At 38.7% G+C, this 144,179-nt stretch overlaps 2 long non-coding RNA genes across 2 annotated transcripts; one reads left to right on the forward strand and one right to left on the reverse strand.

The window, feature by feature from the left end:
- Positions 1–47,963: 47,963 nt before the first annotated feature.
- Positions 47,964–115,132, reverse strand: LOC140001763 (uncharacterized). Its single transcript, XR_011807292.1, has 3 exons — positions 114,999–115,132; positions 55,329–55,417; positions 47,964–49,321 (listed from the first exon to the last, which is right to left on the reverse strand). It is a non-coding gene; the product is annotated as an uncharacterized lncRNA (long non-coding RNA).
- Positions 49,877–58,177, forward strand: LOC140001762 (uncharacterized). Its single transcript, XR_011807291.1, has 3 exons — positions 49,877–50,072; positions 56,906–56,991; positions 58,025–58,177. It is a non-coding gene; the product is annotated as an uncharacterized lncRNA (long non-coding RNA).
- Positions 115,133–144,179: the final 29,047 nt, after the last annotated feature.

The raw sequence follows: 144,179 nt of genomic DNA on the forward strand, positions 1-144,179 counted from the left end.
CTACATCTCCAGCACCCATTCCAGTGCTGCCACACTCCTCAAGTGCATTTTTTCCCCCAAATGTCCAATCTGAGGATGCCAAGTTGCAGTCTGTGGCCTCTTGTTACACTGCCTAGCACCACTGACAACAGGTTGGCTCTGTCACTTTTGAAACTCCCTGTCAAGTAGATGTTGACTACTATTACACTACCCCTTAACCTCTTTGCCAGACTAAACAAACCCAGCTCCGTTAACCTCTCCCTGTGAGTCAGGTGCTCTTGGCCCTTGACAATGTTATTCCTGGGCTCAGCTTTCTCCAGGCTTCCCGCTTCTTTTCTGAACTGTACCTAAGCTCATCCTTCTGTGCAAATGTGTTCACAGTGCTGCCCAAAGCATGATAATACTTTTTGCACAGGTCTGTACCATTTGAGAGCAACTCATAACTGTGAATTAGGAGCCCTGTGTTTACCAGAAGTTAAAAGAGCAAAAATTAGGTCTCATAAAAGTGTCCAAAGCCAACATGAAGTTGCACAGGGAGCAGTATTTGTGACTTGTGACAAGGGTGAAAATACAGCTGACTTTTCCTGCCCTTGGTAAAATATGTTGCTATGGTGCATAATGCTAAGGAGTCACCTTTACTATCACAGGCTTTATGTCCATAATACTTTATGATTTTACTCTTTAAAACACTTACCTTTTGGCAGTATACCTAACCTACATAAGTAGCTGTTATTCCAAGAGCTGACACATCTGCTGACTGAGCCAACAGTTGCATGACACTGATGAACTACAGAAAGGCAAAATAAGCACCTGTGGTCGCTGTTCTGTTCTAGTCTTGGCAAATCAATGCTTCAGGATCCTTTGCTGGCACTTGCAGGTGTTGTTATGAAGCTGTTCTAGGGCCATTATCCTGAAGGAGCTTATTGAGGTTTACTCACTGATGTGAGTAAGGGTTTGCTATTGAACATGTGTTATTTGTAGCAGAGCCTGAAATGGTTTTTATCTGTGATTAACTGACAGACCAGCTCAGGCACTAACTGTGCTGTAGCCATTTGTAGTGGAAATATTCTATGAAAAGCTACTCTGGACCAATAAGTGCCTTCATCATTGTTCTTATGTCTGCTTCACAGACAAAACAATTTACATTACTCTAGAGTAATAAAATCTCTGTTGGAAAATAATTCCCCGTACATGAATTGATTGAATGAAGCGGCAAAGATCTTTCATGCATCACACCTTTACTGTTCTGTGTGTCGACATTCTACCTAAATTTGTCTATAGCAATGATGTAACTTACCTTTCTGGAGGTAATCCCTGTGCAACAGCAGCTGGAGTCACAGGAGTGACTAAAAATAAGAGTTTATTACATTCATAACTATAAATAAGAGTTTCAGGAGAACAAATGCTGACTTAAATGTGTGGTGATGGTTAGCCTTCTTCACTCTTAAAGAAAAAAAGAGGATCTGATAAATCAGGTGAGAAAGGGATGTCTTTTATAAGCAGAAAACCAGACCTGTCACCAGAAGATGCCTAAACTGCGGTTAGCACAGATGGAAATAAAATTCTCTCACTAGAAAAAGCCCCATGGCATTAAGACCGGTGCCGTTCTGCATGGCCTTGGTGTAATTCACACTGGAAATATTCATCTGTGTCCATCTGGGGACAAGCTGGGTGCTGCAGGAGGCACCAAGCTGCCTGAGCTCCCACCAGGCTCCTCTTGGCGCTGGGTGTGCAGGGAGGTGGGACACATCGCTGCCCTGCTTCCTTCCAGCTCCCTCTGGCCCACACAGGAGAAAGGGTGCTCCTGGAGACACAATTAATTTCCATGACTTCATAGATACTGGGAGAAAAAAAAAAAAAAAAGAATAAAAGTTTAATAAAGAGGAAATCGGAAATTACCTATAAGAAAGTACGGGAGCAATTCAGGTGCCAAAACATAAGCATGTAGCGTCATTTTTGATGCCTGAGGCCACCTGAGACATCCACACAGGGCTGGCAGATATGACACATGATCTATGAGAGACCTGCTCCTGGAGCAGCAGCTGGGGGCCAGATGCGGTACCCTAAGGCATTGAAAATGGCACTAGACACCGATGTTTAGGCAGCTGAATCCCACCCTGTGCTTCCAGACTTGTGATGAATAAACCTCCTTTTAATTGTCTCGGACTCAAATCCTGGGCTCTTGTGGTGCTTTCCCTAGGGCTCAGCAGTGTGCGGTAGCAGCAGATTTCACTGGTTTAACTTGGATAGAGTTGTTACAGTCCTTTGTTATGTATTTTAAAATTGGTTTTAGGCTATAAAATCATGAAGCAGTTTCTGCTTTCATAGGCTGCGCGTGTAATCCAGGTGAGACCAAAGGTTTTTCCTCACCACAAGATGTTGGTGTGATTACTCCAAATCCTGTCTCCTTTGAATCCCTATTCTGTCACAGTTTCCTATTATGGGCCTGTTGTCAAGTAGCCAGCTTTGCTCTCAGTGATGTTAGAAAACACAACCAGGCTGCAGTCATGCTCTCAGGTAGTTAAACAGAAAATAAGAGCTCGTAAGAATATTATCATTTTCTGTTGAACTGCACAGATCTCTATGTTCCTGCTTGATTTGCTGGGACTTTCAGTGAGGAAGGAGTTTGGCTACTGCTTGCAACAATTGTTGGGGAATAAGAGGAGGCAGAAACTGAATGACTTGTATATCTTAGCCCAATGCAGTAAGGAGGGAAAAAATGCTCCTGTTGATGTTATATGGTCCATCCTTTTAGGAAGGTTATAAAACATCCACCAGAAAATGAAAGCTTTGCAGGGAGGGGATATTTTCACCCCATGCCATGCAGGGGGAGAGGATCTGGCTCTGCTCCAATACAACTGCACTGCGCCAACAGCTCCTGCATAATAATGCAGGTTTTGGGGGCAAAAAGGGGATTCAAATGTTTTCCTGTTTTCCTACCCAGATACGTGAATATATATGTAGATTGACAGAAGCTGATAGTATTTATTTATTTTTTTTAATTCTTTCTGGGGCGCTCTTTTTAAGGACATCTTGAAAAAAAGCTGGATGGAGGATAGGTTGTGAGATGGTGTTGGCTGTCTGTTATACCACGCTTGGGGAATGTCTCCGCATCTATGGGAAGGTCAAGAAGAAGAGCTGGTATAGGAGAAATGAGAAGGGATGAGGGACAGAAGAAGAAAAACTGTTAAGGTTCAGAGGACTGGGCTCATTTGCCTACCAGTGACTGATGTGGAGAGATGAATGTGTCTGTCATAGGCTAAGCTGCATTGTAGCTAAAACTAATGAATACACTTGAGTTTTGGAATCCAATTTTCAGCAAGAAAGTACAACAGTCAAAGGGTATGAGGGAGTTGAAACATGCATGATGCCAACATTCTCCATGTGTCTCTGCACCTTACTTTGCCTTTCTGATATGCATAGACTCTGAGAGTTTCTGCATGTGAAATCCCTTTTATAGTTGTCAATAACTGTCACTGAGAGGCTTTAGAAAGAGCAGCAACCCATGGTGGGTAAGCACCTAATGCATCCTCAAAAATATTTGCCAGCATTTTAGGAATGCTTTGGATTAACCTCTTCAACATATGAAAATAAAAGGCAGCAAATGTATCGATACTCTCAAAATGTTTACATGTTGCTGTGTTCTTTGATATCCATTCCCCTCTGATTTTATTGCACAAGTTGTTCGCATATCTCACTAAGTTTCTCCAGAGCCTAAGAAAAATGAAATCCAGATGCCTACAAACTTCTTTGAGGAAGCGTCAGCTCAGGAGCTCTTGTAGACACCTGCAGTTGCAGTTGCTGAGCACACAGCTAGCAGTCCCCTTGGTTTTGAGTGAAACAGGGAAAGTGAAGTCTAACAGGGTGTTGGCACTCAGATGCAGTCTTCACAGCAGACATATGTCTAACTGCTTTGTTAATTAGGCACCAAATTGAAGAACTGACTCCAACTCCTATTTATAACCATTTCTCTGAGCGCTTTGATGGGCTTAGCTCTCAAGGCAGGGAATGTGTGGTAACTGCAAGATCGCTTGTCCTCCTTGAGAAATGACAGAAAAGCTCCAGAAACAATTACAACACTTTTCCTTCACACCATACCTATTTCTCTAGGGACCTGTAGGACTAATGAAGAGCAAACTTTTTTTTCTTTTTTTCTTTTTTCTTTTTTTTTTTTTCCCTCATAATTCCTTTAAGCAAAACTCTGTACAGGCTGTAGCTGAAAGGTACAGTTTTGCCTTTTTTTCCTACAAACTCAAGTTCCTGCTGCCTCCATTGCACTTGTACTCATGCAAACAGCAGTGAAGGCTGAAAATTGCCCTGCTCCTCAAATTGATTTTAGGGAATTTATCTGTCTCATCACCTGCCTGTATGAATGCTGGTCATGGGAGCCCTCAGCAGGAGGGGAGTAAGAGAGGAAGGAAGGAAACCTACTGCGACAGCAGCCTTCAATTATATCTGCATAAAACAAACCTCCAGCCTCAGCTGCTTTGCCCTGTTTGCTGTGCATTTGTTAAACGCCCTAACTAAAATCTCTGTTTCCCCTCTGGTTCTTCTTACTCTCTTTGGACTTTTAAAATTGTTTTTATAACAATTAAATGCTTCAGTAAAAGCCTAAGGGCTTCACATTTAAACACAAATGCGCTCTGACTTTACACATGTGCTTTTTGATGTTCCACTCCTTGGTTTGCTTTAAAGAGCTGGAGGGAAATTCTCCCGATTGCATGACTTGGGTAAGTCATCCTGCTGCCTTCCATGGACTTGGCATCTGATCCTACATGACTCTATGATCACATGCACTTGCTGACTGTGTGTCTGGTACTGTGCAGCCACTATGTTGCACTTAAAATAGGGAGGGTAGAAATAATCAGGCCATTCAATTCTGTTGCACGTTCAACCTCACTTCTTCATTTCCTCCTTCATGGTGCCATTACAGTCCGTCATTGGTGGCTGCCGAACACAGGTATTTTGGATGAAATCACCTGTTTGGAACTGGCAGTGGAAACTGTGAGGCTAAACAGAAAATATTTGCCCCTTTTCCTCTCTAAGGTCCCCTCCCCTCTTTCCCCCAATCTGTAATGCTATTCTGGAGTTGCTAGAAATCTATCTACCCAGCAGAGCAGATATAATAGTTTTATGTCTTCTCACTTGCTTGAACTTTTCTTTTACCAGACCTATTAGTCTGGAGCTTCAGAGGTTTTAATTGCTTGACCTTTTGGCACATTATCTGCAGAGCTGATCTTTATGATCATGCAGGAAGGGAATGCCAGCTCTACGAATATTCTGAAATTACTCTGCTTTATTCTCTCTTCATTAAGATTTTACTTAGTCCTGATTAACTATTGTATAACAGAAAGAACAGGAAGCTCATTATAACTGAAAAGTTTTGGTTTTGGACTTGTTGAATGAGTTTTTGTCCGTGTCTTCAGTTATTTTGTATTTTTCCCCTTACAGATAAGCACCTGTACCACATTGGAGCCTGCTAAGTTTCAGCCTTGAGCTCTGAAATCCTCCGTCAGCGATGCTCTGTTGGTTGCCTTTTTAAAGGGGTGTTCTGCCTGCAAATTATTGACAGCAGGTCTATTAATAGTCCCATAAGCACAGAGAGGGCTAGCTTAGAGCACACGTAAGTATGAGACCAGCCATTGAGGAGAGTGGAGCAAGCTGGCTTTTCCTCTGGAGACGATGAGTGCTGTAACAGCAGCCAGGAGTGCCATTGTCACACCATCCATCAACTGCCTTCCGTCCCTCTTAGTTGAACCCATGAATCAAACAACTGTGGTTAGAAAGCAATAAAATTAAAAGTTGTAATGGGGAGTCATTGACAAAAGGGTTACAATGCGCTGGCCATATATCTTTTAACTAGCTAAATATAACCATGGGTTTCCATAAGTTCAAAGAGTGGTGGCCTGGAGATGAATACAACTGTTCCAACTGAGTTCTGGGCCAGGAGCCAGAAGATTGTTAAAACACCTTAGAACATGCTTATTCTCTCTTAGAACATTTTTTGGTACTTGCTCTATTAGTATAGATTTTATTTCCCCACCAAACGAGTTCTTTGCCTTTGAACCATAAACAATAATGGCACATCTGTCTCTAGGCTGCTGTACTTTGAAAACCAATGCTAAGGACACAGAGGGGTAGATTTTCAAAGCATTGCGTGGGAGTTTGTACCAGGAGTCTAGCCAAATATTTTTCACTCATACTCATCCCTGAGCCTAACCTTTCCTCACTCATTAGAATGGTTCTGTTTGCTCTGCCCACATGGGGACATTTCAGAGATCTTTTACCTCCAGGGACAGAGCTTCAGCTGGCCTGAAGAGCCTATAAATAGGGTTTCACTGATGACCTTTAAAATCTAGCGATGGATCTTTCCTCTGATCTTTTTTATTTTACGTATCTGGCTTTGTCTGGGTTTGTGTGTGATTTTTCAGTTTCTGCTGAATTATTTACCATTAGGTCATGATGCATCTACCCACCCTGATAGCATGCAGGCAGGTGGTGTGAGGTGATTGCTGCCTAATATGCTGTGCAGAACTGCATTGGTGTTATTTGCACTCACCTGCTTTCTGTGCTGGGAAGCTAGATGGCAGCCTGGCAGGAACCATGCCATTTTGTGCTGTGTTCCTACTGCCACTGTGATAAAGTGGTAAATAAAATCTTAAATTAGGAATGGCCTCCTTGTGTGTTGTGTGTAGCTGGCAACGATCTCAGGTTGTGTAAATCAGCACCACTCCATCATGGCTTCCTGGGAGCTCCAAGGCTGCTTTCTTACCTGCTGGCCAGGGAGGAACAAAATACAATCCTTCAATAGTATGAATAGTTGATACGTAGGAGCTTTCAGTTGTAAAGATTGATCAGGCTACAGGGAATGGCTTCATTTTTAGGTTTTCTTTTCCTTTTTTTATGAATTACCTCTGATAAGAGGAATATGCTACTGAATAGACTCTTTACGTTCTTCCAAGTGGCTTGGTTTACCATTCAGTAAATTCATCTTGGTCCCTATCACTATTTCTCTTCTTTTTTTTTTTCTTTTTTTTTTTTCTTTTTTTTTTTCTTTTTTTTTTTTTTTTTGGAAGGACTTTACACTGTTGTGGAAATTTCTCCTTTCAAAGACTCACAATGCTTCTTCACAGATGCAGCACATGGATATTTGCTGTATCACAACAAACGCCCCTTCCAGTTACTACTATTCCAAGGCTTATTTGATTTTGATGCTCTTTTTGCCATGGGGGTGTTATCATTTTTCACAGTTACAAATCTCCTTTGATGAAGTCAGCTCAAAGTTCTATCTTTGGGTGGTTTCCCAGGAAAAACCTTTTGGCTACTAGCAATTTTCCATTTAAAAATGTTTACCAGTTGAATTCAATTAGTATCTCTGGAAACTTATCTTCTTTACAGATACCATCATTCTCGGATTTTCACTGCTGAATCTCAGGTATCTTTTTGTGTTATCGAAGGCTGAGGCCAATAGAAGGTTTATAGTGAAATCCCATTCCACTGTGGCTTTACCAGAACTTTGTTTTCACATAGATACCATGATGCAAGGAAAGGAAAACGTGGGGATCATCAAGCTAACCAGGTTGGAAATGGTTGAATTCTTGCAAGGTGTTTTCATGCTAGTGGAAATCTCAATTACAAATTGCATGGCACACCAGAGGTGTAACTTGGTACAACTGGATCATGCTTCTGTAAACTTTCTACTGAGGAAACAAAGGCTTTTGTGAATAATCTTTGGCATGAATAAAAAAATAATCTGAATCCAAACACTTATGAATTTTGTTTATGAACTCCTAGTTCCTGGACCAGGAAGGATGTGATTGCTTGGACTGCTGAACACAATCTCACAGCCTGCTTCTCATCTCCTTGAAATTAAACAAACAAAACCTTTGCCCTGCCCCATTTAAGTCTTCACATTGTCTTCCCATTTGCTCAGAATTCTTCACATTATGGCATATGTGTCCTATATATATGGTAGATGGTGTAAGATGGTTTAAGCCTTTATGTGTTCTTCCCGTCATTCATTCTCACAAAGTTTCTGAGTAGATCCTCTACTTTTTTCAGTAATAGACACATATATCATTAAACTGTAAGAATGGATAATGAACAGACCTCCAAATTGCAAAAATCCTTCATTTTTCTGAAATGAGAACTCATTCCATCTGCCTGTTATTAAATACATCCCATAGCACTATGTTAATATGATTAAAGATGATGCACCTCATTTGTTAACAACTTAGGAAAGTAATATGGGCAGGGCGTTAATGTACTGGGGAAGGAAAGCATGTGAATTTTTTTTTTTTAATTATTATTATTAGTTTCTTTCTTTGCTACTGGTTGTATCAGTGCCTTATCAGTTAAGTGCAGGAGCTTAACAATGGGTTCTCTCAGCAAAGCGCTCTCTCTTCGCTGGGTGAGGTTAAAGAACAAACACATTGCCATGAGCTTTTAAAAGCTTGATTTCAATTACATGGTAGTAGGGCAAAGCTCTCAAACACACAAAACTTTGACTTTGTAAAGATTGTGACCTCCCAGGTACACGTGCTTTAAGAAGAAAAAATGTACTTGACATGTCCCACTGCTGTTTCCACGCACAAGGAGCTGTGTGTGTCGGGAAGAGGGGAGGGTGGGAGGGAGGCCGCCGTGTTCGCGGTGGGATGGAGGAAAAGAGTTCCTCTGGGAAAGCAAAGCTCCTCTGTTTGACTAGTAAGAATTTAAAAGATAAATATATCCCTTATCATAGAATGATAAACAACAAGGTCCAGGAAAGACTCTTTGAATAATTGAGTCTGATCTCCTGCATTTTGCAAGACTATTTGTCTTAGCATTCCTATTAACATCTTATAGGACTTAGTCTTTGCTAATGTTTGTTTGTGGTAGTACCCACAATGTTATAGGCACTTTCTAGGCTTTCAGGAAGAGCTGGGGCTTTCAGTCTCTGGGTGGACAGACAGACAAACAGACAGAGGTCATGGCAGAGGAGCAACAAAAGGACTTCCCTGTGCAAACGGAGCTCCGCTGTCACTGCTAGGGGAAGGGGGGTTAATGAGGTGGTTTCATCGCTCTCCCACTTTGCCCTTCACTTGCCTGGAAGTGGAGGTCACGCCTACGATCCCAGCCACAGGGCTCTGCAGATTTCATGCAGGCAGGAATGAGCTTTAAAGAAGGGCATAAGCCTGGGTGTAGGAGGCTGCAGAATGTGCATGTCTCCCCGATAGTTTTTCCACCTGTAGATAGATGTTTTGTATCTATTTGGGAAGGTAAGATACCTACTGAAAGCCAGAAGGAGCTGAATTCCTGCCCATCCTTTGAAAATCCACCCTGTATTTTATCAGATATAAACTGATAGGGCTACACCATTGATATTGCTCATGGTAGTGATTAAAAAGAAAGAAACAAAAACAAAACAACAACAACAACAAATGCAAGATTGGTTTTGTCCACCACTTTTTTCACTGATCTGATGAAATTCATTTTTTCTTCTCAAGCCTTCTAGAGGACTCTGCCTCTGAGTCTGTTGCATAGAAATTAATTAACATTCCTAAGCATGAAGGGAGATTTCTAATCCCCTGGCCTTTCATAGCTCACCCTATGTTCAATACATCAGCCACTCTGGAACTTGTATCAGAGAGGTAAATGCAGCCTTGACTGTTTTGGAAATAAAGGTAAATGGCAACACACACAAAACTAAATCAAACAGTGTTTTAAAAGTGTTTTAACTGCTTGGAAACACAGCTGGGGTCAGTTCCACTGGAATGATAAAGAAACCTAGAAGACATCCTGAGAATGGTGCAGTTCAGCCCCTGTTGGGTTTGCATTCCTGGTCTCACATGTGTGCTCCGGTGGTGCAAGGAGGCAGCTCCTGCCCTCCTGTGTGTCCTGGGTGAGATCAGCAAATGCTTGCCACAGTGCTGGAAGTCCCCCTGCCAGTTTGTTACCTGTCTTTAGCAGTCTTGATGTAAGAACTTGGTGTGGTAGGTGCCAGGGGAGGGGAAAGAGTTAAAAATCTCTTTTTGATGCTAGGTCCACTATTTGTGTGAACAGGAGCTCTATCAGGGCTGGGCTTTGTAATGTATTCCCTCGATTGATAAGGAGGCAAAATAACATTTTGAAAATGTTCAGGGTGTTTGCAGAATGCCAAGGCACTCCAGTGCCTTCTATATAGAGCACTACTGATGATAAAAAATAGGAGATATTCTAGAAGTGCTTATTTGCTAGTGGAAATATCTGAAATACTGGAAAGCTCACAGATTTCCCAAGGTAGGCAAAGAGGCTATCCAGCAATTTTTTCCTCTACTTAAAATGCAGTTTTCAAATCATTGAAAATCTAAGTGTCTAATGAAAATACAGCATAGTCCCTATGGCTTCCCACGGTAGTATGATTCGGTCTCAGGCCAATGCAGTATAGCGAACAGCCCTCATCTATTGTTTTGCACTGGGTGATTTCAGCCTACAGTACATTTTGTTTGAACCACACTCCTGTAAATGCCTTCAAAGGAGGGCAGGAGCCTGCCCACTGAGGAATAAAGGCAGGAACAGAACCTCCTGTGCAAATATTGGTGTTCAGCATCTACTGCAGCCCCAGTGAATATGTTCATAACACATGTACAATTCAAGTGAAAAGGTTATGTGCAGTCCATGAACATGTACCGACATGGCCCACGTGTTTAATGTGGAAGCACATTCACTGGCCTAAAGTGAATGCTGTGATCAGAAAACCACCTCCTTTTCCCAATATTGTCAGTGCAAAGGGTTGATAGAAAAATAAAATAAAAATCAGCTTTATCAGGAAAATTCAGAAAGTTTCACCTAGTTTTTGCAACACTTATTAAAAAATATTTTCCAACATTTTTTTGCTAAGGGGCAACTATGTCAATAAATTACTTCGAAATGCAAAGCTCGCTGCAAGGAGTCAGTGTTGTGGTTTGCACATTCCTGAGCAAGAAGAAGGTGGAAATCCTTCAAAAGTAGCTGCAAAATAACCTGTCTGCAGGGAAAGCCTTCCCTAAGTCCAGCTGCAGGCTTGCTTATGTCCTGAAGCTAAAGGGCTTCTACCCTTTCCAAAATGCATGGAGTGTAACCTGGCTTCCAATGACATTGCTTCCAACATCAGTCTGGCCACTATTTTCAGTGGCACCAGAATTTCATTGTTGCTGTTTTCTTCTTTTGCCTTCACAACATTTTAACTGGATGTCTGTGTTCAGTATTCAAATATCAAGACATTTTAAATTATACTTATTTACTGAGTGTATTTAATGTATCATTCACAGAGCAGCCACTACAATGTGAAGTACTGGGATGCTGAATGAAAGGCGACAGTGATCCTACGAGACTGTAGCATGCTGTATGTTTACATATGAAAGCAGGTTCAATATGCAATACATTCTGGAGTCCCCATGATGCCTCTCTTCACCTCTTGTTAGTCCAAGAGCCTTCTTACTTTCTCAGAGCTACTCCTTATGCATATGCATATCTCCTTGTAAAAATGCCACACGGCTGCTAATCTATTCTCCTTCAAACCCCTTCTTAAAACTCCCCCCCCCCCCCCCTTTTTTTTTTCCTGTGGTGGCTGGCAACATCTGACAATAGCCCAGCAGCTGCTGTGCTGCTACTTATTCTGCTGAAGATGATAAATATGCTGTTACCCCGACTCCTTTATTTCCCTCTTCGTTGTATCCACCTGTTGTTTTCATCCCATGCAAAAATGATGAGGTCTTTAGAGGAGAAGCTGTTGTAGTTTTGTTGTTGTTGTTTTATGTTGTTTTGTTTTTTAAATCCTTATGTGTCACCTAATATGGCATGGTTCTATGAGTAGGGTCTCTCCTTGCAATATGAACAATTGCAGACATATTGTCTAAGTAAATGTATATTATTTCACAAATGAAACATCTCATATTACTTCTAAATACCCTGCAGAGTTTGCATCAGCATATACTCTGCCTGCTGCAAAGCCACCAAGCAGGCAGAAGACTGGTGTTTTGGGTGGCAAGCAGGATGTTGCCTTCATATCTCATAGAATCATAAAGTATCTCAAGTTGGAAGGGACACACAAAGACCATCAGGTCCAACTCCTGGGTGCATACAGGACAACCCAAAAAAACAGACCCTAAGTCTGAGAGCACTGTCCAAACGCTCCTTGAACTCCTGCAGCTTGGTGCCATGACCACTGATCTGGGCAGCCTGTCTCAGTGCCCAACCACCTCTGAGGTCAGAACCTTTTCCTAAAATATGGTGAGGTACAGCCATAATTGCCATAAATCTGGGATCAGTGGCACCTTCTTGGTCCCTTCTCCACTCCCATTTCCTTGTGACCAGCCCAAGGCTCTCTTCCTCTGCCCCTGAGTCTCCAGGTGTTTCCTCCCTGGCTGGATGGTAGAAGGTTTGGCAGACCTACAATGCCTGCTATGGCAAGCCTTTGCCTTCCCCAGCACAAGTATGAGTAGCACAGAAGAAGTTTCTTTGTCTCCAAAACAAAGCCTTATATCCATGCCAAAGGGCCCATGAAGAATTTATTTTAAAGCAGCATCAAGGCACAGGTTATGTACGCAATTTTTTTTTGCATTTGGTGCTTTGTGCCCAAGGGTAGACGTGACTTGGTAGTCTTTCTTCTGCCAAGGTTCAACTTGGATGCAGACCTGATTCTGCTTCAATCTTGTCAACCTACACTGGAAAATAATTTACTAATTCCTGTTGCATGGGTGTCTCAATTAGTCTTAGTTTCAATGTGGACTTTTATTTTATTTTATTATTTTATTTTATTTTATTTTATTTTATTTTATTTTATTTTATTTTATTTTATTTTATTTTATTTTATTTTATTTTATTTTATTTTATTTTATTTTATTTTACTTTAAATTTTGAAGTCCTGGAGTTATTATTATACAAGGATTTCACCTTTCAGTTTTTACAAAATAGGTTTCCAGTCCACTTCTTTGCAAAAGAGGGATTGAAACCATCACATCTAAGGGGAGCCAGCAAATAAAATGAGCAGTTGGCTGTCATGTTTGTTAAAACTATGCTAACTTCAGGCCTAACTTCAGGACTGGCTTTTCTGTTTCTTATGATAATCTAAATGCACTCTTGGGCTTGAAAATATTAGATGAGTGCAATATCATTTTTGTTTTCTCATTCCAATATTTTCTCTGTAAAATCTGAAATTTTCATTAGACTATTAAAACACAAAATATGGTACACTTTTGCGTAACAGCTGTTATGGCAACTAGTTAAAGTAATCAAGCAATTTGGAAAGGAAGTTTATTTTCAGTTTAAAGCGGACAATTTTCTTGTATAAATGTTTGTGAAAAGCCAGCTATAAAAGCTGTTCTAAAATTGAAAATGTGGGTGCTTTTGCACTTATCCAATCTGGAATTTGAAACTACACAGATCGTATGACTTTTATGATTAGTCACAATGGAACAAAATAACCCAAATTTCATATCAGAGACCCATCAGAACAATCAAAAAGTAAACAGATATTCTTTAATCTGAAGGATGAACAATCATGAGAAAGGTACAATATTTTAATACACCAGGGTGAAATCATTAACTGCATAAATTATAAATTAATTACTCATCTTAAGATGGCATCTAGAAGATTGATGATACATTCACGGTGTCCAAAGAAAAACAGAAATACTCATCTTTTGCAGTCTTTTAGGTTGCTCACTATAAATTGGGATAGTCTTTGGAATTTTCCGTTAAAATCTGCTCCAACACATGCAGCCAAATAAATTTTCCTTTTAATCTAGTGGGTATAAGATCAAGGATCTTATGATTCTCATTCAGGCTTTAAAGGCATTGACTTACAAGAGATGATGGAGACACATTTCATGGATCTGACATAGTGAACCAAAAATACTCACTGATGATTCTGCATGTCAGGAGTGAAATATAAACACTTTTTGTAGATTTTTATTTTTTTTCAGTGATGAGATGCTGGTGTTGTGCTGAGGTACATACAACACAGCATCTTTTAGGCATCCAAGTTTTGTGTTAAAGGCTGCAATCCTATGGACAGCACTCAGGGAAGAAAAAAGTTCTTAGATGTGGAAAGCTGGAGAGGGACTCTTTGTCAGGGAGAGTAGTAATAGGACAAGGGGTAATGGCTTTAAATGAAAAAGGGTAGGTTTATATTAGATATAAGGAAGAAATTATTTACTATGAGGGAGGTGAGGCCCTGGCACATGTTGCCCAGAGTAGCTGTGGCTGCCCCATCTCTGGCAGTGTTCAAAGCCAGGCTGGATGGGGCTTTGGGCAGCCTGGGCTGGAGGAGAGGTTCCTGCAATTGGACTTAGATGGTCTTCAAGGGCCCTTCCTACCCCAACCATTTCATGATTCTATGAAAATATTCCTTCAGATTTTCCCTCCATGAAAGGGTTTGAAAAATTCATTCTGCTCAGCCATAGCTTCTTCTAGGGGTTTCCCCATGTGGTGTGAGGTCTACATTTGTATCCAACCATGCAAGTCATTGGAGGATCCAGCTCTACATCAGAGCTTTGTAGTCCAGTTTGGATGGGCATTATCATCTTCCTATTACCCCCCTCCCCCCCCTTTTTCCCCCATTTCTATTTTTCCTACTTTTCCCACCTTGGCTTTCTTTCTACTGTCCTTTTGGTTCCTGTCTCCTTCCCTAGCCTCACCCTGCTTCTCCACCTTGGCTTGCTTTCTCCTCATCTGTTTCCCTCTTCTCACAATAAAGCCAGGTCCCAACAGCAGTAGCTGTGAAACAGTCTGGCAGAGTTCACTGAAATTTGTTTCCCTCCTCATCTTTCTGTTGGTAGGGGCTGCTGCTAAGGATGCACATCAGTGAGAAAGCTGACCACTAGAATTTCGGTAAATAAGAATTGACTCAAAATGACTTAAGAGATGCTCAGTGTTTTTCTGGATAATTTACATTATACCCATACTTAATAGCCTGCAAAATAGGCTGGAAGACTGAAAAGGGAACTTGAGTAATTATGGAGTGACTGAAGACAACACATTAAAATGCAATATATTAATAACCTTATCAAAAACAATTTGTAATAAATTTGGGGGGTGGGGGGATGGTAGAGAGCAGATGACTTTTGTTGTACATGTGCATGCAAATAATTCCCACGGCTGCCAGGGGAATATGTCTTGCACCAATAGGCACCAAGGCAACCACTGCCATTGACAGGAAGCTCTCTGTAAGCACAGAGGCATGAAATAGCTTGTGATCAGTGTAAAAGAAACAATACTTACTAAAGCAGAAATTACTATTAACTGTTGTGTGATAATGACCTCAGGGTTCTTGGAGCTTTACACAAAGTTAAAAAGTTGATGATGTGCTGAGTGGAGCTCACAAAGCCAGGGCCAGCCAAGGGGCAGTAGTCTGTTGACGGGTGAAAGTAGCAAAAAGCAATTTCTGTGGTAGTCATCTCACTTCTTGGTGTGCATAATATGTCAATAACAAATAGGCATTTTTTTGGAAGAGGGTGCCTCTGTTGGGAGGTTGTGCCATGGAAAGGGTAGAAAGCGCTTTGAAAAAGAGATCGTGGAAGACTCACCAGAATGGGATCAATAGGGCTGCTATGCTACAGCAAGGCAATGTGAAGGTTTGGGTCTGCTACCAGTAGTGTTAATGGTTACTCTCACTTGAAGGAAGAATGGGGGATGGTAAGACCTCTGTATTTCAAAGAATTTTTAATACAATGTCCTTTTTTTTTGAGCTTTGCCAGAAACACTACCAGGACATCCACTTCAAAAGAATAGTTTGTCTAAGTTTAAATTATACTTGAGGCCAATTCCACAACTATGCAGTGATATTAAGTAGCACAATGTCATATTATATGCAAACGCTTGTGTCTTTAGAAATACAAAGGAAATTCTATGGATTAAACTCCAGCAAAACAAAAAGTTATTCAAATAAACAGAAACACTTCAAGAACCCCATGCTGTAACTGGAAGCTTGAAAAGCGTACCTTGTACTTAGATAAGTTCATATCATTTACCTTGATTTTTTTTGTGAAAGAACAGGAGAGAAAAAGCAAAACAAAATAATCTTATGCCAGTAGAAAAAAAAATGCTTTCTGTCAGCTGTAGCACGTTTAAACACCCTAAATATTTCATCAGACACTGCAGTTACTTCAGTGTTTTAAATAAGATTTAATAAATAGATGCATGTTCAGACTTGTACAGCCCTACTTTTGTCTGTAGTTGGCAAAGTACTGTATGCATTTGACTGTGCAGTTAAGAATTTTAATTACTTACCTGTTCTATACAGACACACATTCTCTTTTAACTGTTTAATAAAAAATAATACCATAGATATTGTGCAAGAAATCTTCTACATACTGTAGACCTGAAACATTTTCCATACTAGGCCCCCATTTTCTGTAAATACCTCACATTCCCCCTGTCTCCTACTCCCAACATCCAATCTCTGGAATTCCCACAAACCTGAGACATTCAAGAAACCCTGCCACTTTGTTATGTGACCATTTCATGTTGAATGTCTTTGTTGTTTGAGATAACTTGGATTTTGATATCTGCACACCCAAATGGATGACACAAACAATAATTGTCTCTTTCTCAAGAAAACACAGATGGAGCTGGTGGTTGTTCTTTTTTTTTTTTTTTTTTTTTTTTTTTTTTTTTTTTAAGTGGGACTTCTAGTCCTATTGAGGAAATATTGAGGAAAATAATTGAAAAAATGCCACAATGTTTGAGTTAAGAGCAAATGATAGTAAGCTGACTGCATCATCCTCTATTGTTGATGGGCTCCCATAGCAAAGACATAAAAGTAAAGACATTAATTTTTCATAATTTTACACTACCTAGAAACTATATGGGTTCAACACCCTCTTTTGCATAACAATTCATAGCTGAAGAATGTTATCCATATGACCATGCTTGCACTTTATCCTGGAGACCCTGCAGGACCCTCAGACTAGCATCACACTTCTGCGATACCTCTGTCTAGTGATACCTGCACAGCAAAGTTGTATGAGCTCCGGGTTATGCTCAAGAATATATACCAAATCTCTCAGCAAAGCTACAAACTGCAGGTGTTGTGCTACCTCAACGTAACCACTTGGCCACTGCCCTCTTGGGTTGTCTATCCCCATGTGCAGCAGGGGCATATGCTTACATGATAACATACAGAAATGGTAACATGTAAGTGGATCATCAAACTCCACCCCCAACATCCCTCCCCCTTCTAGCTGTTTCATTTTGCTTTGGAAATTGTGTAAAAATACTGAACACATGACTTAGGATTAGCCAATTTCAAATTGTCTTCAAATTTATCCAGGGACCATGCACCTAGTATTATATTTAGCTTGCTTGGAATTACTGTCTACTTAAAAGTGCATTCATTTAAAAGCTCCAGCCAACTGTCTATAAACTGTCAATACCCACATTTTTGTTGCTCTAGCCTTTATCAGTTTAGATATGTCAAGGGCATAAGAACAGCATAAGAACATCCTATTTTGTTTTCAAAGGAAATGGTTTCTAATTCTTGTAAATTTCTAGTAAAACTGAGAGACCTCCTGAAAAAGGGAGAGTGGGAGGAAAGAAATGTCCTTGTTTGCATCCTCTGTTGTTTCTTTCATTTGAGTATTTTCTCCTCCTTTCTCTTGACTTTCTCACATTTGCTGCCTACCTTTACACTTGTTCACTTGTCAGAGAAAGTTGTTGATATCCTGTTGGTCTATTAGCTATCTGCTTGATTTGCCAGACTACTTCAATATGTTTTAACACATTTGGGAAAAGGAGCTTTTTCTTTGAAAATATGTAAATGTTTGTATCATAGTTTTCATTCTAAAACTTTTAAATTAAGCATACTGTAAGTAACTGTATAAATAAAAAAGCAATTTTTAGCTTTGCTTTGAAACTCACAGCAAACTGGTGACTCTGCTCTACCAACTTTTCTTGTGCAAGAATAGAAGGAACCCAGAAACCCCCTCAGGGAAAAACTAGAAATCTCTTATTGGTCATTTTTCTGCAGTGAGGACAAGCATTAGGAACTTTCCTAACCTCTTCACTGTACTCCATTGATCTGAATGCAGCAGGTGGTTACAATCCATGTTTTAACAGTAGCATGAGATGGTTTAAAGTTTAAGTAGAAGTATTAGGAAAACTGTGCATTGATTTAGTTCATGACAAAGATAGTGTTATAAAGGCAAGCATCTATCATGAAAGAGCTGTACAGAACTAAATATGGAAAACAAGCTATTTTCTCAATTTTGCAATTTTGTTAACAAAATGCTTAGGTTTGATGTTATTTGTGCAGAAATTTGGCACCTTCACTGTTTTCTATCTCCCTCATTAACTAGGGGAGATGGACAGGCATTCCCTGTGACATTTACTGCTAGGATACTCCGCTGCTTCAAGTAGAATTAATCACCCTTTGAAAATATTCCTTCTTCCTTGGCTATAAGAGATGTCTCAAGAGCTGTTTTATATAATGTACTTAGTTCTGATGTGTGAGTATGAGGCCTTAAGTTGGGTTGTTCGTTTCGGTTCCCTTAAAAGCCAAGAGGAAGCAATTCATGCCCTACGTCTCACCCACCTCTGCTCTGATGGGCAGTCACCTACACCTGTGTTTCTCCATCCACTGAATGGGTATTTGGCAGCAGCTTAAGCTATACACCTACCTGAAGGACCATGATCATCTCAGGTGAAGCTGAAGAGACCACATAGTTCAGTCTCTCCTGCAGCTGCTGGATGGCTGCTGAGTGAGGTCATTTCATTTTTTGAGACAGCCCTGAACGTCCTCAGCAACCTGCAGCCTTCCAGGAAATTCCTGCAGGCAGCCTTTGCCCATTTGTTTATCCCCCAGCTCAGGTATCTGAAGTGGGTGATTCGCAGAGGAATTACCTCTGTGTGTCCAGACTAAATGTACTAAATGCACGTGACATACACTATGTGTAGGATTGCTTTCCTACCCTTCCCAGCGTGGCTTCATACCTGTAAGTGGTTACTTATATCTTTCCTTTGTTTACTGACAGCTTGATTGATATGACTAAAAACTACCTGCAACAATAATACAGGAGAAAAGCATCAGAAATTTGAAGAGGTATTTTGCCAAATATCCTATTTCAATTTGAATGATTTCCTTGTTTTGCCATAGAAAAGTCCTTGATTTTGAGTCATACTTCTCAACAGAAAAGTGTTCCTTCAAAACATATTGCCTTATTCACCTAATATTTGTGTGCTATCCCTACAAGAGTTTTGCTAACCCAAAGTGCTATGCAAATGGTAATTATTGTTCTTCCACAACCTGGGAAAACTCTCTTCCCCAAACAGTCCATCAGTGATAGCTTGTTGTCTGTAAATGTCTCATGAGTAGAAATGATGTGCACTTCACTCAGAAAAGAGAGAAGCAATAAAAATTACTGATATAAAGTAATGATTTAACAAAGCTTATGTGATTTAACAAAGATTCAGTGATGTCATGGTACACCTGATTATAATTGGAAGATACACTTAATAACACATATATAAAAGATGCTACATACTACTCAAAGACACTAAATTAAAGACATTGTGTACTACATAAGGAACTGGGTTAGGCACCATTACATCAAGGAAACCCTCCTGTTGAGTCATGAATTTTAGATTGGACCCACTTACTTTCTAAACTTTTTGAACTGAAGAGATAAGATTAGTAGTGGTTGAATTTGCTCCTAGTCCCATACTTGGTCAAAGGTTTATGTCTAAAGGAGTATATCTGTTACACCAAACCTTCATTCTACTTAGCTAAGATTATAAAGCATGATCACAAAGCACCGTTACAATGTATTAGCATGCTGGGGATGCTGGGCAGGGGAAGTTTAGGCTGGACATCAGGAAGAGGTTCTTCACTGAGAGGGTGGTTGCACACTGGAACAGGTTCCCCAGGGACATAGTCACTGCACCAAGCCTGTCTGAATTTAAAAAGCAATTGGACTGTGCACTTAGTCACATGGTCTAAACATTTGGGCAGACCTGTGTGGTGCCAGGAGTTGGACTTGATGATCCTTATGGGTCCCTTCCAACTTGGGATATTCTATGATTCTATGTTGTTTCCCAATCCACTTACCGACTATCTGTAGATATAACGGTCCTCATCTGCAGAAGAGATGCCCCTGGGAGGCATCACTGCCCAGGGTGGGTCTTGGCATACAGGCTGCTCCTGTGTCAGGGGAGCCCAAAGGGCTCTTGGACCGATCAGTATTTATGGGATAAGATGATAGACTTATGGTCATGTTTGCATACAGATTTTAGTTTCTTCCAAATTTGGCTTGAGTTGGACTTCCAAATTTGATCAGCACTGTGGTTAAGGGATGGTTGTGTGGAGGGTGTTGCTCAAATTAGCCCATGGCTGTTTATCTTCTTTCTCCCCCAAATCCAGGATGCAGTCACCGTGACCAGACACATCCATCGTGACTGCCATTGCTGGTTGGCAGGGGTAGGATAGAGGGCTGAGGATAGAAAACCATCATAACATGCACCTTGATTATAATTCTAGGCTACTCACAAAACAAACAAACAAACAAACAAACAAATAAATCATATTTAATATAATTCTTTTCAATTGTTTTTTCTTCTTCAATGAAATATCTGAAGGATAAATATCGTTGCTAGGCCACCTGTTTTCTCTGATCTCAATTCCTTCTCCAGTCAGGTTAAGTTAAAAGTGGACTGGGATGTAGTGGATTTTATACTTTTTTTTTTTTTTTTTTTTTTTTCCTGAGGTTTTCACAGCTCCTTAGTTTTCAGGACTTAGGTCATTGTATGGTATTACACAGTCTTTTGACATGGAGCAACTGGAGATTTTTGGGATTTGGTCCCTTAGAAATTTTTGTTGGGCATGATAGTGGCTTTCTTCTCCTGGTTAACATTGCATGATTCAGTCTTTGTGAATATGTGATTCTTCAACCATCAAAAAAATAAAAATAAAAATTCAAGATGAAAAAGTAAAATGGATTATTTCAAAATATTGAAATGCATTATTCTGACTGTATGGCTCTTGCTGGGAGAAGAGGAAGAATTCTGGGTTTAATTATCAGTTTAGCCTTACTTCACAATCATTTTCAGATCCCTTTAAATGGCATGGTTGATCACTATTGTATTCACAGAAAAAGTGCATTTCAGTTTACTGGAATTACACTAGTGCCCCTCCTCCCTTACCAGTATCCTCACCCAGTGACAGTAGCGACATGTATAACTCAGTGGTCTCTATCCCTGATTATAATACCCTAGTGAAAATAGTTTTCTATGAGCTTTCCATCTTGTTAGCTAAAAGTGATTTTACTAAAGCATTTTGCAACTGTTTTATAGTGGACTTTTAAATAAAAATTGGTTTGTGTAGTAGGAACATGCGATTTGAAAAGCTGATAATCAAAATTTATGTTTAAACTTATTTTTTATACTATTTGCTTTAAGAGGCTTAACATTAAGGTGTCAGAGATATTTCTTCACTTTACTTTTCTCATCCAGGACATTAAAGGACACTTTCAAGTTAAATGAATCACGAGACTATGTGAAAATGAAAGTGTCTGATGTCTGGTGTAGGTGAGTTGACCAAAGAGATTGTGAGGCTTCAAATTTATCTTTTTGTTCTGAAAGAGCAGAAGTCAGATCTTGCAATTAGAGTGAATTATGGTTCTGTTTCCAAACCATCTTTTCACCAGATACACAAAAAAACTATGTTTATGTTTGCCACTGGTGTTTGGTGGAGACGAATGTTTCTTTAGTCTTTGTTTGCTTTGGGAAGCTTAAGGCTTATGCAAAGTTTGGCACCTAAGTATAAAATAGTTTCCTGCACAGCAATAGCTCAAGGTTTTGAAGAGAGGTCAGCTTTTAGGCTTTACTTTAATTGTTGCTCTTGTAATCCCGAGATGCTGAATGTTTTTTTTAATGCAGACATGGGCTGAGTAGACAAAACTTAAAAAAAAACTAGCTAAGTACGGTGCTAAGCTTCTGAATGTTTTCACAAGACACCTCAGGGAATGTGGAGCTACAGTAGCTTTTAGCCACTTCATTTTTGTGAAAATTTGGTATTGTAAGACCTTTCTCCTGCTATTGAGGTTGAGGATCTCATTGTTGGGGATTAGTGTGACAATGGAGCAGAGTTACTACTGGGATCCTAAAAAGCAGTGTCTCTTCTTAGGGAAACTTACAGTGGAGTTTCTTGAACTACAGAGGGGTAAGCAGGTTTTATATGTCAGCTCTGAAGTGCAACAAAAGCAATTAGATGAAAGTTCTAGTTAATGTTAAATCTAAACTAATTGATTTCTTGTCTTCCAGCCTGGCTTTCCTTCTGAAACAAATGTCAGAGACACAAAGTACTTCTTTTTCTTCTGATATTTCATCTTTTGTGTTCTTGTTTCTGTTAAAAATACAGAACTTTGTTCTATGTTTGATTGTAGCTGTAACTCCACTGTTTAGCCATAATATTAAGAAAATTGTAATAATAGATCCCTTTTAATGAAAATGTCACTGTTCAATCAGATGGTTAAGAGGGGGTCTTTAGTATCAAACTCCACAGGCTGCTGACTCACTGCTGAAGTGTTTCAACACCCACCTCCTCTCTTTCCCTCTAGAGCCAAATTACTTCAGTAGGGGCTGTATTCAGCTGAAAGAACGAATGCTAAGTTGCTTGCATTTTCTGCTAATACCACTATATAATTCACTGAGAAATGTCAGCACAGGGACATTCTCTACAGTTCACTGTTCCCTTATGGAAATAGCCTATTCTGAAACCAATCAGTCTTTATTTTTTCTAATAAATATTATTCCTTGTTGATAAGGTTGCATTTCCTGAAACTCTGACCATCATTCGTGACTAAAGTTGGTCTACAAACAATGTCTATTCTTTTTTTTTTTTTTTTTTCATTATAACTCTTAAAAAGAACCAATATTGAAATTTTCAACAGCGACTTTATGTCTGAGGCCCTTGTGTAGTGTTCAGCTACAGGGAAGAATCAGAAAGCTAACCATTATGATTATCTTTTAACTCCTCCACATTTTGGGAATTGGATTGCACTCTTGTCTGACCAAAGTGAATAAAAACCCTCAGTTCACTGGTCTGAGGTTTGGGTTTGGTCCCTGATCTCAGCTACTAAAATCCAGGATCAAATAGCTCAGGAGAAGGTCTCTGCCTTTATTCTCTGGCCAAGGCTGCTGTCAGGAGATGTAAGAATTAAGCTGAGTTCGTTCTTCAAGGGAGATAGTAACTTCCGTCTTCAAATGAAACTCCGGATGTTACATGTTGTGGAGCTACAGGTTATTGCTGAGCCCCTAGGGTCTAGCCCTGAACTGGCTACAGTACTTGTCTGTTTTAACTTCTGATATTTTCCTCTGCTTGTAGGGATGAGCTAATTAAAGAAATCTGTAGCGTGGGTCTGAAAATGAACAGGGTACAGGCAAATAAATCCCCTGTGCTGTGCTGCTGTACTCATACCATAAGTGGCTGCACCGTTTTCTCAAGGTAGAGCTGCCAGCAAAAATAGTGCACAAAACACCATGTTATTACCTTCATGGGAAACAGGCAGATGGATTTCCTGACTTCAGGCACCCACCTACTTGAGGGCTCATCTTTCAGTACATAGTACTCCTCCTGGCCAGATGCCTGCAACTTGGGTCATCCAGTAACACACTGATGTTCGAGGCTATGTGCACCTAAGTTGTCACAGGACTTATGTTACAAGTCAGATAGGTATTTTCATACCTGTATTGTCTTGCTGCTTCTAGGAAATGAACACACATAGCTCCTGGCTATGATACGGACTCCTCATGAGCTCAGAGACCTTCACAAATGTACAGAGCCTCTGCACATCTCACCACAACATCAAGAGCAGAGTCAGCATTTCAGGGTGTAATCATGTTTGCTATCCTACTATGGAAACTACTAGAAAATTGACAGATACATGTATGTATGTAGAGAGAGGTGTCTCTATCAGACTTATGTTTATCAGACTTATCAGCCTCAGAAATAACATTTCTGAGGCTGCCTACCAGTAGCTCATCAGAGGGTTATGAATAATGTATTATATATATATTTTTTTGCCATTGGTGAGGTAGTGCTAGTTGAATTAATCCACTCGTATTTCTTTATATGTATATAAAGCCTTAGCTTCTTTTCAGTCTTTATTCTTGCTGTAGTGTAGTAGGTATTTGAGTAAAGTCAGTGATTTTTCTTCCTGTCTACTTTAGAAAACAATACTCATAGGCTCTTTCTTTGACTTAAACGCATTCATTCTTCCTAAAGCTTTTAAAAGAAGCAAAGCTTTCAAGATCAAAGATATTCATACAACACCTGTACTAACACTATTTTCAGTCGTTATTGACCATTCTTTGTGATATGGTTTTATGCAGGTGCCTTTCCAGTGAGCTCTTTAGAATGTGAGGGAATACAAAAAAATAAGCATACAGAGCATCTGTGTATCTTTTTATCACACTTTAAAAAGCAGAGCTTGTTGACAAATGGACAAAAAAGCACATAAATATAATCACTTCACTCCTCTGCTCCTTGCAATCCAGGGTATTAGAGAATCTTCAGATGGTTGCTCACATGATCATGAAATCACTGTGTATTCTGTAGAATTTGTGGATATGAGCCAGGAATGAATATTTACAAGTGGTAGGCAAAGCGTGTCACTCGATAATCATTTTTTATTACCTCTTTTTAAATAATGGAAATTGTCTTGTCAGGGAGCAGAAATAATTCCACGTCTTAGATTAACCCTCCAATTCAGCCTGGAGAGCGTCTGGTGAATGCTGACAGGGAATGAGTGTGCGAGAACTTGTAAGCTTTAAATTGTTCTCAAAAAGTACTTTAAAAACACTTACAAATATCAAACCAGAAATAGATGTGAATTCTCTAGGGATCAAGAAATAAAATAAAGGGAAATGGAGAGGGATAAACATACAATAACTGTTCCTCACAGAGTAATTGAACTCTTGCTGTTGGTTACATTACATTTACAGTCTGTGCTCTTGTCCACTTAAATTTCTTTGTAGTGTTTACCAGACACAGAATGGACATCTTTTAAGATTGAAGCAGAGAAATACATACACAAGGAGTGGACTGTGCTCTGAAGCAAATGACGTCTGAACTCAATGACAGTTATGCACTTAATCTAGAGTTGGATCAAGACTTAAAGAACAAAATAAAGCTGCTTTCTTGTGCAAATGAATCTACATTTATTTGTTTCTTAAAAAGAAGACATATATTTCCCTTCAGGATAGGATGTAAAAGTGTGCTTTTATGACATTAATCTGAAGCTGTTGGTTGTAGCATGTTTGTGTGAGTTTAAATAGTAATTTATTTATTTATTTTTTCTCTTCTCTTAGGACAGTAGTTCTTTTCAGGAAGAAGGGAGATGACAAGATAATCCAGACGTAGAATGAGTGGCCAGATAACAGGCACTACAGAACTGAATATTCATAATCATGTGCTGGGAGGTGAACAGACTGCAGAAAATGGTGTGATGCAGGTTCTTTCTTGGTGATAGGACCATGAGAAGGTACTTCACAAGCTGAGATAAACAAGCAGGATATATTTTTACTCATGTACAAACCCCATTTTTCTTTGATTATTTTTTCTTTCATTTGCTTGCTGTGTGGCCCTGTGTGGAGCCATAACATTTCATGTCATTTATGTATTAGCAGTTACTGAATGAAATAAGAAAACTTGTATAAGTAAAACCTGCAGCAATCCCTGAAGTCAGTGATAATGATGCTGGGGATTGTAACGAGATAGGGAGAGAGTTGTTCCTGCAATGTCAAACTGGGTTTTGCTCCCAGAGCTGAACACCAGACATTAGAGATGCATGAATTCTTCCAAAAGAGGGCAGAAGCAGCATTTACAGAGTCCCCTTGACAAATATGTTACCTTCCCCCATTTGCGGTCCTCTGTCTCCCAGTATTTCAGAATTACAAATCTCTGGCTCTACAAAAGAAATTGTAAGAACTAGCCAGGAAACTCCACAAATACTACAACACCAACGTGACACTGCAGGCTGCAAAACATATCAAAATCCTAAACGCGAATAGTCTTCCTGACAACAAACTCCACTAGATAAAGTACAGACTTCAAAATGGGTGGAATGCCAAAGGCTATTTTCAGCCCCTAATATTCTTATTGTTTTATTATGTTTTCAGTTTGCATGGTTTAATAATAGGTTAATAAGACGTCTGAGGAAGTGTGTGACTTTGTGTATAGCCCCAAGGTAAACGACAGGAATAAAGAAGTAGTGGCCAGAAGGGTATGATGTAGCCACATGTATGCAATGTAAAATTTTTTGGACATTCCAAGGAATAAGATGTGTCACCTTACCCCAAGGGAGTGAAATCATTAAAAAAAAGAAAAAATTAAAAAAAAAGAAAAAAAAAAGAAAAAAAAAGAAAAAAAAAAGGCTGGAAGGGTCCACAGGGGGTAATTTAGTCCAGCTCCCTGCCCTAAGGCTGAATCATGTCTACCTGCGTCATTCCTGACAGATGTTTGTCCAACCTGCTCTAAAAAACCTACACATGATCATCTCTGCCAGGTACTCAGGCAGACTTTTGTGCATGTTTGGCACTGCTTGGGTAGCCTGTCAAACCAACAAAGTCTCATTGAATTGACAGCTGAAGAAAGCAGAGGGAAAAATAAATATATATGTCCTTGTAGTACAAGAGAAATTGTATGTGATCTTGCATTACTGTCTCACTGTGCAAAGAGGTCATTCTAGTTATTTGATTTATTTATTTAATTAATTTTCATGTAATATTTAGGTAAAACTTACATAGAATAATCTGCAGGCCATCAAAACTGGGCTATAGCAAGTAAATGCATAAGTTGAAATACATATATACAAAAGAATTCTGTGATCAATCTTAGGAATTTTGAGCCTGAATTGGAGGACACTGCCAAAATCTACATCTGTATTTTTAAGATTAATGTTTATGCAGTTGAGATATTGAGAGAGCAATGCACCATGTTTCACCAAAATGTCTGTTATACAAAACTGCCTTCCAAGATGCCAACTATTGTACCTTTCTATAGTATTTCATAAAAAAAAAATAAAAGAAAAAGAAAAAGATAAGAATAGACAGCATATGGTTGTGTGACTTTTGCCCTTTGATAGTTGTTAGGTTTGTTCATTGTAGATACTAGGAAGGACACACTGAGCTGGTACAAGAGCTAAAAAATATGTAGACTACACTGCATGTTGAAAAATTTGAAATATTCAGGGAAAATTACTAATCAGTTCTGCAGAAGAATGAAAAGTTTTAATTTATTAAAAAATGTACTTGAAATTGATTGATTGATTTCTGGTTTTTGATCTTTATTAATTTCTATGTATAGAACTAAAGGAAATTAATAATTAAAATTAATTTCATTTTAAGGTGTCTGGTACAATTAATGATATTTTCAGGATTGCTAGCAAGGATTCACAAGGATTCACAAGGATTTTGCATACAGAAAATTAATTCTAACTGTTTTCACATTCACCGGAATCAGACTTTGTTCAGTTCCACTTCTTTCACTGATGCATGATCAAGGCATAAACTTATCAGTATTTTGCTCCAAAAGCCCTCTTGTATCTTGACAGAGGAGGCAGATGAACATTCTTATGTTGCTACAAGTTACTGTCAGAAAGACCAGAAAGAACTTAATGGTTTATTTTAATTTATTTATTATTTTTGCCAAGTTTTCTGCCAAGATCCATGTGAGTACATAGACCCCTTATGAGACCGAGAAAGTCCAACAACTCTGAAGTGTGAATCGAATAAAAAACAATCTTTTTTTTTTTTTTTTTTTTTTTTTTTTTTTTTTTTTTTTTCCCCCACCAAATTCAACCAACGGATGCACTTGCAAGAGTTTCTGAAGTGTTCTGGATTTGCTGACAAGTAAAGGTTTTATTTCTGACCTGGATCACAATTTGAGTGGGTAGCATAGCATGTGGCAGTCTCTGGATGTGGTGGGACTGGTCTGGGATTTCTACTTTCACATGCGGGACTGAATTGCCTTGTGAGCAATATTTTCAGTCTCAAGAAAAGGTGTTCACTGTCCAGGCAGTTTTATTTTGTGTTTTGGTAGATTATGTCTTAAAGGTAGAAGTTGTAATTTATGAAATGTAGTGAACTACCTCATACTAATATGAGACAGCAAAGCTTAGAGAACATGGTCTCTTAGTATGTGTATGAGAATGGGAAATAAAAGAGTAAGGACAACACTGAAATTCCCTTTCTCTTTTCTCCAAGGATCCTTAGTATTTTACAAATATAATGGGACTACCCTCGGACCTGATAAACAGTTAGTAAGACAAAGATATAACCACGGTTTTCTATTTTAACTACTGATTTCTGGATCCTTCTAGAAGAGATGAACTTAAGATGAACCGAAGACCCTTGACTTCTGTGAAATGTGGAAAATACACAATTTCATCTTCAGTCCACCAAGTTGGCAGGAGCTTAACAGACCTTGTTAACCCAAGTGGGCTGAACTTGGGCAACAAGAAAATAAGGTTCTGAAAACTAATGCACATAAAACAAGAAAGAGTAGTCTCTACAGTAAAGATAAGGTTGTGCTGAGCATTTGAGGAGATCAAAGGATGCAATCTAGATATGTGTCCAGTTTTTATTTCAAGAACCTACTTAACCCCACCAAATTTTTGTAGAAATGGCATAGAATAACCTACACTGAAAGGGACCTTGAAAGTCATTTTGTCTAATGCCACTTTCATATCAGGGCTGTCATTGGAGCATGTTCCTCAAGCATGTGTCTGATCCATTTTAATCTTCAAAGACGGAGATCTCAAAGCCTTTCTGGGCAGATTGTTCCCTATGTTCATGTAATGTTTCCCTTGCTGCACCCTATGGTCATTACACATTCTCCTTTTCGTGTGCAGGTCTGAAAAAATTTGTCACTGTCTTCTCTGTAACACCTCATTAGGTAATTGAAACCAACAATTAGATCTCCTTTTAGCTTTCTCTTTTTTACAGACTAAACAAGCCCAGCATCCTCAGTCTCTCTTGTACATAATGTGCTTCATCTTCTCAACCGTCTTGGTGAACCTCTTTCTAGTTTGCTAAAATCCTGCTTGTACTCAAACTGGACACAGCTTTCCATGTGCAGTCTCACCAGTGCAGAACTGAGAGGATTAATCACCTTTTGTTTGTGTACTTGACAAACCAAAATGAGACCTCAGTTTTCAAAGCTTATTTGCACAGGACATCAGATCATTTCTATGAAGGTTTTACTGAATCCCATCTTCCCCTCCATTTCTTTTCATGTCCAATAAAAATAACTTGTTTGAATTTTGTGAGTGCTCCAAAATGTTGCCCACAGCAAGACTTTCATAAATTCCTGTGCTTCTGCAGCACTTTCAGGACCTTGCCTTGCAATAATAGAATGGCAGGTCATACTTTCTATCCATGCAGCAATTACTTAACATCTGCAAGTGGCTATGAACTGTTGAACAAGCAATGGATAGATCAATGGACAGATGAAAAAATACTTACTGTCAGGTTCAGTCATGTTCCTCCTTCATTTTGGCATCCTATTGTGGTTAAGAACCCTGCTTTGGAGTTAGGCTCTTTTTGAAAGAGATGTGAGAAGCAGGTTTTCTTCATGCGCCCATTAAAAAGGTTAAGGTAGAGGTACGGCTTATGGTCAAAATGTGAGAAAGATGGTAGTAAACAGAAAAGCATAGGAAAGAGAAGAATGAGGTAAAGAGGAATATGGAAGATGGAAAAAATGTATGTAAATGTATGGAAAATTTCCACTGTCCAGCATCATGTTACAATTACATCCAATTAATATCTTCTGAATGTTCTGAAGGTTGCTCTTCTGGAAACGACCAGCTGTTACAGAGTGTTCTGAAATCCAAATTTTCATCCTTGCGTAGTTCCTACCGTATATTTAATCTTATATGTATGTGTGACAGGTTTGAAAGAAAGTAGGTCAACAGTAGTTAAGATAAGTAATACTTTAATCAATTTTAACGTAACTTCTGTTGGATGGTGACTGAGGATAACATACTGCCTTCACTAATTCCATTTAAAGTAGCAGGGACATAAAAAAATCATATTGCATAAATTGCTTGGGGGACACAAATTATCTGTTTTATATTCCCATAGAAGCTATAAGAACCAGCAGGGTACTGTTAAAAACGTGCAATAATTTTAGCATCTACTACGATTATTATTGATATACAAGGTACGTGTAAATTTAGCCTTTAGTTCTATGCAGAGGAATCATTAATGCATAATGGATCTGATGACACAGAAGACCTTAACAATATGTTGCTATTGGACTTTTACTCATTTTATGCTTAATAAATTTTTACTTAAAAGAGATGTCCACTCATCTCCAGCCTTCAAAAGTTGTTTATATATGATTGAGGGCAAAGCATTGCAAAGCAGAAATGTTGAAGACTGTATATTAGACATTTTAAAATTATTATTATAGTGTTTCAAAAATTAAAAAATACATTACTTTTTAATATAAATCATCTCATGTAAGACAAGGACAGTAAAAATGACCCAGAATTTTTGGTAAAAATACCAATACTCTTGTAAGAATATTAGAACTAGAGTCGTTTGATTGATGTCTATAGCACTATGTCATTATATACAGGATTAACATGAAGAAAATGATGGCTTGACTGTATTTTAGCTTAAGGATCTTGAAAGAATGAAATTCTAGTGGGGAAAAAAAAATAATTATATTTTAAAGGTGATAAACAATATCTTAGAATATGAGTGGTACCAGATAATGAATAGTTGAAAACCAACAGAAAATTCTGGATGCTCTGATGTTGGAAAAAGAGTAAGAGTGCAGTTCTTGGACAGAGACACAGGGGACACCCAAGTTAGAATACAGAAGAATTTTACACTTTCTGTATGGCATAACATAGCAAAATCTTGTAACAAAGTAGCTTAATCTTGTAATGTTTAGATTAATCTATAGAGACTGACAAAACATATGAGTTCTCACCTGTTGATCAAAAGGCCATTTACAAGCTAATTCTTAAATGGGATGATGAATAATCACCAAACCTTCCACAAGCAGTGATCTCAAGCTATACTGGAGGGAAAAAGGGAGCTATACGGAGCTGATGTAAGACATGCCAGGCAGGAAAGTTTCCTTTCTCCAGCACCTTTATTTTCTCCATGTCCTTTCCAGCCACTGTTGCCAGGGACTTGCATGTTGAAGTGTCAAGCTAGGGACTTGGGAAGCCACTTCGAAGTAGCACTATCACAGTGGACTGGAGCTCAGCTGCAGACTCAGATCCAGAGGTGTAACAGACTTGTGATGAGCAATGCATGGAGGAACAGCGTTTGGAGAGGCCTCCAAGAACTGAAACCTCAGTGGAAACTGACTACCTGCTTTACCTTGCCTTATTACTAATCACTGCCTTGGTTGAGATTAATCCTTCTGATTTGGCAAACACTTTCCAAACTCAGGGGAAGAGATGGTCTTTGCCATGAGGTGGCCTGGTCCTTAACACTGCCCAAATATGCTCTGCAGGTAGAGAGAAGAGAGGTGAGACTCCTACAAATAACACAGCACTGGTATATCATGACCTGATCACAGACCCAGTTTGTCCCCATTCAAATAATTTTGGATAACAACTTCAGAATGAATTCTTTCTCTTGAAGCCAAAAGAGACTTTCCCATTCAGTCAGAGAAGTCCCTAGGGAAGGCAAAGCAGAGACAAGCACAGACAATGCCAAAAGTAGCTCTGCTTGAAGACTCAGGTGATATATATTTTTTAATCTTTTTATAGAAAACAGCTTGCTTTAATTAAACATCTGGTTCATTTGTGGGTGAGCATGGCTGCTAGAGGACAGAACTGCCATGGCACTTTGTTGTGATACTTTTCTAATTTTGCATTCCAAACAAGATATGCTGTACAGTGAGGTAAAGCCTATAAATAACACATGAATCTTAAAAACTCTTAGCTTAACATTCTTTTGATGTACTTTTTACGATATTTGAATATCAAATTCATGTATCCCCCCCCTCCCCCCCCCCCCCCTCCGTGCATGAGAATGACGTGTTTTGAAGCTGAAACATTAAACCTTGTTGGGTAGCTACATAGGTAAATCATGAGCGTCTCAAAGCAAATGAGATTTCTTCTCTGAAACTCAACCAATAGTTATGAGCACATTCCAGATAACTGAATGTCATTGAATACTGGAAAAAAAGTGCGTAAGTGTTATGCAGTATTTTTTGCCTTGTAGCTCTGTAGAGCAACTTTCCCTTAGCAAGGTCTTTTTCTGCACTTGGCTAACTTTTAACCGGCTCCGTGCAATCTCTCATGTGCTCATAGTCACTCAGGTGCTTAAGCACTTCACTTAATCAGTGCCTCAGGCAATGAGGATGAAGAGAAATCTACTGCCCCAAAGGGACCAGTCTCTTTTCTGTGACAAAGGAAGAAAATTTCCTGTAGACTGCAGAGAGGCAAAAGCTTGTAAGGATCACTGTAATCTGGATATCCTCAGAAACTTTCTCTTTTGTGGTTTAGAAGTGGCTCTAAAAGGGCCACTGATGTGTCTTGGACATGCTGGCACTGGCCCATCCAGCCACAGCACAAGCACAAGAGATCTCTGGTGTGAATACAGCCCTGTGCAACTCCAGAAGAATGTGTATCTCCCACTGTCCTTTTGCTTAGTCATGCTTCCAGATTTAAAACTGCTAATCAGTCTTATAAAATGTGGAGGTCTTAGCATTTGACTTATTACTCCTTATTTCACTCTGTCTTGCATTTTACCTATTTTCTAACCTTTCCTGCAAGAGCAGGGTGGATTTAGATGCATGCCTCTAATGGTTTATCTGCAGTGTTGTGCATCTTCATTGTAACCCAGTGACAGCTTTCAAAGAGCCTGTACATAGCTCGGAGTAATTGAAGTCCCTGCCAGCAGCAATGCTTCATTTTGAAGCACCACATATTGCATCTTCTATTCCAGAGTGTTTACAGCAACCTGAAAATTGGAGACAATTGTTTTCATATGAAGCACAATTTATGTGCTTTTTAACTAATACATACAACCATTTCATCTTTGCAGAGGTTTCACTTTAAGGCTCGAGATTAGTGTTCATGATAGTCTATGAGAAATTATAAAACACTGTGAAACATAGAGACATTACAGACGTACAGGTAAAAGTTATGAACAGACAAAAGCTACTTTATTATGAGGATGCTCCTTTTAATTTAATTTTGCTGAATTCAGTTTAGTCCCATCTGGAAGAGAAGAAAATTTCCCTATGACAATGAATCTGCGGTTAAAAATACCATTACAACAAGTAATGTGTGTTTATAGTGCTGATGGGCAGTGACAGCTCTTTAATATCTCAAGCAGTATCATTAATGGAAGGTGATGAATTAACCCCTCCTTAATTCAGCAGAGTTATCTCAGAATTAACTTTGATTCTAGTGCCTTTTGTTCATTTGACCCACTAGAACATTTTTAATGCTTAGAAAATGAGCATTACATTTACAACTCTTTACAACTGTACTTTAAAAATCAAATGTAGGAAATCTTTGGTGTAAGGTTTTATATAGAACTTTTTTTTTTCTTTTTTTCTTTTTTTTCCCCCTTGGACATACAATAATCTCATTTATAGTCAATTCAAAAAACCAGCTGACAATTTACAAACTTATGTTTATGTACTTTACAAATGCATGAAATTGAGTAAAAATAAAAAAAAGACAGTTTAAGCAAAGAGCAGTGCTACTGTATGTGTCCTAGCATCCACCACCCCATCCTCACCCCCATGCTGCTCTGCAGGCTTTGAGGCTGCTGTTTTAGTTTAAGGTAAGCTAAGAACCTTTTTCCATTGATCTTTTTATTCCACATCCACAAAGGAAAATGCTAGGACGTTGCTACTGATTTTTTCCCCCCAATATGTGGTCATTATAAGCAAAAAAGAAGCTCACACTTCTACCTTTTAATTGGGCATTTAGCAGGACAATGTTTGAAAGCAATTAATGGGAAAAACATTTTTGTCCTGTTTTATCAATTGGTCTCCAAGAAAAATGCTGTCCAAAGTAACTATTATGTGCAAGCCAGGAAACTGTTGTCCTTTTCAGTTTTTCCCATGTCACAATTTATTCATTTAATTCAGTTCTCCAAAATTACTGCAGTGCCAATTATCTCTCTCTGTGTAGAAAATGAGTTTGGCCTACTTCAGCTTTTCCTTCATTTTATGCCTGTTCTCTGCTATTCTTCAATGAGTGAGTAATGTGCGATGTGAAAAAAGGGAGGATCTTCAAAAATATGTGAAGTGTCTAGAGTGGCTTTTTGGTACCTGTGAAGAGGCCCCTTGAAGAAGCTTAAAGGACAATGGAATATTGCGGCTAGCAGTGGTTTATTTTGTCCACATGACTCATTTCACACGCACCCAGGCAACTGATGAATGGAGGATTAACACAAGTTTTCACCTTATTGAAATGAGTGATTCAAAGCAAACAAATAGGACTAACTAGTTTGGAATATGAAATTAAAGTTTCTCCAAGTCCTTTTGTAATGCATCACTTTCAAACTTAATTAGAAATATGACGGTTTTGGAATTACTTTTAACTAACCGTTGTTTAATGTTTGTTATTGTCACAAAATCCACTTGTCTCAAATCTAAAGACTCTAAGGGACTGTTCAAACATATTAACAACAAGTTGTTTTAAAACAAAATGAAAAAATACCACATATATAGAGATATTCATTCTTTCTTTGTGTGTGTTTATATATACTTACACAAAGAAAGAGAATTAGATGCAATTTTTATTGTTAGTTGCATTCTATATTCCTATAAATATTTATAGATGAGTAGATAACACTATAAGAAAAGTGCTTTAGATGTTATCTTTATGCTAACTTACACAACTCATTCAACTCCTTAAGATTAGTAATTATATCCTGGGGTTACCCAGGAACCCTACTCAACACTACATGACTTTATGTGGTGCTAAGTTACAACACCCTGTGGTCATACAAGTCATAAGCTCCCAGTTCACAATTTTAACAACTTCCCTTAAGGAAGGATAATTTAACAACCTGGTATGGTGTAGTTGATGTTCAGGGCACACAAATGCCATCAAACTAGGATGTCTTCCCCTTATTCCTGTTAAGGATGCAAAAAATTAATATCGACCTCCCTTCTGTAGAACAGAAAGCCAAGTACACCTTGCTGGCTTTACATTTAAGGGTCATATGACCCTTTCCTTTTGGGGGCAATAATGTTTTCCAGTGCCTTTCTAATGTACCGGAAGTTCCCTAAAGCTGAGTAATTCAATTGGCTTCTTCTGTGGAACAGCTTAATTAAACCTTGCAAGCAGAGTTAGGCAAAAACTTTAGCATGGTGTTGAATCACAACTTCTGTCATTAAACTTTAAGATTATGAGTTTGACACTCTGTAAAGAACTCCTACAGAAGTTTATGAATTAAACACCAGAATTTTGTTTTACTGAGTGGCAGTAGAGGGGAGAAAAAGGGATTGTTCAATTCACCACCTAAACTGTGGCTAATCCTTTCTGAAAATTTGCACTACCCTTGTGGAGAGGGAACTAGAAGATGAATTTTACTTCTGTTTCCCACGTGAGCACAAAAACAATATGGTTAACTCTAGTGAGTATTGCTATTCCTGTTTGCAAAGGGAAGCTGTGATGAAGCACAGAGGGATACTGTGATTATGGGGTAACCAAGATGAGTTTGGATATGGGATCATCTGTAAACATTTCCACTGAAAATAGACATTGGCCATATTCAGACATGCATTCAGAACTTGACTGCTGTTTGTAAAATAGAATTTAATTTGGTTTAGCATCTGCCCACTGCTCAGTAAAACAAGCAGGAACTATTGTAAATCCAGTGGCCAAAGTTTAATGAATGACCATTGAACACATCCAGCTTTAACATTTACTTCCCCAAGGTCTTCTGACTTTGTTGGAAGTTGCATTTTCACAATTGTACAGGACTTTCCTATAAACCAGTATTTTTTTGACAGATTTAGAAGCCCCAGTAGAGGCATGGAAATGTGAGATCTTCTCAGTAAAGTCTGCAGATATTATCTTTGTAAGGAGGAGAGGACAATTTATTATGTTTTTCCTATTAATATTAAAGAGTTTTGTTTTGTTTTGTTTTGTTTTGTTTTGTTTTTCTCTCAAGCTTTAGAATGGATTTCAGTCTGAGGCAGGCATTTGATATGGAAAACCTTTCATGTCTCGCATTTTAGTAAGTGACTAAGTTTGGGTTCTTTACGAGAGCTCCTCATAAATACAATTAAAGTTTACCAAAAATGGAATTCCACATTTCTGGGAAATTTCAACATTTTAAGTTCTATTTTGGTCCAAAAAATGTTAAAATCCCCACATGCAAATTTGAAACAATTCCTGTGTAATAATAGCTGTGCTTGCTTCATTTGGAAAAATTACATATTTTTTGACTATGTCAGGAGATTAACACATTTAAAATCTGACAAAAAAATGTATACACTGAACAGTATCTTGATATGATACCAAAGCAAAATAAGAATCAAAACTATTTCTCTTTTATCAAGATGAAACAGTGACATTTATCTTAATGTAATGTTTCATTTTAGAATTATTGTCCAAACTATATATCTGTACTTGCATGAGATATAGTTGCTCCAGTGGTCTGTTTATATTTTGATGAACATGTGTTTCCTGGTAAAGCTTGCTCGGACTGAAATATTTCTTTGGGTCAGGATATTATGAATAGATGGCACCATCATCTATACAAATGATGGTTTCTTGCCTCAGCGAGACTGAGTCCCTGGATAGGAGGGAAGAGCTGAGACTCAAGCAAGTGCTGGTGAATTCAAATCCTGGAAGCAACATGGAAGCAAATTGGGAAGCGGATGGATGCTTTCAGCTTGTCACTGGTACCCAGTACTGTGCTCCTGGAAATCTGGTCTCAGTGCTCTCAAGGTGATACTTCACTTCTCGTGCTGAAATACAAGGCTGACAGGCCTTGCTCCCTTTACTTGCCATGCCAGTAGAAAGACTTTGATTTGTTTCACTGGAGCTGAGCTGGATTCTGGAAATTGCTGTTGCTTCCAGTGCTGAGATAAAAACAACATCCCCATGAGAGCCTCCAAAACATCTGGTCCTCTAAGAAAAAATTAGCTATTCCTACACATTCAGGAACAACTCTGCCAAATGATGTGACTAGTTTGTATTTCTAAAATGTTCCATGAACACTTCAATTTCGTCACTACTAAAGGTCACCATCCAACCCACAAATGCCCTTTCCATACTAATCATTACCAACTCAGTACAGCACAAAGTCTCTGCCTGTTTGATTAGAACATGGAACAGATGTACAGCTCACTCTCAGAACTCTTGATAAGGTCAGAAACTCACATTTACCATCCCAGGAGATAAATCTTCTATAATGGAGCAAATCCTCTACTGTAGATAATAGTGAACTATATAATTCTGCGCAATGTAATCACTGGACTTTTGGGTTCAAGCATGATGGAACTATAGGTATTGTGTGTTGCCGTATCTAATTGAGAGGTCAATTGTTGTAAATCCCACTGAATCCATAATCTGGAAGTTTTCCAGAAGTTCTGATATAGCAAATATCATCCTAGAATGCTTTTTGCCTTGGAGGAAGAGCATTCAAGTCAAAAGTGAAGATAGAAATAATTTAATGCAGAGAAAGACATTGCCTTGTACATAGAGGACGAGTGATATAACCCTTAAGTCACTGCTGGGCATCATCTCCCTCCCTAGATTTTATATACATCTAGACTTTAGTCTCTAAGAAACTCTAAGAAAACCCAAGGAATTGGTAAAGAACTGAAAATTCTCATAAGATCAGGCAGCAGTGGAACAGAGTTTCTCTGTATTTTATTCCATATCTCATCTGAAAGGCAAGATTCAGTAATATACGCGAAACAAACTTGCTGAGATTCACTAAGAACACTGCGGCTCTCCAAAATGATCTTTCACCTCATATGCTTTTGCAGTTCCACAAAATTCAGCATTAATATATGTGAATCAACTTCCAGCTGGAGACTGTACTCACTGAAAAATTAATCTAGATAACCAGCCAGCAAGGAGACAGAACAGCCTCTGTAATTCAAAGAGAAATGCAGGATGCATATCAGAACTGGTACCAACACAGCATACCTTGAAAACAAGAGTGCCATTCTCAGGGTGGAGCCAAAGCAATGCATCTTTTTGTTGAATGGATCCTAAATTTTCTGGGTCGTAACAATACCTCTTTGCCATCCAGTCAATATTTTCTCATGCAAATACAGTGTTTTTATGTTCAATCAAATCATGGTCTGGAAAAGTTCTACAAAGCATTGTTCTTGCATTTAACATCATTACGGTTGTAATAAAGGCAACACTGCCTTGATCAGGATGGAGTGCTGTTATTGTTCTTTTCACCAGTAGAGACTTATTTCAAAACTGACAAACATAAGAAAGGCTTCCCACATTCACTCATACTTGCTGGAGCCATTCCACCTGAGGATTATCATCACATGAGTGCAGCGTGATAACTGTACACCCACATCAGGGAAACCCATGTGTAAGAAATACCTAATGTAAGCTATCTTGTATTTTAACACTGACAGCAGATATTTTACACTTCTCCCCACAAATCACATTAGGTTTTTCTTTCATACCAATTCCATACAATTCTGAAACCTAGAGAGAGCTGTTTTCTACCTTCTAGGGAGGAAAATGTGTTCACAGTTACCTGACCAATGAGAAAGGTAATTTTGCTGAACTGCACAGGTATTTGTACCATTGCCAGAGGTGGGACACCTTTGCTGATGGCAGCTATACAACAGGCAGCCCAGCTTCATGCTGATCCAGAGGCTGTCTCCAAATTTGATATCAAAACTGTGCTTCTGTGCAGGTTGTAGTTTTACAGACAAGCACAGGTCATATTGCCTCATATTGCCAGATAATACTGCTTTTTTTTTTTTTTTTTTTTTGTGTGTGTGTGTGTGTGTGTGTGTGTGTGTGTTTGATAGCAAATTGACCCCGGGTATGAGGGAGAATAAAAATACCTGAGGGGGAAGTTTTCATATTTCATGAAAATATGACAGGGACTATGACCTCCAGGACTATTGTGAGGTTCCTCTAGAACTTCTAGTCATGGGACTTTCATAGAGGTCTTTTTGGCCATTTCACAAGCCAATAGTGTGGAGTTTCTAGCTTGACTTCCTTCATTTTGCAGATATGTTTATATTTTATTTTATTATTATTTTTTTTTCTGCCATTACTTAATTTTGAATTTTTTGTCTTTCAGAAGGAAAGTGCAAGTCCCAGGGTCAGAGATAAGCTCAGTAGCAGCACAACAACATAGAAACAGGTTGTAAGTAAACAATAAAATCAGTAGCCATTGATGCTTAAAATCATAAGTGAACTCAAAAAAATAAAACAACAATTCTTGTTACCGTCTCAAGAGTTTGGTGTTATTAATCTCCATAACCAGAGCAGACTGAACCCTGCACAGTACTGGTTAGCAATAACTGGTTAGCAATAACTGGTTAGCAGAAGGAAAAAAAAAGATATTGTTTTTGAGTTAACACACTGATGTGGCAGTGGTGTTAGCTAGCTCATCTTTATTCATTCCTCTCCCTTATTCCATTAACTTACAAATCCCAAGAAAGTCAACACCCCATGACACTCAACCTCCTTTGAAACCTCCCCCGAATCCATGCACAGAAAATACTGTCCAACCCATGGAGTCACACCACTCCTGCCTTATTTCCTTCTGCTGTGTCAGGGGATGCTGCACCGAGTCCTGCTCGCTGTCTAGAACCACTGTGCAGCGCTGCTCTGGGCCACGAACCAGCTGCTGCATTGCAGACTGAGAACGAGAACGTGTCAAGGGGGAGCTAAGGAGGCTCCTCTCTCTGTAATTTGCAAAGTGCTTTGGGGTTCTGCTTGCTGAGGTCTGCTCTCTAAATGTGTTATTGCTACATCTTAAAGGTTTTGTGTCAGCGAGGCACAGCGGAGCACTGCTGGGTCTCAGAGCTTCTGATTTTTCTGATGGTTTTTGAGGAAAGACATCTGTGGCTACAGCTAAAGTCTGAAAATGATGGGGGAATGGGTCATTTGGCCGATCCTACAAAAGTCCTGGATGAGGTCAGGCTCTTGCCTCACAGATGGGAGCTTAGAAGAGGTCCAGACAAGCTGCAAGGCCACCTAAAAAACTGAAAATGAAGGGGATGGCCCTGGTTTACCGCAGGCTTGAGCTATAATTCACCTAAATAACAGCTGAATCTTCATAGATGCTGTCTAGGGCTCTGTTGAGCAGCACTGACTCTTAATCATCTCCCCCAGCCGCAGCCCCTCACCCTCCCCATCGAAATCGGTAAAAAGCTGAGAATTTGTCTCGTTCAAGACCTCACCAGGCCGCAAGTGTCAGCTGCTGTGCCTGATGACTGGCGCGCTGATTATGCACCTATCCAGACACATGGAAACTCCTCAGGGAAAAGCTCCCCAATACACACACATTTGTAATCTCCTGTGAATAGAGTCATAAGTGCCCATTAACTATTGCTCAATTACACGGGAACTCTGCAGAAGTAAATATGGCATGCACATGAATATCAATTAAAGCCATTATGATCAGTGTGGTCGTGAGTCAGGAGGGAAATGTGCATAATCTTGGGAGAATAACGAAGACACGCTCTGCTTTACTCGTGTGGATTGAAATAGAATGTTAAGCTAATAAAAGCTTTTGCATTTTTAAAAATAGTTTAACAAGCCCAGAATAGTTTTGAATCATATCCGCCTGTGATTTCAGATGTTCAAGTTAGCTTTGAAGCATTTTTAAAAGACAGAGGGAAAAGCCTCTACTGCTGAGCCTAAAATTTCTCAATTTCTCTTTCCCCCTGCAGTTGTTAAGCTTTCATGCTAGCACTGTCCTTCCAAACACAGTGCAAGAACAACCAGCTCTCAGATACCTGCTCAAAAAAATGCTGATCATAGTTGCCTGGCTGAAAGATCAGGCAGAAACACAGGGCACCGGGTGCCTGGCAAACCACTTCACCTGGAAGCACTGGAGCTCTTGCACTCTGGCAACTGAGCATCCAGGATGACGCATTTTGTCTTGAACCCTTCTAGCCACCTACTGTGTGACCAAGGGTAAACCCCAAGCTCCATTATCCCTAGTGGAAATACAAGGTGTAAAAGAGTGATGCCATGTGTCAGTGAAGGCTTTGTAATGGGGATGTCTTTACCACTGTGGATTTTTGCCTTGGGAAAAGGGAGGAGAAAGACAACTGACGTACAAGTATCCCAAGACAGGCTGATTTTAACAGCATTTATAGGAATACACCAATGGCACTTATCAAAGGTTGTGCCATCATTTTCATTCTGATGGACACTTAAATACAATGTTGTAAATATTCCATACAGTTTTCCTTTGCTGAATCAAGACATTGTATTTTCTTCCTGGGTGTATCTTCTCCCAGGTGGTATTGAATTTTGAAAGCATGTTGTTTTGGTGAGAATGATACAGACTCCCTAAGCAATTAATAACAAAATGTGGAGTCCTGTCTGTCACATCCCTTAGTGAAAGGGGCCTAGATACTGCTTTGGCAATACACATATGCCAGTTGCTTGAAGTGTACTCAGTCTGGCTTAAACTCATTTTAAAATATTCATTATTTTGAAATCAGCTATGTCATCTTGTGGACTAGAAAGACACACAGGCTGTATCCATGGGGGCAAACTGGACATGGCCAGAGGCTGGCTTGTGATCACCACACCATTAATGGAAGCTTGGTTATGTCAGGGTGGGTCAGGAAGCCACCCTAGCAGAAACTCCAGGTTCCACAGGGTGCCCAAACACAATCCAGGCAACAGCACTAGGTAAGGACCGTTCCCAAGAGGCAGGATGGAAAAAGGAGGATTTAGCCATACAGTTACAAGCCGTGCCTTGCCACTTGCCATCTGGGCAAAGAACGGGCTCTGACCCGTTTTATGTATTAGGATGGATGTAGCCATAGAGACTGGAATGTTTGTACTGCCTTTAATTAAATGGAAATTGTGCTTCATGGCAGTTCTCACAACAGTCTAAATCTGTGGGATCAGGGTGATGTCTGATCACTGGACTCAGAGACTGGTATGTAGACTGAAAATACATGTTGATGCATCTGTGTCGGGAAGGCAGGTAATTACACTGGATGCAGTACAAGTGGGCTGACAGACAACTCTGTATTAAATAAAGCAAACTGTCTAGTTTCTGAGTGTAATGCAAACTTCAGCTTGCAATAGTTTTAGAAAACAAATTGGGAAGATCCAGGGGGACTTTAGAATTATTGTACAGGGAAATACTTCAACATTTTAACATAATTATTTTAATTTTGGCCTCGTTGAGGTAACAGCTGGAAGATTTTAGAGCTGTGGGTACATTTAGATTATCTGCCAATTTGCAGCAATGAATACAGTTAAATATACAGATAAAAAGAAAGTTATATAGTTTAGCAAATACAGCCAAAAGAAGGAAATATTAGTAAGTAAATATTATGAAATCTGAACAAAACTCAGCTGGCCAAAAGAATGAAAGTATGGCTGTACATGATGGTATATTGAGGAACAGCTATTTGAACCCAGATTTCAGTCTGTTTGCATACATAAAATTTTACATAAAATAACTAAAGGAGAATTCTTCCATCACTATTTATTGCTAAGCAGTATGATGATCCTTTGTTAGAGTTGTATGCCATAGGAATCAGTATGCCAAGCATTGTCTTCATCACAGGCTATCAGGATAAATATTAACTGAATTACTCAGATTTCTTTGTTGGATTGTGGCCTCATAGTCTGTTAAATGAAAACTCTAGGTAGCAATTTTTATCAAACTTGGGCCTAAGAAGTGCCCAAGAGATCTGTTGGGATCCATCCCCTATTACCACCTTAGTAAGGGATAAACATGGGATACTGAGATCGTCTTGCAAAGAAACATGGAGCCTTGGCTTTCACTGATTTTACCTGACTTTGGTGGCTAAGCCATTCAAACCTTTGCTCTTGTTTACCTGATTAAGAAAAGATTCATAATGTCCCCCTTTAGGAATTGGTTAAACTTAATTAACTAATAATATAAAGCACTCTGGAGATGAAAAGGACTCTACTATGCAAGTGCTGACTATTAGTCATTATTGGGCTTTCTTTTTCTTTTTCATATATTAGCCCAACTAAAACACAACTGGATTATTTATTTTTTTTTAATTATTTGTATAGACAGAAATTTCTTAATTTAAACCAGACAACTTAAAGTACTTTTAACAGGTACATTTTTAATGCCCTGCAGTATGTTTGTGGCAAAAGGGGAAGAAAGTTAATATTGTCTCTGCTTCTTTAAATTAATAGGGCATAATTTGCAGTGAGGAACAAAGTTTCCTAAGGAATCATTGTGTTGGCAAGGCTGGTCAAATAAAGTGTCCTACAGGAGTTAGGTAATAAATAAAAACCCTGTCTTCACGTGGCTTTGTCATTGTCTGGAAAGCAGAGAGAGAGCCCAAAATAATTAAAGGTGCTTATTCTAGTGCAGTAGTACAGTAAATGAAGTATGCTTGGATTTTCCCTTTGCAGGAGCTAAATCTGTGACCTTCTGTACCAGAGGAAAGAGTCCTTTGTGTTCTGAACTCTAATAGCCTTACCATGATTTCATTTCTACCAGCGGTCATGAAACACTTGTTATATTTATTTTCATTACTTCCAGCCTTTCTCTTTTACAACATGTTGTTAGTTTAATCTTTAAGGAAAAAGTAGATTTTTAAACAATTATTATTATTATTATTTTTTAACCTTGATTAGCTGCATGCCTTTATATCTTTGGTTCATCTCCTATGTTTCAGAACGTTTCTTTTACCTTGTGGAATACTGTTAGAAGTCTCTGTACAAAGGCAAAAGCTGTGGTTGCTATAGCAATAACCAATCTGATGAAGCTGTGACCTAAATCATGACTGAGAAAAATAGTACCTTTTCTATATCACTGCAGTTACTGCTTCATTGGATTATGCTACTGTTATGCAGGATTTATTACCTAAAATGAACTCCTTAGCTCCAGGATCCAAGAAAAAGTAAAGTGATACTTCTATAACTATAGAGTTGGGCAGGAACATGAATATCTTAAATCTATTGAAATTTATAGGTGAAAAGGAGTTCTGCTTCTGGTAGCACATATGCAGCTAGACCTTGGTGCAGCACAATATATTTCTTGAAAATCCAGGGAACTTTGACTGCTGGAAGATACTTAAATCAACATAATATACGGCTCATTTATTGAGCATTGCAGAAAAACAGCTTGCCAAACTTCCCGAACTCCTTACTTCTGCCATGATGTATCATCATGCAGTAGTAAAGGAGAGAAATATTCTCTGGGAGCAGTTGCTTTGTCGCTTGCTGAAAATCCGGTGAGGAAATTGGTGCAGACATCCAAAGACTACTACCTAAAATACAAAACTTATGGTTCTTAACTGTCTCTGACCATGAATGAACTCTCACCAGTAGATATGTATGAGGTCATTTCTGGGCCTGATTTACTTTCACAAAGGACAAGGAAATGTAACACGGTAACATACATTATGATATGATGGGATATGACTTATCCCATTGCATTTGTAAACCTTCACCTTTGAATCTATGCTTATCATCTAGGCTCCCTCTGCAGTCAATAGAGAGAGAAACACAGAAAGAAATGGTTGATTTTCCTTGTCCTAAAATCTGGGATAGATGGGATTAAAATTTAGAACAGCATCTCTGCCTCTCTGTATACTACAGCAGGAGATTTGACAGCTATCTTAGTCCAAACATTTAACTTAGATGGCTGTATTTATATGAGATTAACTCTGCTCACATTAATGGTGTTATGCGGTACATCTAGTGTTGATGACCACTGCTGATACAGCAACATGGTGGTACCAAAGTGGTCAGATCTTTAACTTCACCAGTGGTAGCTTGTCCTGAGCTCCACCAGAATTGAATCTAAGCATAAGAAATGACTGAACTACAGGAAGGTGGGAGTAGAGGCAGTATTGAAATTACTTGTATTGGAGAGGTTGGGAAGTGGGAAGTTGGCAGAGTTAACTACATCAGCTTCATTGGAACAGCAGACGCAGGTTGGCAATTGTGAGTACATTTAGCCTGATAAGTAGCTAGCTAAGAGGTACTTGTGCTGTTATTACCCTCCCTGCTAGTCCCTCACCCATCCTTCTGATATAAACCCAAGTGGATAAATCCTATGGATCAAGAGACAATTAAATGTTTGACGATGCTCAATGGGAAATCAAAGTTGCTGTCAATGCTGTCAGAGATTTGGACTTGAGATGCACAAGCGTCAAAGAAGCCTGGCTGCTGAACTATTTGGAGAGATCTAAAATTACGCATTTCTTATGGCCACCTGGTCTCTTCAACATCTGCTGTGTGCTTGGCTCAGAGACTGCCTGCTCTCTGAAATCACACCACACATGACATAATGTGTCAGAAGTAGTGTGACACAGCAGTGACATTTAAAGGGACATGAGCTGGGCCATCAGATCTTCTAGATGGCGTGCTCAAGAGCTTTCCCAATTTCACTTGGTCTTGATATGCGAATGAGATTTTTTGTTACCTTTTTCAATTGTCTTGCAGCAGATGACCATGGAAAATCCTTCATTTCATGAGTGGCTGGGTAAAAAACAGAAGTCACTTGTAGTGCAAGGACTTAGGAATCCCTTTAATTTTGCGAAAACTCTTTCACCTTCTCAGCAGTCATGTCTGATTGATGGTGGTGCATTTACAAACTGGAAATTATGTGGCTACCGGCCAATGTGCAATATGATAAAATATGGAAGTGAGGAGACTTAATATTTCACTGCTAAAGAAGCTGAGAACTGACTTTTCCTGGTTATAGCACCCATGTGCAGACCTAATGGTGTTATAAACAGATCGGAGCAGAGCACTACTAAATCTGGACTGCAAGACCAGTCCAAAATATCCAAAACTCCATATCCAAATAGGCTGAAAATCCAAAATATTCAGCTACTCCATGGTGCAGCACTGGGGTCTTCTGGTTCTGCTTCGCCACTTCTTGAAGACTCCTTTTCCTGCAGATGCTCCCCCAAATCCTTTGCATATCTTTTACTACTTTTTACTATTTACATATCTATTACTGTTTTGTTTATTGTGTCCTCCTACTCTTGCTTTTCTACCTTGCAACAGGCCACAGCACTTCTGTGCTTCCTGAAACCTTCTCATTGACCTGTAGAAAAAAAACATGGGATATCTGTTCCACAGGGAAAAGGCTGGAGACACTGAGGACATCACCAGTATCTTAGATCTCTGGAATGAGAGGGGATTTGTTAAGAGAATTTTCCTGTTGATCCCTGGCAGTATGTTTTTGTTAAAGCTGGATCTGTTTGACAAGTTACTGTGTCCCTGAGGCTAGGGGGTTTGTTAGTTGTAAAACCCATCCAATAACCTTTCAAAACCAGTTTCAGCCTCCATCTGGGACCCCCAATTTAACTTAAATCAGCTAAAACATAGCCATTTCAAAACACTTCCCTTTGCTTCCTTCTCACATTGCTTCTTTCTGCTCCCTTGTGAATAAATTGTTTTAAAAGCATTTTCACTTCTTTACCTCTAGGTCCACTCTGGTGGGATTCTCATGGCATTTGGAGAGATCCTGAGGTTACACTTCCTCACAGCTTTTCTAACTTGTGTTTCTAGTGCATACATATCCTCCCTTCCTAGCAGTGCAGAGATTCACCTGGTCTAGTGTTCAGTCTCCTTTGGGTTCCTTAATAGTCATATGTTCATATGTACGAATATAGAACAAGACTTCTCCCTCCTAGAAATGGGATTCTCCATTTTTTTCCCATCTGTTAGAAACAGAATTTCCTTCATTGCTGAACATCTTTCTTTATATTGTGGCTGCAATACGCCATTTCAGAAGTGTCATCACCTTTATCTTTTTACATTCTGATGTAGTCTGTAATCAACACTAGCTTCAGCGACTCTCATTACTAGCTCTTGAAGTGATTCTTCAGACTCAGCAAGAACAACATCATCATCAGATAACAGCATCTGCTTCCTCCAATTTCAGTCTTACCGCTGTAGCCAACAACAACGACACACATTTGCATTTCAGCGCACAGGCAGAGCTGATACTGTGCCATGGTGCAGCTCTGTTGGACTTTCTTCCTGCCCATCAACTCCCATGCAGTGTCCTTTGTGAGTCTGTCTTTTCACTTGCATCTGGTCAGGTACAGCAGGATAATTTATATAAATGTATCACAAAGCCCCCACGGATATTAAGAGAGCTGAGTAACTTTCAACTGTTTCTTTCTGTTCTTTAGCACATACCCTTCTGAACAAGTTTTTTTTTTTGTTTTTGTTTTTTTTTTTGCGATTCCCCCCCTCCCCCCCCCCCCCCATTATTCTAAAAGCTGATTTACAACATTGTCATGAGTAAACTACCCTGTGTTTTGTTCTTTCTCTGCTTAGTTTTGCTTTCATATTTTTCAGTCCCTTTCTCTAAACACTAAGCCTGCTTTTTTCTTTGCATGTTTGAATAGCAAGTGGAATGATTTGGCAATGTGCACATACTCTCAGACCCCTTCTCTGAGAGCAGAATGAGTTTAGTGTCTCTCAGTAAGTCCCATAGCCACTGCCCTGTTTTTCCACAGAAGTTTGCAGATCTTACGGGAAATCTTGATACCAATCTCACATTAGAGTGTTCTCTTCAGGTACATAAAGCAGGCAGGAATGAGAATATCTGAAGCACGTAATGATGACTATTTGAGTTAATGATCCCACTGTCTTCCTGAAAGAGTAATTCAGATAAAAGATCAGATAAGAGCTTCTGATGCTGAAATCATGTACCTGAAGAGACTTAATCTAGCCTTGTTTGTTTGTTTGATAATAGCATACATGCTGACTTAGTTACCTTTATCTCTGCAGTACTAAACAGTATGTGTATGGGGAACCTAGGAGAGTAACAGGTTAGCTAGTACTTTCACTGAGCTGAAAAAAAAAAACACAAAAACAAAACAACAACAACAACAACAAAACATTTAGAGACTTTATTTGACAGATTCAGTGCTTATCCAAATTTAGCTATATGCTCTGTGAGACTTGTGTGAGGGGGATGAAGAATAGCAAAACAGCTTTAGTAGGCTAAAGAGGTCAGGAGGATGACCTGGAATGGGTTACGTATGGTTCCTAATTTTGAGGTTATTATCACAACCAAGCATACTGGATATATTATTCTTTGCAAATGGAGTATTAGACCTGTTCCAGTGATGCTGAGGTTGAGGCCTCTCTTTCTAAAAATTAAATGACTAGGTCCTTAGACCTCCAAGGTGATAATCCAGGTAGAAGCACCTTGTCTTCTTGTAGCAGTTCAGGCTGATGACTTTTGCAAAAAGTTCATTTTCAAATTTCTTTTAAACCACTTCATTTTCCATTGAGATCTGCAACATTTATAGTTTTCTTCACAGTGAAATTCTGTCATGTCAGTTGAGCTTTTGTAGGGCCAAAATTGTAATTAAAATAATTTTATTAGGATTGAGTGCCGAATATTTTTCTTCTTTGAATGCCCAGCCAAATTTTGAGCAAAACTAGGCCCTATTTTAAACATAAGGAGTCAAAGAGTTTTGCAGTTTAACTCCCAGAAAAAAAAAAATAAAAATCTGAAAAACAGAAAAACTCAGAAGAGAGGTACCTAGCTTTAGTGTTTTACCTTTCATATCAAGCTTGTACCCAACATTATTAAAGGCCGTCAGTGATTCCAAGAGCATGTTGCAACCTCAGTTCGTTCCCAGCAGTAAACTATGCTAGAGGCGCATCAGTGCAAGTGTTAATAAAGTATTAATAAATCCTGGCTACGTGGGAGTAATATTGCAGGGTAGGCATTGATAGAGAGATCTAAGACACTTACAAGCACAGGCTAAGATCCCTGTGCTCACCTGTCATCTCTGGATGACAGCTGAGAGGTACCAAGCTTTAACACGGGAGTTTTTAATGTTTTTTAACATACTTCTAAACATAATCAACAATTCTTTACACATTTTTTCAAATCCTTTTATAAAGTAAACAGCATATTTCTCTTGACAACCAACTTGTTTTACAGCATATATATGAAGGACGTTTGCCCATCAGGAAAGTGATCAGCCTAAGTAAATATATAAACAAATAAATCAGAAAACAATCACCAGAAAAAATGCGAAGGAGAAATACAACTAAAAAGAGAAGTAGACGGAAAAATTAGAGGGAAAAGGTCAGTTGAAAAGATGGAATGGGATTCTAGTGCACATTCAAGGGATCCCAACAGGTTCAAAACTTCTGTGGGGTAAAGGAGAAGCTCAGAGACGCTGACTGATCTCAGTTCCAGCTGTCTTCAGCAAATCTGACTTCTGGTGTTGACCCTGCAGCAAGGAAAAAACAACATAATGTAAAGAATATGAAAGAAAACAATATGGGTAAGAAAAAGGGGAAGAAAACTGAAAAATGAAAACTGAAGGAAACAGTGAACAGAGAATGGAGAGACCAGACGAAGAACAGAGAAAGACAAGTGTGTGAAGGGAAAAAAATCTTATATATAGCAGCATATAGTACAAACTTTTGCTACAAGGTTAGGACACATAAGGATTTTGGCCTCTAGTGTATTTTCTCCTAATACTCTGTTACTCTAAGACCCCTGCCTGAGTGCAATATCCAAAAAAACCTCAGGCTTCCACTGGCTGTAATTGCCATCAAAAGAAATACTAAAGAGATTTTTACAGGATTTCTGGCCTGATTCAGTTAGTGCCAGGAGGTTTGACTGAGATTTAGATAAGCAACCTGAAAGAAAACTTAACTATAATTATCTATTGTTTACCCATCCATGTAACAATATCTGGCTTATTAGAAAATGACCTTGGGGCTTTTTGCAAGCCATTGCTCTTTTCTAGTCTTACGGGCTGTATTACCTTCACAGTGCCAGGATTGCTGTTACTCTGAAAATTTTCTGTTGCGAAATTTCCTCCAAACAATTCAGCTATGCTGAGAATAGAAGAACATATCATGAGCAAACTCATCTGAAAAATGTCTGTCTCCAGCAGCTTACCAAAGAGTTACAATAGAGGAGTGTGGAGTCTACATGTGGAGGTGAATGACGGTGTAAAGTACCAAAGAAAGGTGGGTTATTTGTGAGGGGTTAATAGAGGCAAATCACTACTAATCTCTTGGTCATACTTAGAGCCTTAGAAATTCTCTCCAAAATATACTGCACTTGCTTTTCTGTGCTCTGCCTCTAAATTTATTCCATTGTAATGAGTATACTGGCGTGTTATACTGGCACAGGTTTGGAGGGATAATCCAGAAAAACAACCAATTGCAAGTGAAGAATGGGGAGTCATGAAGGAAAAGAACACCCATGCTCTCAACACCAAAAGTAAAGTATAAATCTGATGAATTAGAAATTCTTACTTTACAGAGCAAAAAGAAACTTATAGCAGTAAAGTCATTTTCGGCTTGTATCAATATTTCATTTTGCCAGGTGGAGATAAATTCAATTCTATATATAGCTTGAATTAAATGTGGTGATTTAGAGTTGATCAGAAAGTGTAAAAACTTTAATCTTGGATACTACTGTGCTAGACAGAGAGGTAGTTAAGGGGAGGGTATAAGGAAGGGTGTAAAAGCAATTAAACATGAGGTTGTTAGTAGGCAGAGAATACGGGAATTCTTTGCATGACAGGGACAAGAAGAGGAGGTCATTAAGGCACATGCTATTTATTTTAATATTGTTCATGATCTGAATTGTACTAAAATTATAAATAGGCCAAGTGTGAGTGACCCAGAACAGTCTGGCTTCTGTCCTAGCTGGATTTAATCTCAGTTCATGTTGTCCTCCTTCCTACTCATTTTTGGCCTCCACCATCAGCATTGCCAACATCCGAGATTTCTCTCTTGAGGCTTGCATCTAACCTTTCATGTCAACATTACGGTTAGAATTCAGCTCCTGGAGTCATGTCTTTTTCATGATTTTTTTTTTTTTTCCTACATCAGCAAGATGTCAGTGCAAGTGGCCAATGGGAGGAAGGGGTTATGCTGATCTTCCAACCTTTTTTAAAATTCACATGTTCTGGTATGCCAAGAAATAATCCCATGTAGACAAGACCTACATTTTTAATCCTTAGGACTGTGGAGAAAACATAACTCAAGTGTATTGAAAAGGCTTAGACACCAGAAGGCAAATAAAAATAACCCCAGTTGCAGATATGTATATTTTTTAATTTCATTATTTTTTTGCCAGTCTCAAGGTTTTGAGGGCCTGAACTCTGGAATTGTGAACCCTCGGGATGGCAGAAGTATTGACTATAATTAGATGGTGTGATCTTTGGGACAGGGACTCTGCCTATTTATGTGTTCAGACAAAACTCAGTATAAGGGGCTGCTACCCAAACATAGGGTCTTTAATCCTACCACAGTGCAAATAAAGATTTAATATTAATAAAATAAACCTACTCCATATCTATGTGCACATTTACTGTGCATCTGCAATCTCCGCCCATCTCCCCTGCTCAGATTAAGTCTAGATCCTCCCACGGTTTGTCTTTATTTTGACAAAAGTCCTTACCCTGACATTTTTTATGTCTGTGTGTCACCTTTAACTCTCTGGGATACATACAGACTGTATGTACCTTTCTGTGAGCAAGAGTAAGGTAATGATGCTTCAACAGGTGTATTTATGTGTGTGACCTGCTGTGGGTTTATTTACAAAATTCCAAGGGAAGATGAGTCATGCCATCTCTTCTGCAAGGAAAAGGGCAAAAAAACTAACTCTTTCTTCCTATCTAAATGTAGCTTTTATTATTTGCTATAGGATGTGCTACAACCCTTGTGCTGATACCCCCCACACCACTGAAATCATAATTAAATAATTAAAGGGTGGCTTTACAACTGTGTATGTTCCAGTTCATGTTCTATGCTTCTCTAGCAATGAATTATTGTATTGCTTAAATGTAAGGAGCTGTCTTCTTTTGACCAGAAATCTACAAATACATCTTATGATACAGATGCAGTGTGTAGTGGGGCTGCTATGGTGCAGCACAGTCTTTTATGGCAGAGAGTGTGAAGTGATATTTCCTACTGCAATTTCCACCTCTCATCTCACTGTTCCTGTAAGAAATGCATGTGGACATTCCTAGGAACCACGTATTTTGTTTCAGGACTACATATGTGGAGAACATAGAGGATAAATTACAAAAACACACTTAAGAACCTGAAAAGAAAACTTACAGGTTGCTGAGCTGAGGTAACTTTCATCACCAAATGCTCTGCACTAGTATGTCAGAGAGAGTCTCCTGGGAGTATCAAAGCCATACTCAAAAATTGCTCCCTCTCTAAAACAGAGATGCTTCATGACATTTGTCAATTGGAGAAACTGTATTTTGGAAGCTATTTCAGCAAGTCTCTAATAAACAGGTTCAGCAAAGTTTTATCACTTTTCATGACTTTGTAAAAACAAAAATTAAAGGTAAAATGTTCAATATAGTATCTCTATCAATATATAGCCTGGTTGCAATTCAAGCTAATGACTATTTTCCAAGCTCTGATTTTTGAGAAGTACCCTTCTCAAATGCTTAAAGATGCAAAACTGTCAATGCAAGTGTTTGATTTAGTATCACAATATTACAGGACTGATCCCAGTAACTCAGATGTGTTTAGGAAACTTCAAAACCACATCTTTTGTGCCAGACTGAGTGGGCATAGCACTATAAAGAAATGAAAATCTGAAATAATGCTTTGATGAACTCAGCACCTTTGTTTCTTTCAGAACTTCCTTTTTCTTCATCAATACTAATAACCAGTGTAACATTTTGTTTTAAAGGCCTCACTTTTAAAATAGCTCTTCAACAAGATTTACAGAAAAAGACCCACACATGGTCCATTAGAGTGCAAATGCAGGCAAGGCCATATATAGATGTTTTTCACACCACTACATTATCACTAATAATACATTTTTTTTTCCTTAGCACGGCTAAGGAAAATCTTATGTGTTGTGCTTTATAATTGCTGTCTTTATTGTGGATGGGGGAGGGCAAGTGTTGTGTTTTAGTGTGAATGATTTCTTCAGCAATAATAAAAGGTGGTATTAAAATGTCACACAGTCATTTAAATGGTTGTTTTATATGAAATGGATCATTTTTCGATTTTACAGTCTTTAGCTATTATCAACAACTAGTCTTGTTTTGATGATGAATGAGTTAAAATGACATTTTGACAATAACTCTCCATTATCAACCAGCATTTGTCCTCTGTTCTCTTTGTGTAATTATCACAATCTTTGTATTTTCTTAATCTATTCTGGGGGCTGTGCAAAGATGACAGCAGAAGGTCAAGCTACTCTAAGACTAAGAAATTGTTTTGGGTTTCTTGTTCAGTAGCAGAGACTTGTGCAGCTCAGTTAGAGCAGCCAGTGTTTCCTAGGAGTTATTTAACTCTCCCATCTCAGGTGCCTGATCCTGAGCACCAGGGGCCAGATCCTGTGCTAGTGGGTGCCCAGGTCCAGCAACGAAGGAGACCACATATTGCTCTCAGTCTGAGCCATATACAGGGCAGCCTGTGAGCTGCAGTGGTCAATAAATCTAGTGATACACCTGCTATTTTGGCAGCTGGAGTGTGTATGTGTGTGTGCCTGTGTAATATAGCCTCTATTATGGTAACTACTGATCTCTCTGCCAGAAAAGCATGGTGTGCTCCCTCTTCTGTGAGCTGCCAACCAGCTCAAAGGAAGCAGAGAAGGAAGAAAGTCTCTGACCCACAAACAAATGCTTAGGGATAGGCTGAAAGAAGGGTCTGAAAGGTCCCAGAAAACCTGATGGGTTCAGAAAAGACTAAACTTTTTGTGGACATGTTTGCAGGAGCAGAAGAAGCAATGACAACTTTCTGGTGCCTACCCTGACCCACTGCACACCTTGAGGGGTCACTCTGCAACTGCTGTACTGTCTCCATGTGGGGAGAGAATGGCATCTCTGCCTGGGGAGCTCCAGGCTCAGAGACTAACAGCACCTCCAGGAGTGCTTTGATATCTCTGTTTATGAATAGATGATGATCATTGTGTTCTTACTGCCAGCACATGCCCTGAGGCAATGGTCCAAGTGCTGGGGTTTTGTGTGCCAAAATGAGGAAAGTTAATTCAACACCCTTGATAACAACAATAGTGCTTAGTGCTTTTGATCTTCAAAGCACCTTACAAACATTAGCTAATTAATTAATCCTTACAATACTCCTCTGCTATTATCCCCATTTAACAGATGGGGAAATTGAGTCAGAAGAGTTAAATGACTTGCCCAAGGCTATGGAGAAGTTGGCAGCAAGGCTGTGATGGGGAATTCCTGGCTCCTCCTTGCACATCTCCAAAACAGCTGTGGCTGCTGCTGCAGACCTGAGGCTGCCTTTACCATGGACGCTGGACAGATCAGCCAGGCAGAAGCACCTTCCCAGTCAGATGTGGACAGGCCAAAAAGTGCCACCTGTAGACTTGCATTATGGTGCCCACCTTGAAGGCTTTGTGAACTTGAACACTTTCTCATGCTGCCATATCTACACAGCTTCTGGAATTGGTGTCTGGCCAGCCTGGCCCTGAGCTAACATCCATCTGTACAATATTCACTCTTGTGCCTTGCTTTGAGAAACTCCTTGCTTTGGGGTCTCCCAAAGATGTTGTCTTCATGCCAGCTAATGAAACACTAATCCTGCTTCATAGTCAGAAAGTAGGGGGACAGAGACAGAGGCAGGGAGAACCCTTTAAATATTTGTTTTAAAAAGTACCTACATGAGGAATGAACTGAGAGTTGAAAATCAAATCATTAGGGGTGCAGAGAGCATGCTGAGGAAATGACTAAAGCTCTTAATTTTTGCTTACCCAAGGTGTTTTCTATCTGATAGAGTACTGAGATGTTAATTTCCTTTACTGTTTAGGGATAGGGTTGCTCAAGATCTATTACAAAATCAGGATAATAACAATATCAAAGGAACCATCTTCCCATTTTGACTCAAGGTAACCTAGCAAATTGGTCAATATTACTAGATCGTAGGTAAGCATTAGTTGAATGAGGCTTATGAAAAGTATATTTTAGTTTCCAATGCACATTTTCCAATAGGTTACAGCATTATTTATTGTCACATATCTGCACAAAAATATACTGTAGTATGAAATAAAATGAAAGAGTAAATGAGGAAAATCTTTCACTTCTATGTGATTGTGAGAAGTATTTTTGAGCAAAGGTGTGCTAAGATATTATGTTAAAAAGGTACTAATGCTTCAAAATATGGAAAGGACACAAGTTTAAAAAGACAGAAAAAATAAAGTATTCTACGAAAGCTGAGGGAAATTAACACAGAATCTCAGAATAGCTGAAGTTGGAAGGCACCTTTGCAGCTTACCTAGTTCACTTAGGATGATGTGTTCCCAGAAGCGCTTTATTGAGTTGGATGCTCTATTGCTCACCAGCCATGAATTCAAAACTTGTCAGCTATGGGAAAAAAGAATAGAAGCATTTTTCTCTGATGAAAGTAAATAAGTATATTTCTTGGAACAAAGTCTTCCCTGCCACATATAAATTTAATACTGCATAGTCTGCGCAGTCCTTGATCTACAACCTGACCTGAATGCTGAGAGCATCTGCTGAGAACATCTCTCCCGAGGACAGGAGGGTGGTTTCCCAAATCATGCAGAATCCATGTCCCAGCACCTACCCTAGTAGAGCATAAGAGATGTTTTGAGCAGGTTGAGTCCTAACTGAGGTCTTTGACTTCTAATGTACAATCTGATGGGTACCATCCTCAGTTGGCACAGAATGGAAATGCACCTGTGCTATTCTCACTCATATGAAAGACACTGCAAAACCAGGCCACATACCCAAGGTACCTCAACCATTTCCTCACTTGCAGGGTTGATCGCTGATTATCAGCTATTCATGCGAACATCCAGAGCTGTGAATAATCCCAGACATTTCTGTAGGGTTATACAGATGTGTTTCCCAGAACTCAAAAGAGAAGAGTGAGACTTCTTTTGGGGTACATAGCAAATGGACATGAGGCAGCAAACACAACTTGAAACAGGGGAAATAATGACCAGATATTAGGAAAGAAATATTCACAGTGGGGGCAGTCCAGCATTGTAACAGGGCACAAGAAAGTTGTGGGCTCTCTATCTTTAGAGATATTCACAACTCAGCTGGACAAGATCCTGAGTAACCATCAGGAATAGATGGTTGTTTTAATGGATGGTTAAATGGATCTACTTTAGAGAGGAGGTCAGAAAATGCAACTTACATAGATCCCTTCCAACCTCAACTAGTCTGTGGCTCTATGAAATACAAGCTTGCATCAGGCCTACACCCAATACTGAGAAAGGAATGTAGCACAATCTGCAATGGTAACACTGATCTGCTAATATTTCCTGGGCAGAAGGGAAAGGAAACCGTACCATATCATTTCACAAAATGTAGTCAGGTCAAGTCCAGAATGAATAAGTAAAAGTCAGGACTATTTATTGTATTATCATAGTAATGGTTTGTCCAGTTTGGTAATTAGTCTCCTTCCACCAAATAGTTACTTCTGGTATCACATAAATAGAAGATTTATTTGATGTTAAATAATTGCAACAAATCCAAATACAGTGAGAGGAGTATATTACAAAAGAAGTTAAGAGCTTTACAAGAAACATGAAGCATGCCCATTATGAAGAGCTTTCTGTATAGGATTTGTAATGGTATATTCATGTTAAAATGAGTTCAATATGTTTTTAATGGAAAAAAATAGTTCATAGTACAGACAAATAAATCAGCTGGGAATTTCTTTTGCTGAAATTAAAGTATCTCACAAAATTATTAATTGCTGTGTGCTAGCATGGTGCTAGCAAATTTTGCTATGGAGATGTAATGTGTTGGAGGGTTTGGTATTTCTTCTTCAGCATTCTTACAACAGAACAGTGGCTTCTTTGCTATTTATCTTTTTAGAAAGAAAGAGTAATGCTCATCCATTTAACCTCAGAGATGTCTGATGGCACTTTCTGCAATCAGCACTGACAGTTCAAGGATGAAAGGTATGGTGTATATTCTAGTTATTCAAGGGTTAAAGAAGGTCCCATAAATAAATTATGGATGCATTTTTAGAGCACTTTGCTAAGAACAAGAATGGCAGAAAATATCACAAGGCTGTCAAATCAGATTAAAGCCCATGTGCTCTGAGTAATCTGTGGGGAAAACTAACAAACTGTATGTTTGTCACGTATTAAAGAAATATTTTCTTAAAAAGCCGATTGGCTGAATGAACATAGAAATTCACCTTTGCTTTTTCCTTATCTCTCACTGTTTCTCTCCTGTGCTTAAAGTATAACTTACAAAATAATTGCAGCTAGCAACATATCCCAGGTGAGAGAAGACTGTGAAGAGCAAAGTTGTGCAATCAAGTGTATGTATCAATGTATATGTGTGGATAAAAATTCAGTTTGTAGATAAATTTTCTCCTTTTTTTTTTTTTTTTTTTTTTTTTTAAAGACATGGCCACTTGAATGCTTTGAAAACTTAACTTTACATCTGCTATTGTTTCATAACACGTAGGCAGATGGTTTATTCTTGATCTTTACACACCAGAATTGAAAGAACATACAGATATCTCTCTGAAAGAGAAAACTACTGAGACAGCAGTTTATAAACTATTAACCCATTGTCCCAAAGATCCAGAATTTGAATGAGGTAATCTACAAAAAGATAAATGTGTGATTACAGAGCAGGATCACATATAGTAATTGTTCCAAGAAGGATGTAAGGGTAGAAAGAATAAGCTCTGAGCTTCTAGAACTGGCTTAACTGGCTCTTAACATGGATGTGACTTCTGGCTACCAATAGGTTTACATTGGCCCAATGACTCTCTGCCTTGTTTTTCATGGGAAGAAAGCTAGTAAATTGGCTAAAAGGATCAGTGGTGTGACTTGGATATTTTGGGGGAGAAGGAAGAAATTCATATCTATTCATATCTGTCTTCAGCCACCTAACAGAGCAATTAACTTTTTTTGTTTTGTTTTGTTCTGCAGTTTTAGGGGATAAGAAACCTGTACCTATTAATCTATTTTTCAGTCTCAAGTGCTATTGGACTCAGCAGGACTCATGGGTGACTTAAAGCAAACAAAAGGCTTCAATTTGATAGGTGAACAAAGCTCAGAAGAGAAAGGACAGAAGGAATAACTGAAACCTTGTCATTGAATGATACTTTAAGGTATAGCTCCTTGGGTAAGTAGAATATAGACTCTAGGATAGGTAATGTGTTAAATACTCAAGGCCAAACTGAAAGAGGTAATTAAATGTCTTGTAATTAGAGTAAGATTCCTGAGATGCTCTTAGATCAAGAGTAAGAAAAAGATGTTCAATTCAGCCTTAAATTATCTTTCTATTGGTCTATGTTGGATACATACGTGAGATTTGGACCAGATCCCAAAGCTTTTTCATGACTTTATCTCCCTAGGCATGTCTGAATAGGCACATCCATCCAGGTGAGTGACAGAAGTCCAAGTTATCAATTATCCTGAGAGAAAGTCCAAGCAGGTACAGCAGAGCCCAGGAAGTCTTATAGGTCATCTGGTATGATATGGTATTAGTCTCTGGAGGAGGAGATTTATGGCCCAGTGCTCTCTCACAGAACTGTTCTTTTATTGAAGTTTCTTTTTGTCTTTTTTTTTTTTCATTTTTTTTTTTTTTTTAATATAAACTGATCATTCAATAGTGTCTTTCATAGTTTACTGCAGGATGGCCCAGCTCTAAAAAAGCTGTGTCTCCTAGTTTGAGTGTAGTTTGTATATCATGGTTATATTCTATATATTAAAGCATTCTATACATGCTGTACATTTGTTGTATAAATGCTCTGTGTGCTCTATGTACTTTATGCATTCTGCTGTGACTTAGTAGAAAAAAAAATCTATTCGTTTCATTCGAAAATGTCTACTGCTTTGCTGGGATAAGGTATGACCAAAGTGCAGGGAACATCCTGAAGACTTGATTCGGTAGTCTGCTTTTCAGCTCAAAGTAGCAAACAGCACCTGTTCTTTTCTATGTATTGATGCATTCAGTTCAAAGTTTGCATGTTTTCGCATGCTAAAAATCAAGGCAGGCAAAAATTATCCAGGCAAACAATTCTTTTATAAGACAATAACTCTAAAAAATTCAGCCACACCTGTAATCAGCTGCTTAAAATGCCAAAAACAAGAGTACTAAAGCAGACAGGGAAAATAATGTAAAGATTTTAAATAAATAAAAACAGTCATTAGTAAATGACAACCTGAAAATACTCAGCACTGCAAAAGACAAACATTAATTAAAAACCAACTTTTTAGCAGAAGGAAAGAAACACTGTTAGTAAAAATTTAATCATGGTGGTTGACAGTTTCCAGGTTATTTAAGATGAATACAAATCACAGAGATGGATTTTTGAAGTAATCTCAAGGACAAGCTGTTTAAAAATCAGTAACCACTGTCAATCTCATAGTAATTGCTTGACTGCAGTAAAAAAGGAAAAATACATTGACATATTCAGCCATATATTAATTTTAATTAGAGTAAATGGGATAAATTTATTATGATCAGCATTTTAAATGTTTTGTTGGAGGGAATACTGTGAGGGCAAAGTTACAAAGAAGATGTCATTTAACCAAAAAAGTATATGTTTTCAGAAAAAGAAAATTGCCCCACAGAGCAACTCAAGGGTTGGTGCTGATGAAAAGTGCTAAGTCCCAGGGAGACCCAGGCTGGAGCCACAAAGCAGGTCAGATGTGCCTCAGTCCTCATGTTGAACCTGGAAATCTGGCAAAGACTTGTGTTTTCCCTGTGAGATCAGCACAGAGGCGCTTTGTTGGCCCTCCTGCATCTTATTTTGGTTCACATCTGTCAAGGAGGGCAGGTTATGCTTAAGAGGAGCGTCTGCATGTTCTGGGAGGAAGGGAAGCAGCGGGAGCTGCCTGTGCTCCCAGTTTGGTTGCGTAACTGCTGGTATCTGTACCACCCTAACTAGGCCAGTGAAACTCCTAGGGTATATCTACATACTGCATTATGCAATTTCATGCAGTGGCACCCAAACTCAAATTAAAAGAGTCTCTCTTTTCAAGGCAGTCAAGCCATGTTAGCACATCATTCTGCCTTATCCGTTTTGCTCTTGTGTGGATTAATTGAAAGCCAATTGGGCATTTCTGTGTGGTACTACACTAAGCAATGCTGTAAGCAACCTGGCATTGTGCTGGTGTATTTTACTACCTAGAACTGTTTCTAGAAATCATGAAGATAACCAGTATAAAAAGTTCTAATATTCACTTTTTGTAATGGCAATTGTTAATACCAGAAATATCAAAAGATCAATCCTCCAGGGAGATATGTGTCAGTTTGCTTCATGAAATAAAGTGCTGAATTTCTTCTCCCAATAGAAGAAACATAAAATCATAGAATATTCTTAGTCGGAATGAACCCACAAGGATCATGACCCCATAAGAATCCCTGAAGGCTTGGAGTTGTTCAGATCTTGAATTTTGGCAGAGTAAACTAAGGAGATGCAGGTTTCTACTGAAACCTCACTCTTCATTTCTGTTTTCAGTTTTTTTTTGTTTTTTTTTTTTTTTCTTTTAGTAAATGTAGAGATTCAAAATTTTTCTAGTTGAAAATATTCTTCATGTCAAATGCCATTTCATCTCCAAAAGCATTCTCAAGGAAAAACGTATTAACAAGAACCCTTCCACTACAGGAAAAGAAATATTTTCCTTGGAAAAACAGAGGAAATATATTCAAAAAATTACCAAAAGAAATTGTGTTTATTTTCAACAAGTAAAAGTTAGGATCTTTGCTATAAAAATACATACAAAAGGTTATGCAGAAGTATAGAACATCTCCAAGTAAGGAAAGATTTAGCAGTTAAGTTAATAGTTTATAATTTAATTTGTGCAGGTAACACCACAGAGTGAGTAGGTTTGGGGAACAGAAGAAGGATAGACAGACCTGGGATTACAAAGACAATCAACAGGCTTACAGAAGCCAGGCCACGAAGTGGTTTGCCTGTAAGCTTTGCATGTTTAGATCCAATAATTTCTCAACCACCTAAAGGTAGGTTAAATATTACCCATGTCTTAAAGACTGATGCTGTTTAGATGGATCAGAAAACAAACAAGCAAACAAACAAACAAACAAAAAAACTAGCTCATGTCAACCAGGGTTTAAAGCAATCCAAATGACCACAGCCAGCACTGGGGAGGACAAGAAAAACCCTGACAGTCCATGCCAGCTCTCACTGAGGAAGAGGGAAATTCCCTAATTCCCTCCCCATACCTAACCTGGCAATAAGTTTAATACCAGCAAGATGCACTGTTGTGGGCACTGAGATGTAATTCTGTCTACCCTCTTTTTTTTTCTGTGAGAAAGGCAATATATCAGACAGCTTATTCCTACATCAGAAAGTTTTATTTTTAATTCAGACATAATCACAGTGTTTCGTAGAAGTTCCTCTATGAATGTGAGCAAATTCCCTCTTTGAACAATGTAGAAGATGAAAGGAGATGACTGGTGGTGCAGTGCTGCAAAGCAAGCACAGACCATAACCAATGTGTGTTAGCAGATGGTAAATACTCGGTGTTGATAGAGTTGAGAGGTTGCTTCAATGAATCAAGCGTACCTGATGCAAAGTCGCAGCCCTGAGCTCAGCTGCCATGGAAGAGCCCATATTTACACTGTTAAATTCCCTTAACCTTCAAAGCAGGGTGAATGCATGCAAACCTCTTATTGGAAGCAGTTTCTGGTCTGCAAGTCATATACAGGAACAGTCTGAGAACGTGAATTGAGCGGAAGTTGGACAAGATGACCTCAAGGGTCCCTCTCAACATTAATTAATTGATTATTATTTGACTATTTCACAGTATGGATTGTCAAATTTCAGTGACTGAACTGTTCCTTGGCGCTGTTTGATGTGGTAATGTGGACACATACAAAAAGATCCTCCTGGGCAAAGTCAGAGGCTGGTGACTCTCAAAGCTCTGCTGCCTTGGAGAGCACAAGGTGGACCCCAGCCTGGAGTCACAGCACCATGCAGACAAGCACAGCAATTGACTTTTGTTCATTTTCTGTTTCAATGGTCTGGAAAAATAAAAGGCTAGGAAGGTGGGAGAATTCCTGACAGTGCAAAATCCATGAACAAGAAAACACAAAATGACTTGGAGACTGAAAGATCAAGGCCAAACAGGTGTAGTCACTGAGATTTGAGAGACAAAGAGAGCTTGGAACATGGAGTTATGGACATGAAGGAAAGGAGTTGTGGAGAAGGAAAACTCAGTTAACCTCTTTATGTACTGTAAATGTAAACTGGTGGACGCATTGTAAATACAGATCCAAGCAGTTTTTGTGCCTCTTGGGAACTCAAAAAGAAATGCACCCAAATGAAGTGAGATGCTAGCATACACACTCACAGTCAAGAAGCAGGCAGCAGCAAAGTCAGTATGGGAATTTAAAGGCTTGGGAGATGTGGAACCTCTATATAAGCAATTAATAGGTATGCTTCTGAAGAACAAATGAAAAGTGTTATTAGATCAGATTCTTGATCCAAATAGCAGATTGCTTTTTAATTAAATTAGACTTTTATTTCTACAAATAGTTTTACCTGAGACAATTCTTGAATTGTTCTCCAGTGTAGATTTTTTCTCAAAATTTCAATGCAAAATTAAAAAGAAATCATGCAAATATAACACACTTCTGTGTTATTATGTATACATCACACTTTCTAAGCATTTAAACAATTAAAACATTTTTTACTAAACTCAGACTAATATATGTTCTGTCTAACATTTGAATCAGCTATTTTGAAAGCACAATTGTCTAAAGCCTGCCCCACACCTCCCTTCTCTCTCTGTTTCTCTGCCAGTGTAAGTGAAAGCCTTAACCAGGTACCTAGGTTATTGAAAGGTGTTACAGACACTTGATTTCCTTCTGCTAAGTACTGGGGCATATTTAAAGAAAGTCATAATGAAGCAAACATGCTTTAGATTCAACTGATTTCCAGTGGCTACAGAGCAAAATTTTGACAGAATATTCTAATAGTAAAATTTTAATAACTAAAGTATTTTTTTCCTCCTGTGTATTTCACTGTCGGATTCCAATGTCACATATTTGACACTCAAAGCTATTTTAGAAGATGGCATGAAGCTCATAAAACTATTCCCTGGTGACTATTACTATTTATTACTTATATTTATTACTATTAGTATTTACTACTATTGCTATTACTATTGTTATTACTACTGCTACTATTAGTGTCCCAGCTCTGTTACTCCTTTTGGTCTTCAGAAATGAGAGCTGTACATGTAATTTTATTGAATGCCTTTTTATTCTGGAATCTGCTGACCTTCATAATTTCATGACTGTTTGACCTATTTAACTTTTTATATATTTATTTTTTTAAGATCCTGTCACATTTAGCTGTTCTCACCAAACTCATTTTGCAAAAGATATGAGTGAAAAAAATTGGAAAGGGTCATCTCCCTTTTTCTGATTCAGTCATCGACAGACCTCTAACCATTGCGAAGAACTGCTAACTTTTTCAGCATCACTTATCATTGCAAAGATCTTCAGAGAAGATCTCCATTTCTTTAAATTGTTTCAATACAATTTTTTCTCCAATGAACAAAGCTTAAAAAAAATTTACCAAAAAAAAAAAAAAAAGTATAAACTCAAACACCCTTTAACTGCATTCACAAGAAATAAAAAAAAAAATTAATAAAAAAAATGTGAAACTGTGGCAGTATCAAGCTATGTATTCATTTTAAACCATTGCACAGCAATTTGATCTCCTGTGATAAGGTTACCCGCTTGGTGGAAAAAGGGAAGGCAGTGGATATAATCTTTCTGGACTTTAGTAAGGCTTTTCATACTGTCCCTCACAGAACCCTTCTGAACAAATTGTCCAACTGTGAGACAATCAGGTTCACTCTACAGTGTGTGCTGAAATGGCTCAATGGGAGAGCTCAAGGGGTTGTAGTGAATGGGGCTACATCTGGCTGGAGGATGGTCACTAATGGTGTTCCCCAGGGCTCAATTCTAGGGCCAGTCCTGTTCATCATCTTCTCAGTTATGTGGGTGAAGGGGTAGAATGAATCCTCAGGAAGATTGTTGATGACACCAAACTGGGAGTTGCTGATGATTGTCTGGAGGGATGAGAAGCCTTGAAGATGAATCTAGACGGACCAGAGCATTGGGCTATCAGCAACGGCATGAAACTCAGCAAAGGAAAAGGCTGGGTACTGCTCTTGCAACAGAGAAAACCCAAACCAAAGACTTGTGGGAGACAAGTGGCTGGGGAGCAGCTCAACAGAAAGTGATTTGGGGGTGATGGTGACAGCAGGATCAACATGAACCAGCAGCGTGCCCTGGCAGCTGAAAGAGCAAAGTTCATTTTGGGACGCATTAAACACAGGATCACCAGGTGGCCGAAAGAAGAGATTCTCCCACTGTATATAGCATTGGTACGGCCTTACCTGGAGTATTCGGTGCAGTTTTGGTTTCCACAATATAAGAAAATGTTAAGGTACTTGAAAGCATCCTGAGGAGGGCAAAAAAGCTGCTAAAAGGCCTGGAAGGCATATCATGTGAGGAAAGGCTGAGGGCACTTGGGTCATGCAGTCTGGAGAAGTAGAGGCTGAGAAGTGGCCTCATTGCTCTCTGCAGCTTCCTGAGCAGGGAAAATTGGGAGGGAAGTGCTGGTCTCTTCTCCTGGCATCTGATGAATGGCAATGGCACAATGTTGTGCCAGGGGAGGTTCAGACTGCACATCAGGAAACATTTCTGTACTGTGAGAGTGTTCAGACACTGAAACAGGCTTCCTAGAGAGGTGCTTGATGCCCCGTACCTGTCAGTGTTCAAGAGGCATTTGGACAATGTCCTCACTAATATGCTTTGACTTTTGGTTAGCCCTGAAGAGGTCAAGCAGTTGGACTAGATGGTCTTTGAAGATCCTTTCCAAATGAACTATTCTATTCTATTTAATCTTCTCTGCATATGCAACATCAGACACAAGCTTTATGAAAAACAAACAAACAAACAAACAAACTAACCTTCTGCTTTAGAGATAGGTCTTTTTTTTTTTTTTTTTTTTTTTTTTTTTTTTTTTTTTTCTGTGCTTCTACCAAGATAAGAACAAAACAAAACAAAATGTTCTAGATAGTGTCAAAGATTTTGGTAGTTTTTTGTTAGTTACATCAAAGGTCAGTGAAGTTCTTCACTGATTCACTAATACTCAGATCATCCCTATCCACTTGCCCTCTCTGAAATTCAACCCATCAAGTGTGAACACAAATGGTTCACTATGCTGTAACCTAAATGATCAGTTTGGGCAGAGAGGTGCCTGGCACTAGAAGTAAACAGCAAGAAGGAGTAATAAATAGTACATTAAAACAAATCACCCTTGAATGGCAAGGTTGCAGTTGACCTCAGGCCTTAGTTTGACAGTTCTTCATATTACAGTGAACATCGTACACTAAACTTGTCCAAGGTCACTAAGAAAATGGAATAGGTTGTTAATTTTTTGTGTTGAGCTTTTAAATCCCCAAATTTTATGGTCTCTGAAGCATCTTCACAGTTCTAAAGTGATGTCATAATGAAAAAGTACAGAAAAGATTTTAAAGAAAATGATTTATTTTCATTAAATTGCAATATAGGTTGACCCAAACTTTGTGTGCTTCTAGAGAATAATTTTAGAGGGAAATGGTAACAGGAACTTGATATTGGCAAAAAGGAAAATAATTGAAGCACACAAGTATTTGTGCAAAATTCTACATCTCTGTGATACCATCTAGAAATTCCCAAAATCTTTAATATTTTCATATATTACCGATGTAATCTGAAGGTACATTTCTAAACTTTGTGAATCACTGCAGAATTTATGTAATTGTTAGTGTCTACATTTCAGTGAACACAGTTCTCTGTATTTCTTTAGCTATAGAAACACTAGATGTAATATTTAGCTGCTGTGCAAATTGTCCACCCATGTAGGATCAGGGGAATTCAAGAGGGATCAGGTGGGGTGAAAAGGTAATTCTTGCCACATTTACAGAGGTTAAAAGCATGTGCTCCAGTCAATCCTATGTGTAAAAAGTGTATTGTGGACATATACTCACTATGAAATAGACTGAACCAACTCATTCTACCTAGACTAATTAGCTGCCATCAAAAACCTGCCATTCTGAACTGATTACAAAGCTATTACTTGGAGGTGACAGACTCTATAAGCAGGTTAGTCTTCTATAAAGCTGGAAGAAAAAAATAACAGAAAAATCCATTTCATTACACATTTACTGAGTTTATTTTGCTTAAATTAGTGGATTAACAACATAAGTATCAGACAGTAAAATGTGATTGAGCATTGCCCCATGCTTAACTGTTGCCTGCACATGCTTCTGAGGGTAAAAAGTGTAATGATCCCAAGCATGCCATATTACTAACAAATAATCTGAATAAATGACCTGGATTACAGCAAAAATTGCTGACTGAATTCCAGGGTTATGATCCATTAACAAACACAGAGAAGAGTAAAGGAATTATGATGTACATGTACTAGTACAGGAACATCTACCTATTGCATTCATTCAGAGATAATCCAATTAAAGAGTGTAGTAAATCTACAGAACACCCGTACTAGGTATAGTGGGGGGATTAAAAAAGATCACGAGGGACAATTTACCTTGGTGAAAAAAATCCTCTGTAGAGATTTTAAAACCATAAATTCTATCTCAAACATCTCTTGATGTATTTTTTTTTAACTCTTTTCCTCTCAAAAAATTAGAGTTGATGGAAGTCATAGAATTTATTCTCTATCGTGTTACAGCAGTTCTTGGATGCATAGTAAACTGGGGAACATCAAAGACATTGTTGCATGTCTCTTTGTGAGGAGTGGCTGAAGGAGCTGGGGTTGCTTAGCCTGGAGAAAAGGAGGTTCAGGGGAGACCTTATCACACTCTACAGTTACCTTAGAGGAGGCTATAATGAGGTGGGGATCAGTCTCTTCTCCCAAGCACTAAGTGATAAGACAAGAGGAAATGGTCTTAAGGTACCAGTAGAGGTTCAGGTTGGATATAAGGAAAAAATTATTCACTGAAAGTGTTGTAAATTATTGGAACAGGCTGTTCAGGGAAGTAGTTGAGTCACCATCCCTGAAGGTATTCTAAAAACATGTGGAAGTAGAACTTAGGGACATGGCTTAAAGGTGGAGTTGGCAGTACTAGGTTAAAGGTTCGACCAGATGATTTCAGAAGTCTTTTCCAACCTAAATGATTCTATGAAAAAAAAAAAAAAAAAGGCAATGTAGCCTTCTCAAAGGTTTTAACCTGCCCTGGATCCTTCCCTGTACAAAGAGGATTCTCATGGAAGTGAACTATGGCTGCTCCTGGGATGAAGCATGACACAGGCCTGATGGATCAAGGTATCCAGCCTGATATATCAATCTTTCCTGTATGTCTCTATGCAAAGACACAGATCTTCAAATGGGGTTTAGAATCTAGTTTCTATTGAGTTCATTGGTACTTAATATGCTTGGGAATTTGGACAAAAATTTGGAGATCTAGATCACTTCCACAGTAACACTAGGCTCATTAGATAGTTAATGAGAGAGGCACTTCCAAAGTCTGTTCTCCTGTCCTGGGAAGATTTCTAAGGGTAGAACAAGCTATCCATTTCTTCATTGACTAGAGAACATGGCTAGCTTAAACCTGTCTACCTAACTGGCCAAAAACATGAGACGACTCCCAGTTTTCATGTGTCTAAACTTAGCGTATTCTAAGACCAAATGTGGTCATCTTAAGAAACTGTCTCCTCTTGAAAAAGGTTATTTTCTTTCTACAGTGAAAGCAAGAGTAATAAAGCAGACACATACAAGTTATGCAAATGAATGGAGGATTTTTCTGTAACTTCATGTGTTGTACCATTTAAATTGCTAAACATGTCTTTGGGATTGATTCCACAGTGTGCATACTGCAAGCAGGGACTGTATTCATACTGAGTTTTGTATGATGTTGATCATAAAGTCAGCACTTAATAAGTTCATAATAATAATAGAATGACATACTGCAAGTCTAAAGGTTTATATTCCCAAATTCTATTTTCCTTTTCAGGAACTTTGAAAACACCTTCCACACTATATTTTTGTTTTAAGACTTAATCCATAATTATGGAGAACCAAGGTACCAATGCCAGAGTAACAAGATTAATACCCTTTTGACAGAATTTAATAATATGGTTTTATAATATTTAATTTTGTTCATAAAATATCTCTCAGTAGGAAACTTTTTTTTTTTTTTTTTTTTAACTTACCTAAACATTATTGCTTTAAAACAATTTAATCCATATTTCCTGGCACAAAGAATTTATTATGCAGGCTTGTTGGGAACAGGTTTTTATGGGATCGTGCAGGGATTAGCTTCAACTTAATTTGGATATTCAACCAATTTTGACAAGTATAGTCTACTGAATGTGGGCTAATAATGCAGTCTTTAATTCATTTATCCCCCTTTAAAGGCTCCAAGCCCTTTAAAATGATCTTATATATCCACTCTGGATAGCAAAACTCTGGCTGGTCTTGTGTGTAATCTCTAGAGAATGTATCCAACAATCAGTACAGCTGATAACATTTTTAGCTAAGTGCAATAAAAATGAGGGCAGAACATGGACCATTCCATTATGTAATATGTTAGCAGAGAATGTCACTCTCACAAGCAAAAATTCAAACTGTAATACCAAGCGTTCTATGTGGTGCATGGGGAAACAAAGTCCTGCTTCTTTGCAGTGCACCAACAATAAATGTTTTCTACTGGAAACCAATTGCCAAGTAGAAAATCTCTGTTCATGTGGTGCATGCATGAATTTGATGAATTTGGAAAGGTTTTCCTTGAAGAAAAAGCAGAGGCATTGATAGTTTGCCACTACCATGCAAATGCATGCCTATCACTCAACTGCAGTCCAGATCCGGCTCAGATCCTGAGTAATGGAAGCACCAATGCAGCCTGTGCACCTGTGGTGCTCACAAGCAAGCAAGGCAGTTGTGGGGCCCTTTTTTGTGATTCTCAAGAGAGGAAGAACCCGGGGAAAAAGCCCGAAGTTGGTAGGAAGATGTGTAGACAGTACCGTGGCACAGCATCATCACATGGTGATCCACCTGTATAGGATTTTGCTTGGGAAAAGGATGGCTCCAGCCGTGAGCAAAAAGCAGTGGGTAACATCTGAGGAGGCTTTATAGTCATGAAGAGAAAGGTGAAGTATGTTTAAAAACGAGTCAAGACTTTTTCCTTCAGTATTACAAGTGACGTGGAAAATTTCCCTTGCAGCTACTGTGGGATAAACTGCAGTGTGATCAGAGATATGGATCAAATGAGCACAGAAAGTTGCTGGCCCCATTCTCCTCTGACTGTACCTCCACAACATTATTACTTTCTTCTAAGTTGTATCAGTCTAATTGAGGAAAAAAATGTTCCTGTCAGAAAGTGCATAGGCATATTTGTCCAGAAAACTCATGCCAGTAAACTTGAGTAGGAGCTTTTTTGCCTACACAAAGAGGAAAAACAAAAATAGAGGTTTTCACAGCTTTCTAAATCTTGCACGGGAAAAGTAAATGAGAGATATTATTCATCTTTGTTAGTAAAACAGGAATTAATGGACATACAGCAATAGGTATTCAGAGGATTCAAAAGGAATATAACACTTAGCAAATTGTTACATTGTGGAACACTGTTGCAGGATTTTCTGGATGTAAAATACATAAATTGGAAAAACAACAACAACAACAACAAAAAAACCTGAACAAGTCCATCAAATACAAAGAAATGGATACAGCCTCTGGCTTAAGAGTTCTCCAACCGGGAGATGAGTGGAGCTGGGAGGGTACAGCTCAGGAAAAGACACTGATCTTCTGATTTGTTTTCTGTAGGCAGCTACTGATGCACAGCTCTGGGCAAAACACATTTTGCTTAACCCAGAGGAGTCATTTCTATATTCTTTTACCGTACAATTTGATCTTCAGGCTCCTAACAGTACAGCAATTTTTCTTCCAGCAGGAATGATACTGACTGCCATTTGGCATTCCTGGAGGCCTTTTAGCTGCCTGGTCAGGGACAGTTTCTTTGCCCACCAGTGAGAAACAGCCTTGTTGTACAGGCATTGATTCTTCATAAGTTTTTAACATGTCATGGATGCTTTTATTGACACTAAGAGTTTTTGATGAGCACCTGCTGTCCCATACTCATATACTGTTTAAAATGAATCTATGGAAGTAATGTTTTGTTTGTTTGTTTGTTTGTTTGTTTGTTTGTTTCAGAAATTAAAAGAAGAGTAGGAGCTTGCCTTTTTATCTGTCTAGAGATTTAGACCATACGTGTATGCTTGTTGATTTCTTTCTGAGGGATTTAAATCTTAATATCAGTGGCACAACAATGTTTTCATTAAAACCATACCCAGGTGTTTCCCAAATCCAGTAGATATTTTTAATTACAGACACTTCTATTTAAGCCTTCCATTGCATTTTAACATCTCTGCTTCTTGGCTCACAACTGAGTAGCATGAAGGTCAGCGCTTAATGCTAGCTTGCAGTAAATTACACTTCTTCAATTGCATTTTCAATACAACTCTGTCAAAAATCTTCTAGGAAAACTGCCATTCTCATTAATGACATATTTCATATGCTGGTTGGTCTCTGTCTCACTAACTTCCATTCACTGCTAGCATTCAGAAAATGGCTCAATTAGTAGAGACTTTGAGGGATGTTGCTGCAGGAGATTTGTGAGGAGAGATGCCAGCAGATAAATGTGAGTCATTTTTCAGCTCGGGAGGCTTCAGTTCTGATTGCACAGACTGATTCTACTTAATTCATTTCTTTCTTTTTCTGTGTGTGAGGGAGACAGCAGGTGAATAGTAAAATACAAAAACTGGAGCAAAAAATGGGTGTTATTAAAGTGAATCAAAGTAACAAATGGATTTGCAAGTACACAGGTAGATTATCTATGATTCATGAGTCTGTATTATTTTTAAAATGCCATTAGCCAGGCGATGACTTTATGGAGATGCGAGTAAATCCCCAAAGTTTCCTCAATTTTAGAACTTTTGCTACATTTTTCTGAACTTAGACAGCTTTGTGGAGGTCTAAATGCTGTTCTCACTCTGCTCTGTACAGAGGCTTGGATCAGAGACCTCTGGAATCTCTGCCCAGCCTGGAAGACTCTGATTTGTGTCTGCCATATTAAAAATACACGTCTATCCTGGGAGTAGAAATGTCTGCAGTAGAAGAAAAGACTTCAGAGATGGCTTACACAATAAACACTGGATGTAGATGTTAGAACTGAAGAATTCTCAAACAACCAGACCAAAGATGAATGTAACTAGGAGGATAAAAGTAATCAATTCACAATCATCAAGATGTACAGGGAAGAAACCTGGTGAAGAGTGAGGTTCAGACATACTTTTCATCAAGCCAACGTGTAGGCAACAACTTCCAGACAGCACCTGACCAATCTGTTGTCCAGTATTTTGAATAAAACTGATAAGTCATCTGCTGGTAAAGACTAGCATGTTCCAGGTGAGCTACACAAAACCTGATTTAGAGGTGTACTGTGAAAATGCATGACTCATTTCACAGCAGTTCAAGCTGTGAAGTGCCTTAGCTGTGCAGTGGAGTAGTCAAGGCTTCCACCATTGGAGGCTGTCTCAAAGGAATTTTTCAAGCAAGGGATGGATTTGCAATCAGAAGTGGTGGTCATGGCTAGGAAGAAATTACAAGATGCAGATGACGTGGCCTACCGAACAAAAATGGCACACAACATGCTGCCCTAATTGAACCAAATAGTTTCTTGAGTTGTGAGATTTGGGATCTACTTTACTTTTTTCTTTTGCTCACTCTGGAAGGGTGATGAGCACTGAAAACTGAATGTGGCTGATCTTCTAACAGCTTCTCGTTCAGTAATGATACAAGAAACCTTGGAGTTTTGCCCAGTTTTAAATTTCATTGATTTAAAGAGTGCTGTATGCTAGATCCCTTAGGGGGTCCAAGTCTTGCTTTTTTTTTTTTTTTTTTTTTTTTTTTTAAATAAATAATCAGAATTTTACTCTTTTTTCAGATTCATGTTTTTATGTTGATTTTTAGGGGTATGATTCCTTGCAGTGAAGGCCTCTAAATTCCAGACACCTAAGAGCTACATAAAAACAAAACAAAACAAACAAAAATAACTGTTAAAAATCCATAGCATTAATTTTTATAAGAACAAAAGAGGAAAAAAATAATAGTTTCTACATATTCAGGATCTGGTAGGAATTCCTGACAAATGTCAGGGGACATTTTTCTTATTGATTTCAAAAGAGAAAAATAATTTCACTCTGAGGTGATAAAGAATTGCCTGCAACAAGCAAACAACAACAACAACATAATCTTCAAGTAGGAAATTAAAGAGTAATCAAAACTGAAACTTTCTCGAGAAAAGTAGAATCAATAAATTTCTTAAGTTTCCCCTCAAATTGATGCTTTGTTTGTTTCCAGCTGTCTAAACAATTCAGTTTAACAATACAATATGAAAACTGGATGTCTTCTGGGTAGAAATTATGTTTTGTTTTAAAATGCAAAGATAGGCACACAGTGTGGTTAATATGATGTCAGCTAGAGTCTGAATTTGCAGTAATTTAGCTCATCTGTGGTAACTGCCTGTGGGGAGACTTTTACATGGTTATAAATGTGTGGTAATTTGAGGTTGCCTATCCCTCTTCTGAATTCCCCCTCTTGGAAGTAAATGATCTTACATATACTGGTGGGTACAAAGGTGCACAGTTATTACTAAGTAGCCTAACACTTGTGGCAACTTGCTTGCACGTCCTTAAGATCAGCTAATTGCAGCAGGAAAAAAAGAAGTGGTTAGAGCCTTAACAAAGCACTTTGAAATTATCAAAAGAAAATGTTTTTATTTATTGAAATTTAATCTTTTATAAGTTTTCTATTCATGAAATATCCTAGACTTCAAATCTTCAAATCTTCAATTCTTGGTTCATGGGGATTATTCAAATATATTATTTAAAATTTAAATAATGTTAGTCTAAAAAACAAGTGCCACTCCAGAGCAATTATCCCCTTTTTTCTACTGACATTGACATATAGCTGACCAAAGTGAAAGTTTTGTTTTGTTTTGTTTGTTTGTTTCTTTCAACTGTAAGCAATTTCAGATGATTAACTGAGAACCCAAAGACAGATATTCCATCTATCTTCCTCCTTTTGAGACCATTTACTCCTATGCAGAATAGATGGCTGTTTTCTAGGTCATAATGAAGTGTATCATGTCCCATTTGGGAGGTATAGATGTTGTCATTGGTGGAGAATCAGGTTTAGTTGTCATGTTGACCAGCCTCCACAGAAAGAAGTATTTAGGATTTCAGGCAGGAAAATGAACCAGCACCATAGTATGGCATCTATATTGGAAGCTAATGAAAGCCAAGCTCAAAGCAAGCAATAGAATATGTTTCCTTATGCAGCATGCAATGATCTTGGGATCTCCTCACCATGGATGTTACGGCACCAAAATTTTAGGTGGATTGAAGGGGAGATTTGAAAATATGGCAGTAAACAGCAAGCCTAGTGTTGCAATGTCTCTAGCTCCCTTCTACCCACCAGTGAATCTAACTCTAATAACTAGGAGAGCAATGAAAAACAGAACAAGAAATCTTGATAAATGATGTCAAAAGAAAATTTCTGGATTTGGTTCTTACATGCAAAACCCATGAAATTTCACTCATTTTCACAGATGTTATCCAAATGTTATCTCATTTATTTTCAGAGTGATTGTCCAAACATTCTTTAACATGGCTCTGTACTCTCAGTCCAGTCACAAAAATTGTTGACTAACTTCACCGGAAGTCTCCTTTAATTAAAAGTGGCCACAGAGTTAGCCTTTCATACAAACATTAAATTAAAAGTGTCCACAGGGTTGCATACAAATCAGAATCCATGGTTGCCAGCCAAACCACATGCCGTAGATGTGGCTTTGTAGGGAGAACCCAAGAACTTTCAATCCAAAACCACACGTACCTACTACTATCTTGTTTAGCTCTAGCAATAATAAAGCTGACAGCTTGTATGTAAACCAGCAACTCTACATCCATATGGTGGAAGATGTCTAATATCCTGTTCATCAGTTGGCTTTAGTGAAGAGCCAAATGCACAGCAAGTTGGGCCTTGGGGATTTTAACATTACTGGCAACTTATGGGGCTTTTCTATTTTCTGTAGAAACAATTCACAACCATATTCCCCAATTTTCTGTTCTGCCTGTGCAGAATGACAGGAAAGGGGAGAGAAAGTTCAAGATGTAGCATTTCCTACTTTTTTATTTTATTTTATTTTATTTTATTTTATTTTACAAAAGTCAAAAAGGAATAAGTGAGGTTGGAAATCAAGAAAAACTACAAACCCAACTCTGCTGTGATCACTTCACTTCACCTGAGCAGAGTATTTTCACAAGCATGATGGAAGCATGTCCAAAGTTGGTGGCGGGGAGAAGCACTCCACTTCCTGCACACCCACCAAGCTTATAGGATCAGTCATGGTGTGTGAAGCTGCCTTGAAGTTTTTGGTCTCATAAGGGTCCTGAACACATACTGGTATCAGATGTATTACTTACCAGTGTTTCCAAAACACTAGAAGAGACCTGATTCTTTATTCCTTTTCAAGTTGCTCCTAAAAAGGTGTAAAGCTCATGCTGAACACCTTGCTCCCACTAACCAAAGCATGTGTAGAAAATATCCCCCCTGCTCTACTTACACGGTTTTAAGGATGAACAGGGATGTCTCCTGAACATCAGAGCTCACAGACAGCAGAAACAAAAACAGCATGTCTTGTGGGGAAATAAACATTTCATAATTGCTAATGTTTCCTTTTGGATAAGTAAAAAGCCTGAACACATTAAAAAAAAAAAAAAAAAAAAAAAAAAAAAAAAAAAAAAGATTTAATTTCTAGTTTAAATACAGCTGCAGTAATTCTTATACACCACACAGCTGTTCAGAGGCCTGGCAGCTGTCCATATCTTATATGTCCTATCATGCATTTTCCAGTATTGTTTTCCTGACACATAAAGAAAGTCTTTAAATGTTGGGAAAAGATTGTATTCCTTGTCAGGTAGATACTGCTGCATAGTTAAATACATCTATGTCTCAACACTACTGGCTTTTGCACCTGTCAAGTCTTTTTACTTATCTCTCCATGACTATGCTCTCGTTACAAAGAAGAACCATTTGCTTTTGCCATTTCTTTCTCTGACATAATCCTACAATACTGATGGCAGACCCCAAATTGCACACTTGTTTGTTAGACACAAACCAAAATCATAGTTAACACACATCTATATTGTGCAAATAACTGGGATTTCAAATGTTTCGACCAAAACACCAACAGATGTGTCAGTTCTAGTGCCAGTGAAGAGTGGGAAAAGAGGCCGATAGGTTTTTCTGCCAACACATGATGTCATTCTGAAATAATTTCTTAGAGAATAGAATTTCAGCTTCTACAAAGAAAATTAGCGTGAGGAATATCATGAGCATTTTTTAAAGTAAACTTCTCAGTATTTCCCTGCCAACTTTTATTCTAAGGAAAAGGAAATGTGGTTGCAATGCTATTACTCAGACTGCATAGAGAATATACATTGCAACACTTAGCTGAAGATACCATTCGGTTCTAAGAAAGTTTTCCTCCACCCCAGCTTCTGACAGCTTCACAAATACCAGTTTTGAAAACCTTGCAAAATGCTTGAGCAACAGGGACAACATTTTCCTTTTTCAAAAGGGGAAAATGGCTGGAGATACAAAGTTCTTCACAGGACACTGCACACTCAAGCCTAGTGGTATCCCCTCAACACCTTTGAGGGGTCACTTCAGAGAAAACAGAGGTAAGATGCAATATGGCCCGCAGTAACTTGTGTGTGACTCCTTGGCCAGGAGGTGACCATCCTGATTCAATGCCCTGCTGCCTGCACAATTACATGGCTTCCAGTTTGGTGCTGCCTTGTGTCCAGCGAGCTCAGAGTACAGAGAGAGGAGTGCAGTGCCGGCACCTGTCTTTGTATGTACTCCTTATCTCCTCTGTTATTATGAAATATAAAAATGACCTTAAAAGAACATTAAGGTTGAGAAATAGACAAGCAAAGCTTTGACCCCCTCCATGCATGGCACTAAATCTATTTTTCCATTGTGCTGTTATTTTTTTGTGTGTGTAAAACCAGAGATTAACTTCTGTATCACTTCTTAGCCCCACCTTGCCTCCTCCTATATTTGTATATTTGAATTAATTTCATTGTCCTCATGTTCTAGCATATCAAAGCAAGATGTTTTTACATGATAAGTTCTCTTCTCTCTATGCAACTTAGGTAAATAGCTTTCCCAGAAATGTTTCACTCATTACTGAGTTATATACGTCACCCATAGTTTGTGGTTGAAGTTGAGTTTTACTAGGTAACTATTGTACAAAGGACATTCCTTGGCTCTATTTGCCCTTAATCTGGGAAACAGTGAGAACAACCACAAGTTTCTATTCCTGTGTACCTAAAGATATAGAAGAAATATTAGTTCAGAGACAATATGTTATCATATTTTATAATGTATATAATGTTTTTGACTATTCTCTCCTGTGCAAAGGTAAGTCCATTTTTAACCTTAATTTTGAGTCCATTGCCTTTGGCATATGAAAGTATGCGACACTGACGTCTGTTTACAGACTCATTTCCTGGATTTTTTATTGTAATAAAGGAAAAGAACTCAGCAGGTGAGCAGCTCCAGAGCTTACCCAGTGAGTAGTTCATCAAAAGTACCAGCTCTTCATCCTATCTCAGATGCATGTATTATATATTGAAAAACAAAAATATCTTTTTGACAGACTGTATTTTCAATTTCAAGTACTTACAAGACGGTAAATGGAAAGAAATACTTTCCAGAAGAAAGCTACATATCTCTCCTAGCCAAAAAATATTTTCAGAGAATGTAAACTTGAGACTTCTCCACCCTGTTTTTTCTCAGTAGTCCCCAACCGAGAGATTTTATAAGAAGGCAATTATGAAAAGTTCTGGAACAATAATGGAGATGGGATTAACCTATGGCAATTTACAATAACAACTTCTTCACAGTAACAAATTTACCATTTCTTTTGAATCATGGGAAAGATGTCTTCTTTTTCCTTTCTTCATACCTGGAGAGTCTTTTTGGTCAAGCTTCCAAAAAACTCAAGACCAAAGGTTAGAAACATTCTCCCAAAAGCTCAGCAAGTGTCACTGTCCTGAAATGTACTGTGCCAATGGTTTGCAATCTCACCTGAACATCATTCCCTCAGAGACTTGCTCTTGAATTTTTACTGATAGACACCAGCATCTCCTTTGCTGTATTCTTGTATGTTCCTTCATAGAGCCTACAAGTACCTCCTCTCCTCCCTGGTGCTTACACCCTCCACCTTCTCATAGGTACTCAGCGTGTCTCCCTTTAGCTATACATACTCAGTTCTTTTAATCTTTCATCATAAATCAATCATTCTAGTGCTTAATCATTTTTGTTCTTTTCCCTGAAATGCTCTCCAGCTCCTCTCTTCCTCCTGTCTCAGGTACTCAGAACTGAACTAATTATTCTAATTGCATGACCAAAGAGACAGTCAAAGCAGGACAGTCATCTTATGAGTAAATAATGGGAAACAACTAAACTAATAAGAATGTTAAAATTCAAAGTGCCTTGACTCAAAGTGCCTCATCACTCTGTCTGATAGCTGTCATTCAGCTTTTTTAGTGCCACTTCATTAAAAAGAGGGATTCAGGAAAGTAGCCTAGATGTAGACAAGGGTGGCAAATGTTAGTGATTGTTTTCAGAGAGAGACTGAAACATGGGGCCCAAAACCTCACATACAGTATGGGAATTCAGACCTAATTGCAGGCTCCATGGCTCATGCTATTCAAATTTTCCTTGAGGCATTCAGCCTTGTAGCTTTTCTGAGAAGTCAGGATGTTCCCAACTTCTCAACTCAAGTGACTTTCCAACTCCACTAAAACTGCTTCATGGATAAGGATAGAAGTCATCCATGGACATGTAAAACACATTTTTTCCCTTTGTATCATAAATTAATCACTAGAAAAGGAAACATGGTAAAATAAAATTCAGGAGAGAACAGAAGGAAGAGTCTGAAGGTAAACTAAACACTGGAAGAGCGTCATTTCTTATCTTCTATATTGACCTGATCGGACAGGGAAGGAAAGGAAGGACTCAGTTCTGCTACTATATGCCTTTGTTCTTGACGAAGAGAGACTGTTTCTTCTGTTTTAAGTTGGGAATACTGAAACAGCAGACTATAGAAACAATACGAACCTGGCCTCTGAGGATGAACAGAAATGACTGTAGGGCCAGCTGCCCTCCTGTAGAAGTTGGGCAGACTCAGAAGGAACAGAACCTATGGCTTAGCATGCTGCTGTTGCTAGAGGATGTGGTATCCCAGGTAAGGGCACAATGCAAAAAAAACACCATATAAACACAGACGAGTGTGAATAAGAGACCATGTAGACGCAGATAAATATGAGTGCAGACAAAGTTTTGCAAAGGAGCTACTCCTAGTGGCTTCTGTAAGCAAGGCAATTTTATCCCCTTCAAAGGTAAAGCAGGAGCCAGGATACTCTGTTTATAATTTGGGGGATTTTTGAAATCATAACTCTTTCATTACAAAATGCCTTAAGCCTTCAGACATAGCTATCAAACCCTGCAATATCCGGTGTCAAGTAAAAGAAGTACCTTCTTTATTTTAACATCTTCAAAGGACTTAAATCTAAATCATGTTATCCGTAAGAATGCACTGGTGATACTTCTGATGAGTACATTTCCTTATCAAAATTTGTATGATTGTTACTTTTGTAGCGATTTTCAATGCTCAAGCTGAAAAAAGCATCCATAAATGTGTGCTTACATTTTCAGATGGTGTTATGTTCTTGGAACCAGGTGGGTTGGTCCTACTGCCATGCTTACCCCATGTTGGTTCTGAGATGCCACCTTGCAGTATCAGTGAAAGCCAAATGTTTGACTCCTGTGAAGCACCAATCAACAATTTGGCAGATCCTTTTTATGAGGAAGGGCAGAAACACATAAGAAACCACAATACATAAGGACAGCCTTATAGCATAGAGTGCTACCTTCAATTAACTGTGCCCTCTATTGCTTGCATGCAGAGTGCTGGGATCTAGCCTGTTACCATCTGATAGTGACTTACAGTCCTACAGTTTATCTTGGCCATAAAAATCTGTACAAATCCAACCCACTGCAGGTAGATAAGAGAACCTGAGCATTTCAGAGAGCATGTTTAAATCTGACTTTTCAGGCAGGAGAAATTTTGTACCAGGTTGGAAATTCTATGCTTTCATAAGGAGTGAATGGTAAATATTGAGCCATAACATACCAGACAGAAGCAACTATATTCTTCTGCATAAAGTTATGTTTTAAAGCAATATTAAGAACCCAGTTTGCAAGGACTGAAAACCCTGAAATATTCTCATGCTCATTTCAATCATTGAAAGACCTGCAGCCTTTCAATGTATAAACCCACTTTCAAAGTATAAACCCATGGCAGCTTGTTTGTCTCCTGTAAATACCTATAAATAGCTTGAAACTAGCTTCTTGAGAAGGGAAAAGCTGAATAAAGAAACAAGCTGTGCCAATGTCTATCACTTGACAGACGGCATACCAAGGAATATAACACCTACCTGTAACTTACACAGAGCAATCTCAGGTCTATGAGAGATCCTTGGATGCCTATTTGTCTGTCTGTTGCACTAAGATTTTGAAAGTATATTTGGGTTTTCAACTCACTAATATGCTCTGAGAATAACCTCTGCAAAGATTACATATTTTTTAAAAGATCTGGCAAACTTTCAGGCAGTTTTCAAGATCTCTTGTATACGCAAAGGGAACTTTGATTTGATGATTAAGATAGATTTATTGCAGCAGAAACACCTATTTAAATATTATGATAATGTGTGAAAAAAACAACACACTTTTTATATTACATTGAACTGAAATGACATCTGTTGAATGCTGTTAAGTTCAGAGGTGATTTCTCTCTTTCATTTGTGAGTATTCAGGGATATTTTTTTTACACATAACATTCATTTCAAGAATGAGGAGCAAATATATCTTATCTTTTAATGAGCCTGAAAGTATCATACCATTTCTAGAGCAATTTCATTCATAGAAAGAACTAATATTTCTTCACCATTTCTTTCAAAACTTGTCTGAACTTTTTGTCTACATATCTGCCCATTGTGTTCTTCCACAGGTGAGGACTGAAGCCCTGACTAAAGATGGAATTTTGACATTGCAATGTTCAACAATCCACTATATAGCCACGCTACTGTCATCAGCCTGGCAAAAGAAATGACATCAGCTTCTAAGAAGTCATTAAGCTGGCAAAAGGAATGAGATCAAGCTTTAAGGAGTCACTGGCAAATGAAGCTACTTTTGAACTAAACTCTTCAATTAGTTTCAGATAAGTCCTTAAACTAAGTGTCTGATTCTTAGGTGTTATGGTAGGTTTCTACTGACAGTAATTACTGAGTTTGGATGTAAAACTGTAGAGTTTAAGAGAAAATACTGACTCATCTTCACTGAGGGATATAAAAAGTACTTGTTTCAATAGAAACAGGAATAGGAGATGTTAGAGAGTTATAGAAAGACATAAGGAGCTTTGTCTTGGTGTTCTCTATTGGTTTGAATTTTTCACTGTTTGCCTCCAAAAGACATTTTTATGCTCAGATGTGTAGAGAGTATGTACATTCATTATTGTTTTCTGTAAGCAGTGTATTTAAGTAAACAAATAAAAGACACATCCCTGTAAAGTTCATGTAAGATGTGACACAGGGTTTCTTGCATCTGTCTTCTCTCAGATGTAATTTTCCAAGCCCTTTGTCAGAAAAAGTGAATTAATTAAGTAGAAAGCACATATATTTTAAAGGCCCTGTGCAATTCCCATGTTAATCAAGAATTCATGGTGGAGTTAATGTCTAGCAAGGCTGAGAGCTGATGAAAACCAGGTTCAGTTTGATGCCCAGATGGAGGTAAACTTCTCACTCAATTGTAAAGGTAAATGTTTTATGTAAAGGAGGCTCAATATCATGTTTAGATGTTCAAAGATGCATTCTCCAGCTGCAAAGAGAATATTTTTTTAACGTTTATTAAAAATGTGTGTCAAAGCTGCTTTGGAATCAAAAGCAGATTTTCAGCTAAATTTTTCATGCAAATTTTTTCATTTTTTCCAGGAAGCATAAAGAGTAGAAGTCTTCTGCTCAAATGTTGATGTCTACAGCATAGGCACATACCTTTGAACTAATCAGCAACACGCCTTTTACACCCAGGGGATAGAAATAGGTTTTCGCAGGGTGTGGTCAGCTTTAAATAGGCACAGTAAATAGAGCTGATAATTCTAAAAATGCCTATTTCATTCCATGACCATACAGAGAGTCATGAGGGACTGACTATGTGGTATACAGCACATCTCTGATGTACTGTTCATCTCTGCCAATGGAGGGAAAATGTATTTATTTATTGTTAAATAATTTTCCACTAAAGTGGTAAGTTTGAAAAGTTTTGACTTTTCTGTTAGAAAATGAATTCTTCAAAGACTGGCTTTTATGGCCAAAACTACAGAAAATCTGAAGGAGAATAGACTAACAACTTTGAATAATTAAATTTCCACCATAAATGAAAGCATTTTTTATTTTTAAGAAATGTCTGCCTAAAATAAAATAAAAATTAATATTCCCAACATTTCCCAATGTAGATGTAGCCATCTCCATGTATCTCAGTTTTCAGTACTCTTTCTTTAGATGAAGAACAACAACAAAAAAAAAAGATTATTTTTTTTTTTTGGTAACACATTGAATCTGCTCACACTGCCAGGAAAGCAAAGTTAATAAGCCAATTTGTTTCTTTTTTAAGCAGTCATCTTTGTGTTTCATCTCAAGTTGCTTTTCAAGCTACAGAGAAAGCACCTGTAAACATGTGTTGCAGAACTACCTTATTATCCTCATTCAAACTCTTTGCAAGCACCATTAGTCAGTCAGTGCTTTAAAGCTGTCTGTAGTATAAAATGCTTCTGGTGATGATTCCTTAGTGGCTTTTTGTTTGTTGTTTTGTTTGTGGTAGTGGGTTGTTTTTTTTGTTTGTTTCATTTTGTTTTGTTCTTCAAACGCATTGTCTCTACACTTTTGTGCAGGAAATTGTCTGCTGTCCATTGCATAAAGACTGCAAGTCAGGTGGTCAGATGGCTTGTGACAGAGATACAAAAGATAACATGAGAAGGAACATCAGTCTTCTAGCAGATGCATTTCTGAGATTAATATACCTTTTTCCAGTACATGATCTGCTATCCAAAGCAACTAGCTTTATAGTGTCTGTCCAGCCTGGTGGTTCTTTGCATGAAAACTAGACAATAGATTTGAGGTTTTGATTAAGTGGAGGACTGACAGAGGTGCAGATTGTATTATCACAAAAGATTACTTTTAGTAGGCTAAAAGCACACAATTCATTCAAATTTCATGAATAAAAGCACTGAGTTCCATTTTGGGGTTTTTAGAGGGCATGGTACACAGAACACAGGAACAATCAGGAGGCTGGCAGATTTTTTGTTCCTCTCAATTCTCATTCATTTTTGTGGAAAGAGTAGACTTCCTTTCTTGCTGACCTTGTTTTGCTCCCTGAATCTCTTTGGTATTTCACCTATTTTTCCCAAGATGACTGAAAAAATCCTGTAGATTTAGACTGTGTGGGTCATTCAGATACACTCATTTGAAGGCAACATGTGGAACTGAAGAACTTCCAGGATACCACAATGAAAACCCAAAGGTATCCTCAGGGTCTGCAGTGCAGTCTAATTATTATCACTCAAAAAAAAAAAAAAATAAAAAAAAACTTTTAAACCTGCATGCTGCATAAGGCTTTTAGCAAATCTATACCTTTACTTAGGCTTTTAAGATTCAGCTTGTCATCACATTCAGCCAGCTCTGCTCTCCCTCAGTAATGACAAAAGAAAATGACAGCCACACAAGTTTCAAAAAAGGCAGGAGTTAAAAATACCGATTCACCCCTTCTCTCCTTGAGCACATCATTATTTCAGGTGACACGGTGAATTTAGGCAGCAAGTAAATTTTTTTACAATATCAGTTGAAGGTTCATAGGTTTATGTTGATAGGTGTCCGAAAAAGGGGATGACAGGAAAGTCCTAATGGGGAACTGAGCAAGAAGAACAGTGTATAACAAATATATTGAAATTCCAGTGTCTTCAGTGGATTGATAGTTCATTCTCACTGAATGACCATCGACAGGAGTATCCATCCCTGACTGATGTAACAGTGACAACGAGAGAAGAGTGAAGGCACAGTGGATTTTATGGAGCAAGGATGTTGAAGAGACACCTGGGCAGCAAGTTGGCAAGTGGCTCTCTCCCCACCCAAAGAAGCAGAGTTACTCCGCATCATTCAGGTCCAATGGCCTGGATTTCAATCAGCTGAAAATATATTCACTTTTACAAGCTGACAATTTAACAGGCAGTTCTTCTGCTTGCTTTCTATTTACTGGAAAAAGGCAGGCTATAAATACAGGATTTAGTGCAGCTCAGGGCCAAGGTATGGGTCCATCTTGGCTCTTTGTATATAAATACAGGTGAGTCACTGGATGTGCCCGTACACACCTTGAAAGAAAAATACCCAAAGTGATCACTGACTGCCAGGAACCTGTGCCAGATTGTTTGCAATGTCCTTTGCTCCTCCTTGGCTCATCTTCATTCATGAATGCTGAGCCAAGTTAGAGTCTGCCCTTTGGCTCATTTCATTGGCTGGCTCACTGCTACAAGGTACACATTTTTTAATGAAAGATTGTTTACACCCATGTACGTATATACACACACACAGACAAATTTCCAACAGATTTTAGGCTGGCTTGTCACAGGTTTAATGGCTCTTCTTCCAAAAGGTATGTGGTGAATTATTTATGCTCATAACAGCAAGCACAGAAGTTTCTGTGCTGCTGAGGATTTTACTTCAGTGTTTGCTTACTTGCTGCATGGAAGGCTTCCTGGTATTATTTTAAATTGCTTAGATGAAGGAAGAGTCAAGCAAAAAAATTCTGTAGGTCACTGAAGTAAATGCTCCCTTTTAGAGTGAAATTTGTGCCTATGCCTAGATGTGGTCAAATGGTCCAAATGTGATCTTAGCTGATGATGTGGAAGAATTTAGTAACTCCTATAAATTCAGTGGACTTGTTACAGGTCACCATTGGCATAGCTGAGAGCAGAGTTTGATTTGCAGCCCAAAAGAAGCTTAGTCCACCTGTTTTTTTCTTTGCTGATGGTGTGCATAGTGCAAAGTACTTTTTCACTGCAGTGGGATCAAAGATATTTGATTAAAGACATTCTCGCAATAGTGAAGTGAGTGTGTTGTACAGCCAGGGTTTAACTGAGAAACACTCCACTTTTAAAAAAAAATTTCTCCTCCTCCATGCAAGAGCTTTGCCAAAGGGTGTACATGTTACTCTTGCAGCCAAAATTACTGTTATAGCCAAGGGATGTACACATTTCTGTGTAAACGCATTGCCAAAGGGTGTGCAAGCTACAGTTCAAAGTTACAGTTGAAGGGGCATTCCTAGCTTTAACGTATGTGATCTGCTTATCCAGTCAATTAAACGCGGTTTATTTTCAGATGGCTGAGGGGATTGCTCATGTGATGCAGAGCCTATTACTATGGGAGCCCTTAAAAACAAGTTCCCTTTTAACTTCTTACTGTTATGCAAGGTATTACTGGTACTCATGGTATTCCCCATTCTTTGTACAATACATGCTTCTACAAAGTATAGCTTACCTCCAATTAAAGATGGTAAAAGTGCTGTGTTTTTATTCTGAGGGTGCCAAATATCCCATGAATCTGCTCCAGGCCATGCATGGATCTTTAGCAGGCAGTGTGGCAGCAATAGTCCCACTCTAAGGGATATTGAGTGAATAACAATGGCTCAGGATACAGATCTGTTGACATACTAAATTCTTCAGCAAAAAATATCTTTTCAGTACACAATGGGGGCAAAAACAGGGCAAACAAAATGTAAAGAAAGAATATAGAATGGCACTACAATATGAGACAAGAAAGTGAAACTGGTTGAAAGTGTTCTTTTCAAAGCAATCTCAGTGTACCACCACCACCAAAAGTTTCTGAGAAATAAAAAATAAAAAAATCTGTCAGAAAATCAAATGATTTCCACATTTCTTTTTTTTTTTTTTTTTCTGTGTGTGCATGAAAAAATGAAGCCTCCATAATTTCTGTCAAACTCATCTAAAATGTGATAGCTCTGTTCTGCCAGATAAACACTCTCACTGCTCTCTCTCATGTTATAATTTCTCAGAGTGATCCATTGCTGTTGTATCAGAGCTCCTCACCAGTGTCAATGGGTTCAACAGTTGTTGTGGGTGATCCTAAACAGACGTCTCTGCATGTTTAAAGGCTGGGCATGGTTCATCTGGTCTATTTTGCTTTAGGAGGAGGAGTTGCACCAAAACTTCCACTGACACTGGGCGCTAAGTCTCACTAGACCATACAGAGTGCCCAAGTTGGCTTCTTCATCAGGAGACCTTACATCCACCTTTGCCTTTTGACATCTACAGCACTAACATTTGCCTCTAGAATTCTACAGCAAGACATCAGTCAGTACTGAGTATTCGATACATCTGAAGCAAAGAAAGATGTCTAATCTTTCTGAAACAGGTCTGAAAAATTGCCCTCTCTTGGTGCTTGCTTTTCTGCATGGAATAGTCAGGGAATATGCCATGATTAAATCAGATTAGATTAGGTCTAACTTCTACATATTTAAAGTTAGATGAGATAAAACTCTTTGTCTCACTACTGATTCACAGCAGAAAAAAAAAAAAAGTTCAAAGAAAGACAAACAAGATGAGTAGGAGCAAGGAACGCTTCTGTTTGACATGCACATGATGAGAAATTAATTTAGAGGGAAAACAGGTAAAGAATAACATGATACGGCTGTTCACTAGTAAACTGGAAGAGACTAAATGAATGCAGCCTACATATTTCCTCCCAGTCAGGAGCAAAAGAACATTAAATAGGTTGGAAGAGACAAATCCGAATATTAAAAATAAAATATGGAAATATTTCTTCCATAGTGCACAATCATCCCATAGTCGTGACATAGCAAAGAGCCCAGGAGTTTTAAAGGACTCAGAAAAAGATGTCAGGTATATCAAGATAATAAGAATATCACTAGTTGCTTTACTTAGCTAATAATCATGATTGTCCCACAACAAAGGTAAAGGAATACACTGTTCTTTTATGATACATACATATTAGTGCAAATTCAACTGCTGACCTTGTCATTAGTCATATGAAAAAGGAGACAAAAAAAAAGCATACATTTGCCCCAAGCCTATGTTTGATTTCTGAGTATGTAGCCATATTTACCTAATGCTTGTAAACAAGCCAAAACTTGCATGCATAAAATTGATATTTTTCTTTACAAATTTGTTTAGAAATTGCTCCATGTTGCATGTAAGATGTAACATCTCTTTTATTTGTTGAAATGAAATCACTTCTAACTTTCTCTTTTATGTCTTCCACTTTTACAAGATGTTTCTTCTGGCAATATCAGTCAACTTTCTTTACCTCATTCTTTGTTCCCACATTGCCAACATTTCTGTGCTGCTGACTTTTGCACATATCCCCAGGAGTTTTTCTGAAGATACTGTGAACAGGAGACCCTGGATGTTTACCAACTCCTTACTTATTTATTATACCTGGCTCACTTCCTAGGACACAGTGAAAACAGTGTCTGTTCTTGTTGATTGCTAAACAAACCTTGTAAGGAAACAGTTCTCCAGTATGTCTAGGAACATTGCTTCTTCCCTTGGGACCCCATCACTGTCGTCAAGGGCAACATCTACCTGGAAATTAGTGGCTCTCTGAGCATTCACACAAAGCTTGCTACCTGCATATTTATACATATTTTCTACAGTATGGAAACGTGTCAAATTTGTTTTCTTGCTCTTGTCCTTGGTATTTCTTGTGTTATATCTCAAAACCCATGGTTTGCTTTGCCAAATTATATGAACATTTTATTGTAACATTCTCTTCTACATTTAATGCAAACTTTAAATTTAAACATACAGCTTTGATAAACTCATTAGGGAGGCACTAAAGCTAGAACTAAGGTTTCTGCTTCTCAAAGGATATCTCAGATTCTGTTGTAGAGAAATGCACTTGCTGCTTATCCATGTGCAGCATATCCAGCATTACACAGGGATGAAATTTTCATCACTATCTTAGGGATTTGGATACCCATCTCCCATTAAAACTCCATTCATGACATTTGCAGGAGAATTATAGGAGTGCTTGTATAGATATTGCCTCATGCCTCTTGTCTCATTTCTGATTGACCTGTCATTTAAATACTTATCAAACATTAAAACTTGCATTATAACACACACATCATGTGGGACCTCTATGACAGTGTTGCCTTTTATTTGTCATAGTGAATCTCTAGCAAAAAGAATTTGCATCTGTTCTTTATATGGTTTGTGTTTTTCCACTTTTTTTTTTTTTTTGTCTTGTCTGCCTCATTTTTAATGCAGTGATATTTCTACCAGAGCTCCTACTGTGTAGCCACTATTTTAAACTGAACCATGTCTGGCAAAGGACAGTCAACACTTCAGTTCTGAAGGGCTTTTTAAGTAACTGAAAACCTTTGCTGTCAACCTGCTACATAGCATTTTATATATGCCTCCTTCACACCACAGGTCTCTGGGGTTCATCAGCCTTAATGTGAAACTGTCCAAACACTAGAGGTCTTTCAATGGAAAACAGTACTGGCAAAGCAGAAGGAAGCAAAGGAAAGAGACAGTAGAGAGGAAAGATCTGAAAAAGATTATATCAATCTCTGAGATGCTAAGGGTATTTCTGAACGGTATATTTTCTAAATATGGTAAACATTATTTCTATCTGAAGGGGCTCAACTTCTCTCATTGTTTGAGCATGTGCTGTGATCAAAGAGACAACCACGGTATCAGTTCCAGACTCTTCTTGGTGTGTATCCCAATGGGTCTCCTGCCATAGGCCCTATTTCTGCAACCCCCAGCAAAACCTGGTGAGCCGTTCTAGATGTATTCCTGACTAGGAGGAGTGCTCCTTTGCTCTCCTGTACCCACCTCACACCACAGCTGAGATGTGTTTCTTCCTGTTGTAAAGAAAGTCCAGGGCAAAGACAAACACGGGATCTACCAAGCCTCATTCAGTGATTTCACACAACCCCATTCCTCCATAGCACAAGCCCAACCTCTGTTTCTCAATTTCTTTATCACCAGACAAATTTCCAAGACCTTTCAGCTCACTCAGTGTATCGTGAGGAGGACATTATTTACACTCAAATTCCCATTACACACGTGGTGACACATGTCCCCCTGATTCCTGATGTGGCTGAAGAATCACTACATCAGGTTTGTTCTTTCACTAAACTAACTCTGTAGAAGAGGTCACGTACAGCTTTGATAACTATAATACTATTATTTTATCTGCCACATTGAATACATATAATGACAAATATGGAGAGTAAATAATCATCTGTATGTGGCATAGAGGAAAAAGCCAGCCCAAGTGTGAAAGAGATGATCCTGTTTACCTCATCTGTGTTACCCTTGAAGAGCATCTACATCTTCTGCCCATCTTCTACCTTCAGTGCTTAGGAGCACAAGAGCACTTTCCAGTCAGACACTTCCAAGCTGCTTTGCAAGTAGAGTAGTCATAGCCCAAATTGAAATACCCTTAAATAGTGTTGTAGGTAAGTGGGGCTGGCGTCTGCAGGATGGAACAGGGCAGGGACACAGCTTTGGTGAATCCATGGTGAATCATACATGGAATATGCTGGAAGTCAGGGAGCATTAGGGGCCTCAACAGAGATTATATGCTCATTTATTGGTTAGCATCCATTACTTTATGCACTGTATGTTTGTCTTGTAGTTAGAGCATGTGCTACTGCTCAGAGGGACATCACCTTCAACTGCATGGGTCTTTGATTTGAACAAAAACAGTCATTTGCACAACCTTTATGTTCTGAATGGCTGAACTACTTGTAAAATACAGCTTACCCTGCCAGAAAGCTCAAAAGCTGGAGAGCATATCAAAACTGTTGAAAACTCGTATTTTGTAGATACTCAGGGCCAAATCACCAAACGTGATTAAACTTGTGTAAATCAGTGTCCCAACATCCAACATCCTTGGGCCATTCCAGGCTTGTACTGGGATTTTCACAGCCCCACATCTACCAGTGTTCAAGTAAGGACTGTAAAAAAGCAAGCTTCTGGCCTCCTTCTTTATCTTTTGCGGAAGTTAACCACAATAGAAGCTAGTTATTTATACAATACTTTGGGCTGGTCTGGAGGGAAAAAATCAATCACACAGCTGTTTTGGGTTGTTTTTCTCTCTCTTGCTGTGATGCACAAATTAAGCCACTGATTAATCAAACAATTCATTGACAAGAACCCTGATTTATGTTGCGTTAAGTTACAGCATGCAAATATTTGCATAGCACTGGATGTAGATTTAAACACAGACTCCATAAGTATTATTCTTTTTTTAAACCATGAGCATTTTTTAAGCATAATTCAAGTGCAAAACTCAAGCTATTCATCTTTCCTGGTGATTTGAATGGACAGACTGTGGCAAGAGTCAAGCTATTTGTGCTAAAACCTTAATCTGATAAATAACTCCAAGGATGATTTTTAAAAGCACAAAGGGCAGTAATGTGCCTTGCTCCCACTAACAGTTCAAAAGAGTTAGGCACCCTGCTCCAGTTTACATTTTTAAAAATCTCCCTTCTTTGTCCTGAAATCTGTGTTGACAGCAAGCTCCATTCAGGAAATTCTTCAGAGAGAAGCCAACATGCAGATTCAGACCTCTCTGTGGATGTGCAAAGAACAACTGAGTAAACGGAGAGCAGGGAAAGACTGATGTTTTGTAAGCAAGGGAAAAATAAACTTCTCAAGGGAAAAAGTAAAAGACAAAATTGTCAATAGATTGTCCACAACTCAGAACCTGAAATCTCTTTTAAAATTTAACTGCACTGTGGCATGCATATAACATTATTCAGGCACTAAAATCTCTGCTAAGGTTTTGTTTCTCTTGTCAAAAAAAAAAAAAAAAAAGGACTCAAAGGATGCTATGCTCCAAACCAGACCTTTGGAGGGGTAAATCCAGGTCCACATAATCTCTTCAGAGCACTTCATCTCATTCTGACACAGTGTTCTGCTCATTCTATGGAAATATGTGCTAGATGTGCTTTTTTAATGCAATTTAATTATTTACATTCAAATCTCTTATTTGAAGATGGGTTAAACAGTTATTTGAGCCTTTGTTAGCGGTGCCTTTTTTTTTTTTTTTTTTCCCAGCTATTTTGAGGAGATGAATCTAAATTAAATTTTGCTAAACCAGTAGTAAGGTCTAAGCAAGTCAACAATTATTTATTTATCCATCAGATGGGAAGGATAGCTTTTTTTTTTTTTTTTTTTTTTTCCCCCAGAGGTAAGCCGCATTATTTAGAACATGGCATAGTTTGTGTCTGGCTTTTACTAATACATGGGAGCACGATGCAACTCCTTTCTTACCTCCCCACTTCTGTTAAATCCTGCGCCCCTTCAGGGCTGTGTTTGGCTGATGTCTGCACTGGGTAATTCTCAGCAGACTGGCTCTCTGGGCTGGTGCTCCCGTGCAAGCAAAGCTGTCGTGACATAAGAGCAATGCCTGCAAGGTGCCCGCAAACAAAGCCATTCTTACTGAGTTTATCTGCATGAATTGGTAGAGCTTGCCCATTCCTGCCCAGTTCTTTTGGCTCAGACACCTTAATACTGACTATATCCCTTGCTATATGCTGAGTAATCTGTTGTGAAAAATGCCTCCAAAGAGGCCCCATTATGCACGCTCTCCTACCAGGCAACATAAAAATCCTGCCTAAATGGCATGCTGATTAAAGTCCCATAAGTTTTTAAATGATTACTTACGTTTCCCAACCATTATCTCATTGCTGAAGCACCTTGCCAGAAGCCTTCTTTGTGGTGAATAATGAAATAATGCAAACTGATGGGACCCAGTGTTGATTTTTAAAGGAAAACAGGCCTCCTGAGATAACAGGATCAATGTAGCTGGTGTGAACTGTTGAAAAAGCTGGTCAACAGACATGTCAGACACACCTTCATCACAGTCCATACAGTGGTATGTCAGAGACCAAAAACCTTTCTGACCTCCCTTGTTGGGCTACCTAGGCAGTGCTGCCATGAGTGTGGAAACAGAGAGGGGAATTGCTCAGTGGAGAGAAGACATGGAAAAATCTCAGAAATATGTAAAGCTTTGGTTATCCATGGCTGTATGTACACTGAGTTATGGATCATCATATCCCACAAATTATATATGTTGCCACCATCCCAAGATCACACTGGGAAAAAACTGCAGCTTGCTTGGATCTCCTGTATATTCTGTGGCTAAGGCTGAGATAAGGACAGAGTGAGGTTCAGGTACAATTTAACATTTTGTTAGGTAATTTATGACTTGGCAACAGAATCCAGAAAAACTTACTGATCTTAGATCTGCCATTTTGGACATGCCTTTGGCCAGCTATGGTTGAATTAATTGTTCTCTGTACAGTGTTCCAGTTTCTGGTATTTAAAATGAACCAATAAGAGAAGCCTAAATCTTAAGACCATCAGCTTTGTGGGGCAACCATCTGATAAAATAGAAAAAAAAAAAAAAGTCGAGAAAAAGGTGACAAAGACTTATAAAGCAGTTTTGCTTTTTACTGATCCTAGGATTTGTGAATCTGTGATTGCCCAGTTTTCAGTGACAGTGAAAACTCATAGGCGGCTCTTTTTAGGCATATTTCTATTACCTCCATGATTTGGGAATAGCTGTAAAGTCGTAATAAAAATGTGCATGAGCACAAGAGTTAAAAGTAGGTCTACTACTTTCTCTGTCAGAATTGAGAGTGTTCAGAGTGTACTGAAAGATGAGAACTTTATTGGTTTCCTTTTTGCTTGTTTATTTGCTTTTAAGCTTAATTGGACATTGTTCCTCTGAAAAACCTTTGTCTTAAAGTTACTGCTTTTCAGTGTAACAAATTCAGTTGTGAGGCTCAAATCCCAAATGGCATACCAGCTGAAACTTCTCCCAGCTAGGCTTCATCTAAACTAGATCTCACAAACAACACCTTTTTATTTTGGAGACAGACCCGGGAATGAAATGTTAGAAAAATATGTGAATTGGGTATATAAGTGTTCTTGCTGTTTAAAGCTGTAGTTCAGGCCTCACTCCACTATGACTTTCCTGTGTAATGTTGACCTCAGTGGTCAATGTGAAAACATGAGAGCTCATTCTGGTACCTAAAATTGAACTGTGTCTGAGTCTAGCTGCCTTAGACCAAGGAAACGGCTCAGAAGTTCTTCCTTCCTAACAAAAACCTTACATGTATTTGTTGGCTACATGAAGACTGCAGAATGCTTGGGTTTCTACAGTCAGGCCCTCAGGCTTGTATGGAAGTTATTCAGTTTACAAATTTAAGTAGCCAGTTATTTTCTAAGTTCTGGAGACCCAGCAGAACATTCAAACATGCCTAATGTGCATAGACTCAATCTTACCCAGCCCAAAGAAATAGAGCTGTCAGCACTGCCAATTTTTGCATTGCTATCAGTTAAACAAATTTATTTTCGCAGGTTTCAAAGTGGGGAATCAACAGCTCCAGAGACTTGTGTTAAAAAGAGTGTCAGTATAGTGGTGTAACAGATATCCATGAAGTCTGAGAACTGATTGCTGAATGGCCTTATACCAGCAGATATTCATATTGTGATGGCACTCCAGCCATCAAAATATATTCCTACAAGAAGAAATGAAAAATGAAGATTCATAAACAGCTCTGGCCCTCACAATACAGAAAGTACGAATACAATCACTTCTTGAGAATTTCCATAGCAAAATTAGTGTCGTTGCCCATGAGCTTAGGAGATAGTCTATGGATACCTGAGGAGTTAGCACTCACAACTATCACTTCACAAAATATAGCTTTAGCTGCACCATGTAGAACATTTTGAGGCCATCATGCAGCCTGATATACAAGAATGCTGGGGCCAGATGAAAAGCAAAAGAGATCCTAACTCATGTTGAGAATTACCTGAATTATGGACTTTTTTCCCCAACTTTTTGTCGACAGTGTTTTTTAGTGCACAGAAACAGTTCTGATAGGAGGGACCCACCAAGAACTTCTTTTTCACCTATTAATTTAGACTAGAAATAGCTAAAGCCAGATAGGTACCTCATTCAATGAGATTGTGATTCCAGTTTTGGCCCATACATTTCAGCTGTGATGGAATGAAGACAACAGTGACATCGCTGATGTCTGTGTGGCTCCATCCAGCTCCTCGGTGACCAAGGGTGGTTTCCATGGAATATGATGATGGTGCAGTTCAACATTTCTGAGCTCTCTTGAATGTACAATAGCACTGGAGCCCTCTCCTGTTTGCAGTAATGTGACTTTGATTTGCTCTCTGGCCACACGAATCACCTCTTTCTATCTGTACACATAGTGCTTTATCGTGTGAAAAAGTGCTCCATCCAAACAATGTGAATTAAAGGTAAAGTAAGTCTAGAGAATTCCTTCTTTGTAATAAGTTATCCATTAAATACCACTTAAGCTTTTCTTGTTTTAAAGCATATGTCAACATAATCTCAAATACTTTTTATAAAGTACTAGTAGTAAGTCATTAAAAATGACAAAAATGTCTTTAATCTATAAAAAATATTTTAATCAACTGAGATATCTTTTTCAACATAACAAAATAAACACAACCCAGACTGGGCTATCTAATCTTCAGCTCACAATGGGATGACTTTACAGCAGAATGTCAGAATCACTGGCTAAATTCATTGGGTGCTTAATGCTCTCAGGAGTTTTCAGGTATGTTTTCATCACTACTGTGGAATATCCTAGTTCTTTTTAAATATTTGCAGATCTCAAATGTTTATATGTTTGTATTTTCTTAGGGGAAAATGCATGTACTTTCAGAAAGGTGCCATGACTGAAAAATAGGAAATAAGTTTTTGCTAGCAATTGATCAAAGTTAAGATAATGATTCCATACCCTTTCTGAGAAGTCATTCTTCAATTATTTTCCCTTGTTTTGACCAAAGAGAAGAATCCTGGTAAAGGCAGAGAAAAGAAGGGTATCTGGAGAAAATCTAGAAGAATGTTGTATTTGTACTGTTTGTCTACTATGATATTCTTTTCTGAGCTCAGTAATAGGGGACAGTTCACTCATGGCAGAGTTAAACACTTAGACTCTTCTAATTTGGGATCTAAACCCTACAGCCTGAGGCTGCAATGAAATCACTGTTCTGGTCATATCCATGTCCAACATTGTAGATGCTTGTCATGAGTTCAAGGACAGCAAAAGTCAGATGAATTTGAAATTTCTCCAATTCTGTTTTTGTTTATCATTGTGGCCAATCATGAAGCAGGACAAAACTTATCCTGCAGAAGATGGAAGGCCATGGTACAGGGCACATACTCTCAGTGTGACACTGGGAAGTGCTGGTGTTTCCTGGAGGTCTCACTCTGGAGAGTGGCTCTTAGCTGTAGCCCTCCAGTTATCTTTCAACGTGGCCATACTATAAATTGCAATATATGGCTTTGTTGTAGAAGTCACTCTGTCCTCCCACCTGAGAGCACAGACATCTTAAAAACCATGGACACCAGCTGGAGTCCTTGAGCACAATGGAGCTTCACAAGGTGTGGGACATGCTCATCTGTGAAAGACACATAGGTTTTCACTACTTTGGAACAAACTACTTCATGTGTTAAGATCATTACAAACCTTACAACTTTCCACCTCACGCAAAGGCTTTCATTGACTTTACTAATTGAGCATATAAAACAAACAAATGTATAGGGGAGGAACATACAACATCTTCCCTAAATATAAACAGTTCACTGTGTTGTCCAGCAGAGCAGGAAGAAAGAAACAATTTCAGAAGGTATTCATGTTTCTTAAAACACAGAAGGAATTGCTCAAATGCTATGTTGGTGACAGAAGACACAAGGAGAGAGGAGAGTAGAGCAGAGCAGAGCAAAGCAGAGGATGAACCAACCTGTTTTTGAACACATCATCTATTAAAAAATAATCAGATATATCATAGACCATGAAGAACTTGTTCCGTGAAATATATATTTCAGTGTATAAAAGAAGATAGCACATGGCAGTTGGATTAGAAAGACTGACCTGAATCTATATGTTTTCATTGTCTGAGGAAGTTCAGTCTTGGATTCTTGTTTTGACCTATTTTGTTCTTTTGGAGACTCTCCACTTTTGCAAGTGATATAGCTTTGATGTTTAAAGAAAATCTGCAGTTCAGAGCAGCGTCCAGATCTTCATAGCAAGTGACAAAGCTGTACAAGAAATGTTATGCAGTTCTGTGTTTTCACCTACAGTCTGCTCATCAATCAGTTACTACTTTGGACTACATCAAAACTGCCAATTTTGGGGCAGCTATTAGTAGTGGTTTAAAAAAGAAATCAGTTAACCCTGCTGACCCCTAGACCAATCAATTACTTATACTATTAAGGCAATATTTCGTCCTAGATCACTGTTATTATTCACTATCCTGTCAAATGGGAAATTCAGAAACATTTTGTACTATCAAAAGATCAGTTTTCTTGTTTTTTTGTTTTTTTTTTTTTGTTTGTTTGTTTGTTTGTTTTTTTGTGTTGAAATAGTGCATTAAATATGATAAGATGTTAAAACTTATTCTCCACAGAAAATCAGTTCCAGTCTATCAGGTACTGGACAAAGATACCTATCGTTTCTCCTTGCACAGCTCTGGCCATTGGATAAGCAATGTTAATGCATTGTTCAGAGAGATACAAAAACCACGGTCAGTACATGAAAAAAAAATATATATTTTTTTATATCAGACCTCACTCCATTATTTTTCTGTTTAATCTGTGCCATACAGTAAAAACATAATCATATGCTGTAGTGTTAGGGTTTTGCTGGCATTTGTTCAAAATGACATGGATAATTCAGTTGTGACTTATTTTTTTAACTGAGATAGGATAATCTTGTGATGGGGCACTGGAGTAGGTGCTTCTAAACTCAAGAGGTTTAGAATAAATCCTCAGTTCAGCCTATCTTCCCTGGTGACTTTGAGTGAATCAGTTTACCTCAGTTCAGAAACATATTCAAACATGTGAATTGTTCCACCTTCATGCAGCCAAGTGTTTGTGTGCAAGGCCATATTCAAGCACATGTTCATGTCCTATTGACTTCACATACACTGAATATTTATTAAATAGCTATGTTTTCTGATGAATTAGAATATAAATTCTGTATATTTATTCCCTCTTGATAAAACAGAAGTGATATACACCATATAAAATCTTTTACTTGTCTTCCCTATTTTAGGCACAGTTTGGGATAATCGCATACACACAATATTAGTATTTTAAATCTAATATTTATTTATTACTCTGAATTCAGGAGGACTAACAAAGGAATGAAGTAACCCTAAACATAACGATAGCTGTTACAAACCAGGTATTAGACTAAACTCTTGGTTCCAGATCTGCCTGGGAGTTTATGAACAATAAGCAGTAGAGTGGGTAATTAATTATTTCCAATACAAATAATAAGCCATTACTACGTTTAAATTCCATCTTCTCAGTTATTAAAATCAACAACAACAACAACAAAACAAAACAAAAATCCAGCAAAGCCTATTGACAAAGTGGCCAATGTTTAGACCTGAACATACTAACCTATTTGTGGTTGTCCAAAACACTAAGCATTTTTCTTACTACAGGGAAAACAGCAGAACATAGCTATAAATGATGATTGCAGTTATTTCTGTGTAACACAATAGTTGTACCTCAGTGTAATATACAACATGGTTAGAAAAAAATAGTACATTGAAAGGTGGCCTGCCTGGTTTTAGAATTACTCCAATTCAGACTAATCTGTATTTTATATGATGAGACCATAATAAAGTGCAAAACTCCACATAAAAGTTTATGATAATAATGACTGTGGTTCACAATGTGTGCTTGATCTCCATTCATATTACGTATTTTATTGTATGATAATTATCAAATACTTCTTTATTGTGATCCTTGTTTCCTTTCATGCTTCTTATAATTGAACAGAAAAGATCTCAACAGAGGTATTTCTATCATTTAGATATTTATATAGAGTTGGAAATCTCTGAGTGTAATTACCCCAAGCTTTTGCTAAGCTTTTGTAATCACAGTGTCTAATGATGGACAAATTTAGCTTTCATTAAGACCAGTTATGGAAACTGAACTTCATAGATTACTCTCCTCACAAATTTCATCTATTTTGTGTGTTTTTAATGGGGTATTTAATAGGTAACAGCAAAGTTTTGCTCATCATTCTGGCATAACCAAATGGACAATATGATAATTATACTTTCTTTTCTCTCTTTTTTTTTTCTTTCTTTTCTTTTTCCTAGCAGATAGTTGATGCTTTACTGCTTGCCAACAGTGAAACAATCAGTAAAGCTACATCTTGATGCTGCAGCCCAAAGGAGGAGCTAGATCTGCAGTGCTGACTGATAGACGGAAGTTTAGTTGATTTCCTTGGGACTTGGAACACTGAACAAACACAAGATCATCATCAAGGACTGAAGGCCAACCACACGACTTGTCCAGGAGAAAAAAAGAATGGGTTCGAGGCACTTTTTGACACTTGAACTGAATTATGGGCATCACAAAGAACTATCCAGTGGAGAAACACAGCTCTGCATAGATATTATGGCATGCAGAGTGGTTGAAGAGACAAAGAAAGGGTTGACGTTAGCTTTTCCCACCTTCCAGTACACCCAACACCTTGCTCAACAGTAGTCTTAGGAGAGATAGGGAGGCCCAGGTGGGCTGTGTTGTTCTCTGCCTAAGGACAGTAGGCTAGTGCTGAGATGGGCCTTCTGGTCTATCTGATCCCTGGTTGGGAAGGGGACAAGTGCTATTGTGTGTTGCTGAGATAACACCTGACTATGGTTGTAGTGGGACCTGCAGCAATTTTAGCCTACCGATGTGTCATTTTTGAGGAAAGTAATGGAAAATCCAGGCAAGCTGTTGCTTTCTTTGGCTGAGGGACTGCTTCTCAAGATCCTTCTTCACGCTCAAAGGCAAATATGTGATAATATCATTATCATCATGGTTTTGGGTTTTGTGAAGGTTTATATCCATCATTCCCTGTATTGGGAAATCTCATCCCTGACTTAGACTGGCAGTATTTGTTTTCTACTGTCCCTGAGGGCCAGAATGATATTTAGCTGTGAAAACTGCCAAGGCACCTTCAGTACGGAGAACAAAAGCCTTGCTTTCACCTCCTGAGAAACTGCAAGCACAAAGAACTTTTTTTTTTTTTTTAATCGTCTTCTTTTTTGTAGGAAATATGTGACAAGAATCTAATGTCAGTATTTGCTGACACTTGCCTGGTGCCATCTCATAATTCCTCTTTATTAAAACAGGAAATACGCTGTGTTGGATATGTTTTACACACTCACACACACAAATGCACACAGGCTTCTCTCTCTCAATAAAGACAGTACACAGATTCATCTCCCATTTTGTACAGAGCTTTTTGTTACACCATTCTCGCAGTGTACGAAAGCTTTAATGTAAAGGTGAATCACAAATGACAAGAACACGCCTATTTTCTCATCGACTATGTGATGCATGCAAAGGTAGACATAAGTCTGTATTTTATTTGTGAGATATTTCTTCATAGTTCTCTTGCCACTATTGTCTTCAGAAAAGGGTAACCAATAGTTAACATCTTTGTGAATTTTTACTAAAATTACATTTTTGTGTACTAGTTGTTAGCTATATCTGTTCTTGGAAAGTAGCATGCCTCCTCTACAAAACAGTATTCCAATAATGCTTGTATTTCCCATCTCTGGGATGGAGAGACTATGAAAAGTATCTCTCTCCTTTTTTTTTTTTTTCTTTTTTTTCAACAAATCTTTCAAAACTACTCAGCCCCTTAATTTCATTATAAATTGGACTTGTACAAATCCTTACAAGTATGGTTGCCCTTTGACAGTTCTTCCTGCTTTAGTCTTAGAACAGCAATGGGAACAGGACTCTTGATCACAGCAGGAATGCGTTTATGATCATGCATTGCTCAAGTCTGTTTTTATTTCTCATTTTATGTAAAATGCTGCAGTAATCCCTTTAGAATTCCCCTCAGCTTAAATCTCAGAGACTGTTCAAGACTGCCTCTTAATGTCTCAAGAGCACTTCAGCTCACATAAGCCTCATATTCAACAGGTAAAGCCCACTTTGTTCTATAGAGATGGCTAAAGTAATGTAAAATTAAGGATTTAATCTTCTGTGGTAACTCAGACTGTCCTCAGTCCAACACAAAGACACTAAAAGTCTGTTAACTTTTAAGTAAGTAGAAAATTCTTTGATTGACAGTGGTCTGCTGTATTGATCCCAAAAACTATGCTACAACAAATTTTATTACAATTGGGTGAGAAGGCTTACTGCACACTTTGAGAACGCAAGAGGATTCATTTCACTATTAACAGGTTTTCTCCATTATAAACTCTAATTGACAGGATTTAAAAGCAATTAAAGTCGAGACCAAACATTTTGGACAAATTAAGAAAGGATTTTTTTTTGGTTGTCTCTTTTTTTTAAAAAAAATCTAAATTTAAACTGAAGCAGTCAAAGGAGGGACTGGGCACTTGAGAGTTCAAATGATTGGTAATTATATGAAATGGAATATAGTCTGTAGAATTTAATTCTCCTTAGGAACTACACAAAGTAGCTTAACGAATCTTCATCTTTAATGTGTTTTCTCCCATTTAGTGGCCAGATGCTTGTACAATGTACTCCACCAATTAATGGAGTATTGTAGCCTAGGCTGACATTCAAGGTGACTTAATACAAGGACAGCCAAATTTAATGTATATTTCCTCAGACACAGATCTATCTGGTACCTCAAAAAAAAAAAAAAAAAAAGCCACAAAAAAAAATCCAACTCTTCCCCTTGGTAAACCAACAGAAGATACTTTAAGATTGTATGGGCTAGTATCCTTCAATTCACTGAACAAGTTTGTCAAGAGGAACAAATGCAGCTGAGAGAAGCTTAGCAGCTGGGCATTTTGATGTTGATGTGCTGGAAGGAATTCTGTTTCAGGGGTGCTTTTCTACCTTGAACTGGGACCAAGAGTTGATATATGAATTCATGTAACGTAATGTTCTGGAAAATTTTAGTTTGTCATACCCAAAATGAAGCAGTTTGAGAGTAATTATTATTAACCTGTTCCCATTACTAGGGTTCCAATTCCTCATCAGAGGTATGGAGGACCAGTTAGGTATCTATCTCAGGATGAGTTGAATAACTCATTAGACTGCATTAAGTAGACCTTATATTAGATCTCCACTGAGCACAGTGGAAGCTTAGGTCACTCATGTAAATAAAACCACATATACCAATGTTTAGGAATCCTAATATGTGAGCTGAGTCTTACAGTGAGTGATAAATCTGCTTTAACTCTACTTTAATTTTTACACGAAAAAGACAGCCTTTGTCATCTCTCTTGCTTAGAAATTCAACATCAGATCATTTCTGACCTGACTATTTTAAATTTAACTTTTCGGAAATGTGTATCTTTGAAGAAAAGCTCTCAGATTTGTAAAATAAATATAACAGATTACAAGGTTCCGAGGCCATATCTCATTCTTCTTTTTACCTGTGTTTTGATACTTCACTGTCCAGAAGTATTCAATACGTTCCCTTCTGTCCCTACATTCATTTGATTTCTATTGCTTTTACATAATGAATTATGTCCTAAATGACCAAATTGATAAAAACAGAAGAAATTAACAGCAGTATTCACAGGCCATTTTCAGTGACATCATTGGGTGACCACAGTCTCATCTAAGCACACCTCTTCAAAAGGAGTATGGATGCAGTACAGTGGATCTCAGCCTCTCCTTTACTATACTGTTTTTGGTAAAACCCCATCTTGTCATTGAGACAAAGACCATAAGATCATCTCTTCCCCTTGCTTGGCAGTGAGACACAAACCTTATGGCAATGCTGTCATGAAAAACTCTTATGGGCATAAGTGAGACCTTACTACTAACATTGCACCACAATGACAATACAAATCCCATTCACCTTGTAAATAGAGGAAAAGTAAGACTATTTTCACTTTCTTTACTTCAGAAGACAAGGGTATTTATTATATTCAATTTTCGAATCTCACAAATGAACAGAAGCTATGACAAATAAATCATTTGACAAACTACTTACCTTCCCAAAAATAAAACCCCCAACACCTCACCTAGCTCTTCTCAGCACAATCCAAAATCAGGCACTTAGCTGTCTCAGAGCTTCAGTTTTAAATGGCTTGCTGAAAGTGTACAGACTCATAGACAATTTCATTTTGTAAATGTAGACTTTGCAAGCAGTGCCAGGATAAATATAGGGCTCTAATTACTTAAAGAAAAGGCAACTAAGAGGTGGTGAAAGTTGCTCTTCCAACATCCATCTATCTAGGTTACAGCTTTATAATGTTACCCATCACCATAACAGCTGAGTGCCTGCTGTGCAAAAGACCTCAGCAATACAGGAAAGCTAGAAAGGAAAGGCAATGCATCTGCAACATGGCCCCTAGCCCAGCTGCCATCTGACCACTCTGCCATAGGCTTGTTTAGTCTAAAGTAAATAGTTTAGCAAGACCTTTTTGAATATACATCTAGGAGAACATCAGTAACTTTACCCTACTTGAGGTCAGCGAGTGTGAAAAACTGTCTGAGGGTCCTATTAACTTGCTACTGCCTTAAAAAGTAGGATCTCAGATAAGTCTTTTGTAACTTCTCAGAAATTCAGTTTCTTATCCTCAAGATAAGAGCAGTTCTTTAGTTCATCTGGCAGCTAATGCAATATATAGGAAAAGCTTTGGGGCCAAGAATCAAAACCAAGGTCTCTGTTTAATTTCCCAAAGGCTCCATTAGTCTTGCCATATTTGCTTTTTTTCAGATCTCTCCCTCCTGCCACACACGTTCTTGAATTTTGTTCTCCTTTCACTGGTAAAAGGTTAAAAAGGAGAGGCAGAGTGTCCCATTAAGACCAGCTGGCTGATGTTAAGCCAGAGTGCTTTTGGGGATAGTGAGGGTTTGAACCCTTCTCTTGCTGATAAATGCCTGATATCCTGGTATTTGCTAAACATCCTCTGAAAGGCCAATGCTCTCAGAGGATGTAAATGATGTCGTACCTGGGATGGGATTCAGGTGTGGGAGATGGTACTTCAACGTTGTGGTCTCCATGTGAGCTCTGAGGAGTCTAGGAAACCGTTCAGCTGGCCAAATGTCTGTGACTAATTTATTAGGAGCTGATCAGCTCTCAGGGCTACATGGGCTGTGCTGATTCTACCTATCCTGACTGTAATAAACACTCTTGTATAGCTCACAGGGACACATCTGTGCTCTGGATGCCTAAAAGCATCTTCCTCCAGAGCTACATCCCACTCTTGGTTTCTGGATCATGAGCAGGTGTGAGTATGACAAAGTCTTGTCTAAGCTGAACTCATTCTCTGCTTGGACAGAAGTTGGATTTTCTACTGCTTTAGAAACTGTAAATACCCATAGAGAGTTAAGCAGATCTTCAAAACTAGAATTTAGAATTTACACCCCTCAGGGAACAAACTTAGGTGCTTTGCTCAGAAGGTTAATTTACCCAGGCATGCTGTTTAGGTACCGGGAAAAAGAAGCTTCTCTCTGCAGGACAGCTCAAAGGCAGGAACTGAAATCAACTTCTCTGAATCACCTTCTGGAAGTGCTTTTCTTTCTCTTTCAGCTGTAAAGAAAGCTCTGGAAAAATTTAGGCACTAAGATGACAGCATGAATACCTGCAGCCCAAATTACCTTACAACCAATTCTGCATGCCTAAAGTTTTCTTTCTTTCTTTCCTGTGGCCTGCGAAGTCTGCACATAAGTGCTGAAGTGCTTGTTTTGCTGTTACTGCTTATGCAGGTTGACATTCTCACCATATGAAAATCCATGTGTGTTTTACCTCTAACTAACACAGTTGGAGTAATTCCTTAGTGTCTTAGAGCTAATCACCTGTTTCTTTCTGCCGGCTGTAGCACTGGGCATTGATTTAGCTGTGGAGATGAAGCTTTCTTGATATAATTGGTAAAATTTTTAATCAATCCAATGCAAAAACCTTCTTCTTCCTACTAGAATATTCTGTTTCTCCTCTCTCCCTAGGAAATCCTATTATCTTCTGTTGTGTGTCAAAATATATCTACTAAGTATTGATATCAAGCAATTATGTGAGGCAAAATCACTCATGTACAGTATACTGGCAGAGAGAAATGACTGCATTCTGAACTACATCTCTTTGTAGCAACATGGCAAAGGCTTCAAACCTCATATGGAAATGAGCAGTGCATGTAAATTACTTTGTCTAAATGGATTTTCATTAGAAGTGGGATATAAGCAGTTCAAAAATCACTAATGTTCACTGGCAGGAGCCAAATGGCTGAGTCAACATCACTTTTAGTCTTTAGTGCCTCTTTTCTATAATGCTGAACCACTGAAATAGTCTGATCAAACTTGGCATTACAGAAAAAGCACTGTGCCAGATTAGTTAAGTCATAGACTGACTCATCCTTGGGGTATGACAAATGCTAAATGAGCTACTGATCCTCTGGATAGCTGGGTACAGCTCCCTGAGAGATTGGGACACAGACAGTAGCAGATATTAATAGCGGGTGGCTCTGTCATTTGGTTTAATTATTCTTATTTATTCTCCATAGGTTTCTCTTCACCCTTGCTGCTGATTATTTTAGCTATGGTGTAAAGTACAGAAGCCCAACACTCATAACTTAAAAAAGTAAAGAGTCATCAAGATTCTTAAAGTAATCTGGAGCAGGTCTTGGCTTTCATCTGTACATGCTACAACATTCAATATATATAAAAAAGAGGTATACCATGAGCCATGGGCAGATTTGTGCGTTGAAGAGAGAAGTTGTGCTCCACCATACATCCAAGAGCATGTCTGTTCTCTGAGCATGCATAACAGAACTGTTCCTGTCAGAGACTCAGGCTGCAGGTAGCTACTCTGAAGGCAGACTGCTTGCATAAGCATCCTGAGATCCAAAATACAGTTGTTGACCAAATACCAACATTTCAGTGCTCACTGATAGCTTTTTGAGTGTTCTCATGGATGTATGCCTCTAACTTCTGCTCGTGTGTTGTTGCAGGAAGCCATCCTGACGTGCACCTTTCTAAGGAAAAACAAAGGGACAAGAAACTTGGTGACAAGACTCCTAACAGTCTTTCTTGCTGCCTCTTTCACAATGCCTGAGTTTTCTATGTAAGTCTTAGCCTACGACTCCATGAAAGGACATGCAGCATTATGGTCTTGTGCTCTGTATTTGCTCTGCTTAAGAATTGCTTTTGATACAGTCAGCTAGATGCACTAAATAGAAAGCTGTTATTCTTCTAGTTAGATTTCAAGGCAGTTTAGCTTGCATTACTGGCCACCAGGGATGTTGTTATCAAGCTATTTGTGGGCAGAGCTGCCATAAGTAACATAACCAGGCCTGCCTCATCCAAGTTTCTTTTGACCTCTATGGTATCCAACGCTTCTAAATTTTAACAGAACATAGGAGTGCACAATTCACCTTTACAACATTACTTATATGACAGTGTATTTACTTAAAAAACACAAGTTTTGAGAGCTGACTTGCCTTAGCTTTTTGCTTATTACCTGAGTGCTACCATTCTGCTTGAACCTACCTCAGTGATGCTTGTGTGGTGCTCTCTTACTCAAAATATGTTGGGGAGATTTTTAAAATTTTAAATACAAAAGAGAAAAACACAAAAGGATGCTCTGGAGTAACTACTGAGCTATGAAATGGATGTCCCAGCCTGCAACCCAAAGACAACACATCTGCTCAGAAGCTAAGCAGGCGGTTACATAGACCATGCCAGCTTGTGATGTTCTGTTGTGCCCTGTTATGCCCTGACAGTAGATACATCTGAAAGTAAATAATAGCAGCTGAGAAGCAGTACCTGCAAGGACTTGTTAGCTGAATAGGGTCTTTGCCAGATGGTATCAAGCAGAAGCAGCAACCTTGCATCTACTACCACTGGCTTTCTCCCAGCTCAGACCAGGACTCAGGTACAGGTGCTCCTCCTGCTTTCTCAAGTCACATAGGACAGTTTAATCTGACTCTAAACTTGGTACAGCAAAAGTACAATGTCTATCAGAGTGGGGTCAGTCCGTGACTACAGCTCTCAGAGTAATAACCCAAAGGCTGAAGGGCACTTGTAGACTGTAGATAGAGGTTTGAATAACACCTCTTGTCAGCAAAAGAAATCCTTCGCTGCCCCAATCTTTGCCAAATTAATTACATAATTGTTTTAGTATTAAAATATTGGTAAGCGAGAAAAATTAGATCTGGCAAACAAGATATAATTTCAGTTCAAGAAGGCTCGCGTGCCTTTAGTGAAGGCATGTATGATGTCAAACTAATAATTTTAAGCTTAGAAACTGCTAAATTGTATGAAACACTGCTCACTTCCCCAATATGTAGAGAACGAGTCAGAACCACAAAGTCAGACAGAGCTGTTGCTACTGGTGACTCTCAAAGCAATGAAATATATCTGCTGTAGACGTTCACTTTCCAGGTCTGTTAGTCACACAGATACCACATCTTGCTTCAGCTAGCAACAAGACACGCTATACCCCATAAATTGACCAGGCATGGCTACTCATTTGACCTTAATTACCCAAGTGTTCACCCAATGCTATGCAGACAGACAACATCAGTTGACACATTGGTCCTGCTAATAGTGATACTTAGCACTCCCTACCATTTTTCATCTTCAAAGCACTTTCCAAATTTTACTTAATTAATATCTTTGAAGATGCCAAACTGTTTGCTGATATTTCACTGATAGTTTCTGCTCTTTCCAAAGCAGAGGAAAAGATGCTATTTCCTAATTAGATTTTAGTAAAGACACTACTGACTTCCCCTTCTCTTCATCTGGTTTTCAGTCTCCTTCTGTTTCCAGGAATCTGACCTTTTCCCAGTCAGCACCTGGGGGAATTATTGCTTTACTTGCCTTTTAAATTGCAGATAACAAATTGTTGCCAAAGTAAAATCTCTATTTTTTTATTTTTTTTCAGGCAAATTTAAATGTTACATCCTTAACTTTCAGAACTTCAGTCCCTTGATTAGGTTAAAGTAGAAGTGATTAATTCAAAAAGTTAAGCTCAGTACTATAATGTTTTCCATGTTATTATTTTTTTTTTTTTTAAGTTTTCTACATAGAGTTTCCTGACTTTGTGATTGTTAGAGTCTTACAAGCATTTCTCAGATGCTTGAATTATAACCCACTGTTTCAGCAGAAACTTTGGCAAATTGTCAAAATATGGATGCGATTCTGGAGTTTTCATGTTTTGATGGAGTGTCTAAAGCCACATACAGTATATAATATATCAGCACTGCTGCAGCTGTCACCATCAGAGGCGAATGGGGCTACTGGCAGAGTGTGCTCTCTGAAGCCACAAACAAGCATTTCCATTGAGGTCATGAAGCTCACAACTCTTGCACAAAACAATTTATTTGAAAAAAAAAAAAAAAAAGGAAAAAAATACAAATATGCAATGAAATTAATTGGGAAACAGCAGTTTCAAGAGATGGAAGGACAGTGCATTGCTTAGATGGTTTTACAAAGTAGACAGAGCAAGGTCTTTGGAGAGTGTTGCATTTTCCCCACTGGGCCAAAAGAAAATTGTGCCTGACACCACATTACAACATCTTCACTTGTAGAATTTTAAATGATCTAGTAATTAAGAAAAGTCTAATTTCCTTCTACCCCTTCATTTGTTTTGTTCCATTCTCTCAATTATTTCTTCTACTTCTGCTCTAGTTGCAATTTTTCTAATACATAACTCAGACAGACACAATCCTGTCCATCAGTTGTCACAGAGCTGAAATGCACACACTCATGCTGTACACACTTGTGCAAGTCTGGCTGTTATTCTTACATCTGTAATTCAACAAAAAACTGAGCTGGCTTGCATTCTGTTCAGCAAAGCACCTAAACATAAAAGTAAGGATAAGACTGAAGCTAAGTACATTGGAATTAGCAATTGGTTGTTCAATGAAAGGTTGAGATGTACGATACTCAATGATAACCTTACAAACTCTAGAAAGAAACCTCCTTCCACAAACTTTTTGAGATACAAAAAAAAAAAAAAAAAAAAAAAATCTCTCTCAGAGAGTGGTTACTTTTGCCGGCAGGAAATCCATCTGGCCTAGCTATAATAGGATGCTAAAACAGCAATAGTGAGAGAAACACTCAAATCAAAAATATGTGTTGAAAACGTGTTGAAAACAGTGTATCCTGCAGGGGATCACCGTTTACTCCTCTGGAAGTTTAGGTGAGCTTTTCTAAACGAATAAAATATTGATATCATTATTAGAAAAACAAATAAACCACAATTTGGACAATCTCGAAGTAGAAGAAAAGAGAGGAGGAAGGTCTCAAGGAGAAATAATTTTAAACCAGCCCACTTCCCCCACCAGAAGCCATTCACAGACAAAAAGCTCTCTGACAAGCTACAGACTTAAAGAACACGTACTGGAAGTCCAAGAGACAATTTGTTTAAAATAAAGAACCACAAAGCAATGGTCACTTCAAAGACTACACAGAAATGGGGAATGTTGGCCCACTCCTCTCTTTTACACTGTGGTGTTAGCAAGTTAGTGTTACACTCTCCTTCTTGTGAATTTCTTGACACAGATTATTTTGGTTCTCTAAGCAGTTTTCAGGAGCAAACTGTCCTCAGAGCTCTAGGGTTGAAACACAGTATATTTTAGTTGCAACGTGCTCTCCTACAAAATAACATATCTGTTTTGCTGTTTTTTGTTTGTTTGTTTGTTTGTTTTGTTTTTTTTTTGTTTGTTTTGTTTTGTTTTTTGGTTGGTTTTGCACAGCTGTATTTATAATTCCTCACACATATCTCAGCTCAGTTTTCATGTATGTGCTTTAGGTTTGCTCTTTCTTCTGGAAGCACCCAAGTACATCCCACTCTGGTTACAACTGGCTAATGAAAGAAGGAAAGAAGAGCTTCACTATCCCATTAGTAGCCAATAATCAAATACATATATTGTGAAGAAAAAGAGTTTTGTCAAACAAGAAACCAAAGACATATACCCCTTCAGTTTCCAAGGTATTTTCATCTCTCACCACTTTGGACACTTTCTCAAAGGTAATGGGCCACTCATAATGTTTCATTTTCTATTTGGCATACACATCTCAAGGTGAGTCTCTATTAGCTCCTGCAACTGAGATGGTTCTAAATATTTTGTTTGAAAAGGCTATTTTCACAGGATGGCTTCAAGAGTTCCTTTTTCTCTCCCTTATTTTCCAAGGATGCTCATTAGCAAATATATTATAACCATCAGAAACGTGTAAGTTTAAGTAAGAATTATGCTGGAGGCAGATTGAAAACTACCAGTGTGTGCAAAGCCATTCTGCTTTTGTAAACCCTGTTTCTGCACGTGTCTGAAGAAGGCACTACAGACTTCTGTTTCTCTAGGACTATAGCAAGTCTGGCCCACATTGGCCATGCTCTAAAACATTGATACTGTAAAGACAGAAAGGAAAAGAAAAATAAATTATTTACTTGTCTGCTGCTTACCAATTCTGCAGACTTATTTTTCTACAGGTACCTATACTGTAGCTCATTCAAAATGAAATCAGCATCTAATCCATCCATGAGTAATTTGACTTGTAGGAAATAGAGAACAAAAAAAGAGTGCTTTTAGATAAATCCTAATTAATTGCACATGCAAATGTCTTGGATGGATGTGGTCATGCAATTCAATTAGATGACTAATTATGTTGGAATTATAATACCATATTTAAATAGATAAACACACATAAAAGTGCCTGCCCAGGAGTTTGAAGCTAGAGTCTGGGAATAGAATCATTTATTGGCTCTTTAGTGCCACCTGTTGAAAACTGAAAATGCATGCAAATGAAACTGCACGCCAATTCGACGTCCATTTAGGAAGGCAATGCCCATTTGCTTGACAGGTGTGAAATAATTGTAATCTTCAAAAATTTAACAAATGTGATGGAATTATTTGAGGCAGAGTTGTCACTCTACAAAGAAAAACGTAACATACCATTGGGGATGCTGGGAAGTTGAAGCCAAGCTCTTGGGACATGTGGCATGGTCATAGTATCACATTTGCTCAAAAAATGAATTCTTTTCCCTTCTTCCCATTAAGCTTTCACAGGACATATAGCTAATAGTCATCCTGATTATAGAAACCTCCTCTTCCATGAGCAATTCCATAGTAGTACTTCTCTGCTAATTTAGAGCAAGATTACTAGTGCTTAATCACACAGGGAGTGGAGGGGCAGGCACTGAGCTCTAGTTTCTGATGACAGTGACAGGACCTGAGAGAACGACATGGTGCTGGGACAGGGGAGGGTCAGGCTGAGTGTTAGGGAAAGGTTCTGCACCCAGATGGTGGTTGGACACTGGGACAGGCTCCTCAGGGCAGTGGTGACAGCACCAAGCTGCAGAAGTTCAAGGAGTGTTTGGACACCACTCTCAGACATAGGGGATGATGTTTGGGTGGTCCAGTGTAGAGCCAGGAGCTGGACTTGATAATCCTTGTGGGTCCCTTTCAGCTATGGATATTCTGTGATGCTATGATTACTCATGTGGAGTTTTGCTGGAACCAGGCTGACTGCTTGCAGGGACCATGCTATGCAACATGAGGAGGAGAAAGTACCTGCTCTGTGGGGAGGAAACAAACAGCAACAGACTCGGTATTAGTAGCTCTGTAACTTCATTGTGCCCTGCTGGGACAACATGGTGACTGAGATGCAGACATCATAGCCAAAGTCAAAAGAGCAGATCAGAGAAAAAAGGCTCCAATTTTTTCAAAATACTACTTCTTTCATGCAATGCCGTTTCACTCTAAAAAGAGTATCCCGTTCAGGCTACATTTTCTGATGGATATTTTTTTATGATGATGTCCAACTGAATGTGAAAACTATGGTTAGGTTACAGGCTTAGGCTCTTTGTCACATACCAAATGTCTCAGTTAACAGGTTTACCAAAGAGGAAACAATGTAAAATTTTCAATTAAAGAAAACAAATCCACTTATGCAAAAAAACTTTTTATCCCATACCTTTTGGAGTACTGTGGTTTAAAACACAATGGTTTATGCCCATCATTATCCAGATTTTGAAGGAAAAGAACCTACTACCAGAGCTGGGCAGAGAAAAACAATTCTGTTTTTCAGATAACATATTATATTATTATTATTATTATTATTATTAATTTCATCTCATTCTCTATAGGAGCAAGCCCCCTCAAATCTTAAAAGATGTCAAAGGAAAGACAGCAGGCACCAGTGACACAGCTGTCTGCCTATCTAGCCAGATTAGGGCCCCTCAGGATGCCTGTGAGATAACTTGACTTGGATGACCATCTGAGGGACAACACTGAAATTCTGTTAATGACAGGCTAAAACCAGACCTTCACGGAACATCTTCATTTCACTTTATCAAATTCCCACCCACTTTCACTGCAGTACTTTGAACCAGTCTTCCCCACAACTTTGAGCTAAAGGTATTATTGAATCAGACCATTACAACTCTCTACAACATTTTTGATTTTTCTGATTGTCTTCCACTCCTGCTGAAAGACTAGGCTGCCCAGATGTTTGTCCAGGTGTCACTTTCACAAAATTGCCAAAATAATGGGTGTGTCCACCTGTTTAACTGGGCTTTCTAACATTTCTATATAGGTATTTGAAAGGATAATAAGATATAGAAACCATTCCACCCAAATGAAAGTAAACCTTTGTCTGAAAAATCAATTTTGTGATCATGAGCAACATTAAACACAATATTTTTGGCACAAAATACTTCCTGTTTCAATTTTTAATCCTTTTTAAACACTATTCTTTTCTAGTTAAACACCTGTTTAGCCTTATAGAAGCTGATGCTATAGAATTATATCCAGTCCCTATTATTCTTCCAAGTGGGAAAGAACTTCAGAGGGAAAAGTAGAATAGCTATTATGACAGTAGCACTTTATTATAGAGTATCTTTTGAAATAAAAGGTAAGTCAGTGGCTTTGGCAGATAATTATAGAGTCTTATTACACAGCAGAATATCATAAAAAAATTAAAATATTTAAAATGTCTTTCACATTTCAAATAAATGTCAGCTACATTTTACTCAGTTAATTGACTCACCAATTTAATTGAAACAGAGTTCTTTTAAATGTAAAATATGCACTCTGGGTTTCTTGCAATATTTATGTTAAAATATTGTAAATATTGCTTTCATGCATTATTTGCCTCTTGAGAAGAAGTGTTTGGAAATGATTCAACACACTTCATCTTGTTTGTCTTTGTCATGCAAAATGAGAAAAGATTTCACAGTAAAATGCTCAACTATACCATTTATTTTATTCCTCTACTGTACCAACTACACTCTATTTCTCTTCTCATATGGATTGAAAATACTCATGATTGCAGGATTAAGTACAAACATAGAGTGCACTTAAGAGGTGTTTTGTGATCACCTGCAGTGCATTTATGTTATGCCATCTACCTTTTCTCTGGAGTAAAGTAATTTGGAAAGCTTTTGTTCTTAAACTTATCTAAGCATTCCTAGGAGTAGCTTGAGACACTTAGAAAAGGCCTGATTTTCAGAAATCAAGGGTTCCCCACTTTCCAACTAGCTGGCTACTTTTAGGGAATTTCAGTTTGGATACCCAAAATTAATATGCAGTTTTAAAATTGGAGGTGTTTGTGCTTGGCTTCAAAGGGTGGAAGAACAGACAGCAATTTGCAATTTACTGCACTGTCTCTATTTCTGGGCTCCCATAGAAGAAAGTCTTAAGCTGATTTTGTAGTCTCACAACATTCAGACATTTATTTTTTTCTAAAATGAATCTTATTATATAATATGTCCTACATGCACTATCCCTGTAAATTTTTTGTGAAGAAACGTACAATGACTTACTTTAGATCATTACCCACATCCTACAGGAGCTACCAGCTTTCACTGTATCAAAAATAATTTTGCAAACATATCCAAGGGTTAGGAGGGTCTTGTCAAACATGAAGAGATGACATATCTCCAGTATTGCCCTTGGCATATGCATTCATATTCTCTTGGGTTATCGTCAACTGGTGTAATGTAGGAAAACAAAAAATTAGAACAGCAATAGGATTAAGAAAAGCAGTATGCCAAAATACCAGGAGCTCTCCCAGACTGAGGGACAACTTGTTCCACCTAAGAACTAAAATAGAAAAACTCCTCTTTTTTCTCCAATAAGAGAAGTTATTACGAAGACTTACTCTATGCTTGTCTTCGCTGCAGTGGTGCAGTAGGAGTGATTGTCATCTCTAGCAAATGAAAGGGGTGTCTCCTGCCACAGGCTTTGTGGGAGAGGCAAGGGATTGGTAGGTGGTGAGTAAACAGTATTTTGCAACACCAGTTCCTAGTGATTCACTGACTTCCAATCTTTCTCTACTTTTTTGTTCCTGGAGGACATATCTCAGGAGCAGCAACTCAGAAGATCACTTTGCACATTGTCTAAAAAGGTTTTGTTGCATGTTGACGATGCTCCTAGTATGTCAATATGGCAACAATGCTACAAGATGGCAAACTATGCCACTTCTCAACTGTGAGACTTCATCAATTTCAATTAAACTAATTATTACATTTCATCCACATATGCTATTTACTCAAGCTACCTCACCAGTTAGGGGTGAAAAGCCTGGAAAATAATTGAGTTACTGAGTAACAGAAGTTCAAGGTAAACAGGTGAATTTATTCATATTTCGTTTCACAGGTAGTAGGTTTACCTAATGCTAACTTGGACCACATCTACAAATGATGGTGATAAAAAAAACACTCCTATGTTTCAGTTGATACACATCAGAGAACTCCACTACCAAACCAAAAACCACACTCAAACATGTTCCTGGGAGAAAAGTAGGCTAAAGATATAGTCTCTCTACTTCCAGACAGGACCTGTTCATTGTGGCTGGTGAAGATGATTATCTCAGATTCAAAACCATCAGGAATAACCTTTCCAGCTGCCTGAAAGACTATGACTGTTCTTAAAAATATAGCAGCTATTGCCTATACACAGCTATTATTTTCAAAGATGGTATTAATTCAGGGAAGATAATTTTTTTGTTTATTTTATAGTTCAAGGAGTAACTTTATTACAACAATGAATGGTAGTGGCCAAGGGATAAGTTTCTATATGAGTCAAACGTTCACAAAATTACCACATTTTGAATATAGAAAATAACAGCACTATGGCAAATAAAAACAGTGACTCTCTTATTTGTCAATGGGATCCACTTTACTACCATAGGTCTTTCTACCTGATTAGTTCTTTTCTCATATTTCTTTGTACCAAATCTTTTTTGTTGTATGTGGTAAAAGCTGGCTGACATTTCTTCACTCTGACTCCAGTCCTACAGCAATCTGTAGGACAGACCATTGATACAGAAAACCCTATTCAAAAAGTGTGTTTGAAGTACCTGATGTATGTCTCTACCATTCTTCTGAAGCAGACAGTCCACTGACATGTGAACAACACGGGCAGCAATGTAATACTAGGATTTCAACAACAACTCTCTTCGAGTATTTACTCTAGATCACATTACTAACTCTACATTCATCAAAATAAGCAACTGTTTGTGTTAATACATATGTTTTTGGATTCACATACAAAGGAGCTTCCTTTCTAAACAAGACAGACTGGATTTGTGATGATAGCCTACATGAGGAGCACTACGGGGTTGATGACCTGAGATGGGCAGCAGCAACAATGCAAACCTTATCCTGCCTTCACAGCACTTCCATAGCATCGGGGCTTTCGGCTTTTAATTGAGTTAGGCACAACTGTAGCTCCATGCTTATCTTCATCATGAAACAGAAAATATTAAAAATACTACTTCTCTCCACACCGTCCCATCCCCTGCCTACACCTTTATGTTTCTCCATGCATTTGCAAGGTGACTGAGACCTTTTTTCAATTTAATGCAGAGGATTGTTCTTGATTGATACAACTTGCATACTCAGTGCTGCTTAGAGACCCCAAATCAGAGTAGGGCATTTGCCAGATACCATGCAAATGCATAGCTAGATAAGGTCTTGCGAGAGTGCTTTACTGAGTCCACAAAGAAAATCAGAGTCAGTGCAGAAGTGAACACGGATTCCCAGAGTAGCACCCCTACCATTTAGACCTGGATTGTGACTTTGCTATGGATGTTTACTTAGTTGTTTACAGAATTTCAGGATCAAAGCCTTGGATTGCTTTGGTCACAACAGTTTGGTAGTGGCCACTGTAAAATTGTGCCTCCTGAAAGAAATTGATCCTCAAAGCATAGTGAAAGGACTTGAAATAAGATGAGCATTGACGAGCCAACCATATTTCTAGGAAACACTTCCTCACTGCACGGCTGATGGAGCCCAGGCTGCCCAGAGGCTGTGGGGTCTCCTCCTTGGAGAGCTCCAAAAGTCACCTGGCCATGAGCCTGGACACCCTGCTCTGGGTGGCCCTGTTGGAGCCAGGGGTTTGGACCAGGTCATCTCCAGAGGTGCCTTCCAACCTCAGCCATTCCCAAAAGTCAACTCTTGATCTTATAATTGGAACCACTAAACTACTAGCACACACCACACCCACGAAACCCCTCTTTGCAAGCATACTTTTCCTATAATACCTTATAAGCCAGGCTAATCAACAGGACATTAAAACTGCAAAGGCATCACACTGCTTCTCTTCAATGGTAGCCAATTTGCCCAAAAAGCATGAGCGTATTTGCCTCAAAAGAGTTAATGGCATTACTTGCTGCAGCTTTTCATAGAAAGCTAACCTTGCAAGCTCACCTTGTCAATCCGAGCTGTTGTTTTATCTGCAGTGGTGAGGAGTGGGTGGAGCTGAGAGCACAGCTGAAACGTGAACTCCAGCAGATACAGACAAGAAAGTGTTTGCAGCCGCTGTCTGTTTGGTGCAAAGTTTTGGTTCATTAGCCTTGAAATGTTTCACTAACAGAATGCTTCTGGTATGCTGTAAACAAACTGTAAGTGCCCTCGCATGCAACAGCACTCTGTCAAAAATGAAAGTGGGTTATTCTGTTTTCTAAAATATTTAGAAAGTCAGTGACAAACTTTAGTAATGATCATGTTTGTGTGACTTAAATAAAAGGTTGACATTGTGGTAAAAAGCAACTCAATCTATACCTATATTTATTTTTTCCTTTTTAGTTCTCATGGTGCTATGGTTTTGTTTGTGGCTCAGAAATACATTTCTCTCTACCTTTTTAATCATTTTCCAAATGTAGTAAAAATATGAATAAATAAATAAATAAATCATGGTACATTTAAGTGTTCTTAAAATTATTAAGGGCCAAACCCTCTTTCTACATTTGATCTGAACTAGTTCATGCCCATCCCTGGTCTTGTATGTAAAGGTTAAACATTGCAAGTCTTACTCTGTAAAGCTTTCAGTTAAGGCAGACATTTTTTGTGGTACATATGCACAAGTTCCAGCAAACCAAACTGAAGACAGACAGAATTTTGCCAGGGAAAAGAAAAGAAAAAAAAAAATAAAAAGACTTTGGAAGGACAGATTATTTTGGATCAAATAAACAGAGAAAAAAAAATAAACAAAACCTTACTGGTATCATAGCTCAGATTTTAAACTCTAAACTCCATCTTCTCTTGAGATTAGAGAAAATTTTGTCTCTTGTCCTAGGCCTTATGATATTTCTTCACATATTTTGAAAACACTGTGCCCTCGTTCAGGGCAATGAAGAAGTAAAAAATGCTGTAACACAATAAAGCTCCTTGAAGTGCTTGAACCCATGGAGGATTAAAAAAAAAAAAAAAAAGCAATTTTTTTTTCTGACTCTCTTTAGTTGTGGACAGCAATTAAGTTAATAAAAAGTTAGCATGCAAATAAGATACCATAAAAGAGATTTCATAATATTTTGAAAATGTATCCTTCTGTAGTGTGAATTTCTTTTTTTAATGGTTTGAGTGAAATGACAGATAGATAATCCCGTGTATTAGCATTAAGAGGGGTTGGAGAAGAGGGCATAAATCCAAGCAATTCCTAAATTACCTTGGATGAGTCAGCTAGGCCTAGATCCTTTGCAGCAAACCTGAACAGGTTTTTAGCTCCTTCTTTTAGGCAAGAGTTTGAAAGAACAGCAGCATTGCTAGGTTAGCTAACACACAGAAGGGTAGCATAGGTTGAGAGTAATGCTGAATTCAGGTATGATTAGCAGAGATTAAAGTCTCCCTGCCCAGGCTCAGCATGATGGCATCTCAGCACCTCCTGAAGCCTTTGCTGGTATGCCCATTTCCATCAAAGACCATCAGCAGCAGCTGCCTTTCAGGGTCTGTGGCTGTTTATTAGAGCAGGTATGCCTGTGACTCAGATGTACCTTTTCCCACCTGGAAAAGTCTGTGACTGGGGGTCACAGCAAGTACCATGAGAAATGGGGATTAACCCTGTGAGCCTTTGGTTCAGCTGAATTTCCAGTGATGTCAGCAATAATGCTGGCTACAGAACCAGTCCTTTGCTATGATTTTTTTTTTTTTTTTTTTCAGGAAATAATTGGATTTTGTCTCATCAAGCTATGTTTGCTGGGGGTAATTTCCCTTTCAGATAACTTTAGAAGAAGAAACAGGAATGGGATTGGGGAGGGGGAGTAGACGGGGGGAATTTGGCCTTAAGTCTTTGCTGTGTAAGTGACCGTACAACACTTTATTTGCATATCTAGCACTTAAAGGGTTACGCATGTAATTATTTAACGTAACTCCAAATAAGCTGTTTGATTTTCTTTCATCGTGAGCCAAACATTAGGCTTCGAAAGGAATTCCTTTAAACTTCAATAATATAAAGGCACATGGCAATGTGAAAGTTACAACTCTAGCTTAAATGAGTCAGACATAAAAGTATTTATGACTGATATTCTCTGAATATACCAACTTCAGACACTTTAAAGTCTATTTCTGCTGTACAAGAATAGGTACAGGAATATCAGCCATTGCACATCTGCAGAACTCTTACTTTCAAGTAAAGCAGAGTCCAGTCCCTAAACATTTTTTTTTTTTTTCCTAAGAAAAAAAAAAGACATGGCAAGCCACACCAGGCCGTCAGCACCTGAAGTAAGTAAAAGCAATCCTTTTATGAACTTCCCACCAGTTATTTGTTTTGTGAGGCTCCTGGAGAAAAAGAATACAAAAAAAAAAAATCTAGTGAAAAAGCCGTGTGTCCCTGTGAAAAGCATTGCACATGAAAGAGAAAAAGAAATGAACTGAATGTTGTTTTTCTTGATGAAAAAGCAGATTGGATCTTAGGCTTTTTACAAACTATAGCACAGGTGATCATCATTTGTTCTGTCAAAAGCATTTTCAATGACATGACCAGAACAATGCGGCTGTGATTACAAGGATCAGCATGGATTGAAAGATACTCAGGGCATTTACCAAAGGGATATTTATAGCACTGCTAAAGAAGTTCACTTTTTTAAGCACTCACAAATTCTAGGAACAGAAGATTGGAAATCAGGGTTGCTCCATTTGTTTTTGCACTTGCTATGCTAACGAGCACAGCCACGTCCTCTCACAAGCAAAGGCTGAACATGCTGGTTAAAATGTTATTGTCATGAAGTCAAATCCAAATGCTGAAGACGAAAATTGAGACAGTTTTCATTGTGAACTTTGATGTGAAGCATCACAGTTTTGGAGGACAGCCATACCTTTGATCTTGCAGAAATTGTGAGGAATCAACCACCTTGAATCCCAGTTGTTCAGCAGGTGATTTATAATGCTGTAATATGACTGAAAGGACTTTTCCAAAAGTCATTTAACAAACTAAGGAGAAAAAAATTAATAATGATACAGATTTAACAGAAATTTAAGCAATTCTGGTGGCATGTAACTTAAAGTTCATTGTAGACTCAGTGTTCTGGGAGAAACTGAGGTACTCAAGTTTCAAGATAAGCCTGCCTGCCTCCTAACCACACTGAAATAGTGGCTGCTAGGATGCCTTGGCTATGCAGATGTCCATGGGGCTAGCATCATGTGATGCAAGGAGGAGGTAGAGCCTGAGGGAAGGAACGCATCCTGATGCCAGACTTACTCCACAAATCCTGCCTTCAGCAGGAGGGAGTGGAGAACAGCTGCAAGGCAATGACTGCTGACTTTAATTCTCTCCATTAGTGAATCATTACCAAATGAGAGGGTTAATGAGAGGGGAGATTGCCTTTACTGTAAAAGGATGCCCCTACCCTCATGCAGATCCCTGATGGGTTGGGAAGCCCTTGCTGACAGCAGCCCTCAGGAGCTGCTGCAAAACTCAATGGCATGGCCAATAATGGGAATGTGGGGAGAGGCATCCTCTCTTCTGCCCTCCAGGACAAACAATGACACTTGCCCAGGCAGCTTATGCTAGGTCAGAGAGGAGGCTCTGGAGTCCAGGACCTCCTGCCCGCAGTGTGGTGCTCTGCATCCCCTGGCCTGCTGCCCACACTACAGCCTGTGGCACTGGCATGGGTGTCCTTCCATGCACCCTTGACCAGCAAGTCTTTCAAATATGACTGAAGTAAGCAGGAACTTTAGATATGGGATATCTTCTTTTAAAGATGCTTAATGAAATTCATTTCTCAATAGCATTTCTACTTGGACTTGAGCAAGTACAGAGATGGGTGAGTGTTTTCAGCTGCCTGACCAAACTAGAAAAACAAATGCAAAAACAAAGGTTATCATATTAATCTAGAAGAGAGGAAGGAGTTTGTTGTTATACTGTTTTGAGCAATTCTTAATTTAAATTCTTCCTTCAGAACATAAGCAGTACCTGTAATTAATTTTTATTCAGTGCATAACTGATATCTGTTTTTGATATTTTTTATTTTTTTTTCAAAATTGTTCACCTCATTTAACCCAATTTCACCAGTAGTTTCAGACAATCTCAAACAATATTTTAAGAGTACAGGATATTCCCACAGCAATTGTTTAGCTCTAGTTAGAACATTAGCTCCTTAAGAGCATGCATGCATTACTATTTCATTTCATTTTTTTTAATAATTTTACCTTATTTGAACACCAAGCCCTGAATTTCCTCATGACAATTACTTGTTTTCTGTACTTTCAGAGATGTTGTTTCTTACAACTTTGGATCTGCCTTCCCAGAAAACTTTGCTAGGTTAAATTTCTGATTTTTAGAAGAGTCTGTCTGGATAAAATTACTACCTGTAGCCTACAGCAATTTATTTTTTTTTTGGTGTTGTTGTTGATTGTAATGTGGTTTTTTTGTTTGTTTTTTTTTTGTTTTTTTTCTCTTTGTATTTTTGGAGATTCAGATGATACAGGTTTAGCAATACAAAATTTCTGAGTGCTTTTTAGATTCTTCTGCCAGAAAAATTCCTGTGAAAATACATGCTAGGCATGTCTTAAGAGAAATTATATACAAGAACATGACTTGATCAGCATCCCAGTGAGATATGGGATATTTTTCAGCTAGGGAGTTAATGGATGATGATACTATATTTGGCCAGCAAAAATAATGACACACTTTCCCCTGGTCTACAAGAACTACTCCCACATTGATTTTAACTTAATATCTCCCTCATTAGGAACCTGCACAGAAGTTTGGCAGAAATACCCAAGACACTTATTGGATCATTCACTGGTAATAATAGATATTGCTTTTTTTTTTTTTTTTTTTTTTGAATGTACAAACTAGTCATAAAAAGGATAAGTTTGAAACAAAAGCATTTTACAAAATACAGATTTTTATCAACTCCATCACTGTTGAGGTTAAATATTTTATGGAGCTAAATAAAACTCGGACTTCTCCACTTTCACATTGCGGGATGCAGTAAAAGCTTAAGAGCCTGATTTGCCCCTCTGCTGAACGACTTCCATTACGCGTCGAATAACCTTCACTTCACAGTATACTCTAACTGTGATACGATCAGACTCCCAAAACCCAGAGACCTGAATATACAATTTCAAAATGGGTAAGTCCACACCAGTAGCAGGGAGTGGTTCTTCTGGGGACCCACTGTGGTTGAGAGAACCAATTCCGCACACTCACCAGCCAAAATGCCATAAAGCACTCAGGCTTTTGCTTAAAGTGAGCCAAGCAATTAATTACATTTCTACTTAACAAAGAATCTGTTTTAATTCCATTGAACTCTACAGGATGTAAGTACTGGCTTAAGTGTTAAACTCAAGCCTTGGACATGTCAGGCCAAATAAGCACTGGCACCCAAGTGCCTTAGCTCTTCTGATGGGTAATGAAGGTATCAAACTCATCCCACAGCCATTGGACCAGCAAGACACTCAGATGATTGCTCTTGTAGCCAAGAAAGCAACCAAACTATTTAATGGTGACACAATTGAGACTAATAACTTGACTAATAACTCATTGCTTGAATGTTTTTTTAAGTGCACTTGTGAAAATTAAAGCTCTGGGTCTGGGGCATGAAACCATTATCTATACAACAGCTCACAAAGAGGGTTATCTAATAACATGAGAAATCTATTAGACTCAGTGGAAGCAAGAACTGAAGGAAATAAATCATGCAATAATGGTAAATCAGATCTCTAATTATGGTCCTGCATAGGAGGCCAGAGGAGAAATACATCCATAGGACTACTGTGTGGTGTTTCTCATTCTCTCTTCTGTTAGAAACATTCAGTCATATCATCCTGCCTTAATTCCATCAATCCCACAGTTATTTCTAAATAACACTGGCATCCTTGGGAAAGTATTAACTAAAAAAAAACAATGCAATTTATTTCTTCTAAACTGCTAACAGACCAAGATCTTCACACATTTTTCTCTGCCTCTGGGGCTGAAAATCCTTGCACCTAAAACCTATGTGGTCAGAGGGCTTAGATGCCTGTGCAGCTTTTCTGTAACTGACCAACTTTTCCAGTGGTGGAGACAAGCCCCCTGCTATCTTCTGTTCCTACACAGTCTTGAGTCTTTGTGCAATGTGAAAGTAGTGTGTTAAGGGTCAGATTCATCTCACCTAGCTTGCGTGTCTAGAAGTTAGGCAACAGGACTTCCTCTGTAGTCCCTGGAGGAAGACTGGCACTCTCCATGGACTAAGGAGAGGTGTGATATTTGGCTTTCCCACTCCTACTACATAACTTGAGGACACATCCTTCTCCAAAGTATACTTCAGCATATACTTAGCAGCATATACTGGATGAGCGAGCAGCAGATCTCAGCAATGTATACTGGATGAGCAGTAAGAGACTATGTAAATTATGAACTTGATCATGAGCATCACCAGTCAGCAGTGTGTGCTTTCTGCATGAACTCCACAGACCCATAGTACTTTTTTTTTTTTTTTTTTTTTTTTTTTTTTCCATGGGCCTTAGGACACTGAGTACTTGGTTGTTATCTTGGTTGAAAATATTTGACATATTTTCACACCAACTGGATATACTCAGAAATGAACCTGACTCAGTAGAAATGCAGCACAAAAATCATTGAAAGCATCAAAATAAAAATAAATAAACCACAGAGTGGCATAAATAATAGTGCTTAAAACATCATCAAACTTTTAATTTTAGCTCCAAAAAACTGTTGAGGACCTAGTTTGTCAGGAAGCCGCATGATGCCCTTTGCTTTATCTTATCCACTTTTGCATGCACAACTGTTTTCTTAGACACTCACTTTTGTCCATATCTCATTCCAATTTTATTCCATGGTAATCAGCATTTCTCACTGACAGGAGGCATCTCAGTAGGATTGTGGTTTTCCATTTAGAGATCTGTTCAGAGGTCTGCACATTTGTCAAGCTGTTCTCAGATAGCTTCCTCCACCTGGGTGAAAGAGGAAGCAAGGACACAGCGGATTCACTGCAGAGAAGAACTATTCCCTTCCCTGCCATCCTGTAAAAAGTGAAGTCCTCAAAGTTGACTTACGCTGTATCTATATTGCCAAGGAAACACTGCAATTCACATTAAATAAAATAGGCTTGATGCCAAATGTCATAATCTGGTCAAATACATGTCACACAGCACTTGGCTCTGGGTTTCTTCTGGACTGTATGGTCCTGCTGCTGTTGGCACTAAGATGTAATGATCATTGGTGGTTTCTACTTCTGTATCCTCAAGGGTGTTTTTTTCTTAAATAATTTGAGGGCTGCATTGTTGCCCATCAAAGTAGTGTTTTCATAGCATGAATCCTTTGGTAAGAACTGTTTTCATTGGCAATGGTACACAAATATGTACAGGTATTTAAGGGTACAAAATCTTCTGTGGTGCTGCTGAAGGATGGTATAAGGTGGAGGGGACTCAAAGTGTTTTTATCTCACTCATATTGCCTCTTGGGAATGGCACATTTCCCTGATGGTCTAGGAAATGACTAGTGGGGTGCCAACGTGCAATGGAGCAGCAAAGATGGTGGAAGACCTCTGGCCTAGTTTGAGCCTGAGCTCTGGCCCTGCTTCATTTGCAAACATTGACATAGCCGCAGAGATAAGGTTGTCGGTAACTACAAGCTAAGGCCAGTTCTCACCTACAGAAGAGGTAACCAGCCACTCAGCACTGTAAAGGACATGTTCATATGGGTACTGAATGCTCAGAAGGGGTTTACACCCCTATTTCTGTTGAAACATTTGTGCCTACAAGGAAATAACTGAGAAAAGGTGGCTCTTGAAAGATTCAACTTCTATATGATGTAGAATTCTATGAGAAAAAGATATATAGGACTTTATGCTGTTTCCTTGGACTTTATACTGTTTCCTTTATACTGTTTCCTTTCCATAGGACTTTATGCTGTTTCCTCACAGTAAGGCAAATTTAGCTGGATTTTTGCACAGTATATCTGAAAACTGGAAAAAAAAAACTAACCCTTTAATGGAAACCTTTTCCATTTACACAGGAATAAAACAGAATAAACTCCACATTTCCACACTCACATATTACTGTAGACATAAAAATATTCCTGTGGGATCACACAGTCAGAAATCACCTACTCAGGGGGATATGAATGATGACTTCAATAGAAGATGGACATAAATTTTAATTAGTTGGTTATTTGATCTTGTGTTGTTAGTGATGGAGGATCTCAGAAGGGAATTAAGTATGCTTAAGACTGAAATTGCTTAGAACCAAAACACACTGCAAGGTAAGTTAGATACCACTAAATTAAAAGAAACTTTGCACCAATTAGAGATACAATAAAATACAAATGGCAATTACAATTAACCAATCAAAAATTGCAAGGGAGATCAAACTGACTATGGGGATAACTAAATTTATCCCTGACTTAATCAGACCTGCTAAGTATTTTCAAGTAGATTTGAGAAAAAGTATTAATATTCCTGGGAACATTTGCTCCTGGAAGAGACAATTTAGGAATAGAAAAACTAGGTCCAGTCTTTTTGCTTTAATGTGCTTTTCATTGCATTTTTCCTTCTATTTATATATCCTAAGCAATGCATCTCTTGCATCATTTATACACATTGCTTGCTCTCTCTGGTACCCCAGTCTTTTCTCCTACTGTCTATTACCTTATGTCAGGAATACCTCTAAAGTTGTCACAGCTTCAGAGAAGAGAGAGCAAATTATTTATTCTTTTATAGTTTTGCAATCAATATGATTCTGTATGTGCGGCTTAACATGAGGCTGGGCACGTAGGACTGCAGCCTGCTCTGGAAAGCAAGTCTGGACCAGGAAAGACACACGTGCTCCAGCCAGCAATCACCCACACTGGGAAGCTGCTGGCTCGGCGCGTGCCATAGCTGTGACCAGTGCCAAGTAGCTCGTTTTCCTTGACAAGGTCTGGGCACAGCTCAGGGGTCGGTGCAGAGCAGGGCCTGCTGCCAACGAGCAGCAGGGATGCAGCAGCTCTTCTGAAGCTGGAGAAAACTAAGCCGCATGGGCTTGAGCCATGCCTGGCCATGCCAGCTGGCCTCTGGGCCAAAGAAATCTCCTGTTTATTTACTACTATATGTCTAGCTTCTACACACAAGTGTTTAGACTGCCTTAGCAGCTTGTAATGAAATCAGTCAGTCCTGCCTATCAGTGGCACCCAATTTCCTGTTATTCTTGATTTTCAGCACTTGGAAATTGTTCCATTCAGTGTTACAGAGGAGATTTCAGCTGTCTGAAATTTCTGTGGCATTGCACAGATGCGCCCCCAGCTTCTTTTTAACAATTGAGACCATATAAGATAAATGGATGTCTGGCAATGGAAAATTAGGAAGAGTTCTTGTCAACGGTTTAATGAAAAAAATATTGATGATCTAGGTGAAAATTTGTAAATGATTGAATTATCAGACAAAGCTCACGAATATGCTACAATGGCAAATAAATGAAATAATTAGTCAGAGTCAGTACAGGCAAACTGCATTCACCTTAACTGTGGATAATAGAACACACACAATCTATTTCATCTAATGCATAGTTTCTTCTTTCCTTTCAGAAAAAAAAAAAAAAAAAAAAAATCATCCGTCCAATCCATTTGCTACTGACCTTGCTATTTTCATCCTTTTTTGCTCCATCTTACATAACTCTCTCTGCTCAACATGCAAGCCCATTACAGCTTGTTGACATCTTTCTGAGACAATCCCATATGACCTTCTTCTGTGGCAGGACATGAGTCTGAAACTACATGCACAACCTGAATCACATTTTTATTTCATTTCTCCCTTTTAAGACTCCTTTAAATATTGTTTCTGTTATAGCAATAAAAATAGTCAGTTCTCTTGGCTAATAAATATCAACAGATGCAGATGCAAAGATGTTAACATCATGAAAAAGATTCCTGTTAAATCTGAATACCTAACACCTTTTTCTTTCATCAAATCTTCAACAATATAGTATCAATTTGCATCCTGATCTTATACATGTACAAGCCTAACTACAGAAAGGTTCATGAATTTATGATTAAAACAAATTATTATTATTATTATTATTATTATTATTATTATTATTATTGCTATTGCTATTGCTATTATTGTTATTATTTATTATTGTTATTTAGAAATCTATCTTCTCCACTGTTTGAGGAAAGGAGGAAGACATGACTCCTTGTCATCAGGAGCAAAGAAGTGATTATTTCATACCATATAGAATTACAGATATCCTTATTCTCTTTCTGCTCAAAGTTAAGCGCATTTCTAGTGGTGACTTGGTGTTCTGTGGGCATCTGCTTTAAAAGAAAGTTGGGAAGTTATGACATTTTTGGCCCTATATGGATCCCTGTGTATTCAAGATCATATGTACACCAGTAATAACATGTATATTAGTAATAATATGGAGAAACAGCTTCAAAGGAACAGGAAAACAAAACATCCTACTAAGCTTCATATTTAAAAATAGCCATAACCTCACAATTATAATTTGGTAAGTACATATGACTCCCTGATGAAATAACAGAACAACTCTTAACATTAAAAAAAATAAAATCTGAACACATAGACAGAATGATAGAAAATAGAACAAATGAATTAATAAATAAGACTGCATGTTTCTAAGGGTCTCTAAAAGAACAAATGACACCAGATGAACTTAGACAAGCTACTTAATTCATGGATGATTAGATTTTTCAAGATACTAAAGTTCTTTACAAATTAAAAACTTGCAGAAGAAGCTCTGGTATGCACTTATATGCAGATTGAAAGCAAATGGCCAAATAGTTTCCTTGCATGTAATACAGATGTGGGAATGAAGGGAGTTTTAGCCAAAGAATTGTTAACAACTTTAATCAAAATCGCTGTGACGGCCCTAAATTTGATTTTCAAAATAAGTACAGACAAATGCATGTACACAGCTGTATTTAAGCCTAACTTTGAGGAATCAAGCTCTACAGCTTCGCGCAGGGTAGCCAGAATATAGGTCTTTAAGGTCTTATCTAAAAGTTAATCTCCCTAAAAAATGATGGAAGCCTATTGCTCAGGTCACCCAGAACTGGACGAGGCATTGAAGACCATGTTTCAGGAGTAATCCTCTACTGGCAGGGGAAGAGATTAGATGGCCCAATAGCTTTTTCCATCTTTAGTTGTTATGATTGCACTGTAATCCGACTAGTGCCACTTGCCTGAAGAGGGGAAGAAGACCTCAACCTTGGGGGTAGGGAAGGACACAATATTTCATTGTATACAATATTTCAGATGCTATTCTTCCCAGAGAGCTCCTCTCAGATTAGTGTTGTCGGGAAAGGTTTATCATTTGCATTCCTATTTCTGCAGTCAACCCAAGTAATATGATTGTGGCATTAAACTTATCCTACAAAAGGTATTTGTTTAAGACATTTCTTTTCCATTATTACTTACACAATGAATGTATGCACTAGGTTTCTAGAAGTCTGCACCAAAAACAACTTTTAAGCCCAGAATCACATTTCCTCCTCCATCGGCCTTAATTCCTCTATTGAAACTTTTTGCTGACTAGTTGAAAGGGGCCGTTCACTCACTTTGCAAAACCCAATATGCGATTTATTCCCACATTTCAAAGGAAGAATGGGAAGCTTTTAAATCTCTACAAAGGAACAGAGAAATACTGATCAAGCCCAACTGACAAGGGGACAGATGTAGGGTGATGAGTGAATTCTATAAGACGCTTTAAAATTTGGATCAGTGAAGGCAAGTGTCTTCCAGGAGTAGCAATTTGATTTTTCCCCAGCACAGAAATGCATACAAATGTTGCAATTCCTCTTTCAGTCTTCAAGAAGTACAAACTCCATCTCAACAAGGGGGAGATGTTATGGAGATAAAGCATACCACAAACAGAAGTCATCTGCATTGTAACTAATTAGAGCCTCTAAATTTGAAAAGCCTGAACAGCAAATGTATTTGAAACCTTTTCTCACTCGGGCATATTCGTCTTGCTGTTTCCACCTCTGGATCTGTTTATCATCTCCATCTATGTGTTGCTCCTCATGGCCCCAGACTTCTCAAGTTCCTTGCACTGCTTTTTTAAGCACAACATTTTAAACAATAATTTCTCAGAACACCCTTTTCAGCTCTTCACAGCATCTTGTGGTACTTCTAGCCACACAGCAGCAGCATCTGCTGTCATGCTTTTAGCTCCCTGCAGAGCCATATTTTGGTTCTTCTCTTGTTATAACTGAAGGATCTGACTTGGCACTGTTTTGACAATGAATTTTACGCAAAATTTCCTATGAGATTCATTCCATTAAAAGTGGGCAGGTTGCCATGACCTGCTGGGTCCCTGATCTACTATCAAAGCTGGTGCATCCCTGAGCATTTCTTGCCCTTTTCTGGCTTCATTAAGGCTCTGATCAGGGGTAGGAATATACCCACACAACAGAGAATAAAGATTTTGGGCCCCATAGCAAAAATATGAAACCCAGCTCTGCTAACATCTTAAATCCAGTCCATCACTATGCTGGCACAACAAATAACCATTCTTACACTTGCAAAATGGGTATAAACAGGCAATTTGGGAGTCAGAACTACTCTTCCAATATAGGAATGGTCCCAGTCTGGAAGCAGTTGCAAACCACTGGTGAATTGAAGTACACAAGTTGCAAGATACAAATGAGTTTGGCAGTTATTTGTCCCCAGCAGAGAGCTCCCTGCAAGAGTAAATAAGCAACTCACTCAGGAATCTGTTTTTCGCCTTCTGGCTGAGAACAGTTACCTCCTTTTCAGCAAACATAGAGCTTAAAGAGGTTTTCCTTAAATGATAAAAATGCCTGTTCTGGCATTCCTGCTACAAAAATTACCCTGAAGATATGTTTACTTGACTTTTGGGGAAATACGGATAATAACTGCAACAAGATTTCAGAAGAGTGTTTTTGTATATGCTTTAGAACTCAGGACATTTGTAATCATTTTATTACATAATACATCTTTACTGTATTTGCCTTTTTAAAGAACGAGTCAATGATATTGAAATGTCATAGCTCTTCACTGGAAGCTCTGAAAATAACACAGTGTCACCAGCTTCCCTTTACACACACACAAAATAAATAAATAAATAAACCACCTCACAATAAACAACTGACTTTTGCTATCTTAAAAATGAAGGCTCTCCTTTGCTCTCCATCCTTATTATTACTTCAGTTACTGTACCGCAACAACTGTGGTGAGAACTAATGTTTTTTTGAGGATTATGTAAACTGTATTTCCTCCAATGATCTCCAGAACATAGCAAATGATGGGGCTAATCAGGCACCATGGGAAGTGTTGCCAACAGACCAGAGCTGCCTTGCATGAAGCTGCCTCATCCTCCAAGAAGCCTTGCGTATGTTGATGTAGGGCAGCATGTATTGATGTAGGGTAGCAGCTGCTCTCCATCTCCAAAGGTGTTTCTCCATTTTCTTTCCTCCAAGTCTACATTTTTCTGGCTGCCATGGGGACAGGGCAGCAGGGAGCAGAACAACTGGGGAGCCCACAAGCTCCTATGGCAGATCCTGCACTCTTTGGGGCTGCAATTTGCACAGCTGCAATGCAAAGTGTGCAGAGTCCCAAGGACTTCTTTCCATTTTGCCCCACTCAGCTAAAGAGACTCGAGATAAAATAGGGATCTTAAGTTCAGAAACAGGAGAAATGGAGAGGGTGATTTTCGTAAGTGGAAATGACTTCTGGGAAAGCAACTACAAACACAAAGGGAAGAGGTAGTTCTTTTATTTTGTTGTTGTTGTTTTGTTTTGTTTTTGTTTGTTTGCTTACCTTCCTCCAAGCGTGCTAAGGTGGAGAAAAAAAAAAGATAGGCAGACAGAAAGATACAGACGGAGATACAGAATGTACCCATTAAGTATTTGCAAGGAATGCTTTATCAGCTTGCTTGTTGGCTGCTGAGTTGTGCATTTGAGGGCATTAGATTCCCAAGAGCGGAGATCTATAGAGGATTCCTACCTTTGGAAAAGAACAAAAACACAGAATAAAAGCCTTAATCTTCTAACCCTCAATCTAGCCAACTAAATCCCCAATTAGCAATTCAAACAGATTAATATAGTCCTTCCATCCATTAAGCATACCCGACATCATGTGGTTGTGTATTTTAAAGTTACATTTTTCTTGTGTGCAGCTCTTTCTCACCAAAGTTGACAATTCTTTTCAGACCATTCTACTTTCCCATAGACTGGGAATGGACTTTTTTTTTTTTTTTCCCCTCTCCTCACTCTTTCTCTCTTTCTCTCTCACTTTCTGCTTTAAAATGCAGTCAATCTTGTTGATGTACTGTGGTAGAATCTCCTAAATTATGGTCTCCTTTATTGTACACGTCTCCAAATGTCCATCCATCTCTGTGTTTCCATCCTGTAGGCTGTTTTCTGTGTTCCCACTATGAGCAATGGGAAGGGTGTTAATGGCACAGTTCTGCTTGCTGAAGAATTCATTCTTATGAATTAAATGAATTAAAACTTATGAGTGCTGTAACTTAAATGTTGGTTTCTCTTCTTGTCAGGGCAGACAACCGAAGCATGTGGCTGCTGCAGCTTGGAAGAAGCACTGCCAAAGCATCCCTGAGCAGGGCAGATTGGATCTTTCCCAGATTTTACAGAGTAAAACAATCAGTACCTTAGGCCTTGGCCTTTGGACATGCCAAGAACCTGCTTGTAGAATGTGTGAACTACCTGCAACTCCCAGCGACCACTAGAGGTGGCCAGCAGCCTGTAGAGTGACCCTATTTCTACTCCCATCTTTGCAACCACCCCATTGGAGAACATGTAGCAGAGGACCATGTATGTCCCCGGTCCTCTCCCACTCCTCACTCCATTGTACATCAAACGATGAGGGGGATAAAGTTTTACACTTCTCTACCCTTTCCCATCACCAGCTTAATCCCTTTTGTTCAATTTTCTGGTTCTTTTCTTTTTATGTAAATGTAAGTAAAAGCTGACAATTTTTACCCATATTTTCTTAAGCAGATAATTTTAGAATCTCCTCCTTTTCAAACAGCAGCAGTGAGGCTTTGGAGGAAAGTGAGTCTTGCATCAAAGTGTGTTTGTGGCCTACCATAACCTCCAACTCTATTAGGCAACCAGTTTGGGAGCATGGAGGTTCTTGCCTATGCTACAGGATTTTGTTGCACGTAGGTACAATAATCGTCAGCAAAGATGAAGATGTACAGACTCTTTGTCTTCTTCCATGTTACTCTGCTTTGTGTTAGGCAAGGGGCTCAGAGGAAGACTACTTGGTGGAAATTAGCTTGAAAGGTTTAAAACTCATACAAATAACGCATTTGGTGCCAATATTTCTTTCACATCTGGTCCTGAACTCCATAACTAAAAATAAATAAGACGTGGCTTCATAGATAAATGTAGGCAGATAGCTCATATTTTCTCAGTTCTTATCTCTGTGTCTTTGGAAATTAATAGCGAAACTTGAAAGAAAGTTTAATAAAAGGAGTACAGGCACAAGTATATGGAGATTATTATAATGATCCACATTCTGCATATTTCATGCCCAATCACCAGCAACATTTCACAAATACTTTGCTGCCCTATATAGCATTTTGCATATACAGGTGTGCTTATACTGTATACGGACAACAACAGGGCCCAGTCTAACTTGTGAAGCATAACAGGAATAACAAATACATGGCTGCTTTACTTGGCTACCAAGTAGAACAAAGCTTCCCTAAACATTTTTCATCAAAGGAACTTTCCACAAACAATTTTTTGTCTGCATTTTAAAAGTTTAACTCAACTTTCCTATATTTCATGTTTGCTTTAATTTGTCTTCCTCTTAGGGCTTAAAAATCTGATAATCAAAAGAAAGCAGTATTGCTTTAGAAAGATAATAAATATTTTTAAATATTTTTCTGGATAAAAATGTTCTATTTTATCACTTCTCTTCTTAGGCTTTAAAAGGTTCATCAAAAATGAATGTTTTTTCTAATTGAATTTGCTTTGAAGTTTTCCTAGTACATATCATAATCACCAATATTTTCTGTTTTGATATACATGTCACAGTTGCTGGTGAGCTTCTTAAAACTTCCTCTGTTGGAATCAGGAGTTTGTTCCAAAATATCAGTTTTCTCTATTTATAAAGTCTCTAGCCCTTAAGGCTTAAGAGTTAAGATAGGAAACATGCTCAGAATGCATCTCAAACACTTTGAAACTATTCAGCAAATAAAACGATCTGAATGTATGCTTTTTATAATTAAATCTTACATGTAATGGTAACTTTAGAGATTCTCACACAACATTTTATGTTGGCCATACTGAAGCATGAAGAGCAAGGTTTATCGAAAGTGGGTTGCAAGGCTCTAACAATAACAGATGGGTTTGCATAAAGACGTATCGTTCAGGGAGGGCCTCTGACCTTCTCGCCATCCAGAAGACCAGTCAGTGAACAAAGCAGATGGGAGAGGACAATAGAGAATAAGCAGATGTAAGGACTTTGCATCTGATGAAATCCATGTCGCCGCAGCTCCTGGCCAGTCCGGTTCACCCACGCTGCCTTTTGAAGGACGGATCAGCCCTCCGCACACACAACAAACGCACGCGGTTTGGCAGTCTCAGCTGCATGGAAAGCGGGGACCAGGCTGGGAGCAGGCGCCGGGGGGCTGGTATCATCTGGGGTAGATGGGCACATGCTGCCCCTGGGGGCACCGGCTGGGGGAGAGGGGAACCGCATGGGGATTTCCAGCTCTGGGCTGGAGAAAACAGGCGAGGAGGAAATGCTGGCTGAGCCAAGCCGTGTGGCATGACTCCCAGAACAGGAGTCAATATTGCAGGCATCTGGAGGCATCAGAGGTGGTTTTCAACAGCTGGCTTTAGCAGCTGGATCTACCTACCTTGCCAACTGCACAGTATCGGGGATGGGAGCAAATTGTCTCCTGGCTCTGCTAAAGCCACACAGGCTGGCCCAGGGGTAGCTACACACAGCCAGTGTTGCAGCCAGCAAGAATTTTAAATGGAACTCAACACTCGCACACAAGTCAAGCACACAAGCTAAGCTGGCCGTGGGCAGAGAACCACATGTTGTACTGATACTGATACAGCCCATGAGTCATGGGCAACATTTTCACCAATAGTAGAATATGTGATTTTTTTTTAATGACTCCATTAATAGGCTCCCTGCAAGATCAGGCACACACTTCTTCTTGCTCAGCCTATTTGCTCTTTGCAGGAGTATTCTTCTTATGCCCAGTGAGCTCTTAATTTGCAGTCAAGTTAAAACCTGATCTGGTTCCTTCCACTGTCAAAAAATAGTAATGTCCTCCGAATTCCTTGTTCCACGGAAGAGCCAAACCTCACCCATATGCTGGCAGGTTGTTCATTTCTGGCAGCTAGTGGCTTGCAGCAAGCATGCTTTTCTACTGTGAGCAGCAAGGCTAGGCCCAATCCTGCTAACATGTAACCCTAGACAAAGTCCCTCTTACTGACAGAAGTCAACAGGCATAATTCATTGCAGGAAATACTATACCCATTAATGTTTTGCAAATCCTTTTTGCTCAGATATTGATAGAATGTCTCAGGCATTAGAATATTTTTGAGGTTGTGTTTCACTCTTCTTCAGATTTAATGCCATACACTGGTTTGTTTATTGAGGTATAAATTCATTTTTCCTGAGATGTCTGAGTCCTTCTAATGCCATTTTTACAGTACAACCCATCATAACCTTCCTTGTGAACATATTTTAATAACAGAGTCAAAAAAGACTTAAGATGCAGATAATAAAAGTAACAAATGATAACAGTCAGCAACGTGCTTTTTATAATTTAATGAAAAAATATTTTAATGAAAGATTGTATTACAGGGAAAAGAGCACTCATAATCCTATCATAATATCTCTAACTATAACTTCTGAACCAGCAGATTTACATATCAAGAGGCTCAGTTGTACAAGAGGGGGGAAAGCTACCAATATTTATCAAAAGATAAAACACAAAAAAGCTAATAAAAAGAGCAATGAAAATGTAAAAATGACAACATCTTAGTGTGCTCTATGAGTTACCAGAGGATGCATTATCTATGGCAATAGTTTTATCAAAACATGTAAATGTTTTGTTCAAACTAATGCAATCTGCAAAATTTGCACTTCTCTTTTTTTCTCCACTGTGCCCTACTATGATGGATTTTATGTCTTATCTATTTCCAGCTCTTTCTTAAGCAGGGCTCATCACTCAAGGACACTTGCACATATATATAGATACAGAACCTTAAAAGTCTGCATATTTCCAAAGGGCACACAGGGGTAATTTTGTGGATGGGAAAGGACACAGAGGGCTTGTTAGGAGGCACCAATCTGATGGAGACCAAGAGTCAGATAAATACAGAATATAGCTGGGCATAAACAGCAAAATTATACAAAGCGTAAAGAAGCTAATTTCTACCTTCAAACCAGCACTTCCCTTCCCCTTGTCTCAAATCTCTTTCAGCAGGAAGCTCTTTGGGAAACAAACCATCTATTACAGGTTTGTTTGGCACCACATCCATTGGCCTTCATCTGGGGAACCTTTATCACCCTACACTGTGCTCATGACCATGGGTGTGTGCACCTCAGCTCTACACCAGCTGATAGTTTCTTTGCCAGGAAAACTGCAGCACAGGTAGATTATTCAAGACAGGGTCTGCTCCTGGTGCTTGGTGTGGGTACAAGTATCTGCCCATTTAGCCTCAGGAACATGGGCCAGTCTCTGATATGGGTAATGAGAGCAGGTATGATCCAGCAAAGCTACCCTAAGAATGTAATGCCAGTGGGGAAGAGTTAGGCCTTCAGTCCAGGACTCCAAGTCCTGAATAAACTTGGGAAGCTTTTCTTAGACTGATACTTGCATGCTACCTCTATGAATACTCAGAAATGTTTTGTCCAGCCCTAATCATGAGTTTTTGTAGATGACTGGGCCAGGTGTCCCCTGTTCACCCAGGCCAGGACTTTTTGAGACCCATGATTTTCAGAATGAGTTGGTCTTCTGATTTGGAGAAATCTGCAAACTAAGGGATTGCAGAGCTTTCCCTGAAAGCTCCCATCCATGCACAAATTTCTCCTTTTAATCTGTGTGTATTCCCCCGGTATTGTGGCTGATATTCCTGGAGGGCTGCTAATGTCTGGCTCTGTCTTGGGATCACCTCTGGCTTCTCATTCAGCCCTGGTGGCACCTGCCATGGGCTTCCCCAGCTGTGCCCAGTTGGGCCATGCATGTTCACTCTGCCCATCAGCATGCCAGGAGGAAGGCTTTGTCAGGGCTCCTGGTGCACCCAGCTGTGATCCCACAAAGGGCAAGGCTCCAGCTTCCCCTGCTGCAGCCATGCAAGCCTGCAGCTTTGCATGGCTGCAGCAGGGGAAATGCATGGGCATCCAGGCATGCTTTCTAGTTGTAAAATTCACAAGCCGTTTTTATTAGGCTTTTCAATCTCATTTTTCTTCCCCTGTGGTTATCACACCAGGGATACAACAGGACAGTTAAGTATCAAGGTTATCATTCCTCCCACCTCCACCAAGAAACCTCCCACCCCTGTCTAGACACGCTTTCTGACATCTCAGAGCCCAGTATCCTCTTGATCCTTTGGCTAAACAACAGACCTTTACTATCACTCAGGAAGCTGAGCCTTTGAACTCAAATCATGTATGTTTAAGGTGGGGAAAACCATATCTCTGTGTACGGAAAAAGAATGGGTTCTCTCTCTCTCTCTCTTTTTTTTTTTTTTTTTTTTTTTTTCCCTCTCAGTAGCAGCTTTAAGGTCTGACTTAAAAAGGGAGCAAAAAGACAAAAAGAAAATCCTGAAAAATTTCAGGTTGGATCTGTGCTAGGAGGAAGACTCCTAAAATAGAAAGGACACTCGAGTATCATCAAATATGATGTACTTTTGGCTCAGAGCATTAGCAATCGCAGAGCTAATAACTTGGCTCTCTGCACACTGTTACTTTTTAACTCCTGCAAATGCAGCTACTGAAGACACGTGTATACACAAACACAAAATAGCAGCGACCTGGTATCACCACCTTAATGAAATTGCGTACTTAATGTAAAGATTTTTAATCTGATTTTGTTGTATTGCCTGCCTTTTTTTTTTTTTTTTTTTTTTCTAGCCGTGGACAATTTCTACTTTAAGAAGGTTCCCTTTAAATATACTGAAGCATATTTAAAAGGCTGACAAGTTTTATTTGTGGTTTTCAGAAGAAATAATTTTTGAGTAGAGCTACCTTTTTTGGCATAAAGTAATTGGAAAGTACCATAGATATCTCAATAAAACACATCAAAAGTAACTTTCTATAGCTTGTTTTGACATGTCCACTTGTGGGTTGTATCAACTTTAACTAAACATCAGTTTTTCCCTCCATCAGTACAAACCATTAAAAATATTCAACAGAAAAAGCAAATAGAAATAACTCAGTACTATGTTTGCCTATTTTCAAATAAAAGGAGATACAGAAAGGAGTGGTCACTGCAGTTGAAAGTGCATTTTTCTGATTCATATATTTGCTGTAACTATTTGCATAGGATTTAAATGTCTAAGAAAAATGCCCAACCATTTTAAAGAGAATGCTGTATTTGAAAAACTTGAAAATGCTAATCTGGTTTCATATTTACAGAGGTTTGTTTACTATATGTGCGATCAATTCACAAAATGACAGAAAACTTTGGTAAATACAGTTTTGATGCCGAGACTCTTTGACCTGTTTATGGAGGAATAGAAACCTTATCTGCTCTAGAACCAATCCTAAAGGAGCACATTGTGCTGATTTCATTTGAGATCTTATCCTTTCTCTCTTTTTCCTTCTCTCTCTTTCTCTCCCACCCTCCCTTCTTATGAACACTGAATGCTGAGTTATTTCCTTGTCAAGGCTGCTTATCAGGACTAGATTTACACTTGATATCATTTTGTAAACATGTAGCAAATGGTTTATGCATTAAGGGAAAAAGGGAGCAGACAGTGTTTTCATCTGAAGGGGAAGCAAATCTCAAGAAAATATATGGCTGTTAATTAATATTCTAATAAATAATAAATAAAAAATTGTTCAATCACAGAACAAGCCTAGGAAGCAAGCAATCAAATTAAGACTAAAAATAGGTCTGCACGCTCTTTACTTATCCTGCACACTCAGGGGCACTTTCTGTTCAGGGATGCCACACAGGTAAGCTAAATGCATGATGGAGGATCATTCCTTCAGGGAAAAAAAAATAAAAAAAAATCAGTGAATCAGCATCCTGCCATTGCTACATCAGAGTGTAAAATGACAATATTTGTTTTACAGAAGAAAAACATATCTAAGCCTTCCTTATACCTAAGCCAACGTAATTGCATCATTTGGAAAGTCAGTAGGAGTCAGAAAGTCAGGTTAGGAGTTAGTGAATGAGAAAGATGGAGAGATAATCTATACTGACTGGGCTTGCTTGCTGCCTATGACCCCTGTCAAGCAATGCATGCATAGACACACAGATTGTCCCAGTGACCTCAATGGTTAAAGTTCCATCGCTTAAAGATTCTTGTATTTTAAGTGCTTTTGCTGGAGAGAGACCCATGAGAGCTCATAGTCTGTTTCAAGGAAGCAGAAGGCCGTGCTTAGGCCAGCACCTACAGTAAAGGCAGCAATAGCTTCTGCACCAATGCCTGAAAATGAGAACCACAAAGGTTTTCTGCAGACTTAGATGACCCCCCAGCAGAAGAATATCAAGCAAGGAGATGGATCTCAAGCACATTACTACTGAATAACACATATATATCCCACATAACCTGTAAAAGCTTATTATTGAATAATAATAATAATAATAATATGCAAACATGATAAAGGTATGTATTATATAGGGTTAGTGGTATGTTTATAGCACACCAGCACTTTTGCATTAAATGTCCATATTCATGCTTTTCTATTATGGTTTCTGTATGGTAACACCAGGTAGCCAGCTCCTTGGTGACAGGCAGCAGACCAGTTACATGTACTGTCTTTGAGGATGGCACACTTAGAAGCAATACTGTCCTGGCCTCTCTGCCTGACCCTGGTAATGAGCTCATGGGCTTGGATCATCTAAAGCTTGTCAGGGAAACAGGTCCCTTCTGGTCTTCCTTCATGGACTTATGGAGAACAAGGAAAAGCTCAGTGGTCTCACCTTGCCTTTGTGAAGTTATTGCCAATGGATGAAAGGCCAGACTTGAGCTAATTTATGCAGCTTTGGAAAAGAGACCTTATTTACTGTACAGCTCTGAAATCCTATTTCTTCCTAGGTTATGTGCTATAGACTGCCCTTACTATGGCTGCTGGAACAAAAAGGGAAAAGCTATACTACTCTATGTAGTATAGCTACTTTTCTGTTCCGTTTTGCTTTTCTTTCAACATGTTCACCATTTTCTGTCCTGTGTTATTTCCTACTCCTTATCATTACACCTCTATGCTTCATATTTTTATATTTTTCTATTCTCATCCATTTTCTTCTCCCCTTTCCAGAGCTGTTCTTTCACCCAAGCTTCATCCTTTTCTTCCCATTGTAGAGTGACCGATGGGAACCTGAGGATGAAATTCCCTCCTAGGGAAGGTGCAGAATCCCAGGGATCTCACAGTCTGTTAAAAAGAAGTTGCAGTGATGCAAGATTTCCAGTGTCTTCTCCATTAAAGCTCCCAAGACAATTCTACGAGTGAGGCGGAAGGAAGGTAGCCATGACAACTGAAGGCTTAATAGTATCTGGTGCCTTCTGCTGATGAGCCTCTTACAGACCCCAGAGTGGAAACTAATGATGCCATCTCCAGGGTGATGCATATCCTCTACTATGACCTAATGGACTAGAACAGAAAAGGGGCAAATCTGACATATAGAGCATTATTTTGAATGCAAGCCAGAGAGTTAAGATCCACCATTAATCATAAAATGAAAAGAAGCTATCATGCCCTATTCAGGTCCCAGACAGAAGTACAGGTTGTGACCAGACCACCTAGGCTAAATACATAACTCAGAAGTTGTGTCTATCTCTCAGAGTTGACTGGACAAGGATCCCGGCTTTGGCAGATGTGCAAGGCAGTCTGCCTCATCAGTCTCATGAACTTGGACGGCACTGAAGGTACCAATTCCAACTCAAAGTGCCATTGTATGCAATTAGAATATACCTCTTCATGGCCCTTCATAAAGAATAAATGAGATATGTCGTCTATGCCATGTCATCTATGTCATGGTCACCTTATAAGAAAAGCAATTTGAAAATCAAAGGACAAAAAGTGGGTCAAATGGCAGAGCCCTCTGACAGGAGACTGCTTGCTTCACACAGACTATGGAGACAAATAGGATTTCTTTTTGACTGTGTCACTGTGAATTCCCAGTGATTTCTCTCTTCCCTGCCAAATTTCATCTTTGTGAATTTGTAAGTAATGTTGCAGTGGAGAGAGCCCCAGAAATGGCCATAGCAATTCAAATGCTGCCCCTTGCCTGTTGCTGCAATTGGGCCAGACCCCCAAGAAGCGCACCCAGAGAAGATGGGTTGTGGTTCCTTGAGGCAAACTAAGGCAAGAAGCTAATTGTTCCTTAATATGATTGACTCCTACTAGAGGACCTCAGCCATTGAGCATGGAAAATAGACTAAGCAACAGAGGAAACTATTTTTTAATAACTCGATTAAGTTGTGCATGATTTAAGATGCTTCTGACAAGAAATGCACTTAGGAGCTCTAATATTACATCACACCAAGCAGCAATGGGATAAAGGTTAAAGTACTTAGCTTCCAAAATAGTATAGAAACAAGATCAATCAAGTGGGAACAAGTTCTGTGTAACATGTCTGCCCATATTCATAACAGAACAGTGGTACGTAATGCAAATTAGATTTCAAGTTAATTCCAAGGGTGGCATAGATGCCAATACATGGCACCATGTATTGTCCCTGTTAACTTCTGAGCTGTACATCAGGGAGCCACGTGAATCTGATTTTAATTGTGATTTCAAACTGATTCAAGTAAGTACTTAGAAAATGGGTTGAGGACTCATCTTAATTTCCTTCTCTTCATGAAAACTATGGTGCAAGTTCTAAATAGGCCCTTTCTGCCTTCTTCATGAAGAGAAAGAAGAAGCACTTGCATTTCATTGATTTTTATCTCCTGAAAGCTGTTCATATCTTAGGAATTTTGAGATCACCCGTCTATAGAATAAAATCCCTGGACTCACATTTTGGTCACACCTACTTCCCATTGAAATTCCTGTTTCTGAAAGAAGCTTTCAGAGGCTTCCTTTATGCTGTTTTATTGGATCTCCTGTTGTGAATAAGGATGTAAGAACAGCCATAGTGGCTACACTTTAGTAAATTGAGCCAGATAGGGACCATTTCTGGGCCATGAGGCCAGCTAGCACTTCCTTGCTTGTTTTTCATGAAAGCAGAGTCTTACCTCCAAAGCAGAGGGCCACGTTGAATAACCGTGACTCTGTACAACCCAAACTATTCCTGTGGATTTTCTTGGTGAGAAAATTTTCTCACAGTTGGCACGTTTGGCACAGGTCAGGCCCATGCCAGGAATTGAACTGAAAAATTAACTGTAAGTCTTCTTTCCTGTATCCTGGCATGTCTAATTAACCAGTATAAGCACAGCCAGGGGGTCAGAGAGGTGTCCAGCTGCCTGCAGAAGCATTCATGAGTGGATATTCTGGAAAGTGTTTCAGAAACAAAGTATAGTGTAATGCTACCATGTCACCTGATCTCAGTTTCTGGCAATCCGTAGATAAAGGTTAACTGTATTTGCACATGAATCATCACTTTTAATAGCCATCGCTCTCTGGTTTATCTAATTGGGAATTTTTCTAGCCATTTTGAACCCAGTGCACTTCCATGCTCCACCACATCCTGTAGCAACAGGTTAGTGATTTTCCATTGTGCAAAAAAAATCTTCCTCCTTTAGTTTTGAAGAACATTATGCTGCGGCCATTATGAAAATTGTGAATCATCATTTCCTCTTTATGTTCTTCACAGCAGTCGTGGATGTTTAGATCTCTTATCGTATCCTTTCTTCATCTTCTCTTGTCCAAATTAAAGAAACCTTGTCTATTCAGTCTCTGCTTGTATGCAACCTGTTTTGTTCCTTCAATTACTCTTACTCCTCTTCTTACTGCCTTTGAGAGAGAGTAAGCAGAAGTTCATGCAGTACACAAGACATGCAAATGTAGTGGGTTTATAGAGTGGCAGAAAGCTGTTTTTTTTTTTTTTTGGTTTTTTTTTTTTTTTTTTTGTGATTTGTTTTGCTCTTTGTGATGGCTTGTTAACACTAGTAAAAGATGTTTAAATTTTTGTAATTTAAAGTGGAGCTTTCAGAAATGTTTAGGTGAATTGTGAACACAACCTTCACTAACGTTCAGTGAGAGCTGTGAACTGAAGGTGCTCTTGAAAATTGCATTATTATGCATAATGACACATCTTTTTAAAGATTTCAGCCCTTGTTTTATTCTCTCAGCCAGTCAGATGACATTAGGTGCTAAAAGAACCTTCTCCCAAAGAAGAAATGGGAAAACTCTTACAGAGTTCATTAACAGACAAACAAACCTACTTGACCTATTTTCACAGTCTTCAGAGAGAAACAGTGAGTTCTTTGCCCATATCTCTGCTCCCATCTTCATGCTTTCTATTATCTTGCAATGATTCTGAAACCATAGGAGCATGGAGTGAATCTTGTCCAGCTGGCCCAAATACCTACTCTGGCTCAGAGAGACCCAGAAAGATAACAATGTCTCTAGCAAGTGTAGGAAGACTTCACCCTTACAAAGAATTTAGTACAATTTCGCACCCTGTTAATTAATTCAGGGAGAAAGTATTAGACAGACTTGTGTAATTGTGCTGGTCCACTAATCTAAAGAATAGTATTTGTTTTGACTTGCGAGTTATATATGATACATTTTTTCATAATTATGAACTTCATCATAAGGATAGGCAAAGAGATTTTAATCTTGAGTTGATAAATTTTGCAGGGCTGGGTAACAGGTGGAGTCATTTATCTCTGTACTAACTTGATCGTGTTTATGAACCAATTGACGAATCCCTCTGAAGAGTTCCAGGCCTGCCTTGTTACTTGTTTATTAACCACAAGGATCCATGTGAATCCAAACTGGCTTTACAGTGCAACTTGATTATCCAAAGACATAGCTGTCTACTGTTCCCTCTTCCTCAAAATAGAGATTTATCCCTGCATGTCTATTAGTTACAATGAACATTGTCTCAATGGTCAGAAGTCTCAATTATACAAACAAATCCCTTATGACATTGGGATAATTGAGCGCAGTTACTCTTGTAGATTGTTGAAATACCAACATTCCCAAGTAATTTCTCATTAGGATTTAAGTGAGCTTAGATTATATCTTAGAAGTCTGTCTTTGATCACAGAACTATAATGCAAACATACAGATGACATTATTCCCACACAATTAGTCATTCATCTTAAATTATATTTTAAATATTAAGTATGATATGTCTTGTAAACTCTCCCCAGCTTACCCAAAGAGCTTAACTACTAAACCAGTCCAGCAGAAGATCAGAGTGGTAACAATCTGTTTATTATCAAAAAAGTTCAATATAACAGTACAGTGTAATTTAATGCAAGCAGTAGCTACTGTCAATGAAAACAAATCATACAACTGATAATATTCCTGAAATTAAATGAGAAAATTAGTTTAGGATAATAATACATCAAGCTTGATGCGACTAGATGATAAGGCTCTGCTTCAGTGAGCCCATATAGAAAGTGTGACCCCACTGAGAAAAGGCCATCAAGGGAAAATCCTTTCACAAGAAATTGAACTGTCACAGAGAGCTGGTGGGACAGTGCAACACTCACAGGGTCTGATGCCGTAAGTGAAAGATGTCAATTGTCAAACATGGACAAAAAGTTTAATCTGTACCTACAGCTGTTCTCCAAATGCCTGCACTTGCTGGTACTTGGTTCAGTGAATAGCAAAAGCAGAGACTGTAGACACGACAACACTGAAGTTTGTTTATGGAGCCTTAGAAGAAAATGGTATAGAGTAGATGGTAAGATATAAGGCATTGGCACCAGTGAAAGATACACTCATGTCTTTGGCTTCGTTCAGCAACACTAGTGATGGTTTAGTCCTGTGGGATGGGGCAGAGTTCTGCACTCAGGACAGGAATCTCAGTATGGGAGCAAGGAGGAACAGTGGTGGATGGTTGGAGAAAGCAGAATGGTTGGGGAGGCTAAAGACAGGACCAAGAACAGGTAAATAATAGCATTATTGGAACTTACACAAGTCTTGGCACAGCTGAGAAACAAGCCCTGAATAATCTCAGTTCATGTCCCTTCCTTCCTTACTTTCCCTAAAGGTTTCAACTGACTGCTGTCTCCCTAGGCCTTACAGGTGAAGCTTGCACCAAAATGTGCTGGCTCAAGACAGTGCCAAAACAATTTTGGAACCAGACTAGGACAAGCTTATGAAAAATATTCCTCTACCACACAGTATAAAACAGCCTCTGCTCACTGATCATTTTCAGCATGTGGCCATTCATGTGGCATCAACAAGTCCCTGAACTCCCTGGGCACACATACCAAATATTTAAAAACCTCTTTGTGGACCTAAAATCCTGAAACAGACAGCCACAGACAGAGCTGAATTCCCAGGGCACTTGGAGAAGTGTGGGTGAGTACTTTAACATGCAGAAGCTCCCCACTATCCGATCACACACGTCTCCACCAGCAGACAAGTCATGCACATGCTAACCAGCTGCTGTGGCTGCTGCCAGTTCCTAGAAAGGTACCAAAAATGTCTGTCCATTTTGCAAATGCCTGAATGGCCTGGAAGATTGCTAGTGGTCTGAAGGGGTAGAGGCAGACTTCTTAAGCTCAATTCCCACCCACCCTGCTGCTTCAGCAGGGTGTGCCCCAACTGTGCTATTTCCTGAGGCTACTGAGCAGGCTGAAGGAGTACTCGTTTTGCTCCTACCAGTGCTCAACTGGCTCAGCCGTCTCCTATAGCTGTTAGTGAAGCAATGGGTAGGCATAAGCCTCTTCCCACAACAAGGAATATAAAATACCACTGGAGCCAGTGTGTCTTGGTGAGAGTAGGCAGCCATGATAACAGTGCAGAGGCTGGTGAGAGGGCCCTGAATGAGGGGGGGGAGGTGGGGGGTGGGAAGGGGGTTGAGCTCTCACCATCCTGGTTTTGAAGGTCTAAGGGGGTGATTACAAATAGGAATTTTCCTGCTCTCAGCTATCACTGCTTCAGTGATCACTCTGTGGAGACTTTTCTTCGCCCTCATAAGTAGAAGTTGTTATTTCAGAGGCCAATAAAAGCCAGTACAGTATCATCCAGAGACCAAGGCTACCTGGACAATGTTCTAGAAGCAAGAGGGTGGAGAGTCACTGTTTTTCTCACAGAGATGTTTTGCATATGAAGAATCTATAAAATGTTTTTCCCCTGGAGCTGGAACTTTAGGACATTTCCAAGAGGATGGCTGCTAAAAGTACGTGATCTTCTGGAGGTAAATGTCAAAGGAAAATAGAGGTTGCAAAGGAGGAGAATAAACAACCCAACTTGCATTATAATTCCACAACCGAGTTTGGGAAAAAACAAGTGGGAAGAGTCTGGGGGTGGGGAAAGCAGCAACCAAGAAACTCATATGATGGACGAAGGCCTCTTGTTGTCGAGGGTAATTACAACTCTTTTTAGGGGAATACAAACAAACAAACTTATATTGGATTGATGTATATTTGGAATCCTTCAAATGCACCAGCCTCTTCCCACTGGCTTTATAGGAATAGAGACCTGCAGAAAGCATTTTGAATCACCTTTTAGAGGGGTCTTTCTCTCAGTTGCCCTGCTTAGTGTAGATACCTCTAAAACAGTTAAAATTAGATGAGCTGAATCACACCCCAGGAGCCTCAAATCTAGGCATGCCTCTGGTTAAGGTGAATATACACAGGTGAATAAAACTGTGATTTTGCCTCCCTTTGTGGCAGAGGAAAGACCAGATCAAGAAGAGGGTGAGGCGAATAAGGCAGTGAGTGTTTCTGCGTCTACCCTCAGCTGTTTCTGTTCACTGAGCTCCCGGAGAGCCCCAGTGGAAAATGAAAGCTGCCTTTGCTCCTCTGCTGTATCCTCCAGGGAGGGCTGTGGCAGGGAAACACCTACCCTTCTTCACAGCAAATAGCCCCCCAGGCACAAGGCTTGGCTGTCACGGAGGGATGCGGTTCACCTG

The sequence above is a fragment of the Anas platyrhynchos genome, chromosome 2 (genome assembly GCF_047663525.1).
Source record: "Anas platyrhynchos isolate ZD024472 breed Pekin duck chromosome 2, IASCAAS_PekinDuck_T2T, whole genome shotgun sequence".
NCBI classification, from domain to species: domain Eukaryota; kingdom Metazoa; phylum Chordata; class Aves; order Anseriformes; family Anatidae; genus Anas; species Anas platyrhynchos.